The 144,179-nt window shown below is 41.9% G+C and overlaps 1 protein-coding gene and 1 non-coding gene across 5 annotated transcripts; one reads left to right on the top strand and one right to left on the bottom strand.

Annotated features, from left to right (window-relative positions):
* Window positions 1–9,011: 9,011 nt before the first annotated feature.
* Window positions 9,012–9,207, bottom strand: LOC145714806 (U2 spliceosomal RNA). The gene has a single exon (XR_014137002.1). It is a non-coding gene; the product is annotated as a U2 spliceosomal RNA (small nuclear RNA).
* Window positions 9,208–53,155: 43,948 nt separating this feature from the next.
* PLS3 (plastin 3) lies at window positions 53,156–142,647 on the top strand. Of its 4 annotated transcripts, none has more exons than XM_081793001.1 (17): window positions 53,156–53,287; window positions 96,867–96,951; window positions 98,925–99,005; window positions 112,122–112,285; window positions 118,940–119,069; window positions 119,351–119,483; window positions 122,142–122,223; window positions 123,554–123,719; window positions 126,131–126,273; window positions 128,873–128,968; window positions 133,243–133,438; window positions 134,976–135,054; window positions 136,480–136,594; window positions 136,813–136,946; window positions 138,207–138,330; window positions 138,520–138,644; window positions 141,452–142,647. In XM_081793001.1, exons 3-17 carry the CDS (start codon window positions 98,933–98,935, stop codon window positions 141,582–141,584), a joined length of 1,893 nt encoding a protein of 630 aa, XP_081649127.1. In that variant the 5' UTR covers window positions 53,156–53,287; window positions 96,867–96,951; window positions 98,925–98,932; the 3' UTR covers window positions 141,585–142,647. The 4 variants fall into 4 exon arrangements, with proteins under 4 accessions (XP_081649127.1, XP_081649130.1, XP_081649129.1 ...); XM_081793003.1 differs by lacking the exon at window positions 53,156–53,287 and adding an exon at window positions 53,814–53,939; XM_081793002.1 differs by lacking the exon at window positions 53,156–53,287 and adding an exon at window positions 84,083–84,190.
* Window positions 142,648–144,179: the final 1,532 nt, after the last annotated feature.

Genomic DNA, 144,179 nt, shown 5'->3' with positions numbered 1-144,179 from the left:
GGTAAGAGAGATGGGGAACACCAGGGTAGAAGGTACGAGATGGGGGCCGCAGCATTAAAATAGGGTCATCAGATTAAATGAATGCAAAAAAAAAAAAAAAAAAAAGTTTTCATTCACAGCATTTTACCATGCTTAGCTTTGGAGTTGTTCAACAAACTTCTAAACTAGCCTTCTCCTCAATTAATATTACACTAATAGGCACATGGCACTGACACTGGGCCCTCAGTCCCACGTTCAGAAGATTTCCATTTCCTCAGTTGATTTTGCAACTTCTCTTCCTAATGCTTGTGGATTGTCAAAGCACAGGACTTTTTGTATCTGCCATCATGTGTTCTCTATCATTCACAATTTTTTTTTTTCTATCACAGGACTCATCCTATCACATGTTGCTTGTTTCCCATCAATTTCCATTTTTTCATTCTTTACTTTTCTCATTAATTTATTTTATGTTTTAAATGTTTACTGTTGAAGTGTCGTTGACATACAATGTTATATTAGCTTCAGGCATACAACTTGGTGATTAAAACATTCTATACATTACTCAATGCTGGTAAGTGTAGTCACTATCTGTCACTATACAACGTCATCACGATATTACTGACTGTATATATATATATATATATATATATATATATATATTTTAACGTTTATTTATTTATTTATTTTTTTTTAAATTTTTTTTTTAACGTTTATTTATTTTTGAGACAGAGAGAGACAGAGCATGAACGGGGGAGGGTCAGAGAGAGAGAGGGAGACACAGAATCTGAAACAGGCTCCAGGCTCTGAGCTGTCAGCACAGAGCCCGACGTGGGGCTCGAACTCACGAACCGCGAGATCATGACCTGAGCCGAAGTCGGAAGCTTAACCTAAGACTGAGCCACCCAGGCGCCCCCTGACTATATTCTTTGTGCAATACTTTTCATCTCTGTTTGTTTTGTCTTTTAGATTCCACATGTAAGTGAAATTGTATGGTATTTGCCTTTCACTGTCTGACTTATCTCACTTAGCATAATACTGTCTAGATCTATCTATGTTGTCGCACAGGGCAAGATCTCATTCCTTTTTGGGGCTGTTTAACGTTCCATTGTAAATATACACCACATCTTCTTTACCCATTCACCTATCAATGGGCCCTTGGGTTGCTTCCGTGTGTTGGCTACCGTAAATAAAGCTGCAATAAACACAGAGGTGCATATATCTTTTCGAATTAGCATTTTCATTTTCTTTGGGTAAATACCCAATAGTGGAATTACTGGATCATATGGTGTTTCTCATTTTCTGAGGAACCTCCATACTGTTTCCCACAGTGGCTACACCAATTTACATTCCCACTGACAGTGCGTGAGTCTTCCCTTTCTTCCACATCCTCATCAGTACTTGTTATTCGTTGTCTTTTTCTTTTTTTTTTTTTTAATTTTTTTTTCAACGTTTTTTATTTATTTTTGGGACAGAGAGAGACAGAGCATGAACGGGGGAGGGGCAGAGAGAGAGGGAGACACAGAATCGGAAACAGGCTCCAGGCTCCGAGCCATCAGCCCAGAGCCTGACGCGGGGCTCGAACTCACGGACCGCGAGATCGTGACCTGGCTGAAGTCGGACGCTTAACCGACTGCGACACCCAGGCGCCCCCGTTGTCTTTTTCATTTTAGCCACTCTGGCAGGTGTAGGGCCATATCTAATCATGGTTTTGATTTGTATTTCTCTGATGATGAGTGATGTGGAGCACCTATTCATGTGTCTGCTGGTCATCTGTATGTCTTCTTTGCAAAAAGGTCTATTCAAATCTTCTGCCCATTTTTAAATTGGATTTTTTTCCTTTTTTTTTTTTTGCGGTGTTGAGTTGTATAAGTTCTTTATATATTTTGGATATTAACCCCTTATCACATATATCATTTGGAAATATTTTCTCCCATTCAGTAGGCTGCCTTTTTGTTCTGTTGGTGGCGTTCATTACTTGTATTTCCATCACGAATACACTGATCTCGACACTTACACCTTTTGTACCTTTGCCCTTATGATGATGTAGGATTTGCATTGCCAGATTTAGCAAATATACTTGAACTTAAATGGAATTCCCATATAAACGAGAATTTTTTGACTTGTTACTTGTATGAAATTCAGATTTAACTGGCATCTTATATTTTGTCGGGCAATCCAATGCAGGATCTAATTAGACCCGTAACATCAGCGTTACCTGGGAACTTGATACGAATGTAAATTCTTGGGTTCACATCAGGCAAGCCAAAGGAATCAGAAACTCTGAGTTGGGGACCCGAAGGTCTCTGATTTAACAAGCCCACAGGGTGATTGTGATAGATACTAAAGTTCGACAACAGCTGATTTAGGCTGCTGAAGAGTTGGCCACGAACCCCTCACGGTCGCCCCCACCCCCCGCCCCGTCTCCGCGGAACTGCCCCTCTGCAGTCTGGAGCTACCTCTTCCAGGAAGTTATGTCCCACGTTGGGGGTGTCCCATCCCTTCTGAACCACTGGTAGAGGTATAAAGGGCTGACTTTTTGGCCGAGATGAAGACAGTTCTGCAGTGTGCTTTATACTCCGAAGCCCTAACCTGGTGGATCAGACCAAGGCTGGACTTCATCTGAGATCACAGCTTTTCCTAGTTCGTTTCCTGCTTTTCTCCCTCCCTTCCAGGTGCTCCCTAAAGAGCATCCCCTCACCATCACGTCCAACCAAATCTCTGCTCCTGCGGACTCTGAAACAAGATGGGTGGAGCTAATAATGTACCCAAAACACTGTGAAGTGAAGCCTAAACACAGCAAATTCGGCAAGCTGATGAGCAAGATGAACATGATCCCATGTAACCACGGGTGCTCTTTGAAGGCAAGGAAAAACTGTTACAATATCTGAAACATCAGATCTGTCCAGCCAGGATTTAGATAGTGGGAAGGAGAGAAGAAGATGGATCTAACACATTAAAACAACAACAACGACATTGGCAATACTATAATTTATTGTTTTCTACGTGCCTTCATGTAAATCGGGCAACAATACAACTCAGTTACAATCTGAGTATAGAGCCCCTTGAGTGCTCGTACCCACCCTTAGCACTGTGCCCAGTACCTGGCTCACAGCAGATGGTCGATCAATGTCTGTTTAATGGAAGAAAGATGTATGTCCAGGAGGACACCAAGATTTTGAAGCGGGAAACATAGTCGCATACCATCAAGAGGAAGAGAAAGCTGGGAAGATGATGAGTTTATTTTTTGAATGTTTATTTATTTTTGAGAGAGAGAGAGAGAGAGAAGCAGAGACAGAGGGGGACAGAGGATCCAAAGCAGGCTCCACGCTAACAGCAGAGAGCCTCGTGCGGGGCTCAAACTCACGAAGCGTGAGATCATGACCCGAGCTGAAGTCGGACCGTTAACCAACTGAGCCACCCAGGTGCCCCAATGATGAGTTTATTTGTAGATAAAGGAGATGAGGAGACCCAAATTTGAGAAACTCAAATAAAGACTGGTATAGACAGCTGAAAACAGACCCGGCAAAAAAGGTGAAATGTCGGGGCCAAACCTATATATTAGAGAATGGTTTTCTATGGTTGCATTGTCATTCATAGAAGCTCGGTCTTCATAATCGGGCATGAAGCCTAGGCATCTGATCACAGTTTCAAAAATCTAAAAGGAAAACTGCTAAACACAAATGTCTAGCTGCTTTTTCTTCTGAAATGTCTTTTAGAAATGTTACTTAAAGGAAACTTTTTGGTAAAGTATTTTCAGTTTAACAAAAGATGTTTTAGCCTAGCAAGCCTTTGGGAAAGAAAGTTATTCTCACCCAGCAGCAACTTTGAAAAGATTGGAACCATCCAGAGATGATGCCATTGGTATTTAACTTTTCCCTTGGGAGAACTTTGTATTTCAACTTGCCTATGTTTTCACATTTTTTTTTTTTGACAAGTTAGGTTCCCTGCAAATGATTTGCACCAATACTTCACAAACCAGCCACACTTGAATCTTTGCCCTGAAAAATAAGACTTTCAGTTCACTGCTTGAGATTTTTAAAGTGCTGTTTTTCAGGCTATGTTAAAAAACAAACATTCGCTGTAATGCCACCTTCTCTCTTCTCATGGTTTGGTGCACAGGCAATAGTCTGAGACCTCAGAGGCTTGTTTCTTTGATAATATACACCAAGGACATTATGCACTGACGTGATGACCCGTACGTCCCAAGAAGCACCTGTACTCTCTATGTAGTTCCATTTTATCCTAAGAAAAGTAATTTTTGTATGCTGAAGAAGATGCAGGCAATATGGCCACGAGGACAAGCTGGAGAAAAAGCAAGATGGCGGAACTAGACAATCGACTCAAGAGCAGCTCGTGTTCAAGGTGAGGTTTTAGTCAGGGTGTTTGGAGGGGAACAGAGCAGTCAGGGCAACGGCTGTGTTCTAACCGGTCTAGAATCTTAGGTTTAAATTCCAGTCACAAAGACCTGTTTTCTGTAGCCACCGGGTTGGCCTGAGGGTGAAGGAAGTTGAAACTAAAAAGACAAAGTTAGGCTTGGCTATGGGCTTCTCTAGGTAACTGTCATTCGTTTCCCTGGGTACGGTTTGGAACTTGAGATTTTTCAGTGTGGCTGGTCACGCATCCTTCATGGTGAGGCATAAAGGTCAATTCTGAGGAGAGGTACTGGCATCCAGAAGGAGAAAACCTTCATCCCCTAAGAAATGGTCATGAGAAACAGAGGACAAAAAAAATGGGGAATGTTCTGTTACTTGAGTGGTCCTGGCATTTTGGCCCAGGAACGTGTGTTAAAAGAAAAGTCTCAGACACCCTTCTAGTTCCCATCTCCAACACTCTGCTCTTTAAAACTGCGAAGATCTCAAGTTTTGTGAAGGGATTTGAAAAAGAATGATTAAAATGCATTTGCTATTTAAAGAACAGTTTCCTGAAGAAATCAAGTGCCCCCTTAAGTACACCAGTTCTCTTTTCTTTCTCATATTAGCTGCTAATGGCAAACAATACATCATCTTGTGTCAGCTGATGCTTTTACATGTGTGCTCTCATCCATATTCTACAGGATGTGTTTTATACTGTCCACTTGTCATATAATCATGTTTTCTATTGGCAAGATTGTCCATGTGGTGCCTGGGTGGCTCAGTTCGTTAAGCATCCGACTCTTGACTTCAGCTGAGATCATGGTCTCGCGGCGCTTCGTGAGATCGAGCCCCAAGTTGGGTTCAGTGCTGAGTGTGGAGCCTGTATGGGATTCTCAGTCTCCCCCTCTCTCTGCCCCTCCCCAGCTCCACCACATGCTCTCTTTCAGAATAAATAAACATTAAAAAAAAAAAAGATTGTTCATAAGGGGAGGCAGTAGACACAGTAGTTAAGATCACAACCTTTGGGGGGGGGGGTGCCAGGGGGGGGCTCAGTCAGTTATAAGCATCTGACTCTTAATTTCGGCTCAGGTCATGGTTCCAGGGTCATGGGATCGAGCCCCGAGTGGGGCTCTGCGATGAGCATGGAGCCTGCTTAAGAATCTCTCTCTCTCTCTCTCTCTCTCTCTCTCTCTCTCTCTCTCTGCCCCTCCCCCACTCGTTTGCACACTCTCTGTCTCTCTCAAAATAAATAAACAAACATTTAAAAAATCACACACTTGGGGCGCCTGGGTGGCTCAGTCGGTTAAGTGGCCGAGTTCGGCTCAGGTCATGATCTCACGGTCCGTGGGTTCGAGCCCCGCGTCGGGCTCTGTGCTGACAGCTCAGAGCCTGGAGCCTGTTTCGGATTCTGTGTCTCCCTCTCTCTGACCCTCCCCCATTCATGCTCTGTCTCTCTCTGTCTCAAAAATAAATAAACGTTAAAAAAAAATTTAAAAAAAAATTAAAAAAAAAAATAAATAAATAAAAAATAAAAAAACACACACTTTGAAATCCACTTCCTGTCACTTCCTGGTTGTGTGACCCTGCTCAAGTCTCTGAACATCTCTGAACCTCTGTCTTCACAGAGCACACAGGAAATAGGGTAGTGAGAAGTGAATAAGGCCACGCATGTTAAGGAATTAGCAAAGTGCCCCCCAAATGGCAGGTCCTGGGATACTGCTATTAGCTTATTCTTATTAAGTGCAGGAATCGAATGAAAAAAATATCATTTGTCCAAGTCCCTCAGAGAACACCGTGAGTTCCAAGTACTCTTGACACGGAGGAAGTTTAAGAATGACCAGCCTTCGGGGCCCCCCGGGTGGCTCCTTCGGTTGAGCGTCCGGCTTCGGCTCAGGTCATGGCCTCGAGGTCCGTGAGTTCGAGCCCCGCGTCGGGCTCTGTGCTGACGGCTCGGAGCCCGGAGCCTGCTCTGGATTCTGTGTCCCCCTCTCTCTCTCTGCCCCTCCCCTACTCGTGCTCTGTCTCTCTCTGCCTCAGAAATAAATAAACATTTAAAAAAATGTAAAAAAAAAAAAATGACCAGCCTAGTAAAGCATAGCCTGTGCCTGAATCGGAGATTCTACACCTGAGAAGAACACTGGACTAAACGTGAAACTTTGGATCAACGAAAGACATGAAGAAGAGCCTTCGGGGAGGAAAGCCACATGGGGAAAGATACCCCCGGGAGACAAATAGAGGAATGCTGTCGTGGCCAATGGCCGTCAGAAGCAAGACTCCTCCTGGACCTGCCAAGAGGATGACTGGTGGCCCGCGGCATCCATGCACAGGCCGTCAGTGCCCAAGAAAAAAGACGCAGAAGCCAGTGGTGCGATTTCCTAGGGTGCCACCCAAACTGTTGGAGCCGAGGTTGCTGACATATTACGGTAAAGTCCTTTTCATTTTCTCTTATTCTTCTATTAGAGGTTCCCCGCTGTAAGATCTGGGCATGAGTTCTGGGGGGGCCAGGCCAGATGATATCAGGGGCAGACACCGTGCCGGCCTTCTCATCTAGCCACGCCCCTTATACTGGTCAGAAGAAAGGAATAGGGACAGGGAGGTGAAATTCAACCAGCAGTTCACTTTCTTGGCCTTAGTGAACCCGCGCTGCATGCCTCACGGCCATTATCATCCTTAGTTTACTGGTATTATATTCCATTTTGGTAACTGTCACCCAGTTAAAGTAACAGGATCAAGGTGACACAAGACCGTAAATGACCGAGTTAGAATTTGAAACAAGGTCTGCCTGCCCCAATGATGCCACCTGCAGTAATATTCTGTGCTTTTATCTTATCACTAGGAGTAATTATGTTTGGCCTTAGGGCATTAGACATCAGTGTATAAGAGGATACAAACCCACATGTTAGAGTCTATAGCATTATATCTGTACCACAGAATATGGCCACTCTCTAATCTGGGGGTCAGCAACCCACGGCCTGAAGGCCCACCAACTGAGCTTTATAAATAAAGTTTTATTGGAGCACAGCAGTCATGCTCATTGATTCACTTGCACATGGCCTACAACCGCAGAGATGAGTAGTTCTCCTGGAGACCATACACCTGCAAGCTTAAAATGATCATTTTCTGGCCCTTTAAGAAAAGGTTTAGCGGGGGGCCCCTGGATGGCCCATTCAATTGAGTGTCGGACTCTTGATTTCCGCTCTCACGATCCCAGGTTCGTGGGATCGAGCCCTGCGTTGGGCTCTGTGCTTAGTGTGGAGCCTGCTTGAGTTTCTTTCTCTCTCTCCTTCTGCCCTTCTCCCCCCACCCACTCTCTCTCTCCCTCTAAAATATAATTAAATTACATTTTAACATTTATTTATTTTTGAGACAGAGAGAGACAGAGCATGAACAGGGGAGGGGCAGAGAGAGAGGGAGACACAGAATCTGAAACAGGCTCCAGGCTCTGAGCGGTCAGCACAGAGCCCGACGCGAGGCTCGAACTCACGGACCGTGAGATCATGACGTGAGCAAAGTTGGACGCTTAACCGACCGAGCCACCCAGGCGCCCCTTAAATTACATTTTAAAAAGAAAACAAAAGGTTTAGTGACCAATGGTAACACACCAAAATATCCCATTGAGTTCAGGAGATGCCTTCATTAGCAAGTGATATTCCCTGCCCTCCCTCCCTTCACCCCCGCACCCTTTAGAACCAATCCAAAGTACCCAGAAAGCTAGGAATAGCACCACGATGCAAGCGGGTCCTAAACTCGGGCTAGTATTTATTAGCCTAAGTTTGTTTTTCTGGGAGAAGATCCATAGCTTTTATCATATCAAAAAAGAGTTGGGAATCACTCATTCAATCATTGGCAGACAGACAGAGGTGTAAGTCTAGCCTCGGGCACCGACCAGCTGTGTGATTTGGGCCAGTTAGTTAAACTCTTGGAGCTTCTCTTCTCTTATTCGTAAAATTTCTTGTTTACTATAGACCATCTCCTCGGATCAGGTCATCTCCTGAAGATGGGAATCTTTTGCAGTTCAAGATCACTGGGAGGGTTCTAGCCTCTGTTTTCTCCCTGTTCCCTTAAACTGAATGTAACCACTCATCTCATATTCTTAGACCGGATTTGTGCCTGGACCACAGGTAAAACAAGCCAATACATCCAGACAATGAAATACTAAATAGCAATAAAAGGAAGTGTTTATCCATACAACACTGTGGCTAGATCTCACGGGTCTTATGATGAGTAAGAAAAGGCATACTCGGGGTGCCTGGGTGGTTCAGCTGGTTGAGTGCCTGACTCTTGACTTTAGCTCAGGTCATGATCTCATGGTCTCTGGGTGCGAGCCCCATGTTGGGCTCTGTGCTGACAGTTCAGAGCCTGCTTGGGACTCTCTCTCTCTGCCTCTCCCCAGCTCTCTCTCTCTCTCTCTCTCTCTCAAAATAAATAAGTAAACTTAAAAAAAAAAAAAGCCAGACTCAAAAAGACTACATATATACTGTATGGTTCTTTATGTAACATTTTGGGGAAAAAACAAAACAATAGGGACACTTTGATATCAGCCCTGTGAGACCCCAAGCAAAGAGCACCCCTCCACACACACACAGCATCCGGGACTTTTGACAAACGTTAGCGTGAGGAAATAAATGGGTATCGTTTTAACCACTGAGTTTGCTGTAATTTCTTTTGGCGACAACAGTGAACCGGTACAAAGGGCATGAAGGAACTCTTTGGGGTAGAGAAAATACTTTTTATTTTAGACATTTTCTTTTTTTTCCTGGCTTTATGGAAATATAATTAACATGTAACATTGTATATATTTAAAGCATAAAATGTGATGATTTGATATGGGCGAAGCCTTCTACACTTGATCTTAGCCAAAAGGCCGAGAAGCGATAAGGGCGAAGCCTTCTAAACGCCACTCTCCAAGAAGTTCGTTGACGTACCCATCATCTTGCGTGTGGTGAGAACTTTTAACATGTACTCTCTTAGCATCTTTCAAATACTCTAGATCTTGATGGTGGCAGTGGTTCCATGACTGGGTAAGTTTGTCAGAATTCATAGGATGGTACACCTAAAGAGGCTAAAGTTTTAATGTGTGTAAATTATCCCTCAGTAAACCTATACAAATAAAATAAAAACCCATCAAATTGTACTTAAGTGGGTAAGTTTTACTGGATAGAATCTATACCTGTTCAAGGGTCATCTATTAGAGAACTTTTCCCTTATTCTCAACTTCCCTCATTTTGGGTTTTTTTTAAGATTTTATTTTTTACGTAATCTCTACCCCCAACGTAGTACTCGAACCTACAACCTTGAGGCCAAGAGTTGCACGTTCCCCTGAGTAGGCCAGCCACACGCCCGTCATCTTCCTCCACTTGAGATAATCGACCATACTTTCCCCCCCACTACAACTGTACTTTATTATTTATTTCTATCTTTTCTTCTAGTGCTGCGTTGTCATTTTGAATTATATCTGTATTACTAGCAGACGGAGTACAGGGACATTGTCTTGAACACTGGGATCATGAGTGTCCGAAATACACTAGGTATTTTATCATTTGGTTAATTTCCAATACAGTACATGAACATATCTAAAACTTTTCAAACGTCTGTTTCAGAAATTTTCTGGCTAGATCTCTTCCTGGGAGTAATACATTTCATATATTTATTACTGGGTAAAGCATTTCAAATTTTTAAACATTTCAAAACCACTTCTTTAGGCGCACCTGGGTGGCTCAGTCGGTTAAGCATCCAGCTTCGGCTCAGGTCATGAGCTCGGGGTATGTGGGATCCAGCCCCACATCGGGCTCTCTGCTGTCAGCACAGAGCCTGCTTTGTCCTCTGTCCCCCTCTCTCTCTGCCCCTCCCTGGCTCATTCTCTGTCTCTCCCTCAAAAATAAATAAAAACATTAAGAAAAACTACTTTTTGGGGTGCCTGGGTGGCTCAGTCCGTTAAGCGACCGACCTCAGCTCAGCTCATGATCTCGAGGTTGGTGAGTTCGAGTCCCACGTCAGTGTGGACAGCTCAGAGCCTGGAACCTGCTTCAGATTCTGTTTCCCTCTCTCTCTCTCTGCCCCTCCCCACCTCTCTCAAACAGTAAATAAACATTAAACATTTTTTTTTAAAAACGACTTCTTTAAATTTCAAGGGAGTATGTCCCTATTTCTGGTATTTTTTAAATATTTTTAATGTTTATTTTTGTGACAGAGGGAGAAGGACAGAGCTCTAGCAGGGGAGGGGCAGAGAGAGAGGGAGACACATAATCTGAAGCAGGCTGCAGGCTCTGAGGTGTCAGCACAGAGCCCGATGCAGGGCTCGAACTCAGGAACAGCGAGATCATGACCTAAGCCAAAGGCGGACGCTTAACTGACTGAGCCACCCAGGTGCCCCTACATCCCCCTTTTAGATATAGTTTTTCTAGAATGTAATCCTGTTAAAAATGCCCTTTCAACACTATATATGTCCACCATAGTAGAGTTGCCAGATAAAATACATAATGCCCCATTAAATTAGAATTTCGGTAAACAACAAATAATTTTTAGTAGAAGTATGTTCCCTGCATTATTTAACTGGACATCCTTTATTTGGAGAAGGGGTGGCTAAGTCTGTGGAAGCAAGAGTCCTAGAGTGAGGTTAATGTAAATTTGTCTTTTAAATATGCTGAAGTTTTGCTAAGTGACAATCAGCCACATTATGGGCCTGGCAGGCAAGATGTATGTACAGACTACTTTGAGGGAAGGCATGACGAGAAAAAGAAATCTTGTCAATGAATTGGGTCTGGTAAGAAAATGACGTCATGCCCTTGGGAGGGCTGCAAGAGTTTCCAGAAAATTGTACATTAACGAAAATAAGAACTGAGAACAAACTGAGGGTTGATCGGGGGGTGGGAGGGAGGGGAGGGTTGGTGATGGGCACTGAAGAGGGCATCTTTTGGGATGAGCACTGGCTGTTGTATGGAAACCAATCTGACAATAAATTTCATATATTAAAAAAAAAAATAAGAGATCGCCACTTAGGAAAACTTACTCAGGCACTCAGGGCTTTGGGAAGAGATATTTGATGACGCACCAGAAAGACTCCATGGGAAAGTAAAGGTGTGAGATTTGGCTGAGTGGCTGCAGGGAAAGCAGTTTTAATTCCTTCAAAAAAATAATTCTTGAGCACCTATTTTGTGCCATGCACTGTTCAAGATAAAAGCCCGAATCCTCATGGAATTGACATTTCTGTTGGGGAAAGGGATACACACGGTGTATAAAGGAATGAGGAAAACATATGGCATGTCGCTTGATGATTAGTGCTATGGGGGACAATTAAGCAAGGAAGGGAGATAGGAAAGGGGGATGGGAGAAACTTACATAAGGAAGTGATGTTTGAGCAGAACCTTAAACAGGCAAGGAAGAAAGTCATGCTTGTATCCGGTATAAAGTACTCCAGCAGTGGCACCTGGGTGGCTCAGTCAGTTAAGGATCCAACGTCGGCTCAGGTCAAGATCTCTTGGTTCGTGAGTTCGAGCCCCCCGTTGGCCTCTGTGCTGACAGCTTGGAACCTGGAGCCTGTTTTGGATTCTGTGTCTCCCTCTCTCTCTGTTCCTCCCCTGCTAGTGCTCTGTCTGTCTCTCTCTCAAAAATAAACATTAAGAAAATAAGTAAAATAAGATAAAATATTCCAGCAAAGAGAACATCTATGCATGTTGTTCTAGTTCTGTCTAGGAGAAACAAGGAGATCAATTCGGTAGAAGCTCAGAGAACTAGCAGGAGAGAAAGTCATGGGGAGGGAGATGTCGAGCCTTCCTATGAGGCCTTCTAGAATAACGTCGGGACGTTGTCTTTCACCGTGAGTATTAGCCCCTGGAGATTTCTGAGCATAAGACCGGCTTTGGAAAAGGGTCACCTTGGCTGGCAGGTAGAGGATAGAATGTAAGGGGGCCAGACCACAAACAACACAATCAGTTTTAAGACTTAATGAGGAAGAGACTGACGCTTCCTTCTTTGAATTATAGCTAAAAGTGGTAAAAAAAAAAAAATACGTTTTTATTAAACAGTCAAATGAGGGGTGTCTGGCTGGTTCAGTCAATAGAGCGTGGAACTCTTGGTCTCAGGGTTGTAAGTTCAAGCCCCACGTTGGGTGCAGAAATTATTTAAAAATAAAAAATATGAAATAAAATAAAATGAACAGCAAGATGACACCTAGGCGCCCTTCTTTTATTTAAGGAAGAAACGGTTTCGTACGGCAGAGTCCTGTGAAACAGTGGTTCAGCTAGCTACTTTATAATAGAGACCTTGAGTAAGATTGCTTCATTGCACGACAAGAGTATTGCCCGCTAGTAGTCTGGATGTTATATAATTTGTCTGGGCCCACATTTGACACCAACTTCTGTCTATCCCAAGCCTCCTACCTCTTCAGGACGGACTGGAAGCCTCTAGTCCTCAGATGGCAAGTTTCTGTCACACCTCGTGCCATTATCTCAACCCTGGGAAATCATCACTGCTTACAATACATTTTATCTATTGAGCCTGAAAACAACCCCAGAACCTTCCTTAACACCATGGGGTTTTTTTTTGTTTTGGTTTTTTGTGTGTGTGTGTTTTTTTTTAGACAGCCTTTATTGATGTACTAGCTGTTATTTTATTCACTGTACCAGGGCACCTGCAGAATGAAATGCGGCTGATATCTAACCCATGCTCTTTTCTTCGTGGGCTGGGCCTGTGTTCTGAGAGTGTCTTTTTCCAACTCCCTGCTGTGTCTGTTTTAGGGGAATAAGCAGGGGGAGGGAGGTCACTTGCTATAGCCGTTGCAAAGAATAAGAATATTTAGACAGGGTGGGGAGACATACATGGAAGCATTCATCTTTGAGGAAGGGCGAAGATTCCATTTTTTTCTGTCGTAAATAGGCAGCGATCTGGATGATGCTTACGTAAGTGGTTATTTGCCTCTACCTCTTGGCAACCAACGAAAGCCAACCTTGGCTTCTGAGCCTGTTCAACGCCAGATGCCCTTCTGTTCAAGAAATTTAAATTCACGTAAAACCTAAAGCAATCTGCTATTTACTGATGCATTTGCCTTGTTTAGTTACGTTCGGTATTAAAGAAACACACATACGACATTCTGATTTTACACAATAGATAAATTAAGTGCTAAATGATTTATAGAGCCACAGTTCCCTGGGTGATTCTGACGTACGTAACTTGGTTGCAACCCACGGAGCTTAGAAAGGAAGTAGGTTGTCCTGGAGCGGGAATCAAACCAGAACCATCATGAACCACAGGGAGCTCAAGAGCTCCTTAAACGAGAGCGTTCACCTGCCCCTTAATGAGAATCTTCTGCTAAAGTGAGGCTGTGTCAGACTAAGGAAATTTCAGCAGAACAACATAGAGGAAGTCGAGGAACAAAACTTCACTCCCAAAGCGGAGGCCACTTGAAGGAGAAACTTCAGCACGCATGCTCTGGCCACATGCCAGTCCCAAAGATCGCCAGCTGCAGGGCTCTCGGATGAGGCTTCCCCTGAGCCGGTTGCATGAGGAAAGCTTGTCATTTAATGGGTAACCTATGCCCACCCCTGCCTTGCTTTCTATAATCCCCTTCAAGATTCGAGTGGCTTTTCTGTGCATGTTCTCCAAGCCTATTACTCCTGTCTTATGCACAGACCAGAACTGCAAAAACAGCCCAGGTGCAGACATCTTCAGGATTTATGAATAAGTGGGCTGAGTGCTTCCTGCTTTTTTTTTTCCCCCTGTGATTTTTCTTAATGATATTCAACATTTTCCGATTATTTTAGCCAAAGCAACACTTGGGCACCTGTCCTCGAAGAACAGTCTCTAAGGACTTTTGACCCCCTTCCCTTGGGATGTGACAGCTCAAAACTCATCATTTTAAAACATGCCTGAAGAGGGGCATCTGGGTGGCTCAGTGGGTTGAGCGTCAGACTCTTGATTTGGGCTCAGGTCGTGATCCCAGGGTTTTGGGATCAAGTCCCACGTTGGGCTTTGTGCTGAGTGTAGAGCCTGCTTAAGATTTTCTCTCTCTCTCCCTCTCTGCTCTGCTCTCATGCTCTCTTTCTCTCTCTCTCTCTCTCTCTCTTTCAAATAAAAAATAAAATAAAACATGCTTGACGAGATGGAGAAGTGAGGAAATTAGAGAGGGGAAATACAGGTGTGATTTGGAAAACCAACCAGAAGAGAGACAACTTGTCCAGAACATTCCTTTGGGTGGCTCTTTGCAGAAAACACTTCATATTTGCATAATGCTTTACCATGTAAAGGGTCTTTCTTGTATTTTTGCACTTAATCGTCATAGCAACACTGATGAGAAAGGTGACTGGACTTTTCCATTACCGCATAGTAATTGTGCAAGGAAGCTGGTGCTAGAACTGAAGTCTGGCTCCTTATTTCATGCTAGACTGCTTTATTATTTGTTGGGATCCCCTGGACCACCTTCATCTCACAAGTTATATATTGTGTATTTTAGAAAGGTTTTTATTTGAAGGGAGATTATCTAAATGTTTGTAGGCTAATATTATAAAGAAGCGTATTAAACTAAAGGAAACCAGGGGCACCTGGGTGGCTCAGTCAGTTGAGCATCTGACTTGATTTCGGTCTGGGTCATGATCTCGGGGTTGTGGGATCGAGCTGCACATTGAATTCCATGCTGAGTGTGGAGCTTGCTTGGGATTCTCTTTCTCTCTCTCTCTCTCTCTCTCTCTCTCTCCCTCTGCCCCTCCCCCACTCGCATTCATATGCAAGCCCGTGCTCCACCCCCAAAGAAAAATAAATAGACTGAAGGTAACAAATGGAGTAGGCACGATAGAATGCCGCCCTCCCTCCACTCTGAAGAAAACGTAGGGCTCTCTTTGTGACCGCCTATATTGCAAATTGAATCATGTTTCAGGCTCTAAAACCTTAGCGGTCATACATACTGCAAAGGACCCGAGGGGGGTTTTCTTTAAGTAAACTGTCAAAAGCAGCTACAGATGGAAAACTTCTATAATTCTACTTCATCTGTGATGAAAGATATTTTCATTTCGGGCTGGGAGCTGTTCTTTTTCCGTCACTCAGATTACTTTATGAGCCATTTGCTGTAGAAGTAGGTATTTTTACTCTTTAATGGAATGAAATGGTGTAAGGTTGAGGCTCATTATCAAATTGGAATGCATACACACACACACACACACACACACATATACACACACATATATACACATATATATAATGAAGTTTGTTACCTACAGAAAATCTCTGAAGAGACCTAGATATGGTCAAAGCTGTCAACTTTAATGAAATATTCTAATTCACTAAAAACATGCAAATGAAGCAAGACACTTCATATTTCATATTTCTTGAAATTTTAACTGTCCAAAAGGCGTTGACCTCTCTGAATATAAATAGAACACTCTCCCTATCTATAGGTGTCTACGAACATTAAATCACTTGGCAGTCACTTAGCAAACTAGCTAAATGTAAACAAAATTTTGCCACTGGATACAAGGGGCTAAATGCAACAAATCAACTGATATGCATGAATGGGAAAAGAGGTGTATCGCAAAGAATAAAAAGGGGGCTCCCCGGTGGCTCAGTTGGTTAAGCGTCCCACTCTTGATTTCAGCCCGGGTCATGACCTCGCAGGTCGTGAGATGAAGCCCGTGTCACGCTTCTGTTTCCCTCTCTCTCTGCTCCCCCCGCCCCACTTGCACACGTGTTCTTTCTCTCTCAAAATAAATAAATAAACATAAAGCAAATAAAAATAAAAAGGACAATTATGTAGCACATCACCAATTCCAAGATTCATATTTTGTATAGAATAGTGCATGCTACATCACTTTCTGCTCTTTTTAACATTTTTTTTGCATTTGAATATGGTTGACACACAGTGTTCAGCTTCTCTATATGTTTGTTACGCTGTGCTCAACACAAGTGTGGCCTCCAGTTATGGAATGATATCATTGACTGTGTTCACTATGCTGTGCCTTTTATTCCCCTGATCATTCATTCCGTAACTGGAAGCCTATATCTCCCACTCCCGTACACCCATTTTGCCCACCCCAGCCCCCTATCCTCTGGTAATCATCAGCTTGTTCTCTGTATTTACAGATCTGATTCTGGTTTTTGTTTGCTTATTCATGTGTTTTGTGTTTTAGGTTCCATATATGAGTGGAATCGTATGGTATTTGCCTCTCCCAGTCTGGCTTATTTCATTTAGCATAATACCCTCTCAGCCCATCCATGCTGTTGCAAATGACACAATCTCATCCTTTTTAATGGCTGCATGAAGTGATGTGTATGTATCACATCTCCCTTATCCATTCTTCTATTAATGGACATTTAGGTTGCTTCCATATCTTAGCTATTGTAAATGACGCTGCAATAAACATAGGGGTGCATATATCTTTTCAAATTAGTGTTTTCCTTTTCTTTAGATAAAATACCCGTTAGTGGAATTTTCGTGTTTCTATTTTTAATTTCTTTTTTTTTTTTTTTTTTTAATATATGAAATTTACTGTCAAATTGGTTTCCATACAACACCCAGTGCTCATCCCAAAAGGTGCCCTCCTCAATACCCACCCCCCACCCTGCCCTCCCTCCCACCCCCCATCAACCCTCAGTTTGTTCTCAGTTTTTAACAGTCTCTAATGCTTTGGCTCTCTCCCACTCTAACCTCTTTTTTTTTTTTTTTTTTTTCTTCCTTCCCCTCCCCCATGGGTTTCTGTTATGTTTCTCAGGATCCACATAAGAGTGAAACCATATGGTATCTGTCTTTCTCTGTATGGCTTATTTCACTTAGCATCACACTCTCCAGTTCCATCCATGTTGCTACAAAAGGCCATATTTCATTTTTTCTCATTGCCACGTAGTATTCCATTGTGTATATAAACCACAATTTCTTTATCCATTCATCAGTTGATGGACATTTAGGCTCTTTCCACAATTTGGCTATTGTTGAGAGTGCCGCTATAAACATTGGGGTACAGGTGCCCCTATGCATCAGTACTCCTGTATCCCTTGGATAAATTCCTAGCAGTGCTATTGCTGGGTCATAGGGTAGGTCTATTTTTAATTTTCTGAGGAACCTCCACACTGCTTTCCAGAGCGGCTGCACCAATTTGCATTCCCACCAACAGTGCAAGAGGGTTCCTGTTTCTCCACATCCTCTCCAGCATCTATAGTCTCCTGATTTCTTCATTTTGGCCACTCTGACTGGCGTGAGGTGGTATCTGAGTGTGGTTTTGATTTGTATTTCCCTGATAAGGAGCGACGTTGAACATCTTTTCATGTGCCTGTTGGCCATCCGGATGTCTTCTCTAGAGAAGTGTCTATTCATGTTTTCTGCCCATTTCTTCACTGGGTTATTTGTTTTTCAGGTGTGGAGTTTGATGAGCTCTTTATAGATTTTGGATACTAGCCCTTTGTCCGATGTGTCATTTGCAAATATCTTTTCCCATTCCATTGCTTGCCTTTTAGTTTTGTTGGTTGTTTCCTTTGCTGTGCAGAAGCTTTTTATCTTCATAAGGTCCCAGTAATTCACTTTTGCTTTTAATTCCCTTGCCTTTGGGGATGTGCCGAGTAAGAGATTGCTACGGCTGAGGTCAGAGAGGTCTTTTCCTGCTTTCTCCTCTAAGGTTTTGATGGTTTCCTGTCTCACATTCAGGTCCTTTATCCATTTTGAGTTTATTTTTGTGAATGGTGTGAGAAAGTGGTCTAGTTTCAACCTTCTGCATGTTGCTGTCCAGTTCTCCCAGCACCATTTGTTAAAGAGACTGTCTTTTTTCCATTGGATGTTCTTTCCTGCTTTGTCAAAGATGAGTTGGCCATACGTTTGTGGGTCTAGTTCTGGGGTTTCTATTCTATTCCATTGGTCTATGTGTCTGTTTTTATGCCAATACCATGCTGTCTTGATGATGACAGCTTTGTAGTAGAGGCTAAAGTCTGGGATTGTGATGCCTCCTGCTTTGGTCTTCTTCTTCAAAATTACTTTGGCTATTCGGGGCCTTTTGTGGTTCCATATGAATTTTAGGATTGCTTGTTCTAGTTTCGAGAAGAATGGTGGTGCAATTTTGATTGGGATTGCATTGAATGTGTAGATAGCTTTGGGTAGTATTGACATTTTGACAATATTTATTCTTCCAATCCATGAGCAGGGAATGTCTTTCCATCTCTTTATATCTTCTTCAATTACCTGCATAAGCTTTCTATGGTTTTCAGCATACAGATCTTTTACATCTTTGGTTAGATTTATTCCTAGGTATTTTATGCTTCTTGGTGCAATTGTGAATGGGATCAGTTTCTTCATTTGTCTTTCTGTTGCTTCATTGTTAGTGTATAAGAATGCAACTGATTTCTGCACATTGATTTTGTATCCTGCAACTTTGCTGAATTCATGTATCAGTTCTAGCAGACTTTTGGTGGAGTCTATCGGATTTTCCATGTATAATATCATGTCATCTGCAAAAAGCGAAAGCTTGACTTCATCTTTGCCAATTTTGATGCCTTTGATTTCCTTTTGTTGTCTGATTGCTGATGCTAGAACTTCCAGCACTATATTAAACAGCAGCGGTGACAGTGGGCATCCCTGTCGTGTTCCTGATCTCAGGGAAAAAGCTCTCAGTTTTTCCCCGTTGAGGATGATGTTAGCTGTGGGCTTTTCATAAATGGCCTTTATGATCTTTAAGTATGTTCCTTCTATCCCGACTTTCTCAAGGGTTTTTATTAAGAAAGGGTGCTGGATTTTGTCAAAGGCCTTTTCTGCATCGATTGACAGGATCATATGGTTCTTCTCTTTTTTTTTGTTAATGTGATGTATCACGTTGATCGATTTGCGAATGTTGAACCAGCCCTGCATCCCAGGAATGAATCCCACTTGATCATGGTGAATAATTCTTTTGATATGCTGTTGAATTCGATTTGCTAGTATCTTATTAAGAATTTTTGCATCCATATTCATCAGGGATATTGGCCTGTAGTTCTCTTTTTTTACTGGGTCTCTGTCTGGTTTAGGAATCAAAGTAATACTGGCTTCATAGAATGAGTCTGGAAGTTTTCCTTCCCTTTCTATTTCTTGGAATAGCTTGAGAAGGATAGGTATTATCTCTGCTTTAAATGTCTGGTAGAACTCCCCTGGGAAGCCATCTGGTCCTGGACTCTTATTTGTTGGGAGATTTTTGATAACCGATTCAATTTCTTCGCTGGTTATGGGTCTGTTCAAGCTTTCTATTTCCTCCTGATTGAGTTTTGGAAGAGTGTGGGTGTTTAGAAATTTGTCCATTTCTTCCAGGTTGTCCAATTTGCTGGCATATAATTTTTCATAGTATTCCCTGATAATTGTTTGTATCTCTGAGGGATTGGTTGTAATCATTCCATTTTCATTCATGATTTTATCTATTTGGGTCATCTCCCTTTTCTTTTTGAGAAGCCTGGCTAGAGGTTTGTCAATTTTGTTTATTTTTTCAAAAAACCAACTCTTGGTTTCGTTGATCTGCTCTACAGTTTTTTTAGATTCTATATTGTTTATTTCTGCTCTGATCTTTATGATTTCTCTTCTTCTGCTGGGTTTAGGCTGCCTTTGCTGTTCTGCTTCTATTTCCTTTAGGTGTGCTGTTAGATTTTGTATTTGGGATTTTTCTTGTTTCTTGAGATAGGCCTGGATTGCAATGTATTTTCCTCTCAGGACTGCCTTCGCTGCATCCCAGAGCGTTTGGATTGTTGTATTTTCATTTTCGTTTGTTTCCATATATGTTTTAATTTCTTCTCTAATTGCCTGGTTGACCCACTCATTCGTTAGTAGGGTGTTCTTTAACCTCCATGCTTTTGGAGGTTTTCCAGACTTTTTCCTGTGGTTGATTTCAAGCTTCATAGCATTGTGGTCTGAAAGTATGCATGGTATAATTTCAATTCTTGTAAACTTATGAAGGGCTGTTTTGTGACCCAGTATATGATCTATCTTGGAGAATGTTCCATGTGCACTCGAGAAGAAAGTATATTCTGTTGCTTTGGGATGCAGAGTTCTAAATATATCTGTCAAGTCCATCTGATCCAATGTATCATTCAGGGCCCTTGTTTCTTTATTGACTGTGTGTCTAGATGATCTATCCATTTCTGTAAGTGGGGTGTTAAAGTCCCCTGCAATGACCACATTCTTATCAATGAGGTTGCTTATGTTTATGAGTAATTGTTTTATATATCTGGGGGCTCGGGTATTTGGCGCATAGACATTTATAATAGTTAGCTCTGCCTGGTGGATAGACCCTGTGATTATTATATAATGCCCTTCTTCATCTCTTGTTACAGCCTTTAATTTAAAGTCTAGTTTGTCTGATATAAGTATGGCTACTCCAGCTTTCTTTTGGCTTCCAGGAGCATGATAAATAGTTCTCCATCCCCTCACTCTCAATCTAAAGGTGTCCTCAGATCTAAAATGAGTCTCTTGTAGACAGCAAATAGATGGGTCTTGTTTTTTTATCCATTCTGATACCCTATGTCTTTTAGTTGGCGCATTTAATCCATTTACATTCAGTGTTATTATAGAAAGATATGGGTTTAGAGTCATTGTGATGTCTGTATGTTTTATGCTTGTAGTGATGTCTCTGGTACTTTGTCTCACAGGATCCCCCTTAGGATCTCTTGTAGGGCTGGTTTCGTGGTGACAAATTCCTTCAGTTTTTGTTTGTTTGGGAAGACCTTTATCTCTCCTTCTATTCTAAATGACAGACTTGCTGGATAAAGGATTCTCGGCTGCATATTTTTTCTGTTTAGCACACTGTAGATATCGTGCCAAGCCTTTCTGGCCTGCCAAGTTTCAAAGGAGAGATCAGTCACGAGTCTTATAGGTCTCCCTTTATATGTGAGGGCACGTTTATCCCTTGCTGCTTTCAGAATTTTCTCTTTATCCTTGTATTTTGCCAGTTTGACTATGATATGTCGTGCAGAAGATCGATTCAAGTGACGTCTGAAGGGAGTTCTCTGTGCCTCTTGGATTTCAATGCCTTTTTCCTTCCCCAGTTCAGGGAAGTTCTCAGCTATAATTTGTTCAAGTACCCCTTCAGCACCCTTCCCTCTCTCTTCCTCCTCTGGGATACCAATTATGCGTATATTATTTTTTTTTAGTGTATCACTTAGTTCTCTAATTTTTCCCTCATACTCCTGGATTTTTTTATCTCTCTTTCTTTCAGCTTCCTCTTTCTCCATAACTTTATCTTCTAGTTCACCTATTCTCTCCTCTGCCTCTTCAAGCCGAGCCATCGTGGATTCCATTTTGTTTTGCAATTCGTTTAAAGCGTTTTTCAACTCCTCGTGACTGTTCCTTAGTCCCTCGATCTTTGTGGCAAGAGATTCTCTGCTGTCCTGTATACTGTTTTCAAGCCCAGCGATTAATTTTATGACTATTATTCTAAATTCACTTTCTGTTATATTATTTAAATCCTTTCTGATCAGTTCATTAGCTGTTGTTATTTCCTGGAGATTCTTCTGAGGGGAATTCTTCCGTTTGGTCATTTTGGAGAGTCCCTGGCGTGGTGAGGACCTGCAGGGCACTTCCCCTGTGCTGTGGTGTATAACTGGAGTTAGTGGGCGGGGCCGCAGTCCGACCCGATGTCTGCCCCCAGCCCACTGCTGGGGCCACAGTCAGACTGGTGTGTGCCTTCTCTTCCCCTCTCCTAGGGGCGGGATTCACTGTGGGGTGGCGAGTCCCGTCTGGGCTACTTGCACACTGCCAGGCTTGTGTTGCTGGGGATCTGGCGTATTAGCTGGGGTGGGTAGGCAAGGTGCACGGGGGCTGGAGGGGCAGGCTTAGCTCGCTTCTCCTTAGGTGATCCACTTCAGGAGGAGCCCTGTGGCAGCGGGAGGGAGTCAGATCCGCTGCCGGAGGTTTGGCTCCGCAGAAGCACAGAGTTGGGTGTTTGCGCGGAGCGAGCAAGTTCCCTGGCAGGAACCGGTTCCCTTTGGGATTTTGGCTGGGGGATGGGCGGGGGAGATGGCGCTGGCGCCTTTGTTCCCCGCCAAGCTGAGCTCTGCCGTCCGGGGGCTCAGCAGCTCTCCCTCCCTTTGTCCTCCAGCCTTCCCGCTTTCCGAGCAGAGCTGTTAACTTCTGACCTCCCAGACGCTAAGTCGCGCTTGCTGTCGGAACACAGTCCGTCCGGCCCCTCCGCTTTTGCCAGCCAGACTCGGGGGCTCCGCTTGGCCGGCGAGCCGCCCCTCCGCCCCGGCTCCCTCCCGCCAGTCCGTGGAGCGCGCACCGCCTCGCCGCCCTTCCTACCCTCTTCCGTGGGCCTCTGGTCTGCGCTTGACTCCGGAGACTCCCTTCTGCTAATCCTCTGGCGGTTTTCTGGGTTCTTTAGGCAGGTGTAGGTGGAATCTAAGTGATCGGCAGGACGCGCTGTGAGCCCCGCGTCCTCCTACGCCGCCATCTTCCGGCACTCTCTCTATTTTTAATTTCTTGAGGAACCTCCATACTGTTTTCCACAGTGGCAGTACCAGTTTACATTGCGTGCTCATGAATTGGGAGAACAAATATTGTTAAAAATGTCCATACACCCAAAGCAATCCACGGATTCAATGCAATTCCTATAAAAATACCAACAGTGTTTTTCGGAGAACTGGAACACAAAAATTTGTATGGAACCAAAAAAGACCCTGAATAGCCAAAGCAATCTTGAGAGAGAAGAACAAAACTGGAGGTTTCATGGGGCACCTGGGTGGCTTGGTCGGTTGGGCGGCCGACTTCGGCTCAGGTCATGATCTCGCGGTCCGTGAGTTCGAGCCCCGCGTCGGGCTCTGGGCTGACAGCTCAGAGCCTGGAGCCTGTTTCGGATTCTGTGTCTCCCTCTCCCTCTGCCCCTCCCCCGTTCATGCTCTGTCTCTCTCTGTCTCAAAGATAAATAAACGTAAAAAAAAAAACTGGAGGTGTCACAATCCCAGATTTCAAGATCCACTACAAAGCTGTGGTAATCAAAACAAATGGTACTGGCCAAAAAAAAATGGACACATAAATCAATGGAATAGAATAGAGAGCCACACTTATATGGTCAATTAATCTATGACAAAGGAGGCAAGAATATACAATGGGGAAAAGACGATCTCTTCAATAAATAGTTCTGAAAAAACTGGACAGCTACGTGCAAAAAATGAAACTGGACCACTTTATAAAACCACGCACAAAAATGAAATCAAAATGCATTAAAGACCTAAATGTGAGGCCTGAACTGTAAAAATTCTAGAAGAGAGCACAGGCAGAAACTTCTCCAACATCAGCCATAGCAACATTTTTCTAGATATCTCCTAAGGCAAGGGAAACAAAAGCAAGGACAAGCTACCGGGAGTACATCAAAATAAAAAGCTTCTGCACAGGGAAGGAAACAACAAAACTAAAAGGCAACCTACTGGATGGGAGAAGATATTTACAAATCACATATCTGATAAGGGATTAATATCCAAAATATGTAAAGAACTTACACAAGTCAACACCAAAACAACAACAACAATCCGATTAAAACATGGGCAGAAGACATGAATAGACACTTCTCCAAAGAAAACATCCAGATGGCCAACACATACATGAAAAGATGCTCAACATCACTCATCATCAGAGGAATGCAAATCAAAACCACAATGAGATATCACCTAACACCTGTCAGACTAACTAAAATCAGAAGGTAAAGAAATACCAAGTGTTGGTGAGGATGTGGAGGGAAAAAAAATGCTCATGCACTGTGGTCGGGAACTTTTTGTTCTTTGAAAAAATATAAACATATTCAAACAAAAAGATTAATCATTTTAGACTGTAGCACCTGAATGTGCTAAAGAAACCTTTGTAGGGAAATAAAAATAACATTGTTGGTAAGGCATGTAGACTGACAATCTGGTTATTTACTTGGTTGAGTATAAACCTGTATGTGTCCTCAAAAGAAAGTCCAAATATTTAGCATAAGAATCAAACTGCATGTATTTTTTAAAAATGCGACTTTGAAGGCCTTTGCAGTGATCACTTTGTAGTCTGCCCCGTGAAAGCCTTCAAAACCGAAACAGAAGACCATAAAAACAAGTACTTTGATTATTCTTAATCATTTGATTTGGGAAAGTCCAAAATTTGGAGGAATTTATTTGATTTTTTTATATCACTAACAGACTACGGATAGGTCTATAATGACGATGGACAAGGCAATCCTCTGAAATGATTCAGACAAAAAACTCACTCTTGCCTGCATTTATGAAACATAAATTTAATGTTAAACTCTCTAGGACTTAGATTAAAAATATTAGGAGTGGGACAGGAGTGAGCATCTATTAACATTCTTATTTCAGGGGTGCCTAGGTGGCTCAGTGGGTTCAGCGACCGACTTCGGCTCAGGTCATGATCTCGCAGTTTGTGGATTTCTGCCCCGCGCCCGGCTCTGTGCTGACCGCTCAGAACCTGGAACCTGCTTGGGATGCTGTGTCTCCCTCTCTCTCTGGCCCTCCCCTGCTTATTCTCCCTCTCTCTCTCTCTCTCAAAAATGAATAAACACTAAATTAAAAAAAAAATACATTCTCATTTCATACTTGGGGAGCACAAGCCCAGAGAGGTGAAATGACTTGTTTAATATCACTAAACTAAATGCTGGCCAGTTGGAGCCCAAGTAGGTGTCCAGTATTCCAATCTAGTGTACTTGTGATTTCCAGAGACTGCCTCAAGCTTTCCCTGGCTACTACCAAAAATATATAATGATTTCTGTTTAAGAGAACTTTTTGATTTTCAGGTCATAGCAAGAGTAACAATTCATTGCGTGCCTGGTGAGTGCCCCCTCTCCGTGCTAACTACCTTATGTTATTTGGGAGAATTTGAACTTTAATTTTTTTTCATGTTTTTTTTAAATTTATTTTTGAGAGACACAGTGCCAGCGGGGGAGAGGGAGAGAGAGAGGGAGACACAGAATCCGAAGCAGGCTCCGGGCTCCGAGCTGTCAGCACAGAGTCCAACGCGGGGCTTGAACTCACTGACTGCGAGATCATGACCTGAGCCAAAGTCGGACGCTTAATGGACTGAGTCACCCAGGCGCCCCTCGGAGAATTGATATGACAATATAGTGTCTTCCAACCAAGGAACACGGCATGCCTCTCCATTTGCTGTTTTAGACAATCTTTGACTTCTTTTGCCGGCTACGTAAAATCACGTCTCTCTGATAACAGTTTCCTTGACTTCAAATTACTCCAGCTTTTCAGAACAGTTGCTAGGTCATTCTGCTCTCATTTTATTAAGATGGAATTATAACCAGTAAAATTCAGGGAAAGTACAATGTGTTCATTCAGGGGAAGCCTGTCATTTGGCTCCAAATTAACAGAGAAATGCCAGCAAGACATTTATAATGACATTCACCATGAAAGCTTTTCAGGAAAAAATATCAGAAGCTGATATTTAATTCTTTAGCAATGTTATTAGGATATAATTTGACATGTAATAAATGGAATAGGTTGAAATCGTACAATGTGATAAGTGTTGACCCATGCCTACATACATAAAATCATCACCATCAATGGAGCGAACAAATCTAGCACCCCCAAAAAGGTCCCTGTGCCCTGTGGTAATCTTTTCCCATGCTCAATCAGCATCTTCCATATTCCCAGGCAACCACTGACCTGCTTTCTGTCATTATACATTCATTTGCATACCCTAATAGTTTACATATACATAGACTCATACAGTCTGATCTCTTTTTTGTCTAGCTCACTTCACTCAGCATAATCATTTTGAGATTCATCCAAACTTTTGCGTGTATCAGAAGTTCATTTCCTTTAATGCTGAGTAGGATTCTGTTGTCTACATATTCTACAATTTATCTTTCTCGGTCGATGGACATTGGGGATGTTTCCTTTCTGGGGCCATTTTAGAAATAAAGATGTCTCGAACATTTGCATATGAGTCTTTGTATGGGCATATGCTTTGATTTTTCTTAAATAGTTACTTAGGAGTTGAATGGGTGTATCATATAATACGGACCTGTTTAAAGTTTTGAGAAGCTGCCAAACTGGTTGCCAAAGTGGTTGGTACCGTTATACGTTCCCACAGGCAGTATCTGAGCATTCCAGAACGTGGAGGCACATTCTTGCCACCATTTGGTAGGTCATTTTCATTTTATCGCTTCTAATAGATGTATAAGTGGTACTTTACTGTGTTTTGTTTTGTTTTGTTTTGTTTTGTTTTGCTTTGCTTATTTTGAGAGAGAGAATGAATGCCCGAGCAGGAGCAGAGAGAGAGAGAGAGGGATGGTAAATCCCAAGCAGGCTCCGCACTGTCAGCACAGAGCCTGATGTGGGGCTGGAACCCACCAACCAGGAGATCATGACCGGAACTGAAATCAAGAGTAGGACACTTAACCGACTGAGCCACCCAGGCTCTCCTCTTACTGTGTTCTTAATTTTCATTTCTTTGATTACTACTGATGAACATCTTTTCATGTGTCTATTTGCCATTCATGTGCTTTCTTTGGTGAATTGTCTGTTCAAGTTCTGCCCATGTTCAAATTGGGTTGTTTTCTTAGTATTCAATTTTGAGAGTTCTTTACACATTCTACATTCAAGTCTTTATCATCTATAGTGCAAACATTTTCACCCAGTGACCTGTGTTCATGTTCTTTTAACAGTGTCTCTCAAAGTGCGGAACTTTCCAATTGTGATGAAGTCTATTTTATCAACTTTTTGCTTTTATGGATTGGACTTTTGGTATCATATCTAAGAAATCTTTGCCTAACCCAAGGACACAAAAATTTTCTCTTGTATTTTCTTCTAAGAGTTTTATATGTTTAGATTTTACATTTAGGTCTATGATCCATTTTGAGTCAATTATCACATATGATAAAGAGGCATGAACCCATGTTCATATTTTTTGCATATGGGTATCGAATTGTTCTAGCACAAGTTTGGGAAAAAAAGACTGTCCTTTCTCCACTGAATTGCATTTGGTCAATTGTTGGAAATCAATTGTCCATATATATGTGGACTCATTTCTGAACTCTCTATTCTGTTCCATTGATCTACATGTTTGTAAAAATAAACCAATGTCAAGATCCTAGTACCATGCAGTTTTGATTACTGTAGATTTATAATGAGTCTTGAAAACAGATTCTCTTACTCCTCCAAACTTGTACTGTTTTCCCAAGTGCTTTTAGCTCTTTAGTTCTTTTTCCAAGTTCTTTGAGCTATTCTAGATCCTTCGCATTCCCACATGACTTTGAATATATATGATCTATGTATCAATTTGGAGAAAACTGGCAAAATGACAAGTCTTCTGATCTATGGATACCATATATCTCTCTATGTATTCGCGATTTATTTTTTCTCAGTAGTGTTTTATAGTTTTCGGTGTACTGGTCTTGAACGTCTTTTATCAGATTTACACCTACGTATTCATGGAGTTTTTTCTGCTATTGTCAATGGTATTATGTTTAAATACAATTTTCAATTATTAGTTGCTAGCAAAGAACATTGATGACTATTTTTTTAATTTTTTTAATGTTTATTTATTTTGAGAGAGAGAGAGAGCAAGGGGGAGGGAGTGAGGGAATTGCAAGCAGACTCCGCACTGTCAAGATCAAGAGTCAGACGCTTCACCGACTGAGCCATCCAGACGTCCCTTTGATGACTCTATTTTTACCTTGTATCCTTCAACCTTGTTAAACTCACTTATTGTATCTAATATATTTTTTTGTAGATTCCATAATATATTTTATATGGATCATCACGTTGCACGTGAAGAAAGACCGTCATGGGGCACCTGAGTGGCTCAGTTGGTTGATCATCTGACTTCGGCTCAGGTCACCATCTCACAGTCTGTGAGTTCGGGCACCGCGTCAGGCTCTGTGCTGACAGCTTGGAGCCTGGAGCCTGTTTCACATTCTGTGTCTCCCTCTCTCTCTGCCACTCCCCCATTCATGCTCGCGCACGCTCTCTCTCTCTCTCAGAAATAAATAAACATTTTAAAAAAGACAATCTTACTTCTTCCTCTGCAATCTGAATGCCTTATTTCTTGCCTGATTACACTTGCTAGAATATCCAGTACAACACTGAAGAGAAGTGGAAGGAGTCGACCTCCGCAAATCATGTAGTTTTTATTTTACCGTTGAGGGTGATATTATCTACAGAGTTTGTAGGTGCCTTTTGTCAAATTGAGAAAGTTTCTTCTTATTTCTAGTATTCTGAGTGTTTTACAAGGAATGAACCTCTTTGTTGTGAAGTGGTAAGCTTTTCTTTTTTTTTTTTTTTTAATTTCTGATTACTGGACCCTTATCAGAAATGTGATTTGCAAATATGGCTTCCCATTCTGTGGCTCATCTTTTCAAACACTTGATAGTGTCCTTTGATGCACAAAAGATTTTAGTTTTGATGAAATCCAATTTATATGCTTTTTATTTTGTTGCTTGTGCATTTGGCAGGGGGGAGAGCATGAGCAGGGGAGGGGCAGAGGGAGAAAGAGACACAGAATCCCAAGCAGGCTCCAACTGGGCCACCCAGGTGCCCCTGGAGAGAGTCTTTTTTTACATTTATTTATTTTTGAGAAACAGAGACAGAGCACAAGTGGGAGAGGGGCACAGAGAGAGGGAGACACAGAATCCAAAGCAGGCTCCAGGCTGTCAGCACAGAGCCTGACGCAGGGCTCGAACCCACAATTGTGAGATCATGACCTGAGCCGAAGTCGGACACTTAATCGGCTGAGCCACCCAGGCGCCCCTGGATAGAGACAGTCTTAAGCAGGCTCCATGCCCATCGAGGAGCCCAATGCGGGGCTCGATCCCACGGCCATGAGATCACGATCTGAGCCAAAATCAATAGTCGGAGGCTTAACCATACATAGGAGGCTTAACTGACGGAGCCACCCAGTTGCCTCAGTTGCTTGTGCTTTTGGCATCATATTAAAGAAACCATTGCCAAATCCAAAGTCATGAAGATTTCGTTTGGTTTCTTCTACAAGTTTTATACTTTTAATTTTTACATGTAGGTCTTTGATCCATTTGGGGGTAATTTTTTAATATAATGTGAGACAAGGATCCAATTTTCTGCCTTTACGTGTGGGTATCCAGTTGCCCCAACACCATTTGTTCCAGACTGTTCTTTCCCCTTTGAGTAGTATTTTTGGCAACCCTTGTGGAAAAGAAATTGACCATGCACGAGAGGGTTTATTTCTGAACTCTTCTCGTTTGAATTTTTTTTTTGTTGTTTTTATTTTATTTTTGAGAGAGAGAGAGACAGAGAGACAGAGCATGAGCAGAGGAAGGACAGAGAGAGAGGGAGACACAGAATCCGAAGCAGGCCGCAGGCTCCAAACTATCAGCACAGAGCCCAACGCGGGGCTAGAACTCAGGAACCATGAGGTCTCGACCTGAGCCCAAGTCGGACGCTTAACCGACTAAGCCACCCAGGCACCCCATTTCTGAACTAGTTATTCTCCTTCTGGATCTATACATCTGTCTTTATGTCAGTACAGCACTGTTTTGATTAATGTAGCTTTGTAGTAAGTTTTAAAATCTGAAGTGTGAGTCTTCCAACATTGTTCCTCTTCAAGATTGTTTTGGCTAGTTGGGACCCCTTGCAAATCCATATGAATTTGAAGATTGGTTTTCACATTTCTGCAAAAAAAAATTTTGACATTTTAATAGAGATTGCACGGCATCTGTAGATTTTTTTGAGGAAAATTGCCCTCTTAACAATATTAAGTTTTTCAAGCCATTAATATAGGTTGTCTTTTCATTTATTTAGGGCTTCTTTAATGTCTTTCAGAAGTGTTTTGTGGTTTTCTGTGTGCAGTCCTTACCTTCTTGGTTAAATGTATTCTTAAGAATTTTGCCTATTTTGGGGCACCTGGATGGCTCAGTACATAGAGCATGTGACTCTTGATCTTGGGGAGCCCCATGTTAGTACAGAGATTGCTTAAAAAATTGTTTTAATCTTAAAAAAAATAAAAAATAAAATAAGTACAAATTTTAGAAAATAATTTTATCCAGTTTGGTGATTTTGCGGGGGGAATTGTTTCTTAACTTCCTGTCTGGATTGTTCATTGCTAGTGTATAGAAATACAATTAATTTTGATACGTTGACCTTGCATCCTGTAAATATGCTGAATTCTCTTACTTTTTTAATGTTTATTCATTTTTTTTTGAAGGACGGAGAGAGACAGAGCATGAGCGGGGAAGGGGCAGAGAGAGAGAGGGAGACACAGAATCCGAAGCAGGCTCCAGACTCTGAGAGGTCAGTGCAGAGCCCGACGCGGGACTCGAACTCGTAAACTGCAAGATCATGACCTGAGCCAAAGTCGGACGCTCAACCGACTGAGCCACACAGGCTCCCCTGAATTCACTTATGAACTTTAACTTTTTTTGGTAGATTCTTCAGGATTTCCCGAATATATGGTCCTGTAATCTGCAAATGCTGATAACTTTACGTCTACTTTTCCAATTTGGATGCATTTTATTTCGTTTTGGTGCCTAATTGTTCTGACTAGAATTTCCAGTCTGTTAAAATATGTGTTTTTTATGTTTGAGGATGTGCATTCAGTTAAACCAAGCTAATGAATTTTTTGTGCAAAGCTGTGTCAAGATTTTTCTATTGAAAAGAATAGTCTATAATCAGCATAGTAATATATAATGTGTGTGTTTAATAGATTTAAAACCTTGATAAGCTGGGGGCACCTGGGTGGCTCAGTCGGTTGAGGGTCTGACTCTTGACTTTGTCTCAGGTCATGATCTCAGGGTCGTGGGGTCCAGCCCCAAATCATGCTCCATGTTGAACGTGGAGCCTGCTTGAGATTCTCTCTCTCTCTCCCTCTGCCCCTTTCCTCTGCTGTCTCTAAAATGAGAAGAAAAAGGAAGAAAACGAAGGAAGATTCTGTCTTTCCCTCTGCCCCTCTCCCTCACTCATGCTTGCTTTCTAAAATAAAAAATCGAAAACCTTGAGAAGCTGTTTCAAGTTTCACAAAAAGGTTTCCTTATGATAGAATCAAGCAACTACTGAAAATGTATAATCTTTCTTACAGTTTCTGTTTCATAGTTTGATATCCCTCCCCAAACTATTATAAATTTAAAGAGCCTGTGTAATTCATATTCATTCAGACTGCTTGTCTGCTTAGAATCTGTCTTCAGGGATAGCCTGAGGTGCAGGGAATCAATCTCCTTTTTTTTTTTTTTTCTTTTTTAAGTAAACTCTACGCCCAACCTGGGACTTGACCTCAGGACCCCAAGATCCAGAGTCATGTGCGCTACCGACCGGGCCAGCCAGGAGCCCTCCGATCCCCCTTTGAGGTAAGGAGTAATGGAATTATCCTAGAAGCTGACGTCAAGGTCTTCACGTGTGAAGAATATGCATTTTTACTTGTAAAACGAGTAAGAAATAAATGCAGAATCACCTATTTTGGGGGCGACTGGGCGGCTCAGTCGGTCAGGCGTCCCACTTCGGCTCGGGTCGTGATCTCGCCGTCCGTGAGTTCGAGCCCCGCGTCGGGCTCTGCGCTGACAGCTCGGAGCCTGGAGCCTGCTTCGGATTCTGGGTCTCCCTCTCTCTTTGCCCCTCCCCCATTCATGCTCTGTCTCTCTCTGTCTCAAAAATAAATAAACATTATAAATAAATAAATAAATAAATAAGAATCATCTATTTTGCATCCTTTTTTTGAGAGAGAGAGAGGGAGACAGAGTCAGGGGAGGGGTACAGGGATAGAATCCCAGCATGAAGCCCAACTCGGGGCTCGATCTTATGACCCCGAGATCATGACCTAAAGCAAAATCAAGAGTTGGACGCTTACCAACGGACCCACCCAGGCACTCCAATTTTTCATACCTTTTTGAACCCTCTGGTGGAAACGTGAATTGAATGCTCACTGGAGTAATCAGGCGAGAACAAGCATCTGAGTTATATTTGTGAAGGTGAGATCCTTTAGTTAAAGGAAAATCCCATGTCATCTACATTCTGGCTCACTACGCGTTCATTTTGGATGTTCTCCAAATTGTCCCTCAAACTAGTTCTACTTTGGGGCACCTGCCTGGCTCAGCCAGAGGAGCCAGTGACCCTTGATCTCAGGGTTGTGAGCGCGAGCCCCACTGGGTGTAGTGATTACTTAAAAATAGAATCTTCAATAAAATAAAATAGTTCTACTCCTTTGACTCCGTTCCTAGATCCTCCCCCACCCCTGCCTCAGCCCCACGTCCTTCTGGCTGAGCCTTCATACCAAGAACAGTAGGAAGCTGAGAGACTTATAACTGAGGCACTGCTCTAAATGATGCAATCCAGATCAACAAACGAAGAGCAATCAGGATAGCACAAAAGGGGACGAAAAAGAAGCTTTTTGGTCGCTTTTTTTTTTTTTTTCAGAGCAGTGGAAGGCTTTAAAATAATTCCTTTATGAAATGAATGGTTTTCTTCACAGAAGATATTTCCATTCATTCAAAGAAATCTTGCAGGCTGACGAGACCCGAAGGAATGGGGAAAGATGAAAACCGGCGATTAACAGCAAACCTGTCCCCTAAAATTTAACCAGCCCACCGGAATATGATATAATCAAGCAATGCCCCCTAAGGCGAGGGTTGTGAGATACTACCTGGGTCATACTTCTAGTAAAAAATTATTTGCCATGGGGCGCCCGGGTGGCTCAGTTCGGTTAAGCATCCGACTTGGGCTCAGGTCATGATCTGGAGGTTCATGAGTTCGAGCCCCGCGTGAGGCTCCACACTGACAGTACAGAACCTACTCGAGATTCTCTCTCCTTCTCCCCGTCCCTCCCCTGCTTGTTCTGTCTCTCAAAAATAAATAAATAGGCTTTTTAAAAAATTATTTGTTGTGTATCTCAAATGTGAATTTAACTGGATGTCCTGTAATGTATTTATTTTGATTGATTGATTGATTGCCACTCCATCGCGTCTGTGGCATTTAACATTTAAAGTCGGGTTTCGTCATTTAACATTCTCTAAAGAACAAAGAGTTTTCACTCAGCTTCGTGAAGGAAAAAAATAACATTTTCTTTTCTCTTGACTGCGAACACAATTTGAACCCTATTCTATTACTTTTCTAAAGGTTCAGACGGTAAATATAACTTCACTTATAGAACACGGAGTCTCAGTTCCTACACAGTAGCAATAACAGTGTAACCATAAGTCCTAGGTTTCTAAGTTTCCTGGTTATCTGTGGATTCACCGTCTTCTCAGCCGAGGCCTTATACCTTTGGATACCAAATTTTCTATTTCAGTGAACTTGGGGGACGGGGGATGGGGTGCGGGGGGTGGAACTTCAAGAACGTTCCTTTGCTTTGGGCTGTGTCTGCCTCGTGCTTGCTGAGCAACAGAGAGTTAAAATCTTTTTTTCAATATCGCCACTCAAATTGCTGTTTACCATCTAAAGTACAGGGTACAGAGTGAGGAGAAAGGCCACAAGGGTCATTATGCTCTGGTGGCAAAAGACCTATCATTATTTTCATTCTGTTCGATGCCAACAGACCGTTTATTAAAGGACAAAATTGGAAATTCTCCACTTTGCTCTTTTTGGGGACTGTTGTATTTGATGTCCCCAACCTGAGGAAAAGACGAGCGAAATTCCATTTTGTTTCCTCACGTGGACTTGAACTATTTTAAAATCCTGTTCCCGAAGCGAATCTGGCTTCCCGAGACTGAGATTAGTTGGTCAGTCACGGAGGGAAACGGTAGTTTGCCTTCTTCTCTCAACTCGATTCAGGCCTGAATGTAGTGAATTTAACTCATTTCATCCTGTCACCCAGAACTTTGCATTGCATAGCCTAAGTTCTTGACAACTGTTTGTTAAATGAATGAACGTAGGAACTGCTTTTATTTGGCACTAACTAAACCGTCATACCCAGACGTGTGGGGCCTCCGAGCACCTATCTCCAAAAGGAATTTCTTCCCTTTTCGTTAACTCGAAATAAGAGACTTTACAGCTCTGTTATCAAGAACTACTTGGACGTAGGGGCACCTGGGTGGCTCGGTCGGTGAATCGTCCGACTTCAGCTCAGGTCATGATCTCACGGTTCGTGGGTTCGAGCCCCGCGTCGGGCTCTGTGCTGACAGCTTGGAGCCTGGAGCCTGCTTCGGATTCTGTGTCTCCCTCTCTCTCTCTCTCTCTCTCTGCCCCTCCCCCACTCATGCTCTGTCTCTCAAAAATAAATAAACATTAAAAATTTTTTTTAAAAAAAGAATTACTTGGATGAAGAGAGAAAGAGGAGAGAGGTTTGGGGATTTTCCCTACTGACAAAGTCAAACAAGTAAGTCTATCAACAGAGAGTTTTAGCTGAAGTGAATATTGACTGTAGTGCAGTATATTCTAGAGTCTTAAAACAGGTCTCTTGTCATCTGCTCAAACTCAAGTGGTGAAAGCTCCAGGCTGGTTGGGATATTGTTCATCATGAGTTGCATTTTAGCTCAGCGTGTTTTTGCATATCTGTAGGAAGTCTTGAATGTAGCCAGAAGAGAAGGACAAACCCTGGAGAGAGAAAAAAAAAAAAAAAAAGTTAGTCTGTAACAAGGGGAGGGGTGCTTTTCAAAAACCCGAGGTACGAAAGCAGATGGTGCAAAATAAGCAAGTTGGAGAAGGGGCCACGAAAACAATGTGGGAGGCTAGTTTTAAAGAGATTCCTCTGAGCCGAAGACCAGGGGAATATATTCAGTATTCAGGAGGCTAACGGCAGAATTTTCCATCCAGGGAGAAGTGGTGCTAGATTCCAGAACAGAAGAACCTCACTTCCTTAGACGCAAAGGTGGGAAAGAGGGAGAAAACCTGAAAGAGAAAGAGAAGGAAGAGCTGGACGATAGCAAAAAAGCTAAAACCACAAAGGAAGAGCTCTGGATCCCATAGCGTGAGGGCTAAAGTAAGGAGTTGAGGCACTATATTAAAAAATCGGGGAGGGGAGCCACCCGGGTGGCTCGGTCAGTTCAGCGTCCAACTCTCGATTGCGGCTCAAGTCATGATCTTACGGGTTCGTGAGATCGAGCCCTGCGTCGGCAGGGGAGGCTCTCACTCTCTCTCTCTCAAAATAAATAAACACACTTTAAAATTAATTAATTAAGTAAGTAAAAAGCAAAATCAGACAAAAATTACTGAAATTGAGGGGTGCCTGGGTGGCTCCCTCGGATCTCACAGTGGGTGGGATCTCACAGCGGGTGAGTTTGAGCCCCGAGTACTGCTCTGTGCTGAAATCACAGAGCCTGCTCTTGATTGTCTCTCTCTCTCTCTCTCTCTCTCTCTGTCCCTCCCCTCCTTGTGCTCTCTCTCTCTCTGAAAATAAATAAATAAACTTAAAACCAAAAGAATTATTGACATGGAAAGAAAATTCTTGAAATTCGATGAACCAACTAAAAAAGGACACTGTGTACTTACTCTGTACCAGTCAGTACCCCAGGTTCTTTTACTATGATTTTGGTCCTCAAATCACTATTCGAGTAGAAATTTTTACCTTTATTTTGTGGATGTAAAAGATGGTGGCTCCCCTTCATCTTGTTCAAGATCCAACAGTGAGAAATTGAGAGGGAATCCCAGCTCAGGAATAATTCAGGTGTTCCTGACAGACTGAAGCCCACGCTCTTAATGAATGGAGTTTGCATCGGGCTGGTTCAAATAACTATGTATATCTCTATTTACTGCTGTAGAGTTTATTACCCGCTGAGGTTTAATAACTTCGGAATTTATTAATTTTGCAATAAAGGCAACTGAAGCCCTATAGGGAAAAGAAGTCAGAAGGGAAATTAGACTCGTCAGAGGGCGTATTTCCCACTTCCTGAGGTTGTGACAGCAAAAAAAAAAAAAAAAGTACGGTGACAGCAAAAACCAAAACGTACTTCTTGTGACCCCCTCCACCTTCCTTCCACACCTATAGCTTCCACTCCTCTAATTCTACAAACCAGTTTAACTTTGTCACCTCGCATACGTGTCCCCTCACCTCATGCCCTGACCCGATCCTGGATCTAAATGGGGAGGGGCAAGCGGTGGAGTCCAATAAAGGAACCTGGTGGCTTTTCCATCACTCAGGAGGACTGAGACTCCTGAAAGAGCCTCGCGGCTTTGTTCCTCCCAATGTAACTCGGCCAATAACCCACGCGCCTTCTACCCATAGCCCTTTAGGTGAGGTCCTGCCTTCTCCCTCCCTCACCACCCCCACCCCCACTTCAAGTCCTTCCAGGAACAGGATGCTCTTGACCCTGAACTCTGCTCTTGTCAACACTGAGTCGCTCTTCCTTCGATTCTATTATTAACGATAAAACCTATGAACTTTACAAAGCACTGTTAAATTCATATCTCGCCTGGTCTTGACCGCCTTGTATACTTGGGTACGAGTATTTCTTATCCCCGTGTTAACGATAAGAAGCCTAGGGGCGTCTGGGTGGCTCAGTCGGTTGAACATCAGACTCTTGATTTCAGCTCAGGTCATGATTTCACGGTCTGTGAGTTTGAGCCCCGCATAGGGCTCTGCGCTGTCAGCGTGGAGCCTGCTTGGAATTCTCTCTCTACTTCTCTCTCTTCCCCGCTTGCACACTCGCTCACTTGCTCTCTCAAAAGATGAATAAATAAAATAAAGTGAAGAAGCCTGAAGAGTTGTGACTTGCCTTAGGACACAGGATATTAAGTGATTTTTCTGGTGAACAGACCAGTCCTCGGTCACCAACGCCCTGTTACATTCTGACTGTCCCTTCTGCCTATTGGCTCACATACTGGTTTGAGATCTATCTTTGACCCTAAGTTCTCACATGCTTGCACTTTGCTCTTTGCCTCCATGGATCCACTTCTTAAACTAAACGTTCCTTCCTTGCCCAGAGATTCTCAGACTTTAGAATGCACAAGGTCACACGGGATGCTTGTTAAAATGCGGATTCTGAGCCCTCGACCCCAGTGGATCTGATTTATTATGTTTGGAGGGAGGACGCAGGAGTCCCCGTTTTGGAAAGGAATCTAAGTGATTATGATGCAGGGAGTCCAGGGATCACCCTTTGAGAAATGCTGGGGGATTCTTCAGTTTGAGGGTTGTGTTGCCTCGAGTTACAGAGCTCTCACACAATGTGAAGTGAATAATGTGGAACATTCTATCAACACAGTTGTTCACTGCAATAAAATGTCAACATTTCAAGTCTTTTTTTTTTTTTTTCAAAAGACTTCTTAAGACTCACTCTCTCTGCACATGGTCCCGTTCAAAAGGAATTACAGCTGTTCCTACTTTTGTAAGTAACACTTCCCGATCTGTGCATAAAATATTGAAAAAGAACAAAGCGCAGCTATAGCTATATGTTCAGTTGTGTAGAATAAATCCATTGCCTTCAAAATTATAAATCTGACTAATGAAAACTAACCAAAAAATCTACTGAATAAGAATGGAATTTTTAAGCATATAAGCAATGGAAGAAACCACAAATGGAAAAATCAATAGATTGAGACTACAGAGAAATGGAAAACACTGAAGCTCAGAAGCCACTACTAAATAAGAAAACCTAAGAGACAAGCCACAAGCTGGGAAAAATATTTGCAACAGACACTAAAAAGGGATGATAGATTTGAAATATTAAAAAGCTCACAAAAATCAAAATAGAAAATGGCTAAAGAACAGGAACAGAGATAAATACACGTGACCCAAGTTCAAGAACCTAATGAATATATTTTTTAAGATGTTCAGTATTTTAAAATGCCAGTGGTAGGGGTGCCTGACTGGCTCCGTCGGTAGAACATGGGACTCTTGATCTCGGGGTCATGAGTTCAAGCCCCATGTTGGGCATAGAGCTTATTTTAAAAAATAAAATAAAATAAAATAAAATAAAATACCAGTAATATATATCATTTCTATCCATCAAATAAAGAACTTTTAAATGATTATTTGGGGGCGCCTGGGTGGCTCAGTTGGTTAAGCATCTGACTTTGGCTCAGGTCATGATCTCACCGTTCATGAGTTCGAGCCCCAAGTCAGTCTCTGTGCTAACAGCTCAGAGCCCGGAGCCTGCTTCAGATTCTGTGTCTCCTTCTCTCTCTGCCCCTCCCCCGCTTGTGCTCTGTCTCCCTCTCAAAAGTAAATAAACGTTAAAAAAATTTTAAAAATGATTATTTGGAAGAGACTTCAGTGAAATGGACAGGCACACTCAAACACTGCTGATGGGTGGGTAAATTGATACGAACTTTCTTTAAAAAATTTAAAAATTCTTATGGTGAGTGTGTGTGTGTGTGTGTGTGTGTGTGTGTGTGTGTGTTTTAAGTAAACTCTACCCCCAATGTGGGTCTCAAAGTGATGACCCCAAGATCAAGAGTTTCACACTCTACCAACTGAGGCAGCCAGGCACCCCTCATGAGTGTTTTTTGGAGAAACACACACACGCACGCACATACTTAGACCCAGGAAGTTCCTTTGTAGGATTCTAGTCTAATAAAACAATCAGAAATTCAGACAGAGATTAAATACAGACTTCTTTTTACGATGGAAAAATTGGAATCATACTGTATGTCCAACAGTAAAAGGATGCTGTTTTTAATAAACAATGCATGGTAGAGTCACGTGACAAAATGTTATATAGCAATTTAAAAGGTTTGCAAATACTTAACGGTTCTTGAAAACGTTTCAAATGTAAGGAGACTTTGAAAGCCCAAGATGTAGCATTTTATGTATAACACAATCCCAATAAAAATATTTTATATGCGCATTAGAAAGCTGTAAATAAATACATCAAAATGCTAACAGCTCTTATCTCTAGGTGGTGAGATTTTTATTTTCCTCTTAGTACTTTTCTGTACTATGAATTCTCTACAATAACCATATGTTAGTCTTATAATCAGAAACTGCAACAAATGGTATTTCAGAAGTCCCTCAGAAAGCATAACATAGAGAAGGAAAAGTTGTCAACTTAATTAATTTATAGTTTGCAAGTGACAGAGAACACTCACCACTTGTTTCTGTAACAGGAACTGGAATCCACTTATGGAATGCCAGTGACCTTATATTCTCAAGACAACTGCTTATCTGTATCCCTAATTGAAAGACGGGGCTATGGAGTAAAGACAACAGTCTCTGGGAACAGATGTCTGAAGGGAGATAAAACAAGTATCAGGATAACGTAGAAGGAAAATTTTACTAACACTCCTTAGTCGAACTGCATTCTTATTTAGGCCTCTTAATAGGGTAAAATGCTTCTCCTGGTACAATCTGATACATCAATGGATCAACATAACGCCATTAATAGTTAGGAGGTTTCTTTTTTTTTTTTTTTTAACAGAAAAGGCTTTCCTTCAAGAATTTAAAATTGCAATCACAAGAGAAATGTCTTATTGTTTCCTTGATGATTGGATGGTGGGGTAGGGGTTAATTTTGGTAATTGATAGACAGAAAAGGAAGATGACACGTGCTAGCGTCACCCAATCAGAGACGAGCTTTGCATGAGCCCGGTACTGAAGAATCTTAGGCATCCATATTAATTTTGTATTGGTCACGCTCGACAGACTGCTAAAACAGATAATTCTGGTACACTACGTGCTCCCTGAATACCCATCTAGAACACAAATTTCTTCAAATTAAAGTCACCGTGGAAAACCATCCCTTCTTGGCTGCTGGGCAAACAATAGCAAAGTGGGGGTCACTTTAGATCATCTGGAAGGTGGAACCAAGATTTGTCTCCTTGCTCCATAGGACATCGTTACGTGAACATTCCCAAACTCAAAGCAGGCCATTGGACTTGATGAGGTTAATGCTCTATATTTAAGAGGACAGGTTCAAAAATCGAGGGATTTCCTAGGCCAATGTGCTATCTTCTAACTTATCACACCTCTACCCAGGGCTAGACATGCCAACTAACACCCTGGAGAGCCACCATATACAATTTCGTTTGAAAGATATTTTAAGGATCATGGATCCAAATCTGCCCACCTCCCAAACAGGTTGCCATGAAGTCAGGTATCCCCTCATTTGCCAGGACATTTACATTATAGCTGAATTGAGGCACTGATTAGGGGAGAGAGAAGGAGTTAGCTAAGGAAGCACTAGCAGAGATGAATTTATCTGATTCAAACCTATCCTTTGGTGCTTAGCAAAAGAAAGCAGAGACTGAGAACAAGCACGGAAAGACAGATATTGTAAGGATCCTGTGAAACGGGGGGCAGGAGTATTACTCAAATAAAGAACAGGTCAAAGGGCCTGAAAGACAGATTTTGCCTACATTAATTCAACAGGCATTTATTGAGCTTGGCACTGTGTCAGTGCTGCAAACACAAGGAAAGAGGCCTTCCTTTAGATTTCGTGGTCCAATGGGGAAAATATGTGAATTACAAAGTATATAGTCAAGGGGCACCTGGCTGGCTCAGTCAGTAGAGCATGGGACTCCTGATCTTGGGGTCGTGATTTCGAGCCCCACGTCGGGTGTAGAGATTACTTTAAAAAAAAAAAAGTATAATCAAAAGTCCTACATTCTAGGAAAGCTCTGGCAGACAACTCAGTCTCTTCATCTTTCAACAAACATTTAGTCGCTCTATTATGTACCTGGAACTTGGTTAGAAAATAGAGACACAAAGCCCAATAAGGTGGAATCATTGCCCTAAAGGAGCTTCCTAAACCTAGTTGGGGAAATAGACAAATCAACAATGGCAACACAATGGTCTGAGAGGCTATGGAGACACCGAGATAGAACCATTTAGGTTTGCCTGGAGGGGCTAGAGAAATCATCTCCAAAGATACGCCATTTGATGTGGGACTTGAAGACTGGGTCGGAATTTGCTAGATTACAAAGGAACATGAGAGCAGACCTCACAAGGGGACAGAGGATAGATGATAAGAGGTAACCATTTACTCATACTATTATATATGCTATATTTGATCCTTCATTCAATAATAATTGTTCCAGTACATGCTCTATACCTAGCACTGTGCTGAAGTACTAATTCCCTGAATTTTCACGAGAGGACACAAAGGCATACAGAGACTAAGTGACTTTTCCGAAGCCACACAGATAGGAAGAGGCAGATTCAAACCAAGTTCTGACTCTCTCCAAAACACACATGTTTTCCATTCCACCCCCAAAACGGGATTGTATAGGTATACAGGCATATTTGGGAAATGATGAAATTTCTGGTTTGGCTAGAATATAAGGGAATGTGGGGAGGGGGTGGGAAGTGGCAGCAGAAAATCTGTGGAACGTTTCACTAATTTGCATGTTAAGGTTTACATATCTGATCATTTGCATTTGATTTTACAAGAGGAGAAATAATTCCTTTTTTATGCCTTTCCAAGAAGGCCCTGGAACAGGTACAATAATAACTTTTTCAAGTTTTTAGAAACTTATGACCCCACCATGTTGAGAGGGGAAGAAAAAACAAGAAGGAATTAAAATCGATTCTCAAGGCAACCATTTTTTACTTGCAATTACTTTAAAATATCATGAATATTTATCACTCGGCTTTCCAGACAATACGCCAGAATCCAACCAACGATGAGGGAACAGCTATATGAGGCCAATGTGGAGAAAAGTACCAAATAAAAATGATGCGAATGGCAACCTTCACAATGCATCCTAACTGTATCGTGTCTATGGAGTTTCATGTTTTCATACCCATTACCCAGGTAATTTCATACCCATTACCCAGGTCTGCATATGCTTTGAAAACTCGTTTCTTACCAAATCCAATTTCGTTAAAAGATCTAAAAATATGTTAAGTAGTATAACAAAATAAAAGAAGAACGTTTGGCAGTAAAGACTGAGTTGCTGAGTAGTGCAAACCTATAGTCATTTCATGAGATTTCTGTTTAGCCCTCAGGGCAAAACTTGAAATGACCGATCTTAGTGATCATGGAAAAGAGTTTTACCCTGCACTGACGTTTAAGATGTTGGCTTTCAGTTTATAGATATCAATGTTTAAGCAAATATTTCACTTCTGTGGAGCACCAAAGCACTATAATTAATTTAATGGCTTTTAATAGGAATATCTGAAAACATAGAAATCAGCTCCAAGCATTGTACTTTCATTTGAAATAAAGTAATTGAAAAACCTAACATTGGTTATGCATTTCTTGAATTTATGTAATATTTCATGCTTTCATACACATCATACACATTATTATAAATTACGTATCAACTTCCTTTTTAGAAACTGAATGTGTATTTCTAACTATTTATAAAACGCTATGAGACATTTGGAAACAATGATACTCTTCCCAATAAGCATTCAATTAGCCTGATAATCTGACCTGATCTTTGGAGGCTGAGCCGTTCCATCCTTCAGAGGATTTTTCTTTCCTACACACACACACATGCACACACACACACACACACACACACGAAACTGGGTTGATATAAATATTAATTGAAGTATTGATCTGTTTTTTAAAAAATTATATTTAATTCAACATGGAAAAAAGGCATAGGAAAGACCTTAACGTTCTGAATCATTTCTGGTAAAGAAGAATGATCTATAGTACTATTTTAAATATTCCGAGACAAATTTTCAAGAAGAAAATCCTGAACAACCGGTTCTAGTCTTGCACATCCGTTCGGTGCATCTGGGGAGCTCTAACACATAATCATGTGTTGCTGGCAGGTAGGAGAGGCTGGTATTCATATTTGGGTTTTAAAGGAAGTCCTTCCAATGTCTTGCAATCTGTTACCTATGCCTCTCTCCTTGGGGTTTTCTGCTCTGCTAAAGTCGTCCCTCACCATGATCCAGAACGGTTATGCCATTTTAATGATCAGTACCTGCTTCAATCGAGGTCAAAAAAGAAACTGGAAAGGATAAAACTAGAATCTATTTCTCAGATTTAATGAAGACAAAGGGCTTCATTGTCCTTTTACAGAAGAGAAAGAATTTTGTAGAGTCGACAGTTGGGAAGAAAAGAAAATTAAGGAAGCAAACTGGATGAAGTCTTTCCATTGTGGGGCAGAATGACCTGACAAGTGACCTCTTTGCAGACACTGAATTGCTCCTAATGATGTAGATAATTTCCTCGAGCCTCCCAAGGAGTAATGTCGGTCCTTCCATGCCTCCTAAAATCAGAGTAATTAGTTAGAAGACTCCAATAGCTGTCCAAATCCTCTCTCTGCTTAGTTACTATTCAGGTTTCCTTTACCTTATGGGGACTTCCTTCCTCTCAAGCGCTCATCTTAGGTCCTTAAAGCTTGCGTTTTGCATTTCTTTTGGTTGACAGAGTTCCTGATCTTGGTCAGTCCTGGCCCTGCTTTTGTTCTGTAGGTGCAAGGCCTCGGAGACCCACTTCTGCCCTACATGCTATTTGACCTCAGCCAGTGCCCTATTGTTGACTTCCTTTTGTCAACCAACAGCTGCAAGGGACTCCACCCTGCTACATGGCAACGTCACTGGAAGGCATCTTTACCCAGCATATTTGCAAATCCACACTTAAAGTTGAATTACACAGAAAGAAAATTATAATCCTCAAAATGCCACCCTAGCTCTTTCGCCTGCGCTGCCGACGTGCCATCCAGACTGAGGAAGGCCCAGAAAGTTCGGGGCCATGTGAGACACACCCACTGCCCCCCAGTTAACGTTTATTTATTTTTGAGAGACAGAGAGAAATGGAGTGCAAGCAAGGGAGGGGCAGAGAGAGAGACACGCACAGAATCCGAAGCAGGCTCCAGGCTCTGAGCTGTCAGCACAGAACCCAACACAGGGTAAAAATACCTACTTCTAAAGCAAATGGCTCATAAAGTACTCTGAGTGACGGAAGCTTCCAGTCTTCATAATTCTAAAACATCTTTGTTATTAATTCTAGACATCGCCTACAAATCTTACTAAAGAGAAAGATAGAATCATAGTCGTCCTGTTGCCATTGGCCTAAATTGCTATTACGTGGATCCATTCCTTACTCTTTAAACCTGACATTGCCCTTTGTTGGAAGGAAAACACCAAGGGTAGATTTATGAAAACAGTATGTAACATTAGATTAGGCATTCATGTAATAAACATGATGGCTCATCTATGATATTTACTCCTAATGGGTAACCAATTTTCCATGGAAGAGAGAAGAAAGGTGCTTTATTTCTTGGGAAAAGTAGTGAACATTTCCTGTAAGGTCCCATGGTTCTTTTTTCTCCCAAGTTTTTATTTATTTATTTTGAGAGGGGGAGGGGCAAAGAGAGAGGGAGTTAGAGAGAATCCCAAGCAGGCTCTGCGCTGTCAGCGTGGAGCCCGACGTGAGTCTCGATCTCACGAACCGTGAGATCATGACCTGAGCTGAAACCAAGAGTCAGAAGCTTAACTGACTGAGCCACCCAGGTGCCCCAGGATCCTATGGTTCTACTCACAGGCTGTCGGGATGGAGTATTTGCCTCCCCACTCCCGCATACACCCAGCTCCTGCATTACAGGCCCAATGACCTTGGGCAAAAAGTTGAATTACACTGTAAGCTTTAGCTTTCTCATCTGAAGATGGGGATAATAATATTTCCATTCACCGACTACCTATTAGCACTAAATGAGGCAATATACACCAAGTTCCTAGTACAAGTCCTACCACATTGAAGAACTCAGTAAGGGGCAATTGTAAATGTTGTCATTTTTTTCCCTCGGTGACATTGTGTCATTGTGATTACATTCAACTTTGGAAGGTGAGAAAGAAATGAGAGTGGAATGTAACCATCTGTCTATTGCTTGGTAGTAAAGATTGTAAAGACCTAAGATGGTAATGAAGGAAGGGAGCCAATTTCTACCTTGCTCTGTTTCGTATCGCCAGTGGTGAACCAACTCCTACTTAAACACTCCTCTAAGAACACAAACGTATCCGGGTGCCAAATCCATATTGGAGCAAACACAGGAGCCTAGACAGGGGTCCACTGGCAAACTGCAGCAGCAAACCCAATCTGCTGCTGCTTGTTCTTATAAATAAAGTTTTATTGGCACACCACCATGCCCATTTGTTTACTTGCTGTCTATGGGTCCTTTTGTACTAGAGCAGCAGAGTTGAGCAGTTACAACAAAGACTGTATGACCTGTGTGCCAAAAATATTGGCTCTCTGGCCTTTCATACACAATGAATGTCTGCTGACTCCTGAGCTAGAATATTCCTGGAGTCTGATCTCACTTCAGATGATGTCCTTTCCAGGGGACTCCCAAATATTTAAAAATTTTTCAAAAGCTTAGTCAACTTGAATTAGTTATAGGCCTAGACCATTCCATCCATTGAATGAAATGTATCTTCCTGTAATGTTACCCGATGGGTGAAAAGAAATCCTTCCCTGATTGGACAGCTTTACGTTCCATTTATACCCTGGTTCTGGTGACCCTGTTAAACTGATAAAGAAACAGACACGTGAAAGCATCTGGTTCTGAATGATCAAAGATGTTTGTTGATTCAAAACGAAACTTCTGTGAGGTGCCTGGGTGGCTCAGGTCATGGTCTCGCGGTTTGTGGGATGGAACCCCACATCAGGTTCTGTGCCTGGAGCTCGCTTCTGATTCTGTCTCCCTCTCTCTCTGCCCCTCCCCCGCTCACGTTCTGTCTGTCTCCCTCTCTCAACAATAATTAATAAACATTAAACAAAAATTTTAAACAGGGGCGCCTGGGTGGGTCAGTCGGTTAAAGCATCTACTTCAGCTCAGGTCATGATCTCACAGTTCGTGGGTTCGAGCCCCGCGTCGGGCTCTGTGCTGACAGCTCAGGGCCTGGAGCCTGCTTCAGATTCTGCGTCTCCCTCTCTCTCTGCCCCAACCCACTCGCGTTCTGTCTCTGTCTCTCTCAAAAATAAATGTTAAAAAATTTTCTTAACAAACCAAAAAATGAAACTTCTGTGACACTTTCTAAGATTATTTAGACAAGATCTTCTAACTGCATTGAGTTATTAAAACCTTGGCACGATTTAAATCTTTAAACCAATATAGCCGCATGTTTAATTCTAAAAGTGCCAAAAAAAGGAAATATATCATCTTTTGCTACCTGGATTCTGTTTCTGGCTTAAAATGTTTTTGCAACATTTAAGTCTCTTTTGTATATGAAAGCATTTTGCCCTCTTTTGTGTATCAAAGCATTTTGCCCTTCTTTCAAAGACACTGGCAAATAAGGGCTCACACTTGACCAGGACATAGACTCCTTTATCTTCCGAAACCCTCTGGATTTCTGAGTGTAGTTTGTCTCTTGGAGTGCAGATCCTTAGAATACTTGTTTTCTGCCATCACATGTCATACCCTCATTAGTATGGGTTTCCTGTGTTTAAGCAGACTAATTGTGTCATTCTCCCTTTTTTAATACCACCTTTATTGAGATCTAATTCACGGTACCATTCAATTCACCTGCTTAAATGGTACAGCTCAGTGATTTTTAGTTGTACAAACATTATTGCAATCTATTTATTTTTTAATAAAGCTTATTTATTTATTTTGAGAGAAAGAGAGCATGCACACGCACACACACACGCACACACACGTGAGCAGGGTAAGGGCAGAGAGAGAAGGAGTGAGAGAGAACCCCAAGCAGACTCCACACTGTCAGTGCAGAGCCTTACACGGGGCTCGATCCTACAAACCGTGAGTTCGTGACTTGGACTGAAATCAAGAGGCAGACGCTGAACTGCCTGAGCCACCCAGGTGCCCCTCTCACAATCTATTTCAGAACGTTTTCAGGACCCCAAGAAGGAACCTCATTAGCAGTAATTCCCCATTTTCCTCCAGAGATGTCTTTAAAGATGTTCCCTTTTTGTGTATTTTATATAAATGGAATCACATAATATGTGGTCTTTTGTAACGGAATTATTTCATTTAGCATGTTTTCAAAGTTCATCCATGTTGCAACATGGTCAATCTCTTTTTAGAATCACATTTTGCATATTTAGTGGACATGGACCCCAAAATTTGGGGGCATTTAAAAATCTGATTACATTTTCCCTCTCACACACACAAACACACGCACACATGCACACACGCACACACACATTCACACACACGGAAAGAGAACCTAACAATCATACACAATAGGCTAGACATGACTGTTTCTTTAGAAGCCTGATTAGTGGTGTGGAAAATTATGCATAATCCTTATGAATTTTGGAATATGCTGTACAATTTATCCTGAAAGTTCTCCAGGATATCTTTAATAGACCCTTCTTACAGGAAACCCTCAGGGTTTGAAATTACATTCGGACGTAAGTTTAGGTTGACTATTTCATCGAAAAGGATGCTCTTATAACCCAGACGCACAAAACAGTGAAGTCAAGATATGTGTGCGAGCTAGTGCACTCACCTACCTTGCCCTGTAATTTACAGGCATGGGCATTTTTCCTCCCAAATCAAAATGTGACATGTGCCAGTTGGTTATGTAAACCTCATGGGGGGGGGCACTCACATGGCTATATCTAAAGCAACTATCAAAATTGCTGTAAACAAAAGGAAGACCTGTAATTTGCAAGCTCCCAGTGACACAAAAGATGCCTTCTCTGACTGCTTCAGCTTAATCATTCCCATTCTTCACAGAATACACACAACACCCCTTATATATTCTATCTGGTTTCCTCAGTATTTCTTGTATGTTGGTTTTGCCATCGAGTTATCATTAGCCTTTTAATTCTATGTGCATTAAGACTATATTTTTTCTATGTTGCTTATAGTATTTAATTCAATGCCAAGAACATAATAGGCACTTAAAAGAATATTGTCAGTTGGGGTGCCTGGGTGGTTCATTGGGTTAAGCGTCTGATTCTTGATTCGGCTCAGGTCGTGATCTCATGGTTTGTGGGTTCGAGCCCTGTGCCAGGATCCAAGCAGACAGTGTGGGCCCTACTTGAGATTCTTTCTGTTTCTGTCTCTCTCTCTCTCTGACCCTCCCCCACATGGACTCTCTCTCTCTCTCTCTCTCTCTCAAAATAAATAAACTTTAAAAAAAAGGATATTATCAATTAATATTTGACAGGAAACCTGAGGGTAACATTTTAATTTTGAGCATTTCCAGTGATGATAGCGAACTTCATTGGATCTACATAATAGAAGGTTAATGTTAATCAAATATGTCCTAAACCTAGTAAAGTCATTTTACTTGAGGTTTTTGATCTTTTGTTCTTCTTCTTAGCAAGTGAAAATATGAAAATACTCTTGGACACATCATAATAATTTCTTTATGAGAATGTGCTTAAAATTGGCAGGTTTTTTTAATCAGACATTCAGGTTGATAGTAATCACTGAGACTTGAAAAATATTTGAAAGTGTTTATACATGGAATTAACATTCATGTGTTATACACGCATACATTTTGAGTTGGAAACATGAAAACAACCTTCACTTAGTAAACAATGGAAATAACTTGCAATTATTATATTGTGGGTCAAAAATTTTTAAGAAATTTCCAGGTCTACTAAGATCACCTCCATGTCTAATATTTTGAGGATAAGAGAAATCTTTAATATCAAACTTAATTTAAAATTTTTCATGTCAGTATTTGCTATGGATATTATCATAGAGGCTGTATTTGTAACCAGAAATAACACGGTGAATAAAAAGTAGAATCAAGAATCAATCCAAGAACCTAAGACATCATGATATGGAATAGAATTATCATATTAAAACATAAGATGAAAGCAAAATATATTAGTTCCTGGAAATGAACTGATAAATTGAGAAGCAATTAATTAGAACAGATTGGTACAGGGGCACCTGGGTGGCTCAGTCGGTTAAGCGTCCAACTTTGGCTCAGGTCATGATCTCCGTGCTCATGAGTTCAAGCCCCACGTCTGGCTCTGTGCTCACAGCTGGGAGCCTGGAGCCTGCTTCAGATTCTGTGTCTCCCTCTCTCTGTGTCCCTCCCCCGCTAGTGCTCTGTCTCTCTGTCTCTCTGTCTCTCTCTCTCTCTCAAAAATAAATAAACATTAAAAAACTTTAAATTAGATTGGTACACAATTACACATTTAGACAGTAAGAAAACAATTAGGTGAATTAGAAGAAATTATTTGCATTGAACTGATCAGGATTGTTTATTTCTTCTATTATATAATGGTTGTGTAGCAAAATCACATTTTTAAAAAAATTTATTTATTTAAAAAAATTTTTTTAACATTTATTCATTTTTGAGAGACAGAGCATGAGCACAAGAGGGACAGACAGAGCCTGACACGGGGCTCAAACTCACTGACTGAGAGATCATGACCTGAGCTGAAGTCAGATGCTTAACCGACTGAGCCACCCAGGTGCCCCTAAAATTTATTTATTTATTTTGAGAGAGCTTGAGTGCAAGTGGGGGAGGGACAGAGAGAGAGGGAGAGAGAGAATCCCAAGCAGGCTCTGCTCAGTCAGCCCAGAGCCTGACTTGGGGCTCAACCTCACAAGATCATTACCTGAGCCGAAATCAAGAGTCAGATGATTAACCGACTGAGTTATCCAGGCGCCCTGCAAAATCACCTTTTAACAGACTATAGAAAAGAGGTTTTAAAAGAATGGGTAAATGGGAAACATAACTTACCCTAAGAAATTTTCAGGAAAAAAGTCAGAATATGTGCACATAATAAATTGTGCACTGGACTGGGGAGAGCTCTGTAGAAAACACAGCAAAGAAAAGGAGGATATGCTTATGGAGAGGAAGAAAGAAAGGTATGTTGGACAGAGAGAAAACCTAAGGGTGAGACCCAAGCCTTCTATGACATCAAACAAATACAGGAAGAAGAAGTGGTTTTCAAAATTGTGTGATATTGATTTTAAGCTATTTATTACAAAGGTCCGTGGGATTGAAAATTGGAGATGGAAGGAAAGGGTGAAAACTTTCAGGCTGTTGATTCACAGGGTCTGCGAGAAATCTACATACGTAATAGACTTTTTGTTTTGTTTTCATTTTTACAAGAATAGAACGATAAAATAACCATTAGTTCAACAATCATTTACTGAACTGCAACATGCAAGGTGCTGTAGGCTGAATTAGAGTCTCCAGTCAGTTAAGTGTCTGACTTTGATTTAGGCTCAGGTCACGGTCTAACGGTTTGTGGGATCAGCCCGTGCAGCAGGCTCTGTGCTGACAGCTAGGAGTCCGTCTCTCACTCTCTCTGCCACTCCCTGCCTCCTGCTCTCTCTTTCTCCCTCTCAAAATAGACATTTTTAAAAAGATGAATTATTGCCTCTATCTTGACTATAAGCATCTACGAGGCACACTGGAGGCCTCCTGTGCAAGCCTTTTCTACATAGATAGGAAAATGACCAATTTGGGGTTAGTTTGTGAATGATCCCATAAGAGTTCAATGAAAACGAAGTGCAGTTTGAGTAAAGCTTTGAATCTGAAGCTCCTTTCTTAGGGAAAACGCTTGGCTTTGAAGAGACTTTTAAATTTGGGGCAACACAAAGGTAGCTTAGTTACATCAAAATGCCTATTTTAATAATATTGATTAAAATGCACTTCTACTCAGATTATACTATTGAGTTAGGGATCTTAATTAGCATCCAAATAGGTGCTTCCGTGTTTAAGGCATCTTTTTTCTGGGGGAGACTTCTGAGACCCTGACTAGTGCCACTGCGTGGGCAACCTTGAGGCTTTGAAACTATAGACCACTACACTTCTATTAAAGTGACATTTCTCAGGGGTGCCTGGGTGGCTCAGTCGGTTGGGCTTCCGACTTCCTCCACTCAGGTCATGATCCCACAGCAGTTTGGTTCAAGCCCCAGGCGGGGAGGGGGGGCTCTGTGCTGACAGCTTAGAGCCTGGAGCCTAGCCTGCTTCAGCAGGCTCCCTGTCTCTCTGCCCCTCCCCTGATTGCTCTCTCTCTCTCTCTCTCTCTCTCTCAAAAATAAATAAACATTTAAAAAAATTAAAAATAAAGTGACATTTCTTGGCAACAAACTCTTGCTGAATTCTGACAACCTCAGTGTTAATTAGTGAACAAAGACCTTTATTAAAGTTTCCGATGTAAGGTTTTCTGATTAAGAAACAGGAAAGCAAAAATAGCATATGCATAGGGTTCTTAATATTTTCCCTTACTCCAAATTTGAAAACTTGAGAAGTAAACGGAAGTAGAAAATTAAGTGAAGTAATTGAGACAAATATATCCATACTGGAAAACTTAGCTTGCAGAGTCCCCTCAAGCTATGGCTAAGTCTGTACGTTGAAGTCTAAAAGCACGTGGGTGGGGGGGGGGTGGAACACCTGGGTGGCTCAGTCCGCTAAGCGGCCAACTTCGGCTCAGGTCATGATCTCACAGTTGGTGAGTTCAAGCCCCGCGACGGGCTCTGTGCTGACAAGCTCAGAGCCTGGAACCTGCTTCGGATTCTGTGTCTCCCTCTCTCTCTGCCCCTCCCCCACTCACACTCTGTCCTTTCTCTCTCTCTCTCTCTCTCTCGAAAATAAATAAACATTAAAAATAAATAAAAGCAGGTGGAAGCTTTTCCGTGGTGACTGACGCAAGGTGGACAACTGAAGTACCATATTCAGTGTGTCTAGAGATTTTGTGCAAAGAATTATAGAAACCATACCAAACCTTGGGCCAATTATTGGAAGCCAGGATTCTCGTTCTGGAGCCTGTTGTAAATGTGTGTGGCATGGTCAATGTAACAGCAACATGCTGAAATCAGTATTTTCGTGCTGACCCAAACCTGACCCAGTAAGAAATCTCTCATAACAGAAGCTCAATGTTTCTGAAGGCATGATTGCCCTCTCGTTTCTTTTTCACCTTCCCGTGCCTTTCATAAGTCCTTCTAGTTGGTTAATCATTAATCCCCTTCCAGGTTCCCTCCTCCCCCCTCTCCGTGTCAAGTCCTTCTCTGGTTATGTAGCTTTTAGGCAGTCTATGGACCCCCGTACCTCTTCCCATTTAACAAGTCCGGTCACTCACTACGGGTTAATTTCTCTAAGCAAATTCATAACGGCAGATCAAGCGGGGGCTTCTTTACAGGAGCATTCAATTTTTGAGGCCACTCCTAATTTAGCATTTTCCCTAAAATGCGTGTAAAATGGGATGCAATTGAACCCATTTTAAATTCGCATTAAAAAAAAAAAAAAAATTCCAAGCACACATTTCCGGAACAAAATGGTTACGACTGGAACGGGAAAGGGCTTAGACTTTCTCCTCCGCAGCTGTCCCACAAGCCAATCCCTTGACCTGACCCTGGAGAATCCCTCCAACTCTGGCCCTCGGAGCTGATTTTGGACCTGCAGCGAGCCAAAGGATTGGAATGCAGATCCGGAGGGGAAACCTCCGCGTCTGTTCTTGCAAGAAGCCAGCTGTGGTAACCTGGAGGCAATCTGCTGGGCAAAGAAGAAGAAAGGGTGCTCTGGGTAACAGAGAAGGTAATCCGGGAAGCGCGTCTCCCAAGTTTTCTCTGGTGGAAAGAGACGGATGAGAGTTGACATCCATTTCCAGCCAACCGAGCGGAACGAGGTTACTTGAACCATGCCTTCCCACCTCGACTTCTCACCCCTTGCCGCTTGGACAAAGCGGCCACACAAGGTGACTGGGGTCAACGATGTACTTGGCACGAAACCAAAGACCCGAGAGCCGGTCCCGTCCATATTCTGCCCCTTGGACCTCGGAAGGTTAAAGGGAAGATTGCTGAGGTTTCCCCTCTGCGTTGTTTCGCACCTGGGCTGATCCGAACAGTCGAAACTACTAGAAATGTCCCTTTCCGCGCCCAGGCTCTCTTCGCCATTCAGGGGAAAAAACTGTACCCTCAGACTTAAGTAGGGGCTTAGTGACTTTCAAACTCCCATTCCCAACATTCACATCTTTACATTGTTTCCACTTTTTTTTTTTTTCCTTTTTGCACATTACGCTGAGCCAGGCACTGTGGACTTCTAATCTCTTTTTAGCCGGGGAGGGGGAGAAACCGGCGCGAGGTTTCTCGAGCTCCCCGCCGCAGAGTTAGAGTCCCCATCCCACCGGGGTGTCCACCCTGGCGACTCTTCTCCCAGTTCCCCACCCAGTTGATGTGACAGGCTCGTGGCCCAATCCCCTTCCAGGTTCCCAGGCCGAGGGCTAGCACCACCCGAGCCAATGGCGGCGGCCGAGGGGCGGAGGGAGCGCTGGCTTTAGAACCACTGCCGCAAAGATTCCGAGAGGCAGAAGTTGTCCGGGCGCGTCGGTCGGAGGCTGTCGGGCCAGATCCGGGACTCTGCGACTTTATGTAAGTGCTTTGTGGGCACGGGAGGGCACGACGGGAGCGAGTACCCGGGGCGTGGGCAGGCGTGGGTCCCGGGGAGAGCATCTCCGGGCACCTCTGCCGGAACGTGCCCCGCGCGCGGGGACGCGGGGCGGAGCGGGGGCTGCAAAAATTCCAGTCCCAGCCCTCGGGCGCCAAAGCGATCGTTGGCAACCGCGATGGGTGGGAGTGACAGCGGGCCCCACGACCACCCGCCGCAAACACGTTTTCTGCTCTGAACCGCAGGGATGGTGCTTTCTCGCTAGTTGCTCTTAACTTGTTGCCTACCTGCGGCTGCAGTCCTGGACGCCAACCCTTGCCCTTCTCCCCTTCCGTGGCGGCCGCCCCGAAGTGGAAACCGAGCGCCTAACTTCCCTCCGTCGTCCTTCCCCGGCTACTGCCATCCCCCGCCCCCCGCCCCCTCCCGCCCCGGACTCAGGAAATCCCGGAGCCGGCCGCCTGCGACGCCTCCAGCCCCGGCTCGCCCGCCTCGGCTGACCTCGCGGGCTCACGCCAGTTCCGGGGCGCTGAGCGGCTGCCTTGGCCCAGGGAAGGAGCGGGGCTCCGACTGCCGGCCTCCCGCTCGTTTCCCTGGCCATTCGCGAGAGCGCCGCGATCGCACCGCATCTCCCTATGAGTAAGCACTTTTTTCCTTTCAGTAGCACAACATCTCCGGGCCAGTAGGGCAGAACCTTTCGGCTCTCGTCTCCCCCGACTCCGCGCCCTCGGGCTGCTCCCTGCTCGGCTCCTCGGGCTCTGTAGCCCCGAGCGCGCGGTCGGGGCAGCGGCAGCCCGGGACCTCCCGGGGCTCCCTGAGAGGCTGAGCGGCGGGGGCAGTGGGAGGGGGTGATGTGCCCTCCCCGTCTCCCCCCCCCCCCCCCCCCCCGCCACAGCTGCACTTGCCGCTGTTTACTTTTTTCCACCCGCGGTACTTAAGCGCTCTAATGAGAGGCCGGGGGACGCTGACCACCCCCTCCCTGGCTTCTTGCCAGTCCCAAAGTTGCCGCCGCCGCTGCTACCGCTCTAGCGTGCTGGCGGCTCCGACGGCCCGGCTCCAGCACCGGAGACGATCCCAGGCTGGGAGGTGGAATGAGGTTAATGCTTTCTGACGCTTGCCCGACGCGCTGCCTCTTGCTCCTCACCAGTTCTGCACACCATCCCTAGTGGTGCAGGTTGGGCTTAGAACTAACTGCGTTGGAGAGCCTCACCGTATAGGATCACCCCGACGGGATGCTGGGGGTGCCTGGCCTGTTTCGAGGGAGGGGGTGGAGTGGGGGCACAGAGCCTGGCTGGCCGCACTGTAGGTAGAAAAAGTAAAGCGAAATGACAGACTCCTGAGAGGTAAGCACTTAAACTCGACTTTACCGATGTCACACTGTGTTTGGGAGCCTCAACGTGATCCTGGAGATGCAATTTACAGTGAATTCCACCGAAGCGACCGATGTCCCGCACTTGCTGATTGGCATCACGTGCCGCAAATCTCTGATGCCCCTAGGGTAATGGTCACATGACTTCTTTTGCCTTTAAAACTGGAATGTAATGGCTGAAGCCCATTTTCCAAAAACAACCGCGACAAAAAAGCAGAGGGGGAGTGTGAGCTAGCCTGTACTCCAGGGAATTCTGCTTGGATTTGGACGAGGGGAACAGAAAGGGAATTTGGTGCTCAGATTTTACCCAAAATAAAGACAGGAGCTGTTTTTGAAATAAGGGCTTGAACTGTGTTTGTGCTGGGACGTATACCTCCCCAGGGGCCTTTCAATCTACTTAAGGCTTTCCTGAATTCAAAGCATATCTTACTGATTATTTTCTAGGAAAATCATCCTTCTAATTTACACCCACCTCATGCCTAAATGATACTTTTGAAGCTGTATTCTGTAAGATGGTGTTAAAAAAAATTAGGATTTACCCATATTCCTGGTTCTGGCCTATATTCTAATTGAACTGTTCTCTTTATTAGGCATCTACTTGAAGGTGATGGATCATTTCTTGACTAAAATTAACCACCAGTTATTTGTGGTTTGGAATTAATTGGATCAGAAATCAGGCACAAAAACTGTGGATTCTAAATTTGATAAGTTGAGCTGGTTGCGACTTTGCCTGTCAGAATCTGTTTTTTAAAAAAGTGTCTCTTTTTTTAAATAATTATTTATTTATTTTGAGAGACAGGGCGCAGGCTCCTACAAGCAGGGAGGGGCAGAGAGAGAGGGAGAAAATCCCAAGCAGGCTCTGCACGGTCAGACCAGAGCCCAAGGCTGAGGCTCAATGTCACCACCAGGAGATCATGACCTGAGCCAAAATCAAGAGTGGGAGGCTTGGGGCGCCCGGGGGGCTCAGTTGGTTGAGCTTCAGACTTTGGCTCAGGTCATGATCTCCGGGTTTGTGAGTGGGAGGGACCTCCTCGTCAGCTCGCTGCTGTCAGCCAAGAGCCCCCTTCGGATCCTCTGTCCCCCTTTTTCTGCCCCTCCCCCGCTTGTGCTCTCTCAAAAATAAAACAAACAAAAAAAAGAGTGGGAGGCTCAACCAGCTGAGCCACTCAGTATCTTTAGCCGTCAGATTCTTGATGCAGTAATGAGAGGACCCTGAAACGACTCCCATAATGACCATTACCTGCCCAGGTGGCCCAAGTTAAGGTTGCTGTTGGAAAAACGTGGCAGGGCTGATAGAGAATATACCCCAGAGTACTGAAATGGGCAGAGGAAAAAAAAAAATAAAAGTGGGCAGTGGGCAGAGGAATCTCTGAGGTCAGGAGTTTAAAAGCTTTCCTTATTTACAAAAATGGATCCAGTTGATACCTATTCAGCCTTGAAACTAGGGCAGCTATAAATGAAACTGGGAACAGTTAAGACATTTTGGCTTTGTATGCATTAGCCAAAATAACCCTTTGTCTACTGCAGCAACCTCGGAACGACTTGAGCACTCTTTTTTTTTTGTGCTGTGCTTGGGTTCCTGAGCCTAAAAACAAGAACTCCTCTAAAGCATGTAGTTCTGACCCCACGGCTAGCCTTGTGGCACAGATTAGCTCAAAGTGGATTTAAGCTACACCTGGGTTATTGAAGTTAACTATGCTGGTTGATAGAACCCCCTAGTGGAGGTGAGGTGATAATAACATTTTAGATTGAACTCCTAATAAATATTTAACCTCAAAAAGAGAGTACAACTATCCAATGAGGTTGAAGTGGAAGGGAAATGAGCCCTTTTCAAAATATTATTAAACCCAAGGCTCCTGGGGGGCTCAGTCAGTTAAGTGTTCGACCCTTGATTTCAGCTCATGATCTCGCGGTGGGATCCACCTGCTGACAGCTGGCTTGGGGGCGGTGCGCACACAGTCTCTCAAAATAAATAGATGAACGTAAAAAAACTCATAAAAAATATTATTAACTCATGTCAAAACGGGATCATCTCTAGGCTCTCAGCCTACACGGCATTTCATTTGTCTTCAGATGTGCACTCATTTAAAACCACTGACTTTGTTACTGACTTCATTTGGGGGGTATCGTTTAGTGAACTCAGGTTTTACCATCAGGGGGTTGTGAGTCTAATTCTGAATCTCTGTTTGATCTAGCAAGTTATCAACCTCTTTCTTTATTTGGGGTAGGGAGCCAAATTATGCTCTGCCTTGACTTAGTACAGACACTCCACACTGAAGTCCAGGGTCTCTAGTCTGATACCATCATTTAGATACCATTGCTAAAAATGTCTTGGCTTACGGCATTTTGGGTGGAAGGATTAATTATAATTGGTAAGTAATATTTTGGTTGAGATTACATCTCTTCTACAAATGGTTACATGCACATTAGACCCAACTGTTTATACTGGCAGAACGTCAGTATCCAGAGCACTATCTGAACCAAATGAAATTTTGCTCCTTGGCAAACCACATGAGTGTTACTGAAAAGAAGGGGTAGCTTGGCCATGGTGCTGGAGAACGAAAGTGATTTCTTTTTGGTGAAACTGACCGGGAAATAGGAAGAAAGACCACTTTCCATGATTCCATATTCTGTTTTAGGCATTACTTCCACTTGCCTTTCCAAGAAATTTACTGACATGATATTCTTACCACATATGATAAAGTCATGAATTTCTTACTGTATTTCATGTAGCCCAATCTAGGTGAAACATGACTGCTAAACTCTTTTTTGCTGTTTAGGACAGATTCCAAAAGATGCTGGTATAAAATTGAAAATGAACATCTATCAGTACATGACAACTTGGGTATCTGGTTTTAGAATCATTTCATGTTTGCTCATATAATAAGTTTTCTTTTGGTTAAAAGTAATCCAGAGCGGGAAAAATTTGATCTGTGAAACTAATAAAACACAGTTTAGAAGAAAACAGCCAGATCATGTTTTGAGTCTGTGTGATTATTCTAGAGAATGATATACCCTATAATGTACCTTCACTGTGTTGGAGGTTTCAAAAGCTTTTCGGATACATTACACTGTTGGAAGCTATTTTAGATACGAATGGTCAGCCCTAGCTGTTTTTAGTTATGATACAGCTTTGGTTATAGTTATGGCTTAAAAATATAAACTGTCTACTCCTGAAATGTCAGTCTTAGAAGGTCATAAAAATTCAATATGCTTAATAATATGTAATTTACCTTCATCTTAGCACTCAAAAGGCAACTGTCAGTATGAAATGTTTTAGGGAGGAAAAAACAATGCCTTTAAGTGAAAATTAAAATACTAGAGGAAAAGTATGTTGGACTTAGCTTCAGAAGAACTCGATTCTAGACATGGCTCTGCTATTGACTCCTACTTTGACCTTGAGAAAGTCACTTAAGCTTATGTTGCTAACTAACATTGAATACATTTTGCATTTTCTCATTTATACGGCTGAGAGCATGACTCCAGGTTTTTGTTTTGCTTCGATTTTTTTTTTTTCAAATAGTTATAGTCTTATTTCAGTTACATTAGTTGATTTAAAAATTTTTAATGCACCTGTATGGAACCAAGCTAAATACCTTGTTGGCAGACTGGTAGCTTCAGGAAAGCTTCGTTTTTCTTAAAGGTCTGGAAATGTGTTTGATGGTAAGGAGGTAGTGTCGTTTATTGGAAAAGGCACTGAGCATGGAAGGCAGCGGCTTTTCGCTCTCTACGGTTGGGACACACAGGCCATTGTAGGTAAATCACACAAGTTCTCGATGTTCATGTTTGGATCTTACTTTATTAAGCCATCTGTTTCCAATCTATGTATTTCCCAGGCATGCTGAAAGGATAAGTGAGATATGGATAAGTGAGCCTTGGTTCTTCAGCAGACAGGTGCTATATAAAATCAAAGTACTGTAACAGTATATCACTGAAACGCTAAAACGTCAACAAGGTTTTACGGAAATGGTAGAAATCTCATCACTGAAGTCTCGCCCCATTTTAACTTGTCTGTAAATATTCTCCAGCCCTCCAGTTTTACAAGCAAAGGAGAAATAAAGGCAGACATAATAAAATGAAAAATAAGAGAAATGGTTAATGACAAGAGAATAAAAACCTATATGTAATACTTTCTTATATGTTTTTTTTTTTCCTCTCAAATATTATGCCAGGCAGCCTGGTAAAGCCATTAATGTGATGGGGTTTTTCCCCCCCTCCTTCTCAAGTAACTACTGAGCAGTATTTTAGTGTTTGTTGGTAATCATTACAGACTCCTTTGGCTTATCCTACTTCATTCTTAGTTTTGTGACTGCCCACAATGGGAGGTCTTGTGTAAAACTGCCCACGGAGAAAGCCAAGTGCTTCTCCTTAAGCAAGTACCCTTTAAAGGAGTGCAGGTTTGGAAAAGCTCCTAATGGAGGAGATAATCTGTATATTTAAGTGCAGTGCCATCATTAACACTGAAAAGATGAGAAGTTAGGTAGATCTGTGTTTGAAAAGCAAGTTGGATAGCTGGCTTCTGAGGTGTCCTTTTTACGTCCCACCCTTAAAACGGTTAACACGGAATTAATTTTCAGTGTTTATTGTCACCTTGCCATTTATATGCTGGTGCGTTAACCATTGTCATTCCTTGCATTATCATGCATTTTTATTTTGTTGGTGAAAATTATGTTTTTATCTATTAAATGCCAGTATAAGCAAAATACGGTGTTTATATTAGTTTCGGCTGTACGATAATAGCGATTCAACAGTTCTGTACATTTCTCAGTGCTCAGCACCAGAAATGAACTCTTAATCCCTTTTGCCTATTTCACCCATCCCCCATCTACCACCCCTCTAGCAACCACCAGTCTCTACATTTAAGAGACTTTTTTCTTTTTTTTTCTTTGTTCATTTGTTTTGTTTCTTACATTGCACACATGAGTGGAATCATACGGTATTCGATAGCATTTGTCAAAATATCATTTGTAAAGTGATAGTACTTAATTAAAATGAAATAAGCAGTTGTAAAGTGATAGTACTTAATTAAAATGAAATAAGCAAAAGGCCAGGAGTTAAAGGACTTTTGAAATAACCTGGTACCATGTGACTACTTCTGAAGAGTGGGCTCTTTTTGCTAATAGAAGTCAATTTCTTTTATAAAATCTCATCTCTTATTTCTACTATCTCTGCTTTAAAAGACTGAATAGTGGGGTGCCTGGGTGGCTCAGTCGGTTAAGCGTCGGACTTCAGCTCAGGTCGTGATCTCATTGTTTGTGGGTTCGAGCCCCTCGGGGACCTCTGTGCTGACAGCTCAGAGCCTGGAACCTGTTTTGGATTCTGTGTCTCCCTCTCTATGTACCCCTCCCCTGCTCACACTCTGTCTCTCTCTCAAAAATAAATAAACATTAAAAAGTTTTTTTAAGATTCAATAGCAAATTATTTTTTGTAATCTTGTAACCCATTTATTGAAAATCCAACTCTGATTCTTTTAAGCTGTGTATATATGTGTGTATATATATATATATACACATATATATGTATATATACATGTATATATATGTGTGTGTATATATATACACACACATGTATTATATATATATACATTATATATACATTATAGATATAATTTACATAATGCATATATAAAGTTTTTATCTTCTGTGAAATAAATTTGTAAAATCAGTGTAATAGCTTTGAATATTTATTATTGCATTCTTCGTTATATGCTGATTACATAGTATTGCATGCAGATTAGCATTCTGTAATTGACACTGAATCTGTAATTGACACTATCTTTCACAGACTAGTGTAATTTTTCAGCATTTTTTTTCTGTATTTCATAACTAGCTTGTGTATTCCCATTTTTGTCATTTCTTTTTATTCTTTTGGGCATTTGGGGGCTTGTATTTCAGGTGAGAGAGAATTACTATTATAGACTGCAAAGTGTTTTCTAGAACTGCGAATGATAGGAAATGCTATAATAATCCACATGTATGATTTAATTTACTGAAAAAGTATCTTAAGTAGTGCAGACTTAAAATTTTTTTAATCACTTTGGGTTAAAAAATACAGTCACTGTAAAAATGTTAGAAGAAACTATAAAAGGATTTATAAAAAAGAAAATGAAACTTACTCATAATCAAACCACCTGTTCATATTTTTTATCTTTTTCCAGTGTAGAAAGAAAGTTAGGTATTTTTTTTCTTTTTAAATTTTTTATTTAAATTCTAGTTAGTTAACATACAGTGCAACGTTGGTTTCAGGAGTAGGATTCGGTGATTCATCACGTACATGCAACACCCGGTGCTCATCACAAGTGCCCTCAGTACCCATCAGCCAGCTAGCCCATCCCTCACCGAGAAAGTTAGATATTTTAAAAATTGGGATCATACTGTGTATACAGTTTGTATTCCATTCTTTCCACTCACTACGTTATGAACATGTTTTCACGTAATCAAATATTTTTGAAAAATTTTTAAATCACTGTGATCTTCCACATAATGAGCATCTCCTCATTTCTTTTCACTAATTCCAGGTTGCTGCAAGTTTATGTTGCTTCCATTTCTTATAGATAGCGCTTCAGTGAACATCCTTGGGCCAAAACCATTTTTGCAACTCAGATTGTTTCTTTGAGATAAGTGTTTAGAAGAGAAATTGCAAAGATTTTTGTTTTTAAAGATGAAGTCCTTTGACAATCTCTGAAATTTAAACATTGGCTTAAGCAGAAAAGAGCTTTGATTGCAAACAGTGTATTCCAAAAACAAAAACATAAAAAAGGCTGTTCTTTATATAGTATATGGTATTTGACTCTAAACTGAAGCTGGTTTAGGTAAAGTATATGTCTCGGAAATATTTTGGTTTCCTCTGATCTACTTCGCAGGTGCGAAGCAGGATGAAGGAGAATCGTGTGGGGTATATACAATCATAGGAAGTTCTATTTTTTAAAACGGAACTGTTAATGGGGGAGGGGAGACAGGTTTATTTTTAAGTTGCCTTTAGATTTCAGGTTGTTCTAAAACTCAGTTCAAGTATACAGAGCTTATTTGTGACCGTGTACCTTCCATATCCTAAAGGAACTTTTAATCTTGGAGTTGGTAACATGACTGTGTTTGTCGATAGGCTTTTTTTTTTTTTTTTTTTTTTTTTTGTCTCAGGCTGTTGGTCCCTTAAATTACCATGATGTCACTCAACAAATTCAAAGTTTTATATTTCATTCATAAGCAGAGCTCCAACCGTGGTAGGAATTCTGATGCTGCCACTTAATTTGTGCCTAGTTTCAGTGTGCAGTGACTCCCCAGATTACAAACACTAGATTTAACAAATATTTTGTATATTTGCTCTCTCAAAAATAAACAAACATTGGGGCGCCTGGGTGGCTCAGTTGGTTAAGCGTCCGACTTCAGCTCAGGTCATGATCTCACAGTTCGTGAGTTTGAGCCCCGCGTCCGGCTCTGTGCTGACAGCTCGGAGCCTGGAGCCTGCTTCGGATTCTGTGTCTCCCTCTCTCTCTGCCCCTCCCCCACTCACTGTTTGTCTCTCTCTGTCTCTCTCTCAAAAATAAATAAAACATGAAAAAAATTTTGTAAGTAAAATAAAATTAAAAAATAAATACTAAAAAAAAAAAAGTTTTGAAGGCGGTCGGGGGGCGGGGGGGGGCGCGCCTGGGTGGCTCAGTTGGTTAAGTATCTGACTTCAGCTCAGGTCATGATCTCATGGCTCCTGAGTTTGAGCCCCGCATTGGGTTCTCTGCGCTTGGGATCCTCTGTTTCTTTCTCTGCCCCTACCCCACGTGTTCTCTTTCTCTCAAAAACAAATAAACATTAAAAAATGGAAAAAACCCCAAATATTTCGTATATTTGAATGGCTCATAGTACATACACTGCATGTCCCTCTCTAAATGTATCCCGTGCTGTTACACAGCCTCTCCCCTGGTGTTTCTCTCTGTCTCCCAGTTCAGCAGTCTCACTAAGTGCCATGCCGGCCTGGACATAGCACGATGACCCAGAAGTAACGTGGAAGATGGGTCTGACCTGACACCTCAGTCCTACCACCTCCTTGTGTTTTCTTTCCAGAGGGATCATCTCCAACTGTGTTTTATAGTCAGGATGTGTTTTAGCTTGAAATGTGAGTTCCAAGGGCTCTGCTAACTTATATCTCTGTGACACTGGGGAAGTTCTAGATTCACCATTTACAAAATGGGGCTAATACGACTTGTTTTCAGTGTTGTCCATAAAATCGAATGAGAACATTTATAAAGAAACTAGCAGATAGTAGGTGCTCCATAAATATTTCCCTTTTACAGGCCAATGAATGTTGCCTTAGATGATCTTGTCAGGTGTCTAGATATCTACCTGGTCAATTTTCCTCAAATTCAAACTGTTTTTCCTTACGTATCACCGTTCAGGATAAATCAGGGAGTTTATTTTTTCTGCTTTACTTAATGGCATTGTGAAAATATCGCTTTCCATTGCTTTTTATTGTACATAGGGAAGATTTTTAACAATGATGTAGGTTGAAGAAGCTTCTTGACTTAAGCTAGGAAAACTGTTTACCATTTAGTGTATCCTTTTGTGAAGTTATGCCATCCAACGGTTTAAAGAGCTTGCCCTCAAAGGACCATTGGAAACATGACTCTATTCATACATTAGAGAGACCATTATGAACTTATTACTACTAACAAATATAATTAGATCAGGAGAAAAGGTAATAACAGGTAATGTTGATGCTTGACTGGGGGAAGAGGGGAAAAAAAGCTTCAAAATCTTCAGTGTTACTACCGTAGGATAAATAGACACGTGAATGTTAAAAAGTTTACCTTGGTAAAAATACGAGAAAAGAGAAAATAAACTAGTAAAAAAATTCAAGTGCTGGGGAAGGCAGAGGGTTATAAACGAAATCAACTTCTTTCCAAGACGACAGACGTGTGGCCTTTAGAAATGGTTGAATCCAAAAGGTATTAATCTTAGATTTATGATGCCCGTTATTTCCTGTAATGGAAGTTTTCAAAAGCAAAAACCAGGAAATGATGAAGGACACTGACACATTCAACAAATATTTTGAGCAGTTTGTGGGTCTCCGGTTTAAAGCTACAGTTGAATCATTTTTACAAGTGGCTACGTAGAATGAAAAGTGTGTTATTTCGTCTTAGGATAATTAAAAAACAAATACAGCCAAATGGTCATGACCGTAGATAAGCAAAAAGTAATATTGACAGGTTTACATGTTTAAAAATATAGGCTGACCCATACGTTGGGTGTCTGACCCTGAATCAAAGTGTTCCGGGATTTGTTGGCCCGCTGACAAAAAAAAAAAAAAAAAAAAAAAAAAAAAAGCAAACTAGAGTATATTTATAGGTGCAAGCCAAAGATGGGAAACTTCCCTAACCAGAGATTTGTGTTAAGAGGAAGGGAAGGATGGGGCGCCTGGGTGGCTCAGTTGGTTAAGCATCTGACTCTTGGTTCAAGTCGTGATCTCATAGTTCATGGGCTGGAGCCCTGCGTCTCCCTCTCTCTCTCTCTCTCTCTCTCTCTCTCTCTCTCTCTCTCTTTCTGCCCCTCCCCCACTCGCTCTCTCTGTCTCTCAGATAAATAAATCTTTAGGAAAAAAAAAGGGGACACAGACAATTCCTCAATTAGTCTGTGGGGTGGTTTCATCATTCAACTAAAATGTTTAATGAAGACTGTTAGGTGCCACGGCCACCAAGGTGGATAAGATACACCTGCAGTCTCGTAGACGAGAAAAACACAAAATACTGCATTTCATGAAGCCTAAAAATATTCTGACATGTAGAAAATGGGGGCACCAGGGTGGCTCAGTCAGTGGAGTGTCCAACTCTCGGTTTTGGCTCAGGTCAGGATCTCACCGTTCACGGCATCGAGCCCCGCGGCTGGCTCTGTGCTGACCGTTCGGAGCCTGCTTGGGATTCCCTCTCTCCCCCTCTTTCCCTGCCCCTACCTCGCACTCACTCTGCCTCCAAATAAATAAATAAACATTAAAAAAAAAAAGGGAAAATGAACTTAAATGTGGCCCTTATTCTCAACGTAAAATATTCCTAAATTTAAACCTTGTGTGAACAAAGACATGCGTTTATAACCCAATGTAATCAAATCTAAACTAAGAACAAATCAAATTTAAACATTGTTATTTCTTTGCAATAATTACTGCATCCTAAAAAAAGTGCCCACTATGAGTTAATTTGACTTAAATAGAACATTGCTCAGCCTATAAATGAAGGTCAGCAGACAGCAGTGTCTTGGAATAAAATAGCCCTTTGGCAAGAAAATGAGCCACACCCCATTTCGTTTTTGCAAAAATAAAATTCTTTCCAGCTTCACTAAATTGTAGATGTGTGCATGTAGTTCTGCAGTAGATGATCCTGCAGCTGTGGAAACAGCCATGTGTGCAGAAGCCCTAAGAAACATCGATAAGCCATTATTCATACGTGCAGTTCTCATACTTTCTGGGGCATAGCGTTCTGGTCAGTCTTCTCTGACTCCAGGAAGGTAGCAGGTAACTACTCCTTCATTTCCTGCCTTAAACTTCTTGATTGCCACAGGCTTTAAATTGAGCAGGAGAAGCCAGGATTCAAAGTCTCATCGTTGTTTCATTTTGGTGGGAGAGCATCGAATGCTCTCTGTACTGTGGACGCACCATGAAAAGAACCGTACTTCTAGGGAGAAAGGAAAAGAAACCCCGAGGGGCAAGCCCCATTCTCCTGGTTCTTTCACCGTGCCTGGTACAAGGCAGGTCTCCATATATACATTTGAAAGAGTGAAAAAAATAAACGGCTGTGAGTGGCCTTTGCTGATAACGATAAAATTATGAAAACCTAATCAGCAAATTAGTAACTTATGAAGCACACTTAATAAACTACATAATGATGTAAATCTATAAGAAGACTAAGCAAATGGGTTCCTTGGTTTTCTTTCTCTTTCAGTTGTTTTAAACAAATGGTCAGGAGTGAATGTTATGGATGGCACCTGCATTGTGATAACTGATTAATTTTAGAACCAAAGAGGAAATACATATATATATATATGTATATACACATATATATATGTATATACACTTTTTTATTAAATGTTTTTATTTATTTTTGAGACAGAGAGAGACAGAGCATGAGCGGGAGAGGAGCAGAGAGAGAGGGAGACCTAGAATTTGTAGCAGGCTCCAGGCTCTAAGCTGTCAGCACAGAGCCCGATGCGGGGCTCGAACTCACAAACTGTGAGATCATGACCTGAGCCAAAGTCGGACGCTTAACCGACTGAGCCATCCAGGTGCCCCTATGTATATATGTATATATATATACTTTTTGAAGCAGTTTTATTGAGTAAAGTATACAGTTTCAGTGGATTTTAATGTATTGAGATACATATAACCATCACCACAATTTTCAAACATTTTCATTACCTCAGAAAGAAACCTCATACTCTTTTTTTTTTAAGAGAGAGAGAGAGAGAACAGAGAGAGAATCTTAAGCAGGCTCCATGCTCAACGCAGAGCCTGACTCTGGGTCTCAATCTCACGAACCATGAGATCATGACTTGGGCCAAAATCAAGAGTCAGACCTTTAACCAACACACCCAGGTGCCCCTAAAGATTTCATTTTTGTTTTTTTTGTTTTTTAATGTTTATTTATTTATTTTGAGAGAGAGAGAATCCCAAGCAGGTTCTGCGCTGTCAGCCCTATTTGGGGCTCGAACCGACAAACCATGAGATCGCGACCTGAGCCAAAATCGAGAATCAGACTTGTGACCAACTGAGCCACCCAGGTGCCCCATTTTTCTTTTTCTTTTTTTAAAATCAGTTATTTCTTCTTCTTTTTTTTTTTTTTTTTTATTTTAGAGAGAAAGAGGGAGAGCGGGGGAGAGGGACAGAGGGAGAGAGGATCTTAAACTGGCTCCATGCTGAGCGTGGGGCTCGATCCTACAACCCTGGGATCATGACCTGAGCCAAAATCAAGCTCAACCGACTAAGCCACCCAGGCATCCCAGAAACCTCATACACTTAAGCTCTCATTCTCCCCAACCGCCTACCTCCTCAACCTCCCACCTCTCCAACCTTAAGTAACTGTCTTTATAAGTTTCCTCATTCTGGACTTTCATATAAATGGAACATATAGCCATGTGGTCTTCTGTGACTGGCTTCTTTCACTTAGGATAGTATTTTCAAGGTTCAAGATACATGATAGCATGTACTTCATTCCTTTTTATGGCTGAATAATATTCCATTGTACCACGTTTTATTTGTCCATTTATCTGTTGAGAGACATGTGGATTGTTCCCGCTTTTTGGCTATTAGGAATAATGGGCAATGTTAATATTAAATGTCAGGGCACCTGGGTGGCTCAGTCGGTTAAGCGTCCGACTTCGGCTCAGGTCATGATCTCGCGGTCTGTGGGTTCGAGCCCCACGTCGGACTCTGTGCTGACAGCTCAGAGCCTGGAGCCTGCTTCAGATTCTGTCTCCCTCCCTCTCAGCCCCTCACCTGCTCCTGTTCTGTCTCTCTCTCACTCAAAATTAAATAAACATTACAAAATATTTTTTTAATTTTTTTTAACGTTTATTTATTTTTGAGACAGAGAGAGACAGAGCATGAACAGGGGAGGGTCAGAGAGAGAGGGAGACACAGAATCGGAAGCAGGCCCCAGGCTCTGAGCCATCAGCCCAGAGCCCGATGCGGGGCTCGAACTCACGGACCACGAGATTGTGACCTGAGTTGAAGTCGAACGCTTAACCGACTGAGCCACCCAGGCGCCCCACAAAATTTTTTTTTAATATTAAATGTCTAACCACAGGTCAGCTAATGAGGTTGAGGTGGTATTGACAAGATGACATTTCATTTATTCCAATTCTGCTGTTATTGTAAATCTTTGCTTTGATTGACTCTGAGCAATACTGATTTCTGTGTCTAAATGTAGCTCATTTTTAGTTTCCTAATGTTTAGTAGCTTATTATCAACTTGTTCCTAATTCTTTTTTCCTTAGTAATATGTTTTAAGTTTATTTTGAGAAAGAGAGAGAGAGAGTGCATGCATGAGTTGGGGGGGGGGGGTGGTGCAGAGAAAGAGGGAGAGAAAGAGAATCCCAAGCAGGCTCCATGTTGTCAACCATGGAGACCAGCCCGGGGCTGAACTCCAAGAACCATGAGATCATGACCTGAGCCAAAACCAAGAGTGGGACACTTAATTGACTGAGCCACCCAGGTCCCCCTCCTTAGTAATATTTGTACTTGAATAATTGAAAGCCTACAAAAATTGTGTAATCACCTTTGCTAAAAGTTACTATAGTAATATAGCTGTATAAAATTTCTTATTCACATTTATTGAACACCTACTATTAAGTTTTAAATATTAAGTAGTGCACAACTAAATGTTAAATGCTTTGAAACATAATGGTTTCAGTTGACCTAGAGCATTATTGAGCACATCTAATATTTCTACTTTTTATTTATTTTGGAAGTTTATTTATTTTGAGAGAGAGAGAGAGAGCGCACAGCACAAGCAGAGGAAGGGCAGAGAGGGAAGAGAGAATCTCAAGCAGGCTCCCCGCTGTCAGTGCCCAACTTGGAGCTCGATCTCACAAACCGTGAGATCATGACCTGAGCCGAAATTAAGAGTACGATGCTTAACCGACTAAACCGCCTAGGTGCCCCTAATGTATTTGTTTTTTAATTTACTTCTCAAACATGAAACATATTCACAGAATCAAATTCAAAAGCTGTAAAGGGACGTAAAGAAAAGAAAATGAGTCTCCTGCCCCTGACCCCAGTCTCCGATTTCCTTTTCCAGGAGGTGACCATTAGAACTAGTTTCTTGTGTATCCATCCAGAAATAATATGGAGTACATTTTATTTATTTACTTATGTATGTATTTATTTATATATTTATTTATTTTGAGAGAGAGAGAGAAAGAGGCAGAAGAGAGGAGAGAATCCCAAGCAGGCTTTGCATGGTCAGTGAAGAGCCCATCACAGGACTCAAACTCACGAACCGTGAGATCATGAGCTGAGCAGAAACCAAGGGTTGGAACACTTAACCTACCGAGCCACCCAGGCACCCCAATATCGAGTACATTTAACGCTTGACATGTTCAGAAGAGCTTGGTGTTTTACATTTAGGAAGTGTGATGTTACAGTTGAGGGATTCTTTACCTTTTGACTTAACTGTGAGAATGAGAGATTATCAAAGGAGAATGAAAAGAATCACCTTCAGTTTCAGATCAGAGATTTTCTTTCTAGCACCCTTGACCACCCCAGATTCACCTGCATGGCATCGGGTCAAAATAGCTAATGATACCTAGAAACTGCCTCTGCCATTATGTCCTCGAGTCAACCCACAGAGAAGTTCTTGGACCCAGGCTCCTTACTCTTATGGGCACTGAGTAAGACTAGGCAGCCCTGAAGAGAAGGGTTGTAGTTCAGTCAAGAAAAGATATCATTTCCAGGCGAGCCATTTGGAACTTCCTGTATAATTACTTAATTCATTTAACAGGCCTTTATGAATCGTCAACAGTGTGCCAGGCAGTGGTATCACCAAGATAAATAAAGCAGGGGCGCCTGGGTGGCTCAGTCGGTTAAGCGTCCAACTTCAGCTCAGGTCACGATCTCACGGTCCGTGGGTTCGAGCCCCGCGTCGGGCTCTGGGCTGATGGCCCGGAGCCTGGAGCCTGCTTCCGATTCTGTGTCTCCCTCTCTCCCTGCCCCTCCCCCGTTCATGCTCTGTCTCTCTCTGTCTCAAAAATAAATAAACGTTAAAAAAAAAAAAAAGATAAATAAAGCAATGCGCCATCATTTGAAGAGCTCAGCGTCTAAATCGGCCACGGAGTTTTACAGATGAGGTGACCGAGGTCTAGTTGCTCTTCTCGCTTTAAATGTAAACACCACAGCCAGAAGCCAACTTTGTTTACTAGGAAAACCAATTCCTCTCTGAATTAGCTTATTTTAAATGGTGTTTTCTTTCAGATGTTAACAAAATGGCAGGTGTCAAGTCATTAGTGTTGACATGAACTCTCCGAGACGCGCTTCACCTGTAACTTCAGCAGCTTGGTTTAACTGGACCAGCTCTGCCGTCGCTAATGGGAATTCATTAGCAATAGCTTTCGAGTGGTAAATTATTTTTCTAGGCCATATATTCAGTCCGGGTGACTCTTACGCTACCAAAGCTGCAGGTTTAATTACCAGTCTTAAAGAGTTTCTTACACTGTGATGCATCCAGAAGACTTTGAAAACTCTAATGCCGATACATATTGGATATAAGTTATAGGATTTATCACTCTTGATTTCTCTGAAACTGGATTTTATCAATCCTGGGGAGCCAGTATTTCCTCTTTGTCTTACTCCACACACACACACACACACACACACACACACACACACACACAAATCCATTTCATTTATTTACTCAAAGATTCACCGAGTGCCTTCTACGGATCAGGTACTACACTGAAACAGACAAAAATTACCACCCTTATGAGGTTTACATCCTACTCGGGAGAGATAAAAAGTAAGCAATGGTGTAGTGTATTCGATGGTAATGTGTTGTGAAGAAAATTACAGCAAGATTAAGGTTACAGGGACGGGGAAGAGGGCCCCACGTTAGGCTCTGCACTTACAGCGCTATAAAATAAACGAACTTTCAAAAAAGACACGAAGGAGACCAACGAGTGAGCCACATGAATATCTGGGGAGAAGTGGCACTTAAGTAAAAAATTCCAATAACAGATACCTAACTTATCATGCATGGATGCGTTTTAGCCCTGAAATTCTCCTTTATTTCCGCTTTTTATTTTGGTATCGAAGAGGGAAAAAAAAGTATCTTTTACCCAGATCAGATACTCTAATGGAGTCATGGATTGACCATCTATGCTAAGACTACTATGTTAATGGTTATATCAATAATGTTTTGGAAAGATTAGTGGGAATAATGCTGAAAACAGAATATGGGGGGCGCCTGGGTGGCTCAGTCATTTAGCATCAGACTCTTTTTAAGAATTTTTTTTAGTGTTTCTTTATTTTTTTTTTTAACATTTATTTATTTTTGAGACAGAGGGAGACAGGGCATGAACGGGGGAGGGTCAGAGAGAGGGAGACACAGAATCGGAAACAGGCTCCAGGCTCCCAGCGGTCAGCACAGAGCCCGACGCGGGCTCGAACTCACGGACCGTGAGATCATGACCCGAGCTGAGGTCGGCCGCTCAACCGACTGAGCCACCCAGGCGCCCCGAGTGTTTCTTTATTTTTAATAGAGAGAGACAGAGCGTGAGCAGGGGAGGGGCAAGAGAAAGAGAGAGAGGGACACACAGAATCCGAACCAGGCTGCAGGCTCTGAGCTGTCAGCACAGAGGCCGTGAGATCGTGGCCTGAGCTGAAGTTGGACGCTTAACCAACTGAGCCATCCAGGCTCCCCATTGGACTCTTGATTGCAGCTCAGGTCATGACCTCAGGGTCTTGAGATCGATGCCCAAGTCGGGTTACATGCTGACAGCACTGAGCTTGCTTGGGATTCTCGCTCTCCCTCTTTTTTCTGCCCCTCCCCCGCTCTCTCTCTTTCAAAACAAATACATGTTTTTTTAATTAGAAAAACAGAATATGGAATTATTGAGAGTAGATTTTCTTCTCTTTTCCTTATCAGTTTAGTTGTACTATAGTCTGTGTTTAAGTCTTAATTAGATTTTTTAAATTTTACTTTGCCATGACCATAGTGCAGTTATCAAAGCCAAGGTGTTGATACTGATTCAGGCCAAGATGCAGAACAGTCCCATCACTGCTAGACTCCCTTTTGTTACCCTTCTATAACAACACATACCTCCTTCCCCCTCTGCCGTCTCTACCCCTGAGAACCATTAATCTGTTCTGCCTTTCTATGATTCTGTCATTTCAAAAATATGATATAAATGAAATCACAGAGTATATAACATCTTGGGGTTTTTTTTTGTTTTTCAGTCCGCATAAATTCTCCAGAGACTCATCCAAGCTGTGTATATCAACACTCGCTTCCTTTTCCTTGCTGAGTCGTGTTCCATGGTGTAGATGTTTGGGCCATTTCCGTTTGGAGCTATTACAAATGAAGCCACTGTAAACATTGGTGTATAGGTTTTTGTGTGGATGTAAGTTTTTGTTTCTCTAGGATTAATGCCCAAAGAATCCAGTTTCTGGGTTGTAGGAGAGTTGCATGTTTAGTTTTGTAAGAAACTGCCAAGCTGTTTTTCCAGAATGACTGTGCCATGTATTCTCCCACCAGCAGTTTTTACGCATCCTTGCCAGCATTTGGTATCGTCACTGGTTTTTTTTATTTTAGCTCTTCTGATAGGTGTGTAGGGATATCTCATTGTGTTTTCATTTTGCACTTCCGGGTGGTTAACGATGTTGAGCATCTTTTTATGTGTTTGTTTCCTATCTGTATATCCCCTTTGGCATAATATCGGTTCGTGTCTTTAGCTTATTTTTCTGACTGTATATTTTAAATGTTGAGTTTTCAAAAGTCTTTATATATTCTGGATAATAGCCCTTTGTCTAATATGTGGTATACAACTATTTTCTCTTAATCCATCACTTCTCTTTCCATCCTCTGAACCAAGGTCTTTCACGGAACAAAGGTATTTATTTTGACGAGGCCAAATTCATCGCTATTTCTTTTTAGGGATTGTCTTTTTGATGTCCCATCTAACACCTCCTCACCAAACATGGTTCCTGAGGAGTTTTTCAAATTTGTGTTCTAAGGTTCTGTGATGTTATGTTTCACATTTAAGCATGTGTCCCATTTTGAGTTATTTTTTTTTTTTTTTATTTGAGGGAGAGCGAGAGTGCCAGTGTGCTTGTGCTCCAGCCGTGGCGGGGGGGGGGGGGGGGGGAGGGGGGGGAAGCAGTGGAGGGGCAGAGAGAGAGAGAGAGAGGGAAGGAGGGAGAGAGAATCTTAAGCAGGCTCCATGCTCAGCGTGGAGCCCGATGCAGGGCTAGATCCCACGACCCTGGGATTGTGACCTGAGCTGAAATCCAGAGTCGGACGCTTAATCAACCGAGCCACCCAGGCGCCCCTTGAGTTAATTTTTGTATAAAGGTGTGAGGCTCAGGGTAGAGTTCTGTTTTTTTGTGGTTGTCCACTTGCCCCAGCACCACTCGTTCACTGAAGTACTTCCTCACCCTTGTCACAGATCGGTTGAGCATATTCGCATAAGTCTGGTTCTGGGTTCTGTTGACTGTTCCATTGTTCTGCATCTTCTGTCTTGGTTCCTGCAGCCACGAGGCAGGACTTAACACCAGGCAGAATGATCCCACCCACTTTACTTTTCAAGGTATTTTCCCTATGCTAAGACCTGTTTCTTTCCACACAAATTTTTAGAACAAGCCGGTCTGTGACTCCACAAAACCGTGCTAGGGTGTTGCTAGAAATTCTAATGCCTTAGAATTTTGTGATGGCGTATGTGATGTTAAAGAGGTTAAAAAAGGGTAATTCCAATAAGGAAGACAATTTATTTTCCTCTGTGGTCTCATGCTGGGTCTCATTTTCTACAGGGATCCCAATTTTTGTGGTTTTCATTTCTTATTTGTTCTGTTAAAGATTTATTTATTTATTTATTTACGCAATCTCTACGCCCAGAGTGGGACTCGAACTCATGGCCGGGAGGTCAAGAGCCACATGCTCCACCGACTGAGCCAGCCAGGTCCCCCAACTGCTATGATTTTTAAAACACTGAATGACTATTAATTGGTCATTTCGCTTCAGATATAACTTGGGTGTCTTTTTTAATTGCAAAAATTACCTTTTTTTTCCCCCCAAGGATTGCCACATTCTTGATTTACATATATAACTTGTAGGTTCGAAATTATTGATCTATTTTTAAATTTAAAACTTTCTTGAAGGCTTACTTCCAGAATTTTTAAGACCCCCTCCCCCCGCATCAGATTTTTATGTACAAGATTCCCAAAGCTATTGTTCTGCCTTAAGGAAGTTATGGTTTACTTCTCCCGTTGTTTTAAACAAATACATTTCCTCAGCGCAAAAGAGGATATGCCACTAAAGCATCGGGATTTAGGGTATTGCAGTTTGGGATGTGCTTATTATTCTCATGCTTTGATCTTTGATTCTGCAAAAGAAAAACTTAAACATTACAAAAAGAATCTGGTAAACCTCTTAGTTTAAGTAGGACACTTGGAAACTTACCCGTAGGTGTTAAAAAAAAAAGGGGGGGGACTGTTAAATTGATTAGGGCTTAAGAAGAATGGAAGAGAAAATGTCACCTTGTTGCTTTTGGGTGAGGGAAAGTGAATGAGGTCATGCTTTCATTTCTGTCTTGCTTTCTCAAGATAAAACTTTTCCATGCTTCTTTCTGCTAAATGATTTAGGGTGGAGGCACCCCCCCAACAACAAAAAAAAAAAAACCCAAACCTCTGGATACCTTTCCTGTCCTGTTTATATTCTAGATTGGCTTTTATTGCTTTAACAAAATATATCGCTGGTGGCCTATAACATTGTGAATGTGGTATTAAGTGGTTAGGCTTAGAAAGCAGGAATTTGAAAAACACAGTCCAATTCTACTACCTTAAATACGGTTAGCAGAATTACTTCTCAATAATGAGAACTTCCCTGGGTTGGAGCCAATGGCTGATAGTTTCAGTGCGATCATTACAGTGAGGGTTACTACCGCTAATATCAACCGTAGTTTCTTCCCGCAACAACACCTAACTTCGCCTTAGGTGATGGTCGCAGCTGCACCATAACCTTCCCCATAATTGGAAAAAAAAAAAAAAGTGTGATTTAAGGAGGAATGCAGTGAAATGGTACTCATCGTAAACAGATATTCTAATGTCTTTTTTCACACATAGGTTATCTGCACTTTTTGGTATTTATTTGGTCTAATGAGGGACTTAATAGTTCATTCTTTAAGGCAGTGAGTTCTCAGAATCAGTAAGCCTATGACAGTCTACCCCATCAAAAGAACACTGCTGATGGCTTTAGCCAGTTTTCAAGGTAGCATAGTACCAGGCAGGGGGATAAACAGAGAGGAAAGAAGTTATCCTTGCGTGGATGACTTTTTGCTAACAATATGATTTTTAGCAAGTGAAGGCCACACAAGCCATTTGATTTGTGGCAGAATTATAATGAGACTTTTTAGCTGTACCAGGTTAACAGATTGCCAAATAAAATATTGAGCGAGCAACACTGGTCAGTTACAATTCAGTCTCTAAAAATGTGAGCCAGCTAAGTATAATGTTTATGGATCCAACTTCATTCTCAAGGAAATAAAACCGGGGCATCTCAGCAAAAATATAATTAATAACATTTATGGGGCATCTCCCATATGCTTGAAGAGTAAGGCCCTGTAACACTTTATGACGCCCCAGTATTTTTGTGGCCAATCGGAGGGATAACCCTACATTGTGCTCAGGATTCTGTGTTGGGCTAAATTTAACAAATGACCATTATGCGTGGAAAATAGCAGCCATTGTTGTTGAATTAAACTCTCTCTGGAGATCAAAAAAATCTTTTCATGAAGCTAATAAAAATTAATGGCAACATAACCAAAGAAATTAACATAATATAAGAGAATGGATAGGAGCTGAAAACCTAGTGCAATTGTGGAATTATACCTAGTACAGGAACCCTAAGCTGTCTAAAGCTGGGGACTGTTTGTCTAAAGAATTCCAAACGTATACATGCACAAAAAATTAGATTTTTCAGCTAGACCTTTAAGCCAGCTGTTCATGACAAACTCCCAGTGAAATGGAATTAATTTGTGTTGTGTTCTGAAAACGTATATATGTGCTTGCAAGAATTACAGGGAAGAATTAGGCTCCTATGGAGTACTTGGTGATTCTTAAGGTGAATATTGGCAATCTCAGAGACGTTTTATTAGACAACGAGGCAACAGTTTTTCTCTGGGAACATGTCTCCACAATAATAGGGGAAGTCAGAAACTATTTCATATGCAAATATATCTGAACCTCTTCATGAATGCATTTAACACTTTGAGGTGATGGCGACATCTGGTAACAAGTAGAAACCAGCGTCTTATAAACTATGGTTTCATGTTACCACTTCATCTGAATTAGTCATTTAAAGGGGTTTTCTATGTCTTCCTAAGAACCGACAAGGTTAATCTTGGACTAGGGCAGGCAGGCAGGCAGCAAATGCAAAAGCCGCTCTTTCTTTTGAAGGTTTCAGTATTCCTTGTGAGGTCCAAAAGTGCTCGTTTTAAAGTTTAGAAAACTAAAGCAGTGGTGTCTTGACAGCTAAGTGAGATTTCTCTTTCTTTGTGTGGTAAGTTTGAGGGAAAACTCGATAGAATTCAGAGTTCTTTATACTTTCCACTCTCCTTCTTTTCTCTGAAGTGCCTTCATTTTCTCAAAGTGGAGAATTTTAAAAATCCTTTCCTACATATTTCATTCAGATACCATCATGGATTCGGGGCCACTGGAAAGACGTAACCTATCATTTGTTTTGCCACATTAGCTCTCAGGAATCATCTTGTTTTGTAGAGTTACCCAATGTGACAAGAGTAGATGCCTTTTACGTTTGTATTTGTTTGGTTTGCATTAAAAGAGCTATGTTTGCTCTTTGTTATGTAATAAACCACGAGAGCAGGTGACTTTCATTCCTTTGATACAATGTCATTAGCATATATTCATTTAACAGATACTGACTGAGTCCCTACTGTGTGCCAGGCAGTGTTCTAGATGCTTGAGATACATTGGCAAACAAAGCAGACAAATCATTGCCTTCATGGAGCTTAATAAATATTAAATATTAAGGCAGTAGAGCGATCTTAAATTATTTAATGCTCTCAACTTTTAAAGACTTCCAGGGCATGAGTTTCGAGAACAGTGTTCTACATTTTATCTGAAGTTTGAATAGGGAAAAATTGACAATTTGTTTGGAATATATGGCAATAAACTGGAAACTGATAAGTAAATAGTTGACTTTTGGGCTGTCACTTTCATTTTTCATTAACGAGTGTTCTCATTAGACCCCTTGGGTGACCGAGGAAGGGTACTAGTTTAACATGGGGATTTATTCTTTAGGATGGGCTTCGTTTGTGTGCAGGGAGGTGCTGAAAAGACTCACTAGCCCTAGAAATTAATGCTAACATATGGCATTTGTAAATGTTGCCTTCGGTCCTCTGAAGAATTCTAGCATACTTCGTGTTCCCCATGGAAAATGAATGTATTGCTCAGTTATTTTTGCAAGAGCTGACTCAAAGGAGATGACATGATGGTTCCTGTCCTGCAGTGAAATAAGATGATGGCTTGGGGTGGAAAACTGACGAGGTCATGCCCATATTTGCTCACATCCCTTGTTCGTTTCCTTTTATAGAGGAACACCAAAGAGACTTTCGTTTCCTAGTTTTTACGTTTCCTCTTCGCATTTTCTTTTCATGCCGGTTTTCCTCTCCCTTTTCTGAAAATTGCATTGATGATTTGGAATTCCATCGGCTCCCATCGTGCTTTGCAGTAGTGTGGGTGCCACTTATGGTGGCCACGGCAGAGGCATGATACCCATTTTAGGGAGTCCTTTACATATATGGGCACAGACGCTCTGACTGAGGGGTGTGGAAGGCATGTTTCATAACTTTTATATTTCCTGATGCCATCTAATACACTGCCTTTTACACTGTTTGTCTAAGTGAGTGAATACGAGCCAGGAATTTTGTTTTTGCTTGCCAGTATACTGAATACTTTCTTATAAGCACATGGAATTTTTTAAAACTTATTTTCGTGGAAATTTTCAAACACACAAAGTAAAAATAACATCATGAACCCCCCCCCCCCCCCCGCTTCAACAATGATCAATATTTACCGTTCTTATTTCATCTTTTCTCTCCCCTTCCTTTATATTTGTTGTTGGGGCTTGCTCTAAAATACCCCATATGTTACCCATGAATACTACAGCGCACCTGATTTTTAATGTTTCTTTTTCTTTTTCTTTTTCTTTTGTTAAGTAACCTCCAGGCCTAATGTGGGGCTTGAACTCATGACCCCAAGGTCAAGAGTCACATGGTCCACCGACCTAGCCAGCCAGGCACCCCTAGTTTTTAATATTTTAAAATAGTAATAATTTCTGCATTTCACACAGACTTTAGCTTTCAAACCCTTTCTGTTTTAGTTGATGTCAGAGCAACGCTTCCTGTTTATCAGAAGGAAAATGATTTGCCACCTAGGAGCCGGGTATTTTGAAACAACTTTGTAAGAAATACATCGCCATTTTTCATCTTTTAAAAAAATTTATTGGAAGTTTCTAAACTATACCGTCATGATAAATTCACGTCTTACGGGCATTAACCTGATTCTGCAAAATGTGCTATGTCATGGTCCCCTCAGAATTGATACTAATGCATTAATTTTTCTTTTCATAATTCAACAGCCACAGAACTCCCATTAAACCCTAGAAGAGCACTTTTGGCCATTATATTTTCAGTTTTGAAATTGCTTGTCAAGCCCTACACACCGTACGTGTTTTGTCTCTCTAAAATTTGATGACTCCGTGATACATGTTGCTAAATAAAGCACCAGTTCTCAAAAAAAGTGTTGGCATACAGGCCCTTGGGGATCAAAATTACTTGCATACCGACACTAAGATGTTACCTGCTTCTTCATCCGTGTTAACATTTGCAAGGACGGTAAAACTACCGACGCTTTAGCGTTCCATTTATGAATGTCCTCAAGGAAGCAAGAAAAATTAATTTTATTAAATCTGAACTCTTGGGCATACATCTTTTTTTTCTTTTTTTCTTTTTTTTAAGTAAGCTGCATGCCCAGCATGGAGCCCGACATGGGGCTTGAACTCACGACCCTGAGATCAAGGCCTGAGCTGAGATCGAGAGTCAGTCGCTTAACCAACTGAGCCACCCAGGCACCCCTGGGCATACATCTTTCACTATTCTGTGTGATGAGACGGGAAGCACGCATAAAGCTTTCTCACCGGGGAGTGGACGTACACCGGCTGCCTTGAGGAAAAGTACCTGTGCGGTTGTTAGAGTTGCGAGCTAAATTAGCCGCATTTTTTTTTTTTAAAATAGCAAACTTTTTACTTGAAAGATTGAATGGCACATTAACTGGTTATTCAGACCTGAGTATCTAGCAGATACTTTATCAAAAAGGAACCAAGTGAAGGGCGCCCGGCTGGCTCAATCGGAAGAAACTGTCACTCTTGATCTCGGGATCGTGATTTTGAGCCCCACGTTGGGTACAGCAATTACTTAAAAACTTTCAAAAATGAACCAGGTGTGCCTGTTACTGCAAGGAAAACAACTGAGAGTATCTGTTGCCAATGGTAAAATTAGAGCTTTCAAGCAAAAATTCAAATTTTTGAAAACTTGCATCAAGTATCAATACTTAGATTTTTCTGAGCTCGGTGGTATTTTTATTTTTTTTATTTATTTTTTTATTTTTTTTTAATTTAACTTTCTTTTGTATTTTTTAAAATTTACATCCAAATTAGTTCGTATATAGTGAAGCGATGATTTCAGTAGATTCCTTAATGCCCCTGACCCATTTAGCCCATCCCCCCTCCCACAACCCCTCCAGCAACCCTCAGTATGTTCTCCATATTTATGAGTCTCTTCTGTTTTGTCCCCCTCCCTGTTTTTATATGATTTTTGTTTCCCTTCCCGTATGTTCGTCTGTTTTGTCTCTTCAAGTCCTCATGTGAGTGAAGTCATAGTGGTGGTATTTTTAATGAAAGTGGTTGATTGGGTATCGTAAAATGAAGTGAGACAACATTTGGAAGAGGTGCATCAGTCACACAATATTGTTCCAAATGACCGGTGCATGATGTTACAAAATCAAGCATGGGTAAAAGGTCCATTTAATGTGCAAGGTAGACCAATGGATTTTAATGTAACAGAGTATGAAAAATTCATAGGTTTGGTATCAGATTCCACACTGCAAGGAACATTCACAAAACTCCCACTTCTCAAGTTTTGCTGTAGCATTACAAGGAAGAATATCCATAATTATCTGAAAGGGCTCTTAAAACACTTCTTTCAACAATGTATCTTATATGAGGCTGTATTTTCTTCATTACACTTGAACCTAAAACAACATTGAAGGCAGAAGCATACATGGAAATCCAGCTGTTTTTGTATTTAGTTAAATGATAAAGCAGTTTGCAAAAATGTAAACATTTTTGGGGGGGATATAGTGATTTGCGTTAAAAATGTTATTCGTGTTAACACATAATAGTTTATTGTTATTTTAAAATAAATATCTTAAGATTTCCCAGTTGTAGTTTCTTTTTTTTTTTGTAATGTTTATTTATTTTTGAGAGAGAGAGAGAGACACACAGAGAGAGAGAGAGAGACAGAGTGCGAGTGGGGGAAGGACAGAGAGAGGGGGAGACACAGAATCCGAAGCAAGCTCCAGACTGAGCTGTCAGCACAGAGCCCAATGCAGGGGCTCGAACTCACAGACTGCGAGATCGTGATCTGAGCCGAAGTCAGATGCTTAACCGACTGAGCCACTCAAGCACCCCCCAGTTGTAGTTTCTAATATGATAAATGCATTGATAGATCAAACCTACATATGAAAGACCTCTTTGGGGTCCTCAGGTCCTGAGGCCAAAAATTCAGGAAACTCTTGAGTTGAGTTTTTGTTGTTTCCAGTCTTTTCCTTTCTCCTCTCCCATTTCCTTCTTTTTTTTTTTGAATGAGAGACCCTCAGGATAGAAAAGTGTGGGACGTCTGAGTTATTCCTTTATATGGTTTTATTAGCTATGAACAGAACACAGATGGCTTCTTTTCCAGTGTTACTGAGATGTAATTGACATTAACATAGCATTAGTTTCAGGCGTACCGCATAATGATTGCATATTTATATACATTGTGAAATGACGACCACAAAAAGGCTGGTTAACCTCCAGCTCCTCACATAGGTAGGCATTTTCTTAGGATGAGACGTTCCGGGTTTACTGTCTTAGCAAACTTCAAATATACAATTCGGTATTGTTAACTGTAGCCCCAACAGACGTCTTTTCAGTCGGCTCCTCGCCCCGTCTGTAGTTCCGCTGACTAGTTTTGGAGGACTCCTACTTACATCTACCTTCTATTTATTTCCATTTTTTGTTTCAGTGCATTAGGGCAAAGCGTATAATTTAACGTGTACCAAGACACCGCACTTGAAAACCTTGATTACTTTCTTACACAAATGCAGAGCTAATAAATACTACTGAGGAGACATCCCTTGGATTACTGGAATAATTAAGATATATTTGTGGCTTATTTCCCCCTCAGGTATGAAAAGAATGATAACACAAACCAGACACACTTGGTTGTTAAAACGGACACATCCGTGCCGCGGGAGGGTTGTGTGCCTAATACTCCTCCCGGTGTAAATTGCCTATACTTTGCCGTATAGTCCAAAATACGGTAGCAGTTCCCAGCATGGTAATTGACGTAAGATCCCTTGGCTTCAATGCTTCACTCACTGTGGGTGTTCTTATTTGTTTGTTTGCTTTGTAAGTCACGAAGATGGGTAAAATCCAATTTCATTAGAGGACAATAGGTCAGTGTTCCTGAGGTGCGTCACCGAGCACAGTGGGAGAGGCCTCCAGCGTGTATGTCACACATGGAAAGAATATACCTGGTACTGGGCGGGGTGGAAAGCATGACGTTTGAATGAAAGTTACCCTGATACGTCTGTGAAAGGCTCAGGCAACTTTGGGTGTGCCTCCTTCCTTCCTTTCCGCCCTTCGGGGTGTGTGTGTGCTCAGAGGTGCATGTGTGTGTGAACTTTTAACTTTATGGATTTGTTTGTACCATCTGAGAGAAAGAGAGAGAGAGAGAGAGAGAGCTTTACGCGTGCAGATAAAACGGGTTGGTTTCCATTGGCTTTCCTCAGCACTCATCGTCGTGAATTTGGAATGCAGCGTAAAAGTGGTTTTCATTCCGTGGCCTGCTTAGAAACACGTGAAGCGTCTTACACAACCCTTGCCACCGTCTTCTGTTCCCAAACCAGCTTTTGTTGCCCACCGTAAAATCAGACATTCTGTTCGCAGACGGAGTCTCAGACGTGCACACGCACAGACGCACTCCGCCTCCCCACCCCGACCCTGCACACCCACACATACCCGATGATGAGACATTTAGGTTACCAAATGGGCCACAGACTAAAACTGGCTGAACTACTGATGTGATAGAACAGTCTTTAAGAAAATGTCCTTGTACTGAGGCGCCTGGGTGGTTCAGGCAGTTAAGTGTCCGACTTTGGCTCAGGTCATGGTCTTGTGGTTTGTGAGCTCAAAACCCTGCGTCAAGCCTGCCTGGGATTCTCTCTCTCTCTCTCTCTCTCTCTCTCTCTCTGCTCCTTCTCTACTTGTGTTCTCTCTCTCTCTCTCTCTCAAGATAAATAAATAAGCTTAAAAAAAAAAAAAGCCATAGCGTTCAGAAAGCTAGAAAGCATTTGCATTCAATCCAGACGGCCACGGAAGGGAAAGTCCAGGAAGCTGATTCCAGGTAGCGTTATTATTGAAGAGGTTAACAGTGCTTGAGACAGACCCATCTGAGTGGTCTGAAGGGACAAGTATGACACAGCAAAGGTAACACTGGGAAAACCCAACATTTCTGATCCAGCACTGATACAGTCCTCTTACCTTAGGCAGTTGTCTGCGCCCCCGTTTTCTGTCGGTAAAACGCGTGATAATGCATGCGTGTGCCTCCTTCCAGTCAGCTCAAAGTGTTGGCGAGTTGCTTTTACACATGGAGGAATTGAGACTCCAGAAAGTAGAACAGGCTTCACCTAGTGAGTCAGCAACGGAGACAGATGGAAACACACAGCCTCTGGTTCCTTCTGTTCTGCATTTGTTGCCTTTTGATACTTCACGCAGTTTTTGTGACTGATGGAAGAAAGCGCTTCCGTGAAGGAGGCAAATTGTAATTGACTGGTGGCTCGTGGCGGTTCCTGATGAGGACAGGAGAGCACTCTGCCTCATAACGTGGACCATCCTGAACGTTGTCACGAGTGAGCGCAGGTTTGAGCTGCCTCCTTGTTTTTGAGAATTCAGGATGTCAGAAAATGCTTCGGGTTGCTTTACGTTATTTCAAAAGGACTGGAGTATCTGTTACGTCCCTTTGATTCATATTAGGTAGATAGGGCAGATGGTATTCTCTGGCTGTTGCATCTCATCGCATCTTTAGAGTAACCCTCTGAAGTATGTGGAATTAGCTCCATTGATACAGGTATGACCCTAGGGCTCAGAGAAGCTAAGGAATTGTTCAAGGTCACACGGAATTCAAGGCTGGCTCGCTCCTGAGACCCTGATGCTTGCACCGTGCTCCGTTTCCTTCCAAACGATCCACTTGCCCCGTGTCAGTATTAGAAGTGGTCTCTTGAGCACAGTACCCCTATTGATTTTCTGTCCTCTCCCCTAATGGGCATCCTCAGATACCTGGTGGCTTAATTCAGCAGTTTACTGATCAGATACCGCTTGATTGGCTCTAAAGCAAATTTCAATAACAAGAATAGCAGGTGTCGCATAACCTAACGCCTACCATGCGCCAGGACGTGATCTAAATTTTGAACGTGTCTTAAGTGATTCTTAGGGGAAGTTGTTACTATGACCATCCCTGGAGGAGAAAATAGAGGCACAGTAGCTTAAGCAACTTGCCCAAGGACTCACATAGCCCTTAACTGCTGGGTGACACTGCCTCTGAATACAAAATTATTCCGTTCAGCCGAGTATTGGCTTTAGTTCCTTTGTGCTATGCTGGTAGAAGATATAATCCCTATACTTAACAGCTTACATTTTTGAAAGAAAACAAGACACAGATACTTGCAATCAATGCCTACAACGCCTATCATAAGGAGCATAAATGTTGTATGAAGGCATGATTAGGTATAGATTGAAACGAACAATGGAGAACATAAGTGGTCTGAGACGGTTCATTTGCCTTTCTGAGTATTGTACTTTCCTATGGATGAGTGACTGGGGCACTGGGGAGAAGCTGGTTCCATGTGTTCTAAAATAAGCAGGTTACTTGGCTAACGTTCAAGCTCTAAATAGGTATGTGGGTTGTAGCTATTTGACCTAAACCAACTTTTAAATTCCCCTATGCCCTTGCAAGATTTGAGTGAAGCTGGAATTTTAAAAATTAACCTTTCACTGGGGCGCCTGGCTGGCTCAATCGGTTAAGCATCCGACTTTGGCTCAGGTCGTGATCTCACGGTTCGTGAGTTCGAGCCCCACGTCGGGCTCTGTGCTGCCAGCTCAGAGCCCACTTTGGATCCTCTGCCCCTCCCCTACTTACACTGTCTCAAAACTCAATAAAACATTTTTAAAAAAATTAACTTTTTGCCTAATGTCGTAAAGTTAGAGTTTACTAATACTTGGCAAAATACCAGGAGGCTGTCAGGAAGGGGATTCGTAAGTATTGTATCACTCTTTTGTCAGGGTGTTCTCCTTTTCTAGCAGGAAGTGTTATGACTTGCTCTCTAAAGTTGCAATTGTAAGAAGAATGTTGGGTTTCCAGATTGGTGTTTCTGGGCGTGGGAGGTTCCTTCTATTAGTGCTGCCAGAGAGAAAGAAACAGGTTTGCTCTCGTCGTCGTGGAAGGGTAACTATTTTCATATTATTTTGTTAGGCTCTAACTTTTAGATGACTGGATATTTAAGCAGAAATTTCCTTTTAAAAAGTTCGAAATTCTTCCTCTGTGTTTGGGTAGTTCAACATTTGGAGATGCATTTGAAACCTTACTTATTCAAGTAGAATCAACTCGAAGAGAAACATGTTTGAAGTTTGAGAGTCTCCAAATGTCTCTTTATATTCTGCCTTTTCTTCATTTGGGGCAGAGTCTAGGGACGTTGTGCTTTTTTAAAAATTGGTCTTGAAATCTTCATTATATACCCGTATCTGTCAAGTTAGAGGCCCAAAGGCTTAAATGACAGAAACTATTACTTTGTATCTTGTGTGTGTGTGAAGGGGATGGAATTTCAAATGTCTTTGATGCCTTTGAGCCATAAATGGTGTTTCAGAATTCTGTGAAGGAGATGAGGTAGCTGTCATGATTAGACCAGTATTCTACTCTTATAAAATGACTCACGACAAACGTTGTGAGAGTATTTGCTTATACTTTACAAGGTACCTGAAAATCGGTGGTGGTGGAATTTTGGTGCTGTTACTGTATTGTGGTAGTAATAGTGATTTCGGTGCCCACGTATTCGTCCCGGGTTTCCATCAGGTGGGGATCATGTAAGTTTTATTTCTCCTTATTTCAACAAAGCTAAACCTCTGACTCCGATACCCGGCTGAAGTGAAAAGTGTTTTCTCGGTTAACAAGTGCTATATCTGAGAACGTATACGCAGGGTATGTAACAATGCAGGAGACACGTCCAGTGACGAATAGATAGGCTTTCAGTTTAGCTCAAAGTCAAAGCTAAAATTGTATCGCTAGTGATTTTTGAGTTGTAACATCATAATATTTTGCCTTGAATTGAAGCATGTTAGTTAACTAGTCTGATCTTGTGATGTGTGTGTACGTGTGTATATGTGTGTGTATACATATATATATATTGCCTCCATGTGTGTGTATATGTGTGTGTGTGTGTGTATACACACACACACACACACACACACACACACACCTGAAGATTGCCCTTGGCTTCAGTGTTAATTTTCACAGGAAAGGACAATGGGAATACCCCTCAGAGGTCAATTAATTTCATCAGCAGCAGAGACATTTTGTCATGAATTATTCAGATATTTTGGGAGTGTTGATGTTTACTTAGGAAATATGGACGGGCTTAGACCTTTGAAAAGGAGAGAAGGCAGTTTCAATCCAAGGAGTTAATACAACCTTAGCTTTGTAAAGATGGGAGAAGGAGAGGTGTCACTGTGATGTTTTATCTTTGGCTTTGATAGTATTCTCCATCACAGGGAAAGGGGCTTTTCGACTATGATAAGGACATATATTAAATATCTGTGGGACCCTTGCCTGGTAAGAATTTAAAGAATGTCTTCAATCTGACTAAATTGAAGTGAATGTTTCCATTATTGGAAAGGTTACTAACCTATTTTTAAATAGCCATTACTTCAAGATCTTATCCTTTTTTTTTTATTATTATTATTAAGTACAAAAAGAAGACAGGCAACGTTTACTTTAAATGGAAGTATTTGATATGCCTCCAGGAAATGACACAGGATTAGCCACCCTTTGGGGTTTAAGTGACTCCTAGATATTGGTACTTGAAAAAAAAAGATCAATTCGAATCTAGCCAATGCTAGATTCTAGAATAGAATAGAGGTGTTTCCAGAAAATGAACTTGTTTCTTAAGAGAGCTATGTAGGGCAAAATCATGAGATGTCTGGAGTGATGGGTTCATGGGTGTTTATTGTACTGTTTCCTCTTTTGTGTATATTGAAACGTTTTCATAATAAAACATTTGAGCATAGCTTTAGTTTGGGGGCAATTGACATTTATTTCCAAACATTAGTTTTACCTAGAAATTGCAGATCTGTCGAAACATGATTTGCCGCGTGATGTGTGTCATTGTAAAGGTGAACTGTGCTGCCTGATTGTCAAAATTGTAGCAAGTACAAACGTGTGTGTTGGGGGGGAGCAAAACTTTCTGTTTGACTTTCAGCTCAATTCAAAGGACAGGCTGCAAACATCTTGAGTAGTTTTGTAGTATCTTGAAGCATTAAACAAGAGGAGATAGTTAAAGCATGCTAATAAGGCAATTGCATGTGAAGAATGTGGGAACATTATTATGTCTTGACTACTTTGTTCACAGCTTTCTCTAACAGACTGCATTTTTTAAAACCACAGGAGGCAACTATGTAGGCTATTTAAGTATGTTCACTTTCCCTACTTGCCTCCATCAAAGTTTCTTCACACATTTAGTAGGTGCTTAATGTGGGCCAAGATACAAAGTCAAATAAGATACTAACCCTGCTTTCAAGGAGCTCACAGACTAGTGGAAGAAATAGACAAGGAGATGTTCATACTGAAAGGGGCGAGGCTACGGGAATTGGGGAAGGGGAGTTAGTGGCTAGCAGCTAGAACTCCATGGTGTGCCTCCTTTAAAATTTTTTTTAACGTTTATTTATTATTGAGAGACAGACACAGAGTGTGAGTAGGGGAGGGGCAGAGAGAGAGGGAGACACAGAATCCGAAGCAGGCTCCAGGCCCCGAGCTGTCAGCACGGAGCCCAACGTGGGGCTCGAACTCACGAACCGTGAGATCACGACCTGAGCCGAAGTCAGTCGCCTAACCAACTGAGCCACCCAGGCGCCCCAGTGGTGTGCCTCCTTTAAAACAATGCAAACAGGGGCACCTGGGTGGCTGAGTCCTTTGAGCGTCCGACTTTGGCTCAGGTCATGACCTCGTGGTTCGTGGGTTCGAGCCCCGCGTCGGGCTCTGTGCTGACTGCTCAGAGCCTGAAGCCTAGAGGCTGCTTGGGATTCTGTGTCTCCCTCTCTCTCGTCCCTTGCCCCACTCACGCTCTGTCTCTCTCTCTCAAAAATAAATAAACATTCATTTAAAAAGATCAGAGTTAGCCTTGAGTCACTGATGAGCTTTCTACAGGCCATTTCTCAATTGACTTGGAATTTGAAACCTATTTTGTCATGGAGGCTGTAGTTAAGGTTTTTCAGGTCACTTCACAAATGTCCCTGAAATGATATACTGTGTTACCTGAAGTAATATAATTATTTTTTAGGTTTATTTATTTATTTTGAGAGGGAGAGAGAGAGAGAGAGAGCACAAGCGGGGGAGGAGTCAAGAGAGAGAGAATCCCAAGCAGGCTCCGCACTGGCTGCACAGAGCCCAGCGCGGGGCTTGAACCCACAAACCAGGAGATCGTGACCTGAGCAGAAACCGGACAGTAAAATCCGTCACCACTTCTTCGTGCTTGAACCTTTCCTGAACTTTCAGATCTAGGAACCTGTGACGTCTGGGGGGCATTTAGAGTTTGGCTCAGTTGTTTTGACTTTCAGAGCAACAAATCCTTAAAGTTTTCTAAAAATAACGGCAGACAACTTGCTTGCTTCTTGAGAAAAATCAGCTGTTACGTTTAAGAACTAATCGCTAAAACAAAACAAAACAAAACAAGAACACCGGGGCTCCTGGGTGGCTCAGTCGGTTGAGCTTTTGACTCTTGGTTTTGGCTCAGGTCATGATCTCCTGGTTCGCAGGTTCGAGCCCTGAATTGGGGAGCCCAGCTTGGGATTCTCTCTCTCCTCCTCTCCCTGCCCCTCCCTTGCTCTCTCAAAAATAAATAAACACTAAAAAAAAAAAACCCACAAAAAACTATGGGTGCCATAGTGATGGCTTACGTATGAAAAGAATCCTTAAAAAGTAAATCACACAGATACTTGAGTGTTTGGTTATGTTTGTACTAAGTTATTAGCACCCATCCAGTGGGAGTGGTTCTTCACTGTACTTAGCATTTAAGAGGCTGAAATTAAGTAATATTAAATACGGTGAGGCACAAGCCTGTCACATAGGGGAAATGAATGTGCCACAAGGCGTGGTAAGCAGTTGTGTCCTGATTTTTCAAAAGTACAGCCTGTTTGGGGTGCCTGGGTGGCTCAGTCGGTCGAGCGTCCGACTGTTGATCTCAGCTCGGGCCCTGATCTCAGGGTCGTGAGTTCGAGCCTTGCGTTGGAGCGTGGAGCCTACTTAAAAGAATTTACAGCCTGTTTTAACATTAATGTTTTGAAGAAAGAACTTTTAGAATTCTATAATATACAGTCTTTACTGAACCTGTTACCTGTGTTCTGTATATTTTACACAATCCTTTTTAGTGGTTTCAATACAAGAATTAGTGAATCCCTTATCCTTTAAGTAATGAGAACAAGTTAGTATTGGCTACAGGGGACACTATCTACATTTTCTGATAACTGTGCATACTTCTCAATGCCACAGTCACTTTTGTTAGGAGCTTTTCAATGATCTTCCATACTCTATAATAGGCGTGGGCCTTCTTTCCACAAAGCAGTGTTTTTGCTTTTACAGTAAGAATACTTAATTACCTCCACTCACACACATGCTTTTTTTTTTTTTTTCTCCAGTTTATTTCTTTTTGAGAGAGAGAGAGAGAGCATGAGTGGGGGAGAGGCAGACAGAGAGAGGGAGAGAGAGAATCCCAGGCAGGCCCCACACTGTCAGTGCAGAACCCAGTGCAGGGCTCGAACCCACAAACTGAGATCATGACCCGAGCCGAAGTCGGAGGCTTCGCCGACTGAGCCACCCAGGTGCCCCCCACACGCTTTTAATTTTACATTTGCTGCACAGCTTTGTGTCTTGGGCGAAATCCTGTAACTACCCTAGGCTCTTGTTTCTTCCCTAATACAGCTTCCATAGTCATTGGATATTGGGCTTGCTGGGAATTAGCACTACCCTCAAAACATTGAGTCGTGCCTCCGCCCGGGACCCGACGACGTGAGAGGTGGATACAGAGAGGAGTCCTTAGTGGGAGAGAGGGAAAGAGGAACGGGGTCGGATAGAACAAACAGTAGTGATGTAAAGTTAACAGGACATGTTCAGAAGGATGGTTGTGATCCAAAAGCTAATTTTGGGGGTGCCTCAATGGCTCAGTCGGTTAAGCGTCCCACTCTTGATTTCAGCTCAGGTCACGATCTCCGGTTTGTGAGGTCGAGCCCCGCATCGGGCTCTGCGCTGACAGTCTAGAACCTGCCTGGGATTCTGTCTCTTCCCCCTCCCTTGCTCTCTCACTCTCTCTCTCAAAATAAAAATAAACTTTAAAAAAAGCCAAGTTTGAGTGTTTGGAAGTGGAAAACTGGTTAGTGTGCCTGGTAGGACCGCTCTAGAGGACATAAATATCAGGCAGAGATTTAGACAAGCCGTTTTAGGCATAAGCAATGATAGCTTCCTTAAAGGGCGACCAACGTGATCGAAATGGTCGTGGGCACTAGCTGTGGGCCACTTTTGACTCAGAAAATATGTATTGAAAATGCACTGTGTGCATTATTCTACGTGCTGTGGTGAATACAGAGATACGTGAGCTGTACTTCCAGTCTGATAAAGGTTATGGTCTTGCTGGGGGGCGAGAAATTCACTCAATAAGCTGTCGTGGAGGAGTCTACAATAGCAAAATGGTTGAGAATCCTGACTGTAGTGGCAGGCAGACCTGGGTTTGAGACCTGGCTCTACCTCTCAATAGCTGTGTGACTTTGGGAAAGTTACACAACTTCTCTGAGCTTACTTGCTCTTCTGTAAAGTGGGAATAACAGTATCACCCAGTTTAGAGACTTTTTTTTCTAAAAACATCTCTAGAGAGATGTAACTTCCATAATATATATATATATATATATATATATATATATACAGCATTTAGCAGAATGCACGTAAATAATAAGCCTTCTGTAAATGTCAGCTGTAATGTAAGCTTACAATGATATGTTATTATACTATCTTAATGATTATTATTACCTACTCTGTAGGCACTGCGATCGGGGCTGGGAATATGAAGATGAAAATGGGATATGGCCCTTTCCATCAAAGAGCTCTCTTATAAATGCTGTCCTTGTGGTGACAGTATTTTCCCATCCAGACATTGGTACATAGGCTGTGACAGTAAAACAAAAGATTTAAAATTGGAGCTGTCCGGGGGTGCCTGGGCAGGCTCAATGAGTTTAAGCATCCGACTTTGGCTCAGGTCACCATCTCGCGGTTCGTGAGTTCGAGCCCCGCGTCGGGCTCTGTGCTGACAGCTCGGAGCCTGGAGCCGGCTTCGGCTTCTGGGTCTCCCTTGCTCTCTGCCCCTCCCCCACTCGTGCTCTGTCTCTCAAAACTAAATAAACATTTAAAAAAATAATAATAAAATAAAATTGGAGCTGTCTGAAAGAAGAAAACACAGCCAGTACCGGGCAGAGGGGCTTGTTACTCTCAGGTGGGTTCAATCTGAAGAGACTCCCTTAAAGGTGCTTTTTGAAGGGCAGATGGGAGATGGGTGGAGAACATTCCACCGGAGAGAAGCACAGAGGAGAAGGAATGGGAACGGGAAGCTCCGTGGCCTGCTTGGGAAACGGTATCTTTCTCGAGTGAGTCGAGGGTGCCGGGCACGTGATGGGAAGTGACATCGCAAAGACACGCAGGGATCAGTACAGGAACGTGTGGGGCCTTGAGTGTCGTGCATAAACGGTGGGACTTTGTTTCGTGTAGAACAGGTCGTAGATCATCTCCCCAGGGCGCCGGCAGTGTTAAGATGGCATTGGAGGGACACGAGGGGCGATAGACCAGCTAAAAGGCTTTTGGAACGGGCCGGACCTGAGGTAATAAAGGGGGTATGCTGGGAGAACCCGGACCGCTTAATTATTTACTTCACCCTCCCTCTGTTTCTTGTGGCCCAACTTCGGCCTCAGATCTGGAACCCTGGAGACGGAGGAAAGTGGGCAACTTGAAAGGGAAAGCTGAGGCGGCAGGAGAGGCAGTTGAAAAGGCACTAAGGGGGCAGCGAATTCAACGTAGGCGCTTTGGCTTTCCTGACTGGGATCCTTCTCACTGACCTTCCTTCTCCCCTGGCTAGAAGGTCAAGTGCATATTTTGAGCGTAGCCCTTCTGAAGTGGACCCTGACCTTTTCTGCTCCCAGTTGTGTCTGTCATAATCCCCAGGCACTGTGCTCCGGCCACACTTTCTCCAGCGTATAATCTTCTCTTTATGTCTGTGTGTCTAGAATGCCTTCACCAGTGATGGGTCTCTGGGGAATTCTACGCCAAAGTTCCCAAGTCGTCTTTGGGGGCGCCTGGGTGGCTCAGCCGGTCGAGCGGCCGACTCTCGGTTTCCGCTCAGGTCATGATCCCGTGGTTCGTGGGTTCGAGCCCCACATCGGGCTCCTCGCTGACGGTGCGGAGCCTGCTTCGGATTCTCTCTCTCTCTCTGCCCCTCCCCTGTTCATGCTCGCTCTCTCGCTCGCTCTCAAAAATAAATAAAGAAACCTAGAAAACCAAAGGTCTTCTTTGGAAAACCTTTCCTGACCCTCCCCACTCAGGAAACACTAATAGCCAGGTAGCACCAATATCATGTGTCTGTTTTTCTATTTCTGCCACTAGATAGTAAGCCCTTCAAGAGAAGGGGACTTGGGGTCCTAATTCTCTCCATATGCAGCACCCAACCCAAGCCTGGTGCCTGCCAAGCCTTCCATGAAGGCTGGGATGTGAACGGAGGAGTGAGTGACTGCGGTGGATGGACAGTCAAGTTGAAATCTAGAAAGCCATTGGGAAATACAGGTTTGGAGCTTGAGTAATCCTAGTAAGAGCAGCGGGGCTTTTAGCTCAGGGTCGAGCACCCGCGTGACCTGAAGACCAGTGCTGTTGACTTGCCCAACTAGGGAGGAGGCAGGGCGGCGGTTTCTGTGGGCACAGGTATGTGAAGTGTGGGTGACCCAAAGCGCTGCCTGGTGTGGACAAAGGAAGGTGACCGATCTCGAATTATTCATACATCGCAGAGGCTCTGGAGGTTTCTTCCCTTCACTTATTGTGAAATAGTGTCTTCTTCCATGTTTTCTGGCCACCCTTTGTTGCCTCGCCTTCCCAGTTGTGTTTCCCTGGCACGCTAGTGTGGCGGGGTCTAGGGTTGAATCGCCTCCCCCCACCCCCAGCCCCCACTTTTATCCCGTAGTTCCCTTTCGGCTTCGAGAAAAAGAAATCCAGAGTTCATCAGCAACTCCTGATTATCCACGGGTGAGTTTCCCAGTGCGGGGCGCCGGGCCTCCTGCCCCACGTGGTCCCGGATGACCAAGATTAGTAAATAGATTATTCCGTCAGCTGCATTCCTCAAGTGAATCGCTTTAGGGAATGAAAACAGGCACCCCTCCTCATCTCCGCCACATACCTTTCAGAATTTGAGTAATAGTTTCAGGTAGCTCCTGGTCGGTACGCCTTTCTCAGCAAAGATTTGTGTTCAGGGTTGAAGTGTAGTTAAACGAGCCAGTGGAGTGGTTTCATAATTGCCGCATTGTTAGTCAAACTCTGTAATTAGGGATGACTTCATAGGCCTAAGATTCCTCTATGGGTGACGCCCTGAATTCAGGCCCGGTTGTACACCATATCCTTTTATGAAAAACACAAACAAACAAGGTTTTGTTTGCTTTTTCTTTTATTCCCCTTTTTGAAAATCTGTTTTCCTTTGTCTCAGATGTTTAGGGAGAGAGAGGATTTGTTTTTGCTGTTGTTGTTGTTTTGGGTTTGGTTTTTTTTTGTTTTTGTTTTGTTTTGTGTGGTTTTTTGGTCCTAGGGGAGGCAGGCACAGGAGCAAGGGAGGAGACAGAATTTGGGACAGTGAGAGAACTCAGAAAAATGCAGAGACCCTGGGAGCTTTTACTTTTGATTGGGATTTCATTTGGCTACATTTAAATGGAAGGAAAATATAGATCTTTTTTTTTTTAAACGGCACACTTTCTCTCGCTCGCTCGCTCGCTCTCTCCCTCCCTTGTAAAATAAAGTTCAGTTCGTTGGTAAGATAGACTCGGGAGGAAGACCTTTTTCAAAAGTCACCCTTTTCTTTTGGCCTGGCAACCGCATACCGAGAACCTAAGGTTAAACTTCAGCAAGTAAATTTACTTTTTACCTCTTGACCTTTTATTTTTCAGTGCTGATGGGGGGGGGGGGGAATGGGCAGATTGGGAGGAAAATGACAATATTGACAAGCTGTTAGGTGTCTTTTAAAGTGGTCCTAAAATACTTAAAGTAAAATTTGCATTTTTTAAAAATGTCTTCTGGCCACTCTTCAAGTTGTATTTGGAAACTGGCCTTAATGAAGGAGTTAAATTGAGTCATGGGTGAAAAGTGGCTGACAGGTTTTCTTTAGGCCTCTCCTTCTGAAATGATATTGACTAAAGGCTTAGAATTTTTAGGTATGAAGGACATCTTTAGACGCTGTAGTCAATACTTATAGGGAAAATGGAATAACTTTTCATAGATCCCATTTAAAAGGTTCTTACTAGAACTTAGGCCTATTTTTATATAGCTCTCACAATGATCTAGATTATTTATTCCCTGTTTTCTTTCATCAAGGATCTGAAGTTACTGTAGAATAATTTATATATTACAGTGTGCCTTCACATATGCCCTCCTTTTTCATTTTTTTTTTTGTATTTTTTAAGTTTATTTTGAGAGAGAGAACCCCAAGCAGGCTCTGCACTAACTGATGTAGGGCTTGAACTCACGAACCATGAGATTAACTGCCTGACCCACCCAGGTGCCCTACATATCCCATCCTTAATCTTCATGAGGACCTGAGGGAAGTAGGTATTATTATTGCTGTCTTCAAATGAGGAGACTGAGGGTCCGATTAAATAATCTTGCTCATGGACACACTGCTAGGAAACAGCAGAACTGGGACACTGACCTTTTCGGATCCCACATCCAAGTCTTCCCATATTTCAAGGAATGCCCCGTGAAGAGAAATAGAGCTGCTGTCATTTTAATTTGTAAGATTTTAATTTTTAAAACCTTAATGTTAAATACCTACCTGGCAGCGCCCCCCCCCCCTTTCTCAGAATAAATAAATAAACTGGAAAGAAAGATACCATCAGGGGCACCTGGGTGGCTCAGTCGGTTAGGCAGCCGACTTCAGCTCAGGTCATGATCTCAGGGTTCATGAGTTCGAGCCTCGCGTCAGGCTCTGGGCTGACTGCTCGTAGCCTGGAACCTGCTTCAGATTGAGTGTCTCCCTTTCTCTCTGTCCCTCCCCTGCTCGCTCGCGTGGGCTCTCTCTCTCTCTCTCTCTCTCAAAAATAAATAAACATTTAAAAAAATAAAATAAAAATTGTGACTTTTATCGGGTGCCTGGGTGGCTCAGTTGGTTAAGCATCAGACTCTCGGTTTCAGCTCAGGTCATGATCTCACGGTTTCGTGGGTTCGAGCCCTGCGTCTGGCTCTGTGCTGGCAGTTCAGAGCCTGCTTGAGATTACCTTTCTCTCCCACTCCTTCTGCCCCTCCCCTGCTCACACTGTCTCTGTCCCTCACAAAAGTAAATAAATAAAAATTATTTTAAAAATTGTGACTTTTATCAACTAAAGCATATATGGCAAGGCTTTTAAATTTGACTTTGTATTTAGTAGTGGCTCAGGTGCCTCAGGGTAGCATTTATTTTATGTAATTACAAATAAACGAGAAACTCCTAAACTATTCTGTTTTCCTGGACCATCTTGCCTGGAAATGTTGTTTTGGGGACATATGCATGTTCCAATTCTTTTCATTCTTATTCAGATGTGCCTCCCGAAGTCTCCTGTGAGTTGTAGGTGTTGTTGGGGAGAAAAAAAAATGTCTTCTTCCACCCTTCTAGGTTCTTTGGCTGGTCTGATTAAATTGACATGATAAAGATTAACAGGAGACATACAGAAGTTTAATAACATAGGGGCGCTGGGTGGCTCGGTCGCTTGAGCATCCAGCTTCAGCTCAGGTCATGATGTCACCGTTTGTGGGTTCGAGCCCCTTGTCGGGCTCTGCACTGACAGCTCAGAGCCTGGAGCCTGCTTTGGGTTCTGTGTCTGCCTCTCGCCCTCTCATGCTCTGTCTCTCTCTCTCTCTCCCCTTCTCTCTCTCTCTCTCTCTCTCTCAAAAATAAATAAACATTAAAAAATTTTTTTAAATAAAAAAAAAGTTTAATAACATATATACCTCCTGCATCCATGGGAGAGACCCTGGAAAACTGAGCACCTCTCTGAAATGGCTGAAGCTACCACTTTAAATACCACTTCTAGGCTAAAAACAAAAGAAGCTGCTGGAGGTGGGGAGTCAGTCATGGGAGGTAACCAGGAAAAGCGCAGTAAACAACAGTAAGCTTGTCATGCAGATTTAAGACTGTGCCTTCCTCCATTAATAAGAGTTTCTAGAGATTTCAATATTCTCTTCCTGTTATAGCCGGGAGATGCCAGGACAAATGGAGAGTTCCCTTATGAATGTAAATATTTTGTACAAAAGGTTAACTTCTCAGTTTCCAGAGCCCCGCCAGTGTTCGCTATTAAAAATAACCAGCTGAAAATAATATGCCAAAGAGGCATATTTTGGGGTGGTATATTTGCTCCCCTATAGTGTAAAAGAAATCACTTTAGGCTTTCATTGAGATAATTAGACAAGAATAAGAAATTAGAAAACCTGAAAGGAGGGGTGCCTGGGTAGCTTAGTTGGTTAAGCACCTGACTTCAGCTCAGGTCATGATCTCACAGTTCGTGAGTTCAAGCCCCGAGTCGGGATCTGTGCTGAAAGCTCAGAGCCTGGAACCTGCTTCGGATTCTGTGTCTCCCTCTCTCTCTGTCCCTCCCCTGCTCACGCTCTGTCACTCTCTCTCAAAAATAATATTAAAAAAAAAATTAAAACCTGAAAGTATATTCTGGTGTCTTTTTTTAATGCTGAGTCATATTGATTTTTTAAAATTGTTATTATTGAAGTGTAGTTGACGTAATGATTCGTTTCAGGTAGATTGCTTAGTGATTCAACAATTCTATACATTGCTCAATGCTCACCACCATAAGTGTAGTTTCCAACTGTATTAATATTTTAATAAAATTTACCCATTTTATTTCTGAGAGAGAGCGAGCACATGCAAGGGAGAAGCAGAGAAAGAGAGAGGAATCCCAAGCAGGCTTCGTGCTGTCACTGCAGAGCCTGCTGTGGGGCTCGAACCCAAGAACTGAGAGATCATGACCTGAACCAAAAACCAAGAGTCAGGCGCTGAACTGAACTGAGCCACCCAGGCACCCCTCTGTTAATATTCTTTTGTATTTTCTGAGACAGTCTCACTTTCAAACTTTCTGTGCCCTTGTTGTACATGGTGAAGTTCATGGAGATGGTTAATGATTTCGTATTGAAAACTTGACTATGTAAAACTTGTGTAAAGAAACTTGGAGGGCGCCTGGGTCGTTCAGTTGGGTGAGCGCCATACTCTTGGTTTCAGCTCAGGTCACGATCTCACGGTTTGTGGGTTCCAGCCCCACATCGGGCTCTGTGCCGACAGCGCGGAACCTGCTTGGGATTCTCTCTCTCTCTCTCTCTCTCTCTCTCTCTCTCTCTCTCTCCCCCCCCCTTGTGCTCTCTCTCTCAAAATAAATAAATAACCTTATTTTTAAACAGAAAAGAAAATTGGAGTAATTCCTATATAGTATTTTTGTAATCAGAAGTGTTAAACATCATAATAGTAAAATAAAGGATACTTTTTAAAAGTACTGTCGTCATTACGTTATAGCTTAACATGAAAAATCGCTTTTTACTCTTAACTTTTTAAAATGCCTACCTCATATCTAACTGAAGATCTTTCTTTACCTTATAGAGCCTCAGACTACTCTGAAAGGTGTTTTTACCCAACTTATCTACTGAGACATTTGTCCCTCTTTCGTGACATTTTAACATCCTAGGTAAGAAAAGTTTATGAAGAAGCAAGTTCTGTTTTCTGTTTTTTAAAAGTCTGTTTTTCTAACAAAGGAGCCACCTCTGGTGGGGGATGTTGATAATGGTGTTGGCTGTGCATGTGACTGCTGAAGGATTGCACGAGGCCTGAAATCTCTGTGCTCCCTGTTCAGTTTTACTACGAACCTAAAAGTCTGCTATAAAAATAAAGTCCTTAAAAAAGACTGAGAAAAAATACATCCCCCTCCCCCCTCAAATAAACAAACCCAGAGCAAGACGTAATTATTTTTATTCCTCTCTGTCCAAAAATTGTGGACAGGTTTGTATTTGGGGATTACCCATTGTGATACAGACCTCCTTCCTCTGTTGCGGAGCTCAGGAAGATTTTTCTATAAAGGTCCAGATCATAAGTGTTATGGGCCAAGAGGCAAAATCAAAAATATTATATTATTAATATCAAGGATGTAATAATATTATTTCCACGAATTTTTGCTGACAAAATTCAAACTATACTACTACTACTAATAATAGAGTACTTTTTTGTAATACACATCTACTGATGAGAAAAATAGAATTCGCTCTTGGAGGGGGATAACCTTTCCCTTAATTAGGGCTCAAAGTTAACGTGCCTTATCAAAACTGACTGCAAATGTTTTTCTTTCTTTACAAACCATATTTAGCTTGGGGGCCGTGCAGAAATAGGCAGTAGTCCAGATGTGGCCCACAGGCCACAGTTTGTCAACCCCAGCTCTGTTGGTTAAGTGGGTAAAATAGGGCCCGGTCAGAACGCAAATTATGTATTTGGAACCCAATTATGTGTTAAACCCAAATAATGTAAGTTATATGAACGCTCCTTTAATGGGAGTGATTGATAGGTGTTAGTATCCTATTTGAAAATCAATGTTTTCACAAGGACTGGTTTTATTTATTTATTTTAAATGCTTATTTATTTTTGAGAGCAAGAGAGAGACAGAGTGCAAGTGGGGTGGGGGTGGGGGGGCAGAGAGAGAGGGAGACACAGAATCCGAAGCAGGCCCCAGGTTCCCAGCTGTCAGCACAGAGCCCGACGCGGGGCTCGAACTCACAAACAGCGAGATCATGACCCGAGCAGAAGCTGGACTCTCAACGAACTGAGCCACCCAGGGCACCCTTAGTGATTTATTTATTTATTTTTAATGTTTATCTATTTTGAGAGAAAGAGCACGAGTGGGGGAGGGGCAGAGAGAGAGGGAGAGAGGGAGAATCCCAAGCAGGCTCCGTGCTGTCAGCTCAGAGCCCGACGCAGGGCTTCGTCCCGCAAACTGTGAGATTATGATCTTAGCTGAAACCAAGAGCCGGACGCTTAACCAGCTGAGCCACCCAGATGCCCCCGCAATGAATGATTTTAAAGTGACTTAATGGAAAAAATGGTAACTGTGTGAGGTGCTGGATGTGCTAACTAACCTTGTTGTAGTAATCATTTCACAGTATGTTAGTATATCCAGTCATCGTGGTATACACCTTAAACGTACACGATATTACATGTCAATTATATCTCAATAAAGCCGGAAAAAAATGTAAAGAGCCAGTAAGAAAGAAAGAGAGATAAAGGCTTAATCGAACCGTTCCATTGTATGTGAGTCTTTGGTCAGGCGATTTTGACTTTTAGTTTTGGCATGAATAACCAAGAATTTCTAGGATGTATCTCTTTCCTGTCATTGCTGGGTACCTTGGCCCTTCCTTACACTTAGGAGCGTAAGATTTTGTTCTTGAAAGGAAGATTCAGAGACTTTTTTGGTCTGAATAACTTTTGGTAAATCATGACTTGTCATGTGTTTGTTTTCTTCATGATGGCTTTAGCTATAAATATGGGAACGTATTCAGATGCTTTTAGCAGTTTGCAATTCTGTTTAAATTCTAAGATGAGAATTTCACAGGAATGCTTATCGTATATTCATCACAAACATCGCTCAGTCGTAAACCTTTTTGGTTTTGTCTTTAGACCTTTAAATGGACGAGATGGCTACCACTCAGATTTCCAAAGATGAGCTTGATGAACTGAAAGAGGCCTTTGCAAAAGTTGGTGAGTATTTTTTACAGCGTTACCTATAGTAAAGCAATAATTATGTGGCCCTGATAAAAGTTATTTCTCTAAAAAATTATATGAATGGTTAATCGTGAACCGTAGGGCAAGGTAGTTAAAATCAATGGGATAAAGTTTTAGGAGCAACACGTTAAACTATTATTTCTAATTACGTCTATTATCTAATATGGTCAAGGGCTGGCTGAATGGCTCCATTAATAGAGCGTGTGACTCTTGATCTTGGGGTCATGAGTTCAAGCACCATGTTGTGCCCAGAGATTACTTAACAATAAATAAATAAATAACAAACAGGGTGATGTACTTCTTTGTAAAAAAAAAAAAAAAAAAGTGGTCCTATGAAATAAATTCCACAGCATACCAATAAGAAAAATAAAAAAGGTAGATTATCTAATACGGTCAAAGGTTTTTAGTCCTGGGTACCAGTCCTTCACTGGGGGCCACTGTGGCTCCTGAAATTCTTAGACAAATCTTTGGTTGTTAACTGTATTATATAGCATATATTTCTTAGGAGAGTATTGGAGCCTTCACCATATTCTCAGAGGGACGTGTGACCCCTGAAAACATTAGGTGATTCCTTCAATTAGCTGATGCTTTGCCTTTCCCTGATTAGCTTGGCTTTGTGGCCTTTTTCATGGAGCTTCTGTGCCTTTGGATAACACAGTCTGTTCAACCTTCTCACGTTAAGCTGTAGTATCAGCATAAGATGGGAAGACGTAGCATGCCATTCGGTTTTTCCTTAAACATCACAGAACATGTCTTAGAATTTAGCAGCTATGGAAGCAGTTGATAGTATTTACATTCCAAATTTCAGTGCTCATGTCCTATCAATAGAAGATAGTGAGAAAACAGGGTAAGAACTGATGATTGATGTACGTACTCACGTGAGTCAACATGGGCCTAAAGAGGTAAGCTTCGGGGCACCTGGGTGGCTCAGTCGGTTAAGCAGCCGACTTCGGCTCAGGTCATGATCTCGCGGTCCGTGAGTTCGAGCCCCGCGTCGGGCTCTGTGCTGACAGCTCAGAGCCTGGAGCCTGTTTCGGATTCTGTGTCTCCCTCTTTCTGCCCCTCCCCCGTTCATGCTCTGTCTCTCTCTGTCTCAAAAATAAATAAACATTAAAAAAAATTAAAAAAAAAAGAGGTAAGCTTCTAGTATGTGGTATCTCCTTGATCAAAGGGTGTCAAGTTAGATCATAATGATCTGTTATTTAAATCAGAACTGACTCTCTGACCTATGTTACAAACCTCATTAATGAAAAGCCAGGACATGTACATCTCTATTTCCGTACATTTCGGAACAGCATTTTCTGCGAAGGCGTTTAAGGCTAACAGCAGGCCTTGGGAAGAATAATGATGCCTCACCAGGGTGACTATTCATAATCTCCTCAGAATTCTAAGCAGAGGTGCCCCTGGGTGGCTCAGTCTGTTAAGCTTCCGACTCTTGTTTTCTGCTCAGGTGATTTCAGCTCTCAAGCTCGTGGTTCGTGGGATCGAGCCCCACTTCGGGCTCTGCTCTGACAGTGTGGAACCTGCTTGGGATTCTCTCTCTCCCTCTCTCTCTGTCCCTCCCCAACTCACGTGTGTGCACACTCTTTCTCTGTCTCAAAATAAACATTAAAAAAAATAACCCTAAGTGGAAAAAATTGGGTAGGCCTGAATCGAACATAATTTTCTGGGTGTCTATGAGAAAAAAAAAAAAAAAGGAGTCTGTTAACTGGCCATAGTTACTACTTACCATAAGGAGAGTATTATCTGGTACTCTCCTGATGTTCGATTGATTGCAAGAAAATGACAGGTGAATTCCTGGCTGCAAGATTTTTTAAATCTCATTATTCTATAGAAATATGCTTGTGATAATTGTTTTAGCATCGCATATCCTTTGAACCTTCTTTTTTTTCTTATGTTCGTCTTTCAGTATGAGGGACGGCCTAATTTCTGTCTTTATGAATAGAATCTTGGGGTAAGGACCGTGACTTATTATTGCCATTATTGAATCTTAAAGGCCTCGTTTCCTCAAATACATGTTTATTGTTTAATATAGGCCTTGTTCTCGTGTGCAGCACCTTGAAAACAATTGTGTGCAATTTCGTTTTAAAATTAAAGCTCTTCAGATATGTTTTACTTGAGGGCACTGAAATACTCTTATCCGTAAAAGAGCTTAACTGCTCCTCAAAAGCTTTAAAGACACAAAGAGGGTTGACCAGTTATCTCCACATAGGAACCAGGGTTAAGTACAAAACATGAGGGATCAGTTAGAGCTTGGACTGAAGGCAAGAGTCACTGTAGAACTACTGTCTATTTTAAATCCTGCACCTTGGGGCGCCTGGGTGGCTCAGTCGGTTGAGCGTCTGACTTCGGCTCAGGTCATGATCTCACAGCTTGTGAGTTCGAGCCCCACGTCAGGCTCTGTGCTGACACGTCAGAACCTGGAGCCTGCTTTGGATTCTGTGTCTCACTCTCTCTCTGTCCCTAACCCACTCGCATTGTCTCTGTCTCTCTCAAAAATAAGTAAACATTTAAAATCAATCAATCAATCAATCAATCAATCAATCCTGCAGGGGTTAGGGTGGACGGGGAGTTTCCCAAAGACAGCAGATTGGATCATACGTCCTACTGATGTCCCTAATAGACATATATTTATTTTGAATAGGGGTGCCTGGGTGGCTCAGTCGGTTAAGCATCTGACTTTGGTTCGGGTCATGATCTCACGGTTCATAGGTTCGAGCCCCTTGTCGGGCTCTGCGCTGACAGCTCGGAGCCTGGAGCCTGCTTCGGATTCTGTATCTCCCTCTCTCTCTGCCCCTCCCCCACTCATGCTCTGTCTCTCAAAAACTTGTTTCTGCCCCTTAGTAGTTTGCTAGTAACACTTGACAGATGTCCCCCCGACCCCAATATTCTAACTCTTTTTCTGGCACACTGTATAAAATGATGTTTGTGGGGGTGCCTGGGTGGCTCAATTGGTTAAGCATCCGACTTCCACTCAGGTCATGATCTCACAGATTGTAGGTTCGAGCCCTTCATCGGGCTCCGTGCTGACAGCTCGGAGCCTGGAGCCTGCTTTGATTCCTGTGTCTCCCTCTCTCCCTGCCCCTCCCCCACTCACACTCTGTCTCTCTCTGTCTCTTTCTCTCTCTCAAAAATAAACATCAAGGGGCACCTGGGTGGCTCAGTCGGTTGAGCGGCTGACTTCGGCTCAGGTCATGATCTCACAGTCCATGAGTTCGAGCCCCGCGTCGGGCTCTGTGCTGACAGCTCGGAGCCTGGAGCCTGTTTCAGATTCCGTGTCTCCCTCTTTCTGACCTTCCCCCGTTCATGCTCTGTCTCTCTCTGTCTCAAAAATAAATAAACGTTAAAAAAAAATTAAAAAAAAAAATAAATAAACATCAAAAAAAATTTTTTTTAATTCCTAAGATACGCAGACCCTTATTACTCTATATGCTGTAAATGGAAATTCCGGAGTCCACAATTCCTGCCTCTTCTGCATATTATTCTTTTGCATTCCCCACTCTGTATCTAGCTCAGTGTTGCATACACATCAGGTTCTCAATAAATATTTAATGACTGAATCCCAAGGAATTATACATAATCCTTTCTTGCTCTGAGATTTTGTCACTATCAACTGTAAACTCAAAGGGCCTTTGTTGCGAAGATTTTCATCATGGTGGAATTTATTACTAAAGGTTTTGGCCATCACATTGTAGCACATAAAATTTATATATATTTTTCAGCATAATAAAGGCTTGTAAGTAGTGTGTCTTTTAGAATAGTGTTTAAAGACCCAGCTGAATCTTTTGATTTTCCTTTAAAACCTCTGTAGTTTTTAGTTATTAGTTATGGAGCCCTCAGGCAACTGTCAAAGGTGTTATGGAAATCTTTTTTTTGTTTTTCATTCAGAGAAACGTGATTTGAAATTTTTTTTAATATTTATTTTTATTTTTGAGAGAGAGAGAGAGAGTGCGAGCAGAGCAGGGGCAGAGAGAGAGAGGGAGACACAGAATCCAAAGCAGGCTCCAGACTCTTGCCTGTTGGCACAGAGCAGGATGCGGGGCTTGAACTCACAAACCTCAAGATGACCTGGGCTGGAGTGGGACACTTAACCGACTGAGCCAACCAGGTGCCCCAGGGAAACGTGATTTTAAAAACAAGCTCTAGAACTGATTTTCCTGTCAAGCACAATTTTTCTTATTGGTGGGGGGACGGCAGGGAGGGCTACTTTGTTCGGTGGTGACAAAATATGGAAATCATTATGTGATTTTTTCCCCCATCTATTAACAATAATAGCCTTGATTATCTCTTTAGAAATTCAGCAAAATCATAGTGTGTGAAGAAACGCTCTGTAATTACTGCTAATCGTAGGTTTTGTCCAATCAATTAATAGTGCTTTGAAATTCTCTTTACTAGCAATACATTGCGTATTAAGATTTAAAGTCCCTCTTTCATTTTCTGCACCTGCTTAGTGTTACACTCCAAGCAGTACATTTTCATTTAATTATTTCAATTTTCTCAACGTTTGTTTCCAGGATTTCCCACTGGGATAGCAGAAGCCGTGGTGCTGGTTGTTTTTGTTTTGTTTTTTTCCTACTTCATAATGTTTCCGTTTTAATTTAAACGCCTAGAAGTTCTTTCTAAAAAAAAAAAAAAAACAAGAATAAATAAAACTTTCAGAGCTAGAAGTCCTTTGGGTGATTAGTTGTCATAAAGATAAATGTGCATAATGTGAATCTTTTCAGATTGGCTTTAGCCCTGCAAACACTGACATCTGACTTCTTTCCTAAGCACGCTACTGAGCTTTAAAAAAAAAAAACAAAAACACAAATTCAGCATTTTTGAAATAAAAGAATAACGGGGTTTTGTAAATGACTAGGAATACTGTGGGTATATTCCCTTGTGGCTGCCCACCACACTAAGTCAAAAAATTTTGGTTATGGTGATTTTCTCCTCCCAGGAAGCTGAGTTGTTTCAAGTTACTCGATATTCTGTAGTACATAAAAACCACATCAGGATGATGCCACAAAGAGGAGAGTGGTTTAGTTTAATTTACTTCCAGTATTCAATAAAACTACACCAGTGCATATTTGTTTAATTATGACTTAAAAAATAAAAACTATAGCCCAACCCCTCCCCCCCCCCCCCCCAGAAAAGAAACTTAACCTGGGCTGTTTCCCTGAGCCATCTGGTTAATTATCGGGGGAATATTAGAGATGGAGGTCTTGGGAGAGGCTGCAAACCCTGTTTCGATGGTGTGGAAGATAGACGCACAAATATGTGACCGTGCAAGGTGAGGAGCAAGAGCACACGTGCGTGCGAACGTGCTCTGGGAGCATGGGTGGAGGCGCATCTATGTTTATAGAGTGGGAGAGTGGCGGCAGGTGGCAAATGATGGCCAAACCGCTGGAAATTTTGAGGTGGAAAAGGATCAATAGACAACATTTTTGATCGCTTGGTCTCAGCCTTCTAATCTTGCCCAGCCTTCAGCTATACTTGACCTCCACCTTTGAGGATCCGCTATTAGGATGAACTCTTAGGTAGCGACCTCTCTTCTGCCCTTAGCTGGGACTCATTAAACTGCCTCTTCCATTGGCTGGACTGAGCTACCTCAATAGGTATAAGCTGTGAGAGGCAAAACTCATGTTTAGTTAAGCATCTGGAGATGTTTAGCAGCTGCCTTTTCTAAAGTTTTAATGCCTAATGAAAGCTCGACTTTACTGCTTAGATCTGAGGATGGAATATAATCTAAATTCTTCGGCACAAGCCTTTTGGCCAAGTCTTTTAAATCAACATTCCATGTGCTTCCATGGGCATTCAGGATCGCGCATGTGTGCGCGCACATGTGTGCAAATGCGTTATCGTTAGACTCACAGGTTCCTTTTATCGTTGTGTTAGTGCGAAAAATTTTGTGGAATATATTGGCTCAACTAAATGGAACTTTTAAACCCAGCTCTTCTGAAAGGATGTGCATCTGTACTTGATTGGTTTTTCTTCTTTAAGTCCTAATGAGCACTGTCCGGGAAGGGTTAGTTAGTAAAGACGTTGAATACGTGTTGCTCATGAGGACACACATATGCAACCTCTTTATAGAGAAAGACACTAGATTTAGACGGATTCAAGGGTGGTTAAAGCAACACACACACACACACACACACACACACACACACAAAACCTGGGGGTCAAAGGAAATCCCACTCTTTCTTACTGTCAGATTTATAAGACGACGTAGCACTGCAAGAGATGCGTTTGAAGGGATAAATTGCACCACATAGCACCTGGACATGGGCAGTGTAAAACAGCAGCTAAAATCAAAACCACTTGAATTCTGGCTCAGCTTTCTCCAGACAAGTACTTAAAATAGCTTAAATAACAGGATGCAAGGGGAGGGAAAACATTTCCTTTTAAGGATATGCATTCTTGGTGTGATTCAAACTTCTGCAGGAACATGGCCGTATAATAAGTTTATTTACTTTAAGGTTGCTTGGGGGAGGGCATTGAGTTAACGGGCCTTTAAAATAATACATGGTACGAGAGCATTAAGGGGGTTTCTTTTAAAGCAGACTGCAGACGTGAACCTACATGTGTCATCAGAGAGAGAGAGAGACAGAGAGAGAGCGACAGACAGAATCTGTTGTTACAAACAGTTGGTTCCTGTCTGATGAACTCAGCAGCATTGGGAACCTGTTAGTGATTTCCTTTAAGTGTAGTGATTTTGCTTTAAAAATAGGAACACTTTGTCAATTTATTGAGATTTAGCTGCTCACTTTCTGCAAGAACTTTGTTCAGTGGGTAGATGCGTAGGTTTTTTTTCCCTGCCATTCATTAATGTCAACTCGCACCGATCATATTTTCTGAACCCAAAAGTTGAGACGTGCTTGCAGAAACATTAAGAATGTTCTGGATAGGGGCGCCTTGGGCGGCTCAGTCGGTTAAGCGTCCAACTTCGGCTCAGGTCACGATCTCACGGTCCATGGGTTCAAGCCCCGTGTCGGACTCTATGCTGACAAGCTCAGAGCCTGGAGCCTGCTTCAGATTCTGTGTCTCCTTTTCCCTCTGCCCCGCCCCAACTCCCTCTCTCTCTCTGGCTCTCTCTCTCTCTTTCTCAAAAATAAATCAAAATAAATCTCTCTCAAAAATTAAATTTTAATTTAAAGAATTTAAAATTTAATTTAAAGAATTAAAGAGTTCAAGCCCCGTGTCAGGCTCTGTGCTGACAGCTCAGAGCCTGGAGCCTGCTTTGGATTCTGTGTGTCCCTCTCTCTCTGCCCGTCCCCTGCTCATGCTCTGTCTCTCTCTGTCTCAAAAACAAATAAAAACATTAACAAAAATTAAAAAAAAAAAAGAAAACAGGGTGCTAGAACAGAAGAGTCTTCTAAGTGCAGAACCTGGCCAACTCCATGCCAATGTGTAGGTAATGAGGAAGTGACAAATGAGCCAGAAAGGGGTTCCAGAATATCGGCAGCTTTAATGAGAAAATAAAGGGCCACCATTATGCCAGCAGGTTGTGATGTTAGTTTCCAGTTGTTAAAACTGTTTTTGATCTAGGTCTCTGTTTTTGGGGGTCAGTTTATTATTAAATTCTCATGTTTGTATCAAAATGCAGAATAGAAAAAGTTCGCTGTCAAACATAGTTTTGAGATCCTGGTTAATAATGTCACTAATGAGATAGAAGCTTTCTAAAATGCCATTGTGTGATCTCATTTTCTGGCTTTCTAAAGCACAGCATATTAGATCTCTGATAATCGTTCAAGGGTGTGTGTGTGTGTGTGTGTGTGCGCATGCATGTGCGTGGTGTGTGTGTGTGTGTGTGTATGTTGGCAAGGGATTGGAAATAAAATTAGCATAAAACTCTTTAAAAATAATTGCACCCTATTTTGTCTTTCAAGTACTTTTCCAGCTGGGAGATTTTGTAAAATTAATTGCAAGCTGCCTTTTTAGGCTCCCTCTGCCTTTTTATTGAAATTGAAATTGTTGTCTTCAAAAGATATGATTTAGGACTTCTAAGAAAGGCTTGCGATAATTTACTAGTACTAACACTAAAATGTCTTTGATTACGGGAGGTAGTAAAAGCTAGATCTGCTGATAAAATATGGAAAGATAGCAGAGTAGGTTAAACTTTTAAAATATGTCAAACTAGATGCATATGTTCAATGATTCTTTTCCCCTCTCCGGAAAGATAAAGGATAGCTAGATATTCCAAGTACTTCGTATTTTCACAAGGATTTTATTTTTTTTTTTAACTTTTTTAATGTTTATTTAGAGAGAGAGAGAGAGAGAGAGAGAGAGAATCCCAAGCAGGCACCACACTGTCAGTGCAGAGCCCGATGGGGGGCTCAAACTCACGAACTGTGAGATCATGACCTGAGCAGAAATCAAGAGTCGGACGCTTAACCGACTGAGCCACCCAGGCGCCCCTTCCACAAGGATTTTAAAGGCACAGTTTCAAGTAAGAGCCAAAGAGATTCTGTCGGATTAATTTCTGTATCTTTGGTATCTAGCTCAGTGCCTGCCACAGAGTAGGTACTCAGCTTTCTCTGGAGGTCGACTTCTGCCCAAACAAGTTCACATGGTATTTCTTAATACAGCCAAAGCAGGTTTCTACATTTAGAACAGGAGAAGTCCCAACCTGACAACCATCACTGGTTGTCTACTTGGGTACTCGTTGGTGGGTGTGTTCACTTAGAAAACCAAATTACAGATCTGAAGGCTGCCGGGTGGGGACAGGATTAGAACAAAGGGAATGAGATTGAATGTTATTTAAGAGATATTTCTGTCGTTATGGTTTCCTGGTGAATTGCCATTCAGTCTTCTAGTGCTATTTCTGTATTTTTTGTTATTGTTTAATTCTGTTGTTAAAATGCTCATTAGATTAGAGCATTATTCTCCTAGTTAATACTTGAGAATCAGCAGTTCTACAAAAACTAGTTTTCACATCGCTTGTTATGTGCAAGGTACTGTGCTACATATTGGGGTGGAGATAAAAAGATTCAAAAGAATCTTTACCCAAGAGGTTTGCAACCTAATAAGGAAGATGGCTCTGTAATGACCAAGTCGTGTTCCTCCAACCCCCTTTTCAAATGCTCCTGTCAGTTACTAACAGCATCTGTTATTACTACTGTTACTTCAAAATGGAGTTTCTGCATGTGGTTATTGTATGTTAGTTATATTTTAGGGTGAGTACGCTTCCTTGCATCTTTTAATCACATCAGCGAGCTGTCTTCTAATTAATGCCCAACAGAGGTTATTTCACAGAGGGCTCTCACGCAAATGCTCATTCTCCGCATTGCCTACACCTCTAGTCTACCTAAGGCCAATAAACTGCCAAGTAGATCAGACTCTCCGGGCTTTGGTCAGTTTCCTGTAGTTTTGCATTTACAGTTCTCTGATATTTATTTTAAAACCTCTCTACCTTCTGCTTCTATTGTACCACTGAGAACACAAAGGGAACAATGAAGCACCTGTTGTATGCTAGGTCGAAACTGGAATCAATCACAGGTTAAATTATGCTCAGATATGTCCTTTCAGAAGTCAAGGTAAAGGAGAATACATTTAAAAATATTTTTCTCTCAGAAATTGCCAAGTGGACTTTTTGATAGTTGCAAGGAATAAGCTATCTCTTTCTAAAAGATCGAAAAACGAAGGAGTGTTGTATTTAGATAATGTGATATAGTAGTGATCAGAATGTTGTTACTGTAGGGGCACTTGGGTGGCTCAGTGGGTTAAGCGTCTGGCTCTGGATTTCTGCTCAAGTCATGATCTTGCAGTTGATGAGATAGAGCCCCATGTCAGGCGCTGCGCTGACACCACAGAGCCTGCTTGGGATTCCCCCCCCACCCCGCCCCTCCCCTGCCTCTCTCAAAATAATAAACATTTTAAATAAGAATGTTATTACTGTATATTTAAGATGCGTTATGATTTTACCTCCAATATCTTTTTAAAGTGTGTGTGTGTGTGTGTGTGTGTGTGTGTGTGTGTGGTTTCTGAAGTCTTAGCTGCTCAAATTTAGAATCAGAGTGTTAGAGTCAGCAAGGGACCTTGGAGGTCATTTGATCCAAAGGACTCCTTTACACATGGGTAAACAAAGACCTACAGAGGTGACTTATGCAAATCCTATGTCACAATACTCCCACTTGTCCTTCAACTATGCTGTATATCTTTCACTATGCCACACTTACACCCTAGAACTGAGCTCTATTTGTTTTTAATTTTTCTATTTTAACATTTTTTAAAGTTTATTTATTTATTATGAGAGAGAGGGAGAGAGAGAGAGAGAGAGAGAGAGCAGGGGAGGGGCAGAGAAAGAGGGAGAAGGAGAGAGAATCCCAAGCAGGCTCTGCACTGTCAGCGCGGAGCCCGATGCGGGGCTCGAACCCACGAACCGTGAGATCATGACCTGAGCCGAAGCCAAGAGTCAGACATTTAACTGACTGAGCTACCCAAGTCTCCCTCTATTTTAACTTTTTAAAGAAAATGGGAGAAAGAGATTGATATATGCATGGGAGGAGGTCTATTTAAACTCAAGAATTTCATTCACCAAAAATTGCTAAAACCCTGCCACAGTACCATGTGGATTACTTTGTTCTTTTTAGCAACTGCAGATGTTGCTGCTGGACTGACTTCTGCATATAAACACTTTACTAATAAAGTGTTGGATCTATGGCCTTTCATTAATTCAAAGCAAAGAACGTAAAGATGTGCCCTAGGGACATTGAGTGCCCTTTGTGGAAGGAAATATTCACGATTTTCAGAAGTTTTGGGTAGTTTGAGGATGACGTTTCGGAAGTATACATACTCTCGGTGATGGATTTAAACGTACTAGTTATTAAAATGCTCAACTCACACTGGATCGTCACTGTTCTCAAAACATACCAGACACTCTTCCGCATCACCGATGTCGCATGTGCTCTTTCCTCTGCCTGAAATCTCTTCCCCCAGATACCCAGAGCGCACGTGATGCGCTCCCTTACCTCACAGAGGTCTTCATCCAGATATAACCTCAGCAAAGTGGCTGTCCTTGACCACTGGCCTTTTGAGCTGCATAATTCTGGATCGTGAGTGGGGGGTCATGGGCCTTGTAGGATATTTGGCGGCTGTATACACTGCATGCCGGGAGCACCCTCATACTACCCCTCCCCCTGCCCCCCCCCCCCCCCCCCCGTCGTAGCAACCAAAAATGTCTCCAGACATTTCTGAAGTTTCCCCGAGGGGCAAAATAGCCCCCAGTCTGCGACCCCTTACCCTGCTTTATTTTCCATCATAGCACTTATTTATATTGTGTGATTTTACAGTTCTACCTCACGATATATGTTATTTGCTGTTTAGTTGCCATTAGAATGTGAGCCCTTGGACAGCAGGACTTTCTTTCGTTGGTGGTGACGGCCCCAATTCCCAGAACTGTACCTGGTACAGTTTTAAAGTGACGTGTCAGATAGAGGGGCGCCTGGGTGGCTCAGATGGTTAAGCGTCCGACTTTGGCTCAGGTCATGATCTCATGGTTTGAGAGTTCGAGCCCCACTAATGGCACAGAGCCTGCTTCTGATCCTCTGCCTCCCTCTCTCTGCCCCTCCCCTGCTCTCCCTCTCTTGCTCTCTCAAACATCAATAAGCATTAACAAAATTTTTTTAATAAAGTCACATATCAAGTAAATTAACTGCCCAGTATATTTTCTTGAACAGTGCTGTGGTCATCTTGAGTCATTTCTCTATTGAGATCGTATCCTTTTATTAGAATAATTAAATTTACATATGAAATTCAGTGGTGACCTAAGGAATAAGAAGGATTGTTGAACAGGAGGTGTTTGAAATTGCTGGTGAAAGTCCAATTTTTTTTTAGTTAAAAAAAAAAATATGCCCGAGTGATTATAACACCCAGGACATTAGCCCTCTTTCCCAGCAAATTAACTTTTGGTCATTCATCAGTCCTCCCCCCACTCCCTTTTTTTTTTTTTTTTTTTTTTTTGAGAGAGAGAGAGAGCATGAGCTGGGGAGAGGGGCAGAGGGAGAGAGAGAGAGAAAGAAGGAGAATCTCAAGCAAGCTCCTTGCTCAGCACAGAGCCCCATGTGGGACTCAATCCCACAACCCTGGGATCATGATGTGAGCAGAAATCAAGTGTTGGACACTCAACCGACTGAGCCGCCCAGGCACCTCAGTTTTTTGTTTTTTTTTTTTTCACATTTTTAACAGTTTCAGACTAAAGATACATATTTTTGGCACTTAAGATATATACTGTTAGAATTGTCCTAGCACAAAGATAAAAAGATTATTTCTAGAATCGTGGTAAATATTTGCATTACTTTAGGACTGCATTTATTTTTATGAACTCTATGTTTGTCTTGGATTAATGTTTATTTACATTAACTCTTGAAAAAAATTGGCACTGGAGAGGGTAGCTGAATTTCAGGTGTGCTGTGTAATGTAATCAGCATCAATTCATAAAATATTCTATTGGACCGATGTTAGAATGAGGGGCATAAAACTTTTAAGTAGGTACCATAGAAATCGTTTTATGCCATGGCAGCATTTTCTTGGTGTATAGTCTATTAATTTTTTTTTTAATTTTTTTTAACGTTTATTTATTTTTGAGACAGAGAGAGACAGAGCATGAACAGGGGAGGGGCAGAGGGAGAGGGAGACACAGAATCTGAAACAGGCTCCAGGCTCTGAGCTGTCAGCCCAGAGCCCGACGTGGGGCTCGAACTCACAGACCGCGAGATCATGACCTGAGCCGAGGTCGGCCGCCCAACCGACCAAGCTACCCAGGCGCCCCTATTAATTTTTTTTAAGGTCCTGTCAGCTTCATGATTTAAAAATAAGTTTATGAGACAACTATGCTTTGTTAATATTAGGGCTACCAATTGTAAGTGAAGCTACTTATACACTGTTTAAAATACAGGAAACATGATGTAAACCCATGCCCTTTGAGTTAAAAGTTGCATTTCCCTTTTAAACAACCGTAGATACCAAACAGTAACAAGAACAAACACTATATTTAGGCAAGCTTATGAACCAAGTCTCAAATGAAGAAAAACACTCTGATCGTAAAAATACTCACAGATTAATTTATTTCTCCTAAATTTTCTCCTTCCTCGCCTGCCCTCCCTTCGTCCAAAGATCTCAACAGCAATGGATTCATCTGTGACTATGAACTTCATGAACTTTTCAAGGAAGCCAATATGCCATTACCAGGATATAAAGTGAGAGAAATAATTCAAAAACTCATGCTGGATGGTGACAGGAATAAAGATGGGAAGATAAGTTTCGATGAATTTGTTTATGTAAGTATGTGAAAATCCCCCATTATTCAGAGTAATGATTGTTCCTTTGTCTAGAGGGATCTTCTGGTAATAAGTCCTCCCAAGTCCCTAAATATACCGTATTCGTCTTGTTACAACTAATGCAATTTCTCTCACCCCACCAAATTGAGTTAGTCCTTTTAGCCATCGGAGTATCTTAAACCGATCGAGAAGAAGAACACGAGAAGAAGAACCGATCGAGAAGAAGACAGAATCAAAGGCAGAACTCACGACTCGCTGTAAAATGCGAACCGTTTCCTTCGGGGGCATCATTAAAGGGCATTTTTCAAGGTGCTACGTGCCACCCTTGAGATGCTCCGTCTCCCGTGGGGAACGGTGTGCTCCCAAATCTTAACACTACACCCTGACTCACAGTCTTGGAAGCTTCCTGAGTTGAACTTTCTGATTAAAAAGATGGTTCCTTCTCTTGCGGTGGTAGTATTTAAGTGTGCCATTTTCTCGAGGATGATAATTTGGCTAATTAAAAGTTAGAAGCGTATCTTTTGAGTCCCAAGCACGTAGTTTCTAGTTCTGTACTCCGTGCTTGGAGAGTGTATGCGTAGCTCTTCTGATTGAAGCTTGATGCTTTAGCTGCCAGTGGGCGAGGTTACCTAGGCCATTTTCCATCCATATTCATTGGCAGAGTATTTGAGATGTATATTAAAGAATAGCGGTTGCCTCTTCCCTCAATTAAGAACGCCATTAAGATTTTATTGGTTTTAGGGGCGCCTGGGTGGCTCAGTCGGTTGAACGTCCGACTGGCTCAGGTCATGATCTCATGATTCATGGGTTTGAGCCCCGCATCGGGCTCTGTGCTGACAGCTCAGAGCCTGGAGTCTGCTTCAGACTCTCTCTCTTCATCTCTCTCTCTGCTCCTCCCCCACTCACACTCTGCGTCTCTCTCTCAAAAATAAATAAGCATAAAAAAAATTTTTTTTTTAAGATTTTATTGGTTTTATTTATTATTACTTGAAGGCTGAGTTTGACTAGATCTAATTAGGCATTCTTTTCACTGTATCACAAACAGGGAATTCGTGCCTCCTGTTTATCACAAACTTCCTAGCACTCTTATCCTCTTACCATGCTAACTGAGGCTCAGTGTAGCCAGTGAAATTCTGGTATATTTTCTCCCATTAGAACGAACCCCTTTAAAACACTGTCAGTGTTCCAGAAGGAAATTGACTAAGTAATGATGTCTACTGAGCTGATAGCATTTTGTGGGGGTGCTACTGTTTTAAAAATGTAGGCATGCGTCGTAATTATAATGGTATCGTTCATGCCGACTTCTTTTGAAATGCTGATTTCCTCCCCACTGTTTTTGTCCTCAGTTATTGCCAAAGCCTTTTGTTTTGAATTCTGTGTTCAATAGTAAGTTGCATGTCCTCTGATGTGTAACGTGCTCCCCTTATAACTGCATGTTGAATTGTGAATTTAAAGCAGCATAGAGCAGTAGTAGTTAACTATGATTGGTTATTTTCTGATATAATTTACTGCTTAGAATTTTGATCTACTAGAAAGAGCAGACCTAAATCATTAAGATTTGCAGCGTGCTGGTATTATTAAGGACAGAATTATGAAAGTGTCTCTGAGAAAAATGACCTCGGGGAAATATTTAATTTTGTATATTTTGAAATGTGGCAGATTCTGCACAGCTGTTTGAGGCTTTTTAAAGTGAGGAGGTTTGATTACCTTACTATATCCTTAAAAAGTAAATGATATGCATCATAATTCTGGCATCACTAGGAATTTTTTAAAAATATTAATGAGCGCATTTTATGTTCGTATGTACATTTTAAAATTGGAAGGAATCAATATGCTTATACGCCTTCATTTTTCAAATTAAAAACAAAAGCCTGGATTCCTGAAAAAAGGAAGTAGCTTCCCGGACTTTACACAGGGGACCAATGCTTTTTCCAGTTAGCTCCCTTCTATTGAAGAAATTTGAAATATAAAGGACAGTAAAATAACTTGCCTGAAGTTTCAGAATGATACCAGCATGACCGTACTGAAAGATCGATGTCCAATCCAATATCTATCCATTTACATCTGCTTTGTCACCAGTGAGACATCTTAAAAATTGTCAAAATATGGGTAGATCTTAGTTATCCATGAAAAAGGAGGCGAGTTATTCCTGGCAGGTATTAACATAAAGCAGTAGAAATAAACATGTTCGTGCATCTTAGGGTGTTTTTAAATTACTGCATAAGAGGTATTAATTGCAAACCAGCCTACAGATAAAATCAGTTTATGTTAATTTCAGAGAAGAACATATATATATATGTATATATATATATATATATATATATATATATATGTATAGGCAGAAAAGAGTCCCTAGATTATATGTAAACTTCACACGTTCAAGTTAAATTTAATACTCTGATTTTGTTTCTTCTAAGTATTTCAAAACTAAATTACTGGATTTTTATACCTACAAGGTTATAGTGGGGTTTTTCCCTGCATCTTTAAAAAGACTGGCATGGCCGTTTCTTTCAGCAGAGATGTCTGCATTAGACTCTTATTTTCACAGTGAGAAACTTGGTCTTGCATAATGGTAATAAGTTGTTGACCTGTTTTAGGACTTTTGCTAATAGCGCTGACCTCGCCAGATTAAATAACTTTACCTAAGTGCTTAGAACAGTGCCAGGCATATAGCAAATGTTATGTAGGTATTACTTGCTGGGGGTTGCTATTTCTATTTAAAAAAAAAAAAAAAAACAACCAGTGTTCTTTTCCTATTATTACTAAGTTTAGGCTTACAACAGATCCCCCCCCCCCCCCCACACACACACACACAAAGGGAAAAATTCAAACGTATTACTTTGGAAACACTTTGGAAGCAAGCCTCAAACCCTGGAAGCCAGTCAATATTTTGCAATTCTTTCTGAAATCTTTCCTTCCGCTTCAGTCATTATGCCTCTGGATTGCTTTCGTCTGGCCACTCACTAGTCCTGCACTGAGCTAGAAAGGTGACGAAACTTTAAAAAGGAATCAGACACATTTATACAGTCCATAAGAGACCCGCAAAGATGGATAGAAACAGAGCAAGCAGCTTATACCCAGAGCTTCTGCGTGCCTGACAAAGCCCATCCCTCCTCGGCAAGGGAAAACAGCTCGAAACAGTGAGCTCATTAGTATCACAACAGGCAGCTTTGAAAAGATTCATTGAGAAGACAGTAGCTGGCCTTGTGTTATCTCTGATTTCTGAGATTCTTGTTAAGCCAGGGCTTCTACTCAAATAGCGTTATCACCTCCTGCAGTGAAGCAGTGTAAGATCTTCAATTATCCCTTTAAAGTTGTTTTTTTTTTTTTTTTTTTTTCTCGAAGGCACAGAAGAAAATACCGTGAACCTGAAAATTTGAGCTTGGCTAGGATAATTTATTTAAAAATATTTAGAAGATGAAGGTCATATAACCTTTGTAAGGCAATTAGAAAGTTTAATTTTTAATCGCAACTTTGCTTTCATTCCCAAGCGTGAGCTTAACTAGAGCAACGTAAGTAATTGCATGAGGATACGAGAAAGCAGGCATTCTTTTTGTTAACTCATTATTTATATTATTCCTCTTTTCCGTGATGTATATAAATTCGGATTTATTTATTTTTCAGCTGCAAGTGCGATCATGGAAATCAGCCTAATTTTTATTTTTATTTTTTATTGTTTTATTTTAGAGAGAGTGCAAGTGGGAGAGTGGGGCAGAGAGAGAATCTTAAGCAGGCTCCGTGCACGGGGCTCGATCCCACAACCCTGAGATCCCACAGCCTGAGCTGAAATCAAGAGTCAGACACTCAAATGACTGAGCCACCCAGGCGCCCCTCAACCGAATTTTTAGAAGCAGATGATCCTTGAGGCAAAAATAGTTACAATAAAAAAAAATAAATAACTCTTCGAAGGTCATTTCTGAGGCAGTAACATTTTGGATTTGGATGTTTTCTTGTCATGCCAGTGATTTATGTCATGAGGAAAAGCACACATTTCAGATTTTAATTTACTAGATAGTGTTTTACTAAATGAAGTAGAGTTCAGAACGAGGTAGAATAGTGAACATTGGTTTTTTTTTTAATTTTCTTAATATTTGTTTATTTTTGAGAGAGAGAGAAAGAGAGTGAGTAGGGGAGGGAGAGAGGGAGAGGGAGTCACAGAATCCGAAGCAGGCTCCAGGCTCTGAGCTCTCAGCACAGAGCTCGATGCGGGGCTCAAACTCACCAACGGTGAGATCATGACCGGAGCCGAAGTCAGATGCTTAAGCGACTGAGCCACTCAGGTGCCCCAAATATTATGTTTTTGCTGAGTAGATATATTGTTATCAAAGGGGGTCGGTCGCCCTTTGATAATGGCTGGTCGCCATTTTGTTGTATGATCTTGGCTGTGAAATTGAGGTAAATGAAATTAAAGTTGGACTTAAAAAATTAGATTGTACATAAAAATCACTTCAGTAATTCAGAAATTATCCAGATTGCATGAGTAATCAGCTCTATGCTACTGGTACTTAATAGGAGTCAGTATAATGGCCAGAAAGGAGGAAAAGTGATTTTGTTGGTTGTGTGCATACTCGTTCTAAAATTCTATGTCGAGAGGGGTGCCTGTTTGGCTCACTCGGCAGAACATGCGACTCTTGATCTTAGGATTGTGAGTTGGAGCTCCATGTTGGGTGTAGAGATTTCTTAAAAAATAAAATCTTTAAAAATGTAAAAATAGGGGCGCCTGGGTGGCTCAGTCGGTTAAGCATCCGACTCTTGATTTCGGCTCAGGTCGTGATCTCAGGGTTCACGAGATTGAGCCCCTTGTGGGACTCCAGGCATGGAGCCTGCTAAAATTCTCTTCCCCCTCTCCCTCCCTCTCTGTCCCTCCCCTGCTCACATGTGCGCTCTCTGTCTCTCAAAAAAAAAAAAATTAATTGATTACAAATTTTTAAATTAAAGAAATAACAAAACTCTACCTCAAGAAATTACAGTTATAGCAAAAAAAAAAAAAACCTCACAGCTGTGGAAACTGAGTAAGCTTGATTTTGTGGAACTTAACTGCTTCCTATTTTCCTAAATAAAATTGGGTTTGTAAGTCCAAGGAGAGTCAGGATCTTAGAAAGGTTAAGAGGAAAGCATGACATTGTGACAGGGCCACCAGCAATACCTACAACTTTTACACCAGTTACAAAAAAGTCACTCTGATTTGGATTAATAGATTAGTGAATTAAGGACAAAAAGGTGCCCTTCTGGAAAATCTAAATATCAAAAGGCCCTCCCTGCTTTTGGCCCGACACTGTCTTGTGCAAAACCAGGACTTGGTTAATGGCACAGGGAGCTGGATCTAAAGCTTCTCCTCTTGCCTGCTTTCACAGATACAACCTGAACTGCTAGATATCGTGATCCTGGTCTATGAACTTCAAACACAGGCTGTACCTCCTGAGATGTGTGTGTGTGTGTGTGTGTATGTATGTACTTGTCAATAATGCCAAAGGCCTTTGACTTCTTTTCTGTTTGTTGAGCAACTTTTCCATTAGGGTCATACGTTTCTTTCTGTAAGTCCACTTACGTGTTGTAAACACCTTGTAAAGAAATTTTTATGAAGATACTGCGTCTTGCTCTCTTTTTACTGGAGGTGGCTACTTGAGCCATGTGCATTGGTAGATCAGGAACAAATTTGGGCCTAGGGGAGTTCCAGTCTTGAAAAATATACAGATAGTCCTGGGCACCTGGATGGCTCAATGCACTGAGTGTCCGACTCTTGATTTCCGCTCAGGTCCTGATCTCGCGGTTTGTGGGATCGAGCCCCATGTCGGGCTCTGTGCTGGCAGCATGGAGCCTGCTTGGGATTCTCTCTCTCCCTCTTCGCCTCTCCCCCACTAGTTCACTATCTCTTTCTCAAAATAAATAAACACTTAAAAATAAATAAATAGACAGACATATACAGGTAGTCCTTTAGAATGTCCATTCATTCAATCAGGCGGTTAGGGTAGGGTGTGAAATTAAGCTTTGTATAATTAGAATGTACATGTTAATTTTGTTAGCCATGCTCCTTATTTTGAAGAGAAGCTGGACTTTATAAATGCTCAAACAAGACAATCACTGAAAAGCTCCTTTTTTGTGTTCATTCTCCATAGTTGTCTCTTTGCTGCCAACTGAATGCATTCTTTCACCTTATTACTCTGTAAACTTTGATTGAACAAGCCCTTACCATTGTATCCAAAAAGGTGTGTGTGTGTGTGTGTGTGTGTGTTTTGGGGGGGGGTTGAGTCCTAAAAACTTCACCTTTCTTTGCACTAAGAATTGTGGTTAAAGAAGGGAGATAGATCCCTCAGCCTTTTCTCTCCAGGGAACGAACAAAGGCTCACTTGTTGGTAGAAAATTAACAGATTTATGTATGCTTTTGAACCACGCCAGTTTTCGGCTTAAAGCGGATTCAATGCATGTGGCACTTAACGTTTTCCACAAGTGTGTGCAATTGCCTCTGGCTTCATTTTCAGTATCGTGGTACTGATTTACCAGCTTCAAACCTCGAGCGCAGTGTTCCGTGGCCTTTAACGCTCGGCACCTGTGTGGGACCATGCAGCTGATCGCAGTGTGAAAGAAGAGGGCTGGGCTTCTCCTCGTGCCTAATTTAAAATGAATCGCGAATTAACGATGCATTTTCATCAATAGATTTTCCAAGAGGTAAAAAGCAGTGATATTGCCAAAACCTTCCGCAAAGCGATCAACAGGAAAGAAGGGATTTGTGCTCTGGGAGGCACTTCAGAGCTTTCCAGTGAAGGAACACAGCATTCTTACTCAGGTAATAGTAATAGTTTCGCCCGTGTTAGGCTAACACAATGAACTAAGTAGAATGCATGTCAAGGAGGGGACCGAGAAAAACATTGCCTCCTAATTAAGAATACAGTAGAAGCACTTTGTGGCCTGTATTCAACTCGGGATCACTTCTTGCCATAAAGGCATTATGACTATTTACTGTAGCTTGCGAGAGATGCTATACAATGTGTGCAAGGATAGGGTTTGTTATAGCAGAGCTCTACAGCAATAAAAGTAATAATTTCTTGTTATTCAACATAATTCTAGAGGAAGAAAAATACGCTTTTGTTAACTGGATAAACAAAGCTTTGGAAAATGATCCCGATTGCAGACACGTTATACCAATGAACCCAAACACCGACGACCTGTTCAAAGCTGTTGGTGACGGAATTGTGCTTTGGTAAGATGTTGGTTGATTTGAGATCCAGGTTTCCCAGACAGTCTTCCACATGATTGATATATCTGTTTCTGGATGCTTGACATTGGGAAATAACTAGAATTGACAGTTGTCCCGGCTCAGGGGCGCCTGGGTGGCTCAGTCGGTTAAGGGTCCGACTCTTGATTTCGACTCAGGTCACAGTCTCCTGGTTTTTGGGTTCGAGCCTCATTTCGGGCTCTGGGCCATTAGCGCAGAGCCTGCTTGGGATTCTCTCTCTCCCTGTCTTTCTGCCTCTTCCCCACGCATGCTCTCTCTCTCTTTCTTTCTCTCTCTCTCTCTCTCTCGAGAAAGAAAGAAAGAAACTTAAAAAAATTATTAAAAACATTGTCAGGGCTCTCCCCACTTCATCTCTGAGCGTGTCTGAGAAAGGACCACCAAAATATGAATCTAAAACTCAGTCATTTAGAGTGGGGACCACTTTATAAAGAAGCCATCAGCTTCCAGCTTCTTCTCATCACTTGAGCAAGCAGACCATGACCACCTTTGCTGGACTTAAGTATGTCGGTGTCCACTTATCTCTAAAGTACCGTGGCTTCGAAAAAAAGAAGCGACACTCCTCTTCAGTTCTCACTCTCCAATTACTTATTTCTGAAAAATGTGGGTGTTCTTCCTGCTGCCCCAGAGGCAGCAGTATCTTGGCAGAAAGGATGTAAGATTACCAACACTTTGTCGGTTGATGGACTCTGTTGAAGCAGTGCGGCATGATGGCTAAGAGTGGGCTCCAGGGGGCGCCCGGGTGGCTCAGTCAGTTAACCCTCTGACTTTGGCTCAGGTCATGATCTCATGGTTCATGGGTGTGAGCCCTACTTCAGATTCTGCTTCCCTCTCTCTCTGCCCCTCCCTGGCTGACACTGTCTCTCTCTTTCAAAAATAAAAAATTTTTAACATTTCTTCTAAAAAAAAAAAAAAAAAGAAGGGGCGCCTGGGTGTCTCAGTCGGTTAAGCATCCGACTTCGGCTCAGGTCATGATCTCACGGTCCGTGAGTTCAAGCCCCGCGTCGGGCTCTGTGCTGACAGCTCAGAGCCTGGTGCCCATTTCAGATTCTGTGTCTCCCTCTCTCTCTGCCCCTCCCCTGTTCATGCTCTGTCTCTCTCTGTCTCAAAAATAAATAAACGTTAATAAATAAATAAATAAATAAATAAATAATTAAAAAAAAAAAGTAAGAAGGGGCGCCTGGGTGGCTCAGTCGGTGGAGCATGGGACTCTTGCTTTCGGCTCAGGTCATGATCTCAGGGTTGGGAGATCAAGCCCCACCTCGGGCTCTGCGCTGGGCATGGAACCTGCTTAAGATTTTCTCTCTCTCGGCCCCTTCCCTGCTCGCAGTCTCTCTCTCTCTCAAATACAAATAAGTAAATAAAGAAATGTTTTTAAAACCCGTAAGAGATCTCCTCTTCTGTCTATATATAGGCACTAAAGAAATAATGCCCCCCTGTGTTTTAATACAGAGAAATAATCACATGATGCTATTTATTTCATATTGAAATTTTACGTGGAAAGAAGCATGGTTTTCCCTGTGCAGAATAACATGTTTTAAGGCAGTGTTTATAAACATCTAAAATGTTAGCATCTCAGTCCAAATTTTACCAGATGAGATTCTTCCAAAGAAGTCCTAGATTCTTGTCTAATTAGCAGAACCTTCCTTTCTCTCACCACTGAATTAGCACCAAATGTAGTGCCTAACTCATCATTTAGGCGCTCAGTAAATATGGTGAATGAAAGAATCTCATGCTCAACGAATTTACCTCCTTGTGAATAAATGGTCATTTTTTTAAATTATTTTTTTTTAAGTTTTTTAAACGTTTATTTATCATTGAGAGACAGAGAGACACAGAGCCTGAACAGGGAAGGGGTAGAGAGAGGGGGAGACACAGAATCTGAATCAGGCTTCAGGCTCTGAGCTGTCAGCACAGAGCCGGACGCGGGGCTCGAACTCACAAACTGTGAGATTGTGAAGTCAGTCGCTTAACTGACTGAGCCACCCAGGTGCCCCAATAAATGGTCATTTTTAATTGTGAATTACACAATCTAGAAGAGACAGAATTTCAGTGTGGGGTTTTATCTGTTTTTAAAATTTATTCAGGGGGTGCCTGGGTAGCTCAGTCCGTTAAGAGTACGGCTTCGGCTCAGGTCATGATGTCACAGCTCGTGGGTTCAAGCCCCGCATCGGGCTCTGTGCTGACAGATCAGAGCCTGGATCCTGCTTTGGATCCTGTGTCTCCCTCTCTCTCTGACCCCCTCCCACTTGTGCTCTCTTTTTCTCTCGAAAATAAATGAACATTAAAAAATGTTTTAAAGTTATTTAGTAAGGTTTTTTTCACTATCCAAATTATTTATTCTTATAAAATAATGTGGAAAATACAAAAAATTTAAATGAGAGAGTATGCCCCCATGCCCAACTCAGAAATACCCAACTACTGGACCAAACACGTTGGTCTTTTTTTTCAACTTGAGTTTTTCACATGTATAGTTTTTCTTGTGTGATCAACATGATGAAAGTCACATATTGCATGTATCGTTTTCAGATTACATGAGTGGCGTTTTGGGATAAGCCTTAAAATATTGTGATGTTTACAGGCTCTTTAAAAGTAAACCAACTCCTTGTTTAATTTTTGTTTCAGTAAAATGATCAACCTTTCAGTTCCTGATACAATTGATGAAAGAGCCATCAACAAGAAGAAACTTACGCCCTTCATCATTCAGGTGAATATACATGCCATATTCTGTAGACCATAGGTTCTGCCCTGTGTATCTTCCCGTGTAATTCTTATAACAACTCTTGAGTTGAGGACCATTATCCAGATTTGACAGAGGAGAGCTGGGACTCTGAAAGGCTTCTGAGCTTGTCCAAGCTTAATGTTGGAACTGAAGTTCAAATCCAGGTCCAACTCCAAAGCCCTATGTTCTTTTCATTACATACTGTGTTCAAGCATGCAGAAATAAAGAAAAAATATTTAAGCTCTTAGTTAATTAGCATGCTTAAGGAATGGAGCATTTTCCCTTTCCATCAAGTGAGTATTACCCTGTTAGATAACAAAATTCCCTCAGGCAAGAGCACCTCTTGGGATGTGGAGCTTGAAACCTCTAGAACTTTTTCAGGTGCGTGGAATAGACCTCGTTTAGGTAATTTGAGAAACCCAACAGTTGGGACACCTGGCTGGCTCAGTCAGTAGAGCATGAGACTATTGATCCCGGGGTTGTAAGTTTCAGCCCCGTGCTGAGTGTTGAGATTCCTTAAAAATACAATCTTAAAAGCCCAAATGTCCATCGGTGCATGAATGGATAAAGAAGATGTGGTATATATATACAGTGGAGTATTACTCAGCAATCAAAAAGAATGAAATCTTGCCATTTGCAACTACGTGGATGGATCTAGAGGGGATTATGCTAAGTGGAATTAGAGAAAGACAAATATCATATGACTCCACTCATATGAGGACTTTAAGATACAAAACAGACGAACATAAGGGAAGGGAAGCAAAACTAATATAAAAACGGCGGGGGGAACAAAACAGAAGAGACTCTTAAATATGGAGAACAGACAGAGGGTTACTGGAAGGGTGATGGGAGGGGGGATGGGCTCAATGGGTAAGGGGCATTAAGGAGTCTACCCCTCAAATCATTGTTGCACTATATGCTAACTAACTTGGATGTAAATTTAAAAAATAAATTAAATAAAAACTTTAAAAAATACAGTCTTAAAAAAAATGCAACACTTAACCCACATGGATATACTGACTCTACGTCTCTCGTCCATTTCCTTTTGTGAGAAAGGACCAAATAAGAGACCAAATTAAAATACCACGGTAACTTCCCATAGAATTCTGGAAAGGACAATAACTATAAGGATGAGATTTGTTGCAGCTAGGCTTTTAACGCCAAAGTCTGGAATTTGTTGTCTGGAGTTTGTTTTCTATGGATCCTGTATGGCTGAAACTCATTTCCTCGTTGAGCATGATTTTCAGTGAAGGGTGTAGGCTCCTAAAAAAATGGAAAGGTCAAGAAGCAAATGTGTAAACTGGCTGTCTTGCAGGAAAACTTGAACTTGGCACTGAACTCTGCTTCTGCCATTGGGTGTCACGTTGTGAACATCGGTGCAGAGGATTTGCGGGCTGGGAAACCCCATCTGGTTTTGGGACTGCTCTGGCAGATCATTAAGATCGGTTTGTTCGCCGACATTGAATTAAGCAGGAATGAAGGTAATGGAACATCGTCACTATTTTGAAAGTTGTTTATTGATTATTTTGTTCCTAGTCATGCAGACTGTTGTGCTTTCACTTAATTGAGGTGATTAGATGATAACTAGAATTAACAGAAGGTAATGCTATAGTGTTATTCAGGAAAACAGCCTGATTACAACTTTTCTTCTTTAGTATTATTTTTAGTGCTTTTTCTATTCTCTCGCTGATTTAGATCTCTTCAGAACCATGCCAACCTGCCCTTGATGGTCGCATATGTCCTGAACCAGCAGAAGCATCATCCTTCTTACACATTACCCTCTTCCTGTAAAGCTAAATTAAAATATGAAGCACCACTCCAAATATTCCGATTTTATTCCAGAAATCAGTCTCTCAATCCTAGTGACTTCTGGGGAATATATATTTGGGGTTCTCAGCAGTTTCAAAGTCCCAGACTGTCTGTCGACCGTCTCATTTTGCACATTCATCCGTCGTAAGACTTTTGGGCCACTTTGGACACCATTACACTTTCTCTTTTGGTCCACTCCAAGGTACCTATATTTGAACAAGTATAATTCCTCTCGTTGCTAGCCACCTTCACGGTGGTGTTTGTCTTATTAAAGGAGTTGAAGTCTATTCAAAAAGGAAAAGAGGACAACAAAATAAAATTACATTGGCTTGTGTAATAGATCAAATGACTCTTCTTTGCCAAGGTCTCAGGTGCACAGATGTCATGGTGTTTAATCCTTTCTAGCCTTTGACTTAGTGGAGATGGGGAGCCAACGGAGGGTCCTGGACAAGTGACCATGCTGCCTCTGCCCTTGCTTCAATCCCTCAGGGTCAAAGTGATATGGCGTGAAGCAGAGTCCGTGAAAGATGAAACTGGCCTGATAAAAGCATTACTTAGACCTCTTCGGAAATCAGGCAATTTCAGTCTTCTTGTTCAATATAAACCTCCTTTTATCTTATGGGAGGTAATAATTGCATTAGGACGGCATGACTTACTCCTAAAACAATGCTAAAATTTAGATGGTTCTCTATGCAGACACCTGTGCTTCTCTCTATTACCTGAGGGAATATTTACCAAAAACCTTTGGCTTCTTCTACACATTCCATTCAACAACAAAAAATAATTGAGCGGTGGGGTGCCTGGGTGGCTCAGTCGGTTGGGCATCCGACTTCGGCTCAGGTCATGATCTCGCAGTTCGTGGGTTCAAGCCCCACATCGGGCTCTGTGCTGACAGCTCAGAGCCTGGAGCCTGCTTTGGATTCTGTGTCTCCCTCTCTCTGCCCCTCCGTACTCACACTCTATGTCTCTGTCTCTCTCTCTCTCTAAAATAAGCATAAAAAAACACCCATTCATCTCTAAAAAAATAATAATTGAGGGGCTTTTACATGTTACGTGCTATAGAAAATGTAAAGTTGAATTATATCCCATTAAAAATAGATTTAACCCAGGCACCTGGCTGGCTCAGTCTGTAGAGCATACAAGTCTTGATTTGGGGGTTGTGAGTTTGAGCCCCATGTTGGGTGTAGAGATTACTTTTTTTAAAAAGTAAAAATATTTTTTAAAAACCATATTTAACCCTTCAGGAGTAAGTTAACTATACTTAAATATGAATACCAGGACGCCTGGGTGGCTCAAGTCAGTTAAGTGTCCGACTTCAGCTCAGGTCATGATCTCACAGTTCATGAGTTCGAGCTCCACGTCGGGCTCTGAGCTGACAGCTCAGAGCCTGGAGCCTGCTTTGGGTTCTGTGTCTCCCCCTCTCTCCGCCCCTCCCCTACTCGCACTCTATCTCTCTCTCTCAAAAATAAACACTAAAAAAATAAAAAATAAATATGAATACTGTAGTGTTCCTGTACTGTATTGTACTGTTCTGTAGTCAAAAGGTTAAGTATAAAGGCTCCAATATTTTTAACATCCTTCCCCCAATCTCTGATGTTAATATTATTAAACAAGGACAATTTAGGTAAGTATATGACATAATGTAAAAATGTTTCAAAAACTGTAACTTGGGGTGCCTGGGTGGCTGAGTGCACAGCCTGCTTGGGATTCTCTCTCTCCCTCTCTCTGCTCTTTGCCTGCTTGCACACACATTTTCTCTCTCTCTCTCTCTCTAAATTAAATAAAGAAGCATTTACAAAAACCTGTAACTTATTTGCCATTTGGAATGTGAAGAATAATAAAAACAATACATTATAGTATTATATATTTGCTGTGTATCTTCATAACACAGTATCTTTATATCATTGCATAATTATCTACTTCTGTATTTAGCTTTTATTAGACTCTCCGTACCTAAAACTGAGGACCTAGGTCATGCTAGTTTTTGCATGTCCATTACTTCACGGAGCGTCAGAAGACCAAATGAACTTACAATGACCATTGTCAGATAACACATTGGTTGTGGGGTTTTTTTTCCTTATAGCCTTGGCCGCCTTACTTCGAGACGGGGAGACTTTGGAGGAGCTCATGAAACTGTCTCCCGAAGAGCTTCTGCTTAGATGGGCCAACTTTCATTTGGAAAACTCGGGCTGGCAAAAAATCAACAACTTTAGTGCTGACATCAAGGTAACGGTGCAGAGAACGATCACACTCTTGGGCGACGTGATGAGCAGCGAGGGAATTCTGCCAGTGTATCACCAGGCCTTGTTGGCCCTTGGCCCCGATGGTAGTTTTCAGTAAGAGACAAAACCTAGTAACGAGCACTAGCCCCAAGTCTAGCTCTGCTTCTGTGAAAAAGGGTACAAGTATTCTAGTCCTAACTTCTACGTTCTTCCTCCTGTTAAACATGGAGTATAGAAGGGGGGGCCATGACTAGCCTCTTCCTAACTGCCTTTCCCAGACCTCAGTGTATCTGTTAGTATAGCTCTAGAAGAGAGAGAAAGGGCCCCGAGATTCCCCTTCGTCTTTCATGTTTGGCTTCTCTTCTGTCATGTGCTCCCACCATTAGACACTGAGTTCCGGAGGGTAGTGATGAGCTCTTAACATATGTCTGTGTCTCCTACCTCAGCCCCTGCTCTAGGGCCCTCCTGCTAAATCCCACCTCTAACACGATACCTGGCACATAACAGACCTGCAAAATGGCGTCTGGGTGGCTCAGTCGGTTAAGGGTCCGACTGCGGCTCAGGTCGTGATCTCGCGGTTTGTGAGATCGAGCCCCGCGTCGGGCTCTGTGCTGACAGGACAGAGCCTGCTTCTGGTCCTCTGTCCCCCTCTCTTTCTGTCCCTCCCCGGCTTGTGTGCTCGCTCTCTCTCTCTCTCTCTCTCCCCCAAAAATAAATAAACTTAAAAAAAAGAAAAAGAAAATCAAGTCCTTTACCACATGTTGCTTTGGCTTCCCAGAGAGAGGGGGCCACAATTACCATAGTGAATATCACAGAGTCCTCATTAATTGCCTCGACTCTCTGCAAAATCCAGACGTTGGGCCACAGGGAACAAACTCAAGGATCTTCACCAGATGTCACTGACCCACAGGGCTATGAAAACAATAGTCTGTGGTCACATCAATGCGTTCAGCGGTGAGAGGAAGTGATGGGATATTGGCAATACTGATTTCATCAGTGAAACTTCAGGATAGCTCCAAAATTGTAAGACCAGCTGGTTCCCCATCCCTTCTTTTAACTTACACAACATGTTTGGCCAGGTATATTTTTGCCGTATGCATTAGATGTGTTCTCAAAAACCACTTGGAAATGGGTTTTCCGTTCTGGGATGTATTTTAAATGTACAAAAGGAAATCCTGTTTAAATAAATAAAGCCTGCCTTGAATCTTTTTAAAAAGCAAAGCATTGTTCGGTAATGTGAAAAAGGGCTTCCAACTTATCTGTATTCAAGTTCAATTTCCACGTGCAAAGCCCTTTTCAGGATAGTACATACAATGCTGGGCCTGCTCTTTACCTGTTCTCAAGTGCATAGGATTTGATCATGAATTGTTTATGCACCTTTAGAAAGAAATTGTGAGCAAACACATTTTTGCAACAGTAAATATCCTATTACAGGGAGGCAAATCCTATGCCCACTAGTGGTAGCATCTGGGTTTGCATTTCATGAATTGGTCTGAAATGGATTTCACTCACCTGATTCTCCCCGTTCTTGGCATCATTTATGGCATTATGCGTCAAACTCACTTGCCTTAGCTCATCTAAGACGCAGCTCTGGGTAACTCCCAGGGGTTCATATTTGGTAGGTCTGGGTTTTGATCCAGTAATCTGCATATTGGACAGCTTCCCCCCGGGGATTAAGGTGCACATAATCTACAGAGCTTACTAGGAGGAACATTCCTTTAGAGCCTGTCTGGACTGTCAAGGGTCAGTAATCCTCTATTTTACTATCATGATGTTTAACACTTCGGATTACAAAAATATTACATAGGAATTCCAAGTCCTGCTATATTGGAGGATCACCTTCCCAGCGGTGATCCGTTTCAGTCCCCTGAAGGCAGTTTACTTGACAGGTGTGTTGGGGACCCTTATTAAATGTTTGGTTTTCAAGTTGTATTCTGTGGCGTGTCCACACAGCCCGAAGTCACGCAGCCCACCCCCATACGAGCAACACCGCTTTAATTATTGGAATTCCAAGCAAAAACATTCACAGAATAAAGGAGTCCAGGAGCTTAAAAAGAAAAATCTTGTTTGGCTAAGTATATTCAGGTCACAAAGTGTTAAATGTGTTATTTCACCCACTCAAGTGTTACTCATTTAAGAACGGTCATTTAAGTCTACAACTAAATACATCTTTAACACAGCTAATCTCTTCTCCGTAGGTTATGGTATATATCGTGTTTGTAATGATGTAACCTGTTTATTTTCTCTTTCCCTATGCTTCCTGGATTTCTGCTCCTACTTTCTTTTCTTGCTTGTTTTGTCTACCAAGCTTATTGACTTCAGTAATTCAGTGAAGGTACAGAACTAGTTATGTGTTTACTAGTATTATGGGTAATGTTAATCAATTGTGAAGTCCTGATAAAATCTAGTTATCCATATTCAAGGCAGACGTTAGGCCAGATAGATGGACTTTTCTGGGGGAAAGATCCGTTAGATTTGAAGGCAGAGATTTCTGCCATCTGTTCTCCCAAAATCCAATGCAAATATCCTTACAAACATGGGACAAGAGGATACATTCATTCTTTGTAAATGTGATCTCACTGAAATTTTCAATTCCCTTGTAGGATTCCAAAGCCTATTTCCATCTTCTCAATCAAATTGCACCAAAAGGACAAAAAGAAGGGGAACCACGGATAGATATTAACATGTCGGGTTTCAATGTAAGTATTGAAATTCTACAGTCTTACAAAATCATTGTCCATTTCTTCTAAATAGCAAGAATTGTTATAATTGCGTGTGGTGGTGTTGACAGTTTTAAGCGTTACTTTAAAATGTATTGCTGTGGGTGTAATTCAAAGGCAGAAAGATTAGCTTTGGTTTATTTTGACAGTTTATTAGTGAGCCCCACAGTGATGGCGCTGTTGGTTTATATGGATTGCATAAAATATTCAAAGGGAGGGTGAGGAAATAAGTGTTAGAAACTAACCTTTTCCAGGCGTTTGGATTGTAATCACAGTAAGACATTTAGTGACTCTATGTTCCTATATGCATCTGTAATATTCCTGTGTTGAGGGTAATGTGACTATGTTTACAAACTGCTGATCCCTGAAATCCAATATGGGGAATCATTCACGGAACATGTTCCCTGCTTACGTCATTGATTTGTCCAGTGACCTTGGACACATTTCTTCCCCATACTGGATCTCACTTAGCTCATCCATAAAGTAAGGAGTTGGACTAGACTAGTCTCAAGTTTCTACGTTCGCCTGGTTTATTCTTTGCACCTATTAGATATAGGATGCACTGTACCAATTTGGGGGCACCTGGGTGGCTCGGTCAGTTAAGCGCCCGACTCTTGGTTTCAGCTCAGGTCATGATCTCACGGTTTGTGAGTTCAAGCCCCGCGTTGGGCTCCATGCTGGGCATGAAGCCTACTTAAAAAAAAAAAAAAAAAAAAAAAAAGGAGAAGAAGAAGGAAAGAAAATCCACATTTCTACCCTATTATGCAGTGGGATTGAGTGGATTATACTGTCTAAACCATTTACACTGCCCTTATCAGGACTGAACTTGTAACTGACTTGTGTACGTGTATTTCTGTCTGTATGTGAGATGTGAGACTCTTTGGTTCAGTCACTCGGTATGGATGAGGGGCTGTCCTGTGCACTAGGGAGCTGTCTGGGAAGGCTAACCACATGACCTTATGCCTGTGTAAATGGCACCAGGATACTGACTGATTCTGATTCTGATACAGCTCTTCTCCATTCAGTCTTCCCTGATTGATCTGAAAACACTCCTTTGTCTCTTCCCTCCTCAGAGTCCTTCAAGGATTCCCATTGACTGTAGTCTTTAGTCCGAAATGTTCTGCTTAGCATTTAAGGCCCTACACAGTCTTGTTCCAGGTCTCCTATCCAGCGATGTTTCCCTGAGCCCGTGCTCACGCTTTTCCCTTGTTGTTCAGTGTCCTTCTTCATCTTTTTCAGCCTTATACCTTCTTTAGGGCCTCACTGATGACTGATTTTTTTAAATCCATTGTCACATCAGGTTTGCTCGTGATCCTTTGTAATTCCTTCCTGCCACTTTCCCCTACTCCCCCTTCCCAGGCAACCGCCCATTTGCTTTCTTTCACTTTACATTAGTTTGAATATTTGCAAATTTTATATAAATGGACCCCTGTAGTATGTATTCTTTTTTTGTGTAGCTCCTTTCGCTTGGCATAATTATTTTGAGACTCATTCGTGTTGTCACATGTATCATAAATTCATTCCTTCTTAAAGGCTGAATTATATTCCGATGAATGGACATACCACAATTTGTTAACCCACGCACTTGTTGAACATTTGGATTGTTTCCAGTTTGGGGCTATCACAACTACAGCTGCTATGAACATTCATATAGAAGTCTTTGTGTAAATATGTGCATTCATTTCTCTTTGGGAAGTACCTAGGAGTGAAATGGCTGAGTGATGGGGTATGGTTATTGGTGACGGTTAACTTTTTGAAGAAGCTGCCAATTCATTTGCCAAAGGGGTTGTACCATTTTACATTGCCACCAGCAGTGTATGAAAGTTCCAGTTCATCCACGTCCTCGCTAACACTTCAGTGTGGTTAGCCCTTTTAACTTGGCTCATTCTAACAGGTGTTAAAAGATCTGTCATTGTGGTTTTAATTTGTATTTCCCTAGTGATCTGTGATGTTGAACATTTTTTTGTGATTATTTACCATCCATGTATCGTCATTGTTCAAACATTTTGTCCATTTTTAATTGCATTGTTTGTTTTCTTATTAGCAAGTTTTGAGTGTTTTTTATGTATTTTGGATACAACTCCTTTATCGGATATGTGATTTGCAACTGTTTTCTCCCAACATTTTTCAAAGAACAGACGTTCTTAATTTTAGCCAAGTCAAATTTAGTCATTTTTCTTTTACGGATCATGCTTTTGATGTTGTATCTGAGAAATTTTAGCATAATACAAGGTCACAAGTATTTCCTCCTATGTTTTCTCCTAGAGGTTTTTAGAGTTTGGCTTTTTGCATTTAGAAATATATGTTTGGAGTTAATTTTGAATATAGTGCAAGATAGGAGCTGAAGTTATTTTTGCATATATATTTTTTTGGATTTGATTATTTTTATTTCACTATTGTATATTTGACTATTTAAGTTTTTGGTTTTCATCTATTTTAAAGCTTCCTTCTGTTCCAATATTATGTCAATGCTTCATTAAGAATGCCAGGATGATCACTGAAGAAGGGATTTTAAGATAAAGCTGGTAAATAGCATAAATCAAACAATATTAAAGTAATAACTGACAGGTTACAAGAAATAGAAAAGGCTCTGAGAGGAACTCACTATATGCTCACAGAGAATCCTGAAGAAACGTTGAATCCCACTCAATTGCCAATCTTCTGGTGGTTACTGGCTGCAGAAGGTTACAAGGGAAACACAATAAATACACATTGTTCTGGAGTCCTACACAGTCAAGGTATCGCACTGGAGGTTAAAAAACTAAGGAGCATCACCCATTAAAGACAAAGTTAAGGGGCGCCTGGGTGGCTCAGTCGGTTGAGTGGCCGACTTCGGCTCAGGTCATGATCTCGCGGTCCATGAGTTCGAGCCCCGCGTCGGGCTCTGTGCTGACAGCTCAGAGCCTGGAGCCTGTTTCTGTGTCTCCCTCTCTCTGACCCTCCCCCGTTCATGCTCTGTCTCTCTCTGTCTCAAAAATAAATCAACGTTAAAAAAAAATTTGAAGACAAAGTTAAAACCCTCAAATTATACATTCTGGGCAGCGTTAGTTTAAAAGTAACATTCCTCAAGCTTCCTTTAGCTTTATCTCTTCTTTTCCCACCAATTGTAAAACCTTTTTATAGGGGACACTGTTGTCCAGAAGTGCTGCATTTGCCCTGGGACAAACTGTAGTGTACAGATATAGGAACTTCTCAGAGTGTTGCTGTGTTCTTTTCCAAACATAGGTCACTAGACACAGAAAATCCCAAAGCAACTGTGCCTCCTGTAGCTCCCGGTTTTTTTGCTTGTAGCATTGGGAGGCAGGAATACTGGGCGTCTGAGAAACTAATTTTGACACTGGTCTGAAATGATTGGGTAACTCACATTCTTCACCAAACCCTATGTTGATCAAGAGCTCAGCATGCATCTTTCCAGGGGGGAAAAGAAAAAGGGAAAAAAATAGAATGGGGTGGGCACCTGGGTGGCTCAGTTGGTTGAGCTTCTGACTCTTGGTTTCGGCTCAGTCATCTCAGATTTTCTGGGTTCGAGCCCCGCGTTGGGCTCTGTGCTGACAGTGCAGAGCCTGCTTGAGATTCTGTCTCCCTCTCTCTCTACCCCTCCCCGACTCACCCTAGTGCGCTCTCTCTCTCTCTCTCTCAAAATAAAAATGAACATTAAAAAAAATAGAATGGGGAAGAAGGTAACAAGTTGGGAGTCCTAGGAATTAGTCGAAAGTAAGTATTCTTTGCAGAAATGCACAACATTGCTTCTTCCTGGGTGGAAAAGTTAAGTAAAGCAAACCGTAAACAAATAAACTAAAATAAAAATCCCTGAAGAGAAAAACTACAACTTGAAATGCACAATTTAAACCTGAAATCAAATCATTGGAGACTGCGATTCTTGATTATTATTTTTAAATTATTTTCTCATAATTATTTTCTCTTTTTCAGTCTTACACCTCCCTTAGGGCCCAACTGAAAAATCTGAGCAGTTTTCGCTTTTTTCTTGATGAGTTTTAGCAGATGTAATCCCAATGGAATTAAATGTATTATCCTTAGATAAATCATCTGGTGCCACCTAGGGTATTTTTAAGGTACTGCAATCAAATACAGCCAACTTTCTGTTGCATTCCACAAACAATTTTATAATAAATACCATGTGTTGGCTAAGAGAAAGTAGAATTGTATATCCAGCCTATCATTGTAGGGAAACGTTTCTATATTTTTAGTATTTTTAGCCTTTTACAATATGTCTTCTTACTTTACTTCAACAGGAAACAGATGATTTGAAGAGAGCAGAGAGTATGCTTCAACAAGCAGACAAGTTAGGTTGCAGACAGTTTGTTACCCCTGCTGATGTTGTCAGTGGAAACCCCAAACTGAACTTGGCCTTTGTGGCTAACCTGTTCAATAAATACCCAGCACTAACGAAGCCAGAGAACCAGGATATTGACTGGACTCTATTGGAAGGTAACTGAAGGTTTCTCACATTCTAATGTGCAGGACTGCAGAGTGGAAATATCTTACGTAGGCCACGATGATTTCAGGATCTTGACTTAATACGTTTCCTTATCCACTTTCCCTTAGCAAATATCTGCTGGAAGTAGACCCAAAGGCTGAGTAAAAAGTGGCAGCTGATAGAAAAGGATGACACAAGGAAACTTGTAAAGGAGTCACGGATCACTTAGCTTAAGGCCACTTAGTAAACCAGTGCTTTATTTTAATATTTTAGAATTGGATCACTTTTTAAACCTCTCCCCCCGCAAATGTACATATGCATTAAATTTGACCTATAAATTTACAGTATTATTTCATTCATCCATGGTTGGACTAACCAGAACTAGCCCCGATTCCTTTTCTACTCCCCTACTCAAAAAATACTAGGGGCGCCCGGCGGGCTCAGTCAGTTGGCGTGCTAGCCTCGGTCTCGGGATTTTGAATTTGATCCCCACGTAGGGTATAGAGATTACTTAAAAATAAAATCTTTAAGGGGCGCCTGGGTGGTTCAGGCAGTTGAGCCCGACTCTTGATTTCAGCTCAGGTCGTGATCCCAGGGTTGTGGGGTCAAGCCCTGCGTCACGCTCCGTGCTGAGCATGGAACCTGCTTGAGATTCTCTTTCTCTCTCCTCTGCCCTTCTTCCCTGCTCACATGCTGTCTCTCTAAAAAAAAATAATAATGGGGTGCCTGGATGGCTCAGTCGGTTGAGCATCTGACTTCGGGTCAGGTCATGATCTCGCGGTCTGTGAGTTCAAGCCCTGCGTTGGGCTCTGTGCTGACAGCTCAGAGCCCGGACCCTGCTTCGGATTCCGTGTCTCCCTCTCTTTATGCTTTTCCAGTTTCAAGTAACTTATTGGTGTAGTATTATAGGCATGTAAAATGAGTACTCGTGTGTAGCTTAGAATGTATAAATGTGTAGAAAGAAGAAGTAAATTCATGAGTATAGAGGGTTCATTTAACCACAAAAATTTTTTTAATGTAAAACTGATCACATCAGTTACTTCTGGGAGATATTGGGGAAGGATTACAAGGGACAGAAGATTATTAAAACTTCATAAACCTCTAAATTGCTTAACTGATTATAAATTTGCATTCTTTAATTTTAAAATAAAATGAATAGATTTTTAAAAACAGGCATGTATCTGGGGGCACCTGGGTAGCTCAGTTGGTTAAGTGTCCGACTCTCGATCTTGGCTCAGGTCATGATCTCATGGTTTGTGAGACTGAGCCCCACATTGAAGCTTTGCACTGGCAGCATGGAGCCTGCTTAGGATTCTCTCTCTCTCTCTTTCTCTCTCTCTCAATATAAAGAAGTGAACTTTAAAAAAATAAAAACAGTAAAAAGCATGTATCTAGAGAGAACGTGTAGAGAATGTTTGGAGATTCATATTGGAGAAAACCTCTAGATCTGTACAGAGGAAATGAAATAATCTTACATATGCTTTCATATTATATGCACATATACAAGGTGTTGCATTAATATATAAACTTTGTGAATATTCTTAATAGGAGAAACTCGTGAAGAAAGAACCTTCCGTAACTGGATGAACTCTCTTGGTGTTAATCCCCATGTAAACCATCTCTATGCGTAAGCTTTTCTACTTTTCTTATAAACAATTAGGAACGTCATGAGTGGATGCCACAAAAATAATTACAGCTCTAAACATTTTCTAAATGTTAGTTTACAGGGTGCCTGGTGGAGTGGCTGACTCCTAATTCAGCTCAAGATCGAACCCCGTGTTGGGCTCCGCACTGAGCGTAGAGGCTGCTTAAGATTCCGTCTCTCCCCTGCCTCCCTCTGCCCCTTTCCCCATTTGCACGCACTCTCTCCCTCTCTCTCAAAAAAAGTTAGTTTACAATGGTCATTTATAGTGGAAAATGCTTAGTGGTGACATCCATCATTATTTTCCAGATATGCAGAAGCCCAGATTATTTCTCTATATGATCATTAAGTGAAAGAATGTAAGGATGTCTTTCTAACACCCTAGGGAACAGATAGTTAATATTTTGAAACAGAGACCAAGAAATGCCTTAGGTAGACCATCCATGATGTCTTGAGGCCTTCGTGTTCACTGTTCTCTCAGCATGGAATGTTCTTTTCTGCCTCTAATGCCTTACTCCCTTAGTATATTCAAACCACGAATTCAGACCTGGCCCAGCACCTAACACTCCTTAACCCTAACCCTAGTTCTTTTTTATCTCCATAGCAGTTATATACACCCCCAAATCAAATGATCTGTTTATCCATATACTTGTTTATTGTCTCTCTCTGTAACTCTAAAGTAAGGCCAGGGAATTTTTGTCCTATTGCCCAGCTTCTAGAATAGTCCCTTGCAAAAAGTAAGCTCTCAATAAATATTTCAAGTGAGCAAGATGATGTTACCTTTGTTTTGGGGACAGACTGATAGAAAATAGGAGCCTGGGGTATTATCTGTGGTTTTCTAGGTTTTATTTACTTTTTTAATTCAAATCCCATTTAGTTAATATAGTTGTGATAACGATTTCAGGAGTAGAATTTAGTGGTTCATCACTTACATACAACACCCAGCGCTCATCCCAACAAGTGCCCTCCTTAATGCCTATCACCCATTTTCCCCTCTCTCCCACTCCCCCATCAACCCTCAGTTTGTTCTCTGTATTTCAGAGTCTCTTATGGTTTGCGTCCCTCTCTGTTTTTATCTTATTTTTCCTTCCCTTCCCCTGTGTTCATCTGTTTTGTTTCTTAAATTCCACATATGAGTGAAATCATAGGATATTTGTCTTTCTCTGCCTGACTTATTTCACTTAGCATCATACACTCTAGTTCCATCCCCGTTGATGCAAATGGCAAGATTTCATTCTTTTTGATGGCTGAGTAATATTCCATTGTGTATATATACCACAGCTTCTTCAGCTATTCTTCCATCGTTGCTCAGGTTTTCTATGTTTTAGTCACCACTGTACTGTTACTGCTTTTCATGAAACCAAGTCTGGCTGTCTGAAAACACTGATTGAATTCTTTTTAAATCTTTAGTGACCTACAAGACGCCTTGGTAATCTTACAGTTGTACGAACGAATTAAAGTTCCTGTTGACTGGAGTAAGGTCAATAAACCTCCATACCCAAAACTCGGAGCCAACATGAAAAAGGTAGATCATTCAGTCGCCACACAGATTTGTTACGGGCTGTTTTTATTCTCCGTGTGTTTCTTTCGTTTAGAACACTCTTGAGTCTGGGCTTCTTGAGAACAGGAACTGTGTCTTCTTTTGATGTGTCGAGCACCCCGCGTCGCAAACACGTACTCACATATGTGCGCGGAGTAAACAGATGAGAAATCTTTAACCGTTTACCTTCTGTGCGTTTACAGCTGGAAAACTGCAACTATGCTGTTGAACTGGGGAAGCATCCTGCCAAATTCTCCCTGGTTGGTATTGGAGGGCAGGACCTGAATGATGGAAACCAAACTCTGACTTTAGCTTTGGTCTGGCAGCTGATGAGAAGGTACGGTACGCAGTTCGAGCTGTTCACGCTTCGCTGCAATCAATGGTCTGTGATCTACTTCTTGTTACTTTCAGGCAGACGTGTCAGTGACTATGTCTTTGAAATGTTTGTATTTAGACTCTTAAGTGGGCTTAAGTAACGAATACATGCTGGGTGTTCAGTGGGAGATGCCTCCTTGAAAGCCAGGCAGCAGAACTGTGAATATTTCCTGGTTTTATTTTTTTTAAGTTTTTTACATTTATTTTGAGAGAGAGGAGCATGAGTTGGGGAGGGGCAGAGAGAGAGAATCCCACACAGGCTGTCAGCACATAGATCTGACGTGGGGCTCGATCTATAAGATCATGAGATCATGACCTGAGCTGAAATCAAGATGCTTAACCAACTGAGCCACCCAGGCACCCCTGTTCACCTGTTTTACTAGGAAGCCTGGCATGCAGACTTGAGCTTCATTTAGTGTCAGTGAATTAAAAAAAAAAAAAAAAAAAAAAAAAGCAAAAATTATGAACAGTCCCTGGATCCATTTGAATTTTTTTTTCATATAATATGAATTTCCTTCCATGAAATCTTTAGTCTTTCAAACCTAAGGGATAAAAGAAATAGAAGACAAAGCACCTTTCTATTGTTTGCATATTTTTCCCTAAAATAGATTGGGACCTAGGGCGCCTGGGTGGCTCGGTCAGTTAAGCATCAGACTCTTTTCTTTTTTAAGTGTTATTTATTTTGAGAGAGAGAGAGAGAGTGCAAGTGGGGAAAGCACAGAGAAAGAAGGAGAGAGGGAATCCCAAGTGGGCTCCACACCATCGGCACAGAGCCTAATACAGGGCTCAAACCTACGAACCATGAGATCATGACCTGAGTCAAACAGCTGAGCCACCCAGGCGCCCCAAGCATCTGACTCTTGATTTCGGCTCGGGTCATGATCTCAAGGTTTGTCAGTTCAAGCCCCACGTCCGGCTCTGTGCTGACGGTGTGGCGCCTGCTTGGGATTCTCTCTCTCTCTCTCTCTCTCTCTCTCTCTCTCTCTCTCAAAATAATTTTTTTTAAGTAGATTAGGACCTTTTCTTCCACCTCTTCTATTTTTGTTTTCCTTATTATTAGTTTATGTTACAGTTCTAAGTTACATAGGCTCCCCCCCCAATTTCATGTTTTTCTTTTCAAATTTTTATTTAAATTCTAGTGCATTAACATACAGTGCAATATTGGCGTCAGCAGTAGAATTCGGTGATTCATCACTTACAACAACACTGCTTCTTCTTTTAGATATACCCTCAATGTTCTGGAAGACCTTGGAGACGGGCAGAAAGCTAATGACGACATCATCGTAAGCTGGGTGAACAGAACATTGAGTGAGGCTGGAAAATCAACTTCCATTCAGAGTTTTAAGGTAAGAGTTCCACATTTGACTCTTAGACGTTATGTTTGCCGGAAAGTGCCAGTAATTTGGAAGGGCAGCCGTTGGGTTTCTTCGTCAGTGCAAGACTCTCTTAATTCACTGGGCTTTGTAATCTATAAGTAATCACGTGTTAATTTGTGCATACTGAAACTCTCAGGTTCATTGTCCTTTTTACACTAGGACAAGACGATCAGCTCCAGCTTGGCGGTTGTGGATTTAATTGATGCCATCCAGCCGGGCTGCATAAACTACGACCTTGTTAAGAGTGGCAATCTGACAGAAGATGACAAGCATAATAATGCCAAGTAAGAGATACCAATGATAGTAGTGATTAATATCCTGGCAAGAGCACAGGCTTTGGAGCCGGGCACGTCTGCATTCTTGCTCAGATTTGCCGCTGAACAATGGCGTTATCTGAGGGGCGCCCAGGTGGGTGGCTCAGTCAGTGAAGCGTCCGACCCTTGGTTTCATTCAGCTCAGGTCATGATCTCATGTTTCATGAGTTCGAGCCCTGCATTGGGCTCTGCGTTGGCCGCGTGGAGCCTGCTTGGGATTCTCTCTTTCCTCTCTCCTGCCCTTCCCCTGCTTGTTCTCTCTCTGTCTCTCTCAAAGTAAATGAAAATAAACTTTAAAGGGGCGCCTGGGTGGCGCATTCAGTTCAGGGTCCCTCCGACTCTTGATATCGGCTCAGGCCATGATGTCACAGTTTGTGAGTTCAAGCCCCGCATCGGGCTCTGCACTGATGGCATGGAGCCTACTTGGGATTCTGTCTCTCCTTCTCTCTGCCCCTCCCCTGCTTGTGATCTCTCTCTCTCTCTCTCTCTTTCTCTCTCTGTCTCTCAAAATAAATAAACTTAAAAAAAATAGAGGTGCCTGAGTGGCTCAGTTGGTTGAGTGCCCAAATTTGGCTCAGGTCATGATCTCACAGCTCTGAGTTCAAGCCCTGTGTCGGCCTCTGTGCTGACAGCACAGAGTCTGGAGCCTGCTTCGAGTTCTGTGTCTCCCTCTCTCTCTGCCTCTCCCCTGCTCATGCTCGCTCACTCTCTCTGTCTCTCTCTCAAAAACAAATAAACATTAAAAAAGAATTTTTTTTAATAATAAGCTTAAAAAAAAGAAGAATGGTGTCACCTGAGGATACCTCTTTGAGCCTCAGACTCATCAGTAGATTGGGAACAAATAATACTTAGAGATTTTGAAATGAATAAAATATATATGAGCCTAGCATTGTGCCTGACATAGTAGGTGCTCAATCAGTTGTTGCTTTGGGGAATTACCGAAATAATATACTTTGGGTTTTAATGTGACTCAGCTACAGACTTACAAGAGGAAAATGAGCTAAGAACATTCATGCCGGGGCGCCTGGGTGGCTCAGTCGGTTAAGCGTCCGACTTCGGCTCAGGTCATGATCTCGCAGTCCGTGAGTTCAAGCCCCGCGTCGGGCTCTGTGCTGACAGCTCAGAGCCTGGAGCCTGTTTCAGATTCTGTGTCTCCCTCTCTCTCTGCCCCTCCCCCGTTCATGCTCTGTCTCTCTCTGTCTCAAAAATAAATAAATGTTAAAAAAGAAAGAAAAAAAAACATTCATGCCATAGATAAGAGTAGATAGAAATATTCTTTTTTGAAACACATTATTTACTGATGTCTTTTTTACTGGGCATAAAGCACCTTTACTACATATGTTGAGTTTATTATCTTGGTCCCTAAATGAGCAGGATGCTTAACCCTCCACTGAAACTACCTATGCCTTGAAAATTTTCTGCAAGCCAACGATACTGACAAGGGCTTTTCCACCTGTCCCTTCCCTTCCCCACCAAAGACCTAGACTGTGACTTGCTTTTACAGGTGACCCATGAAAGCTTGACTAGCATACACTGAAAATGAGCCCACCGAAAAACTTTCCTTTTTCAGTGACTTGGTCCTCTTCAAAGATTTGTGTCACAAAACACCTAGAAATGTCTCATGGATTAATTGAAGTGTGCTCTTGCAAATTTCCTCCACTGGACACATCAGTTCTTTCTTCCCGTACTTTGTGTACCTTTTCCGTTCCTTATTCTGACCACTCCGTTCATGTACCGTGTAGACTCCCCGCCCTTGACTTTTTGGAAGTATTCATTGTATCCACCAAAGCAGCTTGGATTTGACATGTGACACAGATTTCCAACCCCTTTCTCTAAGATCACATGAGATCTTAGAGTGTCTGTTATCCTATTACGTGTTCAATGAAACTGTCAACATTGATTATATAGCCAGTCTGGATAATTATATATATTTTTTATATATAATATATATTTTATATATACATATTTTTTCATTGTCATGTCATGTCAGTGCTCCAAAATTAATTCTCATTGCATATTGGAGAAATGGAGTGGATAAAATCTGTCCCAAATAGTAGAGCTTAAAAATCTGGTGTCACTTAAGAGTGACATCAAAAAAAACAAAACAAAACAAAACCAGGGGCGCCTGGGTGGTTCAGTTGATTAAGCGTCTGAAAAAAAAAACTGACGCACACCGTAAACTAAATACTAAGTTTTGAAAATTTTTTGCATGAAAAAGAAGAGACAAGGGCTGAACTTATAATAATAGATTCTGAAAAATAAGTATTTAAAGACAAACATCCTAATGAAAAATAGGACGTGTGGATAGATCAGACTCCTTATAGAAAAGGAAATAAGCTATAAATACATAAATCGATGTTTCACCTGGCTGGTGTTTATAGGTATGCCTTTAAAAAGTGGCACTGAGGGGCACCTGGGTGGCTCAGTCGGTTAAGCGTCCGTCTCTCGATTTGGGCTCAGGTCATGATCTTGCAGTTCGTGAGATCAAGCCCCACATCAGGCTCTAGCTGACGGTGCAGAGTCTGCTTAGAATTCTGTCTCCCTCTCTCTCTGCCCCTCTCCCACACATGCATGCACTCTCTCTTTCTCTCTCTCAAAATAAATAGAAATAAACTTTAAAACAAAACAGAGAACAAAAAAAGCAAAATGTTCCCATCCGAACTCCCACACTATGAAAGTTTTGCATCCCAGCCAAATGATAAGAGGAAACCGACGTCTCCTCTCCTGTCCTTCGCTAACAAGAAGTTCATCTGAATTTCTGTTTCCTCCAAAAACAGGTACGCGGTGTCCATGGCTAGAAGAATTGGAGCCCGGGTGTATGCTCTCCCCGAAGACCTTGTGGAAGTAAAGCCCAAGATGGTCATGACCGTGTTTGCATGCTTGATGGGCAGGGGAATGAAGAGAGTGTAAAATAACCAATTTGAATACAAACAGCCTTGCTCCCAGGTGCATGGTTACCAGGTCAGCTATTTCCAGGTGATGTGCTCATGGCTTAAGGAACTGTTGGTCATCCTGAGAGCCCACAAGGGAAAGAGGTTGAATGAAAATGACTCCCCTTTCCCATCGCCGAGGTTGGATTTGTCAGGCACCCCTGAAATGTGCTCACGGCCAACTCATTTACTCTCTCCTCCTAGATTGCTGCCCTGGATACTTCCCGTTGCTGTATGTTATGTCTGTGTATCTTTTTCCCTCCTAGAACATCCACATCTTGAGACGTGCTTAGATGATTGGATATGAATATTCTTAGACCATAATTTTGCTTTCCATCCAGTATGCTTGTTCTCATTCGAGAACTGTGGTCGGAGGGTATTTGGATAGGAGTACCTTTTGCTTTCTCTTCGTAGTACTGAAAATTGGCAGAAGTAACTGGCTGTGCAGAATGTAATAGAAGCTTTTCGTATTCTTTTATTCTGAAAATCAGTATCTTTTTACAGTATTCTTTCTACATGATCTTTTTTGTACATTTAAGAATATTTTGATTACATTAAATAAGACTGCTGATTTTGCTACTTTTTTTAAGGGGTCTTCAAGTAAGTAAAAACCATACATTATAGGTAGAGGAACAAAACGGACCTTCCAATTTGCATACCCTGGCCTCTCACACCCAAGCTGTAAACAATTGACGCATCTTATCTTAAAACACTTGGTTCAGTATATGCTTCTTTGTGTTACAACCTGTATCCTCAGACTCTCTCTTTGGATTTAAAAATGTTGTTGAATGACACATTTGAGGAGAGAGTGTGCTCGGACCGTAGACAGGATATGCTAAGTGTACCATCAATTTTCCAGTTTTACACCTAAGACAAGGAGATGTGGTCACTAAAGAATAAAAATATGTATGTAGGACTTAATGTACTCTTGCTTTGTCCAGCTATTTGCTATAGTTTTCAAGATCATAATGTTACTCTAACTCTGAAAAGTGATGTAATCTGGTAGCAATGTATTAGTTCAAATAAAGGCATTTACATAATAATTAGTCTCTTCATGTTTCTGCCCCTTAGTTTGCCAGTAGCGCTTGCCAGATATCCCCCCCCCCCGCCCACCCCAACGTTCTCTTTTTCTGGCACACTATATAAAATGATGTTTGTGGGGGCGCCTGCGTGGCTCACTTGGTTAAGCGTCCGACTTCGGCTCAGGTCATGATCTCGCGGTTCGTGGGTTCGAGCCCCGCGTCGGGCTCTGTGTTGACAGCTCGGAGCCTGGAGCCTGCTTCGGATTCCGTGTCTCCCTCTCTTTCCACCCCTCCTCCACTCACACTGTGTCTCTCTTGCTCTCTCAAAAATAAACATTAAAATTTTTTTTTTTTTAAAAAACGGCTTTAAGGAATAACTACAAGACAAGTTTACTGCAAACATACCGGAGTAACTGATAAGGACAATCACATCTTACGACCTGTCTTCTAAAGAAAAAGCTCCATTAGAAAAATGGGCAGGGGGGGGTGCCTGGGTGGCTTGGTCGGTTAAGTGTCCGACTTCGGCTCAGGTCATGATCTCACGGTCCGTGAGTTCGAGCCCCGCGTCGGGCTCTGTGCTGACAGCTCAGAGCCTGGAGCCTGTTTCAGATTCTGTGTCTCCCTCTCTCTCTGCTCCTCCCCTGTTCATGCTCTGTCTCTCTCTGTCTCAAAAATAAATAAACGTTAAAAAAAAATATAAAAAAAAAAAAAAAAGAAAAATGGGCAGGGGCATCTGGCTGGCTCAGTTGGTGGAACATGCAAGTCTTGATCTCAGGGGGCTGTGAGTTTGAGCCCCATGTTGGGTGTCGAGATTATTTAAAAATAAAATCTTTAGGGGCTCCTGGGTGGCTCAGTTAAGCATCTGACTTCAGCTCAGGTCATGATCGCACAGTTCATGAGTTCGAGCCCCGAGTCGGGATCTGTGCTGACCGCTCAGAGCCCGGAGCCTGCATCAAGTTCTGTGTCTCCCTCTCTCTGCTCCCCCGCCCACACCCAACTCACACTCAGTCTCTCTCTCAAAAATAAATATTTAAAAATAATCTTTTTAAAAAAAGAAAAAAATGGGCAAAGGAGTCCGATATTCAAAAAATTATAACCAATGAACATATAAAGGGAATGCTGGTTCTCACAAGTAATGAGGATTATGCAATTGAAACAAACCAAGAATTACTTTTTTTTTTTTTTTAGACGGCTTTTCAGAGCAGTTTTAGGTGGGAGCAAAATGGAAAGGTACAGAGAGTTCTGTACCACCTCCCCCCACACATGCATAGCCTCTCCAACTATCGACACCCCTCCCTGGAGCAGTATATTTGTTACAATTGATGGACCTACATTGACACATCACAATCACCCAAAGATCATAGTTGACCTTAGGGTTCACCCTTGCTGTTGTACATTCTGTGGGTTTTTTTTTTTTAATTTTTTTTTTAACGTTTATTTTTGAGACAGAGACAGAGCATGAACGGGGGAGGGTCAGAGAGAGGGAGACACAGAATCCGAAACAGGCTTCAGGCTCTGAGCTGTCAGCACAGGGCCCGACGCGGGGCTTGAAC

The sequence above is a fragment of the Panthera onca genome, chromosome X, assembly GCF_046562875.1.
Source record: "Panthera onca isolate mPanOnc1 chromosome X, mPanOnc1 haplotype 2, whole genome shotgun sequence".
NCBI classification, from domain to species: domain Eukaryota; kingdom Metazoa; phylum Chordata; class Mammalia; order Carnivora; family Felidae; genus Panthera; species Panthera onca.
Note: the sequence above shows the minus strand (reverse complement) of the source record. Positions and strands in the feature narration are given on the sequence as shown.

What these genes read in the sequence shown, in the direction of transcription:
- PLS3 (XM_081793001.1), top strand. Translation starts at nt 98,933, where the DNA reads ATGGACGAGATGGCTACCACTCAGATTTCCAAAGATGAGCTTGATGAA. An exon ending in GTTTCGATGAATTTGTTTAT is followed by an intron (nt 112,286 to 118,939) that starts GTAAGTATGTGA and finishes TTTCATCAATAG; the next exon opens with ATTTTCCAAGAGGTAAAAAG. An exon ending in TTACGCCCTTCATCATTCAG is followed by an intron (nt 122,224 to 123,553) that starts GTGAATATACAT and finishes GCTGTCTTGCAG; the next exon opens with GAAAACTTGAACTTGGCACT.